This window comes from Panicum hallii, chromosome 2 (genome assembly GCF_002211085.1).
Source record: "Panicum hallii strain FIL2 chromosome 2, PHallii_v3.1, whole genome shotgun sequence".
NCBI classification, from domain to species: Eukaryota; Viridiplantae; Streptophyta; class Magnoliopsida; order Poales; family Poaceae; genus Panicum; species Panicum hallii.
The window spans coordinates 5169773-5309482 of record NC_038043.1 but is presented as its reverse complement, the minus strand read 5'-3'; the positions used below and the strand labels follow the sequence as shown (position 1 = coordinate 5309482).

Below are 139710 nucleotides of genomic sequence, written 5' to 3'. Positions count from 1 at the left end.
AATCTCTTTATTTTATTCATAAGAGAATACCATTATGAAAGAATCTTCTGTTATAATAATAATGGACAATGAAGTATTGCTGGTGTCTTTAACGTGACAACCATTCACTCCACTTTATGTAGGGCTCATGTCTGGTCAATATTGCTAGAGGACGTCTACTGGATTATAAGGCTGTGTTTGATCACCTCGAATCAGGTCATTTAGGTGGTTTGGGCATTGATGTTGCTTGGACAGAGCCATTTGATCCAAATGATCCAATTCTGAAATTCTCGAATGTTATTTTAACACCACATGTGGCTGGAGTCACCGAATACTCTTACAGAACTATGGCAAAGGTTTGTACTTGTTTTCTATATGGCCTGTGATTATCTTTCATCAGTGCGATGCATTTTTGTTTTTTTAAAAATAAATTCACTTGTTATTCACTAGTAGTTCTTCTGCAACTATTAATTGATTGTCAGATGATGTGTTAGCAGAGCCTTCAATATGTGGTTGCTCCAAGGGCTTAATACAAAACACGCTGCTACAGTTTATGCTGGTATCTCCATCTTGTAGTCATCTTTTGCCTGCCTTGTGCAGGTTGTTGGGGATGTTGCTCTCCAGCTTCATTCAGGAGAGCCATTCACCGGAATTGAATTCGTGAACTAGATCCAGAGGTGGCAGCCGGCCTTGATGTTGTCTGTTGAATTCAGACAGAGTACTGGAATTGTTTGTGTGCATTGCTTCATGTGCATAGGGAATAACTTATTGGCAATGCCAGTAAGAATTAATTTTTGCTCTCCCGAGATTGAATTTGACTGAAGCAAAATTACACACTGCAGCAAGTCTGTCCGAATTGATCTGCTCAAAAGAAACAAGAATAGTGTTTTTTTTGCCTTATTTTCGCATAGATATATTGCTTGGAAGTAAAACAGTTTCCCAGCAAGTGGGGCTGAATGCCGTTGTGTTCTCTTTGGCAATTATGTAGTTCTGGGGCCCAAGGAAGAGAGAGAGCGATCTTGATGTCACTGAGACACCAAAGGGTCAGAAAGCTAGGACCGAACCCAAAATAAGTTGAACTAAACGAAACATCATGTAACTCCTGAGCACTAGAACTCCAGGTTAAAGGAATCACATTTGTTCTTGGCTCGTAATGCTGAAGTTCCAACGCACAGTGAGCCGGAACATTCTTGGTTTAGCATCTTGTAGACAGATCCAAGAAAGCTTTACACCAAACTGCAAGCAACTTTGGAGCTACAGAAACTGGTTTGAGCTCCTCCTTTGTTTCATGGTTGCCTCGAAACAACTACAGGTTCGCCGTGCCGCCACTGCTTTACACAATTATGCCGCAGCCACGCGCTGCCGTTGCCTCGCACCACGGCCGCACGCTGCTGAAACGCTGAAGCAAGCCTAATTCGGCGGCTGTCAGCCAGCCTGCAGCATTTGTTTGTCCAACCGTTAGACGAAAATCTGTATTTCGTCTGCCCGTACAATGAAATCAACTGATGAGTAGACAATTGAGTCATATTTTTTGTAAATTTTTTATTTTAGGATTTATTTATGTAATGATGCATTGTTTATTATGAAAAAAATAAAAATTGAAGCAACTATGGCTGCTAGGCTAACAAGCCAAGGAAATTGGACGGAACGAAGAAAAAGAAAGAAATCAGGAAAGAAAACCGACGAAACCTGTACATCCCACATGGAGAAAGCATAAAAACTTATGTGAAGGCCTGTTCCATATTATATGTACCAAAAAATATATAACTATAATTGTTCCAAGAATATAAACCTTCATGTGACTAACAATTGTATATATATCATGTGCTACAAAATATTTGGGCGGGTGAAAAAAATATTTTGTAGAAGGAATAAAATTAAGCATCAGAAAGGAAGAAGGAATATTTGCCCGGGACTAAAAATAAAATAGGAAAACAAAAAAAACACATAGCTACCATCCTCCGGTCCGATGAATCCAAGACAACCATCCTCAGTAGCCATGCATGGGGACAATGTGATCATAGTTGAAGGTGGCAAGTGAATTACAGGGATTTTCTTGGTGGACAAATCATACTTGAGGATTTTGGTGCTCATCTGAATCAGAAAGTGAAGTGAAGTCCCTGCATCTCAATACTTTTTATTAACCGGAGTTTAAAGTTCATGGTATTGAATGGAAATAAATAAAGCATGATCGTTTAATTTGAGTCGTTTTAAGCGTGTAATCTCCACTTTAGTTTGAGTCTTAATGAAACCAACAATTCCGAATAAAACTTCAAGAAAATAAAAACATATGGTTCATCAACCATCAATGCATTTTAGCTTTCCCTCCACTATTTTATGTTTTATTAGTGCCTGTTTTAAGTCCATGGTATCGAATGGGAATGTAAGAAAGGAAGATAGGTTCGAAATAAACGTCATGAGAATTATGCACTGCTAGACTACGCATGCATTGGATGAAGAGTTGACGAAAACATTACATAGTTATATTAAGCAAATCAGTAGATGAGGACAAATTCAGCCATGGAGAAACCAAAAAAATGAAAGAAATAAAAGTGGGAGAATTAAACATGTAGAAGAGCAATTTCTTGCGTGTAGACGATTTAAAATTTGGTAGATCTACTAAAAGAAATGATTTTGATAATTAAGGGCGGTCAATAGTTGGAAAAATATTGGCCTCTATTTGAAGGTTTAAAAAATTCCTATCATGGTACCTAAAATTTACCATGCTTTCAAAAACCTCTATACCCTTCATTACCGGTTCATATTTTTTAGGCTTTTTAGTACATAGCTTGTACTATTTCGCTCACATATATGCTTTTCTTTTGTCTGAATTTTATGAAGCAATGAAATCCTTCTTGCAGGATTTGGGAAGTATTTCTGACTTCTAAACAGGATTATGCTCGGTAAAAGGGAAATTTTGTTCAATACTACAGAAATATCACCTATTTCAGAGAGGGAAAAGTTTTTTCTATACAACTGATGATTACCGATTTTTAGCTTGAACTACAAATAGAAAATAATTCATAAAGATTGAAAATGTAAAAATTATGTCAGTAGATTTATCATGAAATCAACTATCATAATACATAACCTTTTCTACTATTTAAAATTAATAATTTTTAGAGATATTGTTGACACCTATAACCAAATGTTTGGGATGAACCTAAAAGTAGCTATATGATGGAGGAATGTGAGTATGATTCAACTTATTACTACCTAATGATGCTATACTGAATTTTATTACAACTCTGCCTTCTTCCAGGATAAAATACATGCACGATGACATATTTTAACCATGTCAGTTTCCTCGTAAAACAAGATGCTTATGCCCATTATCTAAAAAAAAAATTCTATGGTGATGATCATCGAATGAGGGCACTACTAGACTACTATTTAACAATTGCATGTCATGCCACACAGTATACACAGGAGGCCGTACCGAGAAATAAGTTTACAAGCAACCATGCTTTTGATAATGGTAGAACTGTTATTACCCATAAAGTCAAAAGCATAAAGTTTATCATCTTCCAGATTCGAATACCATGGTCAAAACTCAGAAGTACATAAAATAGCTTATATATTTTTGAATGATAACGCCATACGTTAAACTTAGACATAATAAGAATCTCCATGCTTAATGTTGATCCTTGCTGCTGGTGATGCTCTGTGACACTCTTTCAGGTCTCTTGATGCCTCTTGAACAGACTTTCTACTTCCCTCAAACATGTCCACAGATACAACCCGGAGAATTCTTGCAATCTGAATAATGTGCTTGATGAAGTGCATGTCGGTTGCTGAGCATGAAATACAATCATACACAGATATTCCAGATTGTGGAACAAAGCAAAATTCCGCAAGAAGCTAGTGCCGTCCATGAAAACAGATACTACGTCGAATTCATCCATTTCCCCATCTCTAAAAAGATCCTGCATGCAAAAAGTTTTGAAGGCACAACAAACGGATTCAATGCGATTAGTTAAACTAAAAGGATTGAGCAAAGGTGGTAAGATAACTACGAACAGTTCATCAAATATTACCGTAATTTCAAGAACTTGATGAAGCGGAGCTTGATGAAGCATGAAAAATGTTGATATTAATGTCGAGACAACATGAAAGTTTGTGTAAAGTTTCAGAACCCTTAGGTTCTGGGATCTGTTGGAAAGACTTGCCAGGATAGGTTCCTGAAAGTTTTAAAGAAATTATTTGTCATAATATCTACTATATATGTATAACATTAAGACTATTTATATCCATTATATATATGGGCAACAGTATAATACCAGAAATAAATACATCAGAATAAAAATGGGAATCCCGATACATAAGAAGATGGTATGATATTGATATTGTAGTGCTCAATGTTTCTTTTAGTTCCTATTTTTAGCTAATATAGTTATCAATTAGGTGATCATATTTTTTAAATAACAAGAAATAGTAGAAGAAAATTAAGGAAGCAATGTTCATCAATATGCATCAATATCATACTACCATATAGTATAATAAACAACAACAATAATAAAGGCTGAAGAGCACTGCATCTAAATAAACAATACTGAGCACTTCGAAAAAAGCACTGCAAATACATGATGTGTGGCACCGCCGAAATTAACGAGCTTGAGCTCCCTGACGCTGGAAAGTTCTATCAAGAGCCGGACGTAGTCTCTGTCGGCAGGGTAGTCGTTGAGCGAGACACTGGCACGCTCCAGCTTGGGTAGGTCCCAAGCTCTCACGAGCCAGCGCCGGCGAGCCTCAGGCACAGGACAAGCCGCCGGAGGCTGGGCCCTCCGATGACCCACTTGCCGCGGATGCTCCCGTCGGCGACGCGGAAGACGATGTCTTTCAGGGTCAGCTCCCGGAGGCCCGGCGCCGCGGCGATCATGGCCTCCACCTGCCTCCATCCGTTCTCGGCGGGGAAGATGACCCCGACGAGGGAGAGCGCGGCCAGGCCGTGGAACCTGGCGAATCCGACGGGCGGCGCCGGCAAGGTGCAGGATCTGAGCCTCAGCTCGGTCAGCGCGGCCGGGTCGCAGGAGAAGAGCGATAGCAGCGCGGCGGGCGGGGAGGTCCAGGGAGACCGAGCGGGGCCGCTTGCCGGCGGCGAGGCGCACCCAGCTGTCGGCGAGGCCGAGCGGGACGCTGCGGATCCTGACGCGGCGGACGGGGTCGGCGCAGCGCTCCAGAAGCTGCCGGCGGCCTCCCAGCTGCGGACTCCGTCGAGGTCGACGTCGAGGCCCGGCATGGACTCTCAGCGGCGCGGCGCCAGGCCGGCGACAGCACGGACGTGCGCACCACGTCGCGGGCTGGGAGACGGGCGAGCACGTCGTCCTGGATCGCTGTTGGGAGAGCGTCCAGAGAGCCCTCCGGCGTCGGCGGCTGCCGCCTCCGCCGCTGGGAGCTCCCCGCACGCCACATCTCGGCTAGGGTTTCGCTGGAACGAGTGTGCTCGTGCGAGTGATTGGGAATGGACGAAATGGGGAATTGGGGACTCTTTGGTCCGTATAGGCACCCTAGCTAAGCTAGGTCGAAAACGAAGAATGTTCTGGACGAAGTTACCCAGCAGTAATTTAATCCTATGTGCATTAGATCTCTTTTACAGCGCATAATACTACTAGTCAGTTGGTAGTAAGTAGTATAGAAAAGATCCAACCATTAGAAAGGTACGATTATCATTAGTAATTTAATATAAATTAAGAATATTTTTTTATAATTTTTTGCAATTTTATCTATTGCAACTATTTTTAGCATATTGTAACACTTTTAGACCGTTGCATCAGAGATGAAACCTTGTAGTAAAATAATTTTTCCCATATTACCCTTATACTACCTATACTACTTAGATATACTACCTCGTACTGCTAATCAATATTTCAATAGTATAGAAAAATCTCGACCGTCCGATGTTTACCTACAAATCCTTTTCGGACAGTAGTATATGTTCTTATTGTGCGGCTAAAAAGTCCTCATGCAATTAACCCTAGGAATCTACAGCAACCATGCTGTCTGTCACTTTAGCTTTCCTTTTATGCCATGCCGGCGAGCTTTCTCACCATGATTAAAACTTCAAATGAGGAAGGCTGTCTGAAAATGTTCTCTTGCTGCTCGTCACTACATTTTTCAGAGGCTCAACCCCATGAAGACAACCCGCGGTACGATAAAGAACACAAAATGACCTCTGTAGGTGAGTGTAGAAAGCTATCAGAGTAAAAAAAAAATAGTTTACTCTCTCAAAGTACCATGCTTGCCTACACTAAACTATTTTTTCTGCTCCCCAAACCTTTCTAGCTGTTAAACTATTTTTTCTGTTCTCCAAACTTTCTAACTGTTTTTTTTCTATATTAGTTAATTTCCACTAGAATGTTAGTTCTGGATCATGTGACATGGGGTTATCAAACCAGATTGTTATGTGATAATAATACTAACTTGAAAAGTTGAACGAACTTATAAGGTGAAAGTATTTTCATTGCTTGAAATTAAGTAATGTAATAAACCGAAAAAACTTCGGGAATAGAAACTTACAGAAAAGCATCTTCACAGTAACATCAAAACTAAAGAAAAGCACACTGCCCTTCTCCCTCTGTGGAGTGTGGACGCCCATACACATATAATATAAGTTAGTTGTGAAATCACAAAAAGATATACCTACACAAGTTTATCTAGATTTGCACTAATGGTTTATCTAATGTGACTACTCTATCACATGAAGGGTTTTGCAATCTATAACCAAACCTATCAAACTAACCTAGTAAGTACTTCTGCGAAGATAAAGGCAGAAATAAGCAAGATTACAAGAAGGTAAATAAATGCGGAAATGAAAGGGATGATCAAGAGACTCAGCTCAAAAATTTATTCGTGGTATCAATTATTACAGACAAGGTAAATGATTACAAAGATCAGATGAACAAGAAATAAAAAATTTCAGGTAACCTCTAACATTCACATTTCTTAGCTTCCACAGCTCTGCTTGGCCTTTGGGGCCAAGAGCTCTACTTGGCCTTTGGGGCCAAGACCATAACAATCAGGAAATCACTTAACTCTTTATGTGCACACTTACTTCATGCCTGCAGGAGGAGGAAGGTAGGGATGGCACTGCTGAACGCCTGCGAGACACTAGGGCTCCAATGGAGGCACATGTTCATGGCTCTGAGGGCATATATATGAGGACGACGATGGTGCTCGAGGTCTCTACGCCAAAGAAGGGTACAGGGTCGTGTCAAGGGATCCGGACTGGGTAACCTGGGTGGGGAGGAGAAGGCCAGGCATGTTCTGATGATAAAAGAGTTGCCGGTTCACGGCGACATGATACAGCAGCAATCATCCCGGCATGTTTCCTGAATTGGGATGCGTTGCTTCTTGTGTATACGAGTAGCAGCGTGTGCAGAAAAGTATCTACTAGTACCTGTGCTTCTGCAGAGGCTGCAGCGATTCCTTTTCTTAAAAAAACAATACCTGAAGAGTGCTGATTTTATTTGCACTGAAACTGGTGGCCGCCCTGGTCCGAGTCTTGCTCAGCTTGGGCCTAACTTTGCAGGCTTGAAAGAGGTACAGGGTGGGCTTGGAGGCTGGTCCTAGGCCCAAAATCAATCGACATTTCTGTCGGGCCGGTCCAAATAAATCTATCCTTTTGTCGGTCCAGCTCTAGTCTACAAGGGAAGGAATCAAAACGTAACAACGTAGATTTGTAGCGGTCTTTTTTTGTCATTATTGCTTGTGGGAATACTTTCACCATATCCTTTATATACATGATGCAAGATGAAAGGCAACTTCTTCGGACTGAGCTCAAACTCAGCGGAGCTCGAGAGAATAAGGGAGGTAGTTTGTGATGAGAAATAATCAAGAATAGGAGTATGAGGTGTCGGGAACCCCCACCGAGAGTGATTCCGTTTCGTCAACACACTTTTTCTCGGTCATGTGTGGTCATAGCTAGTGTTCTTGTAATTAACTTAGTTAAATTGCTAGTGGTTACACGATTTATATGGTACATTTGATATCAATACCTTGCAATAACCAAACTATGGCTAGCATATGAAATTGTGTAATGAAACTATGTATTGAGAGTGATTGTTTCATTCATCAAACTAAATCTTGAGTGTTCCAACAACTTGAGAAAATATCAGCAAACAGCTATGCATCCATGAACTTGAGAAAAAGCTGGCCCTTTGGTCCGACAAATACCCGAGGATTTTTATCAGACAGACGGAATACAAATCTTTATCAGAGCTAGGGAGGCAGATTTGGATTACTTGAGGATCGGAGGGGGGCGCAAATGTTTGGCAATTCGCTTCATTAGTGGACTCTCCTTTTGTGCTGAATAGTGTGTAAGTGCCATATTATGGGGTCCACATATGTGGTTCTGTAGAGGTGTTTCTTTGTTTCTCTACGGGGAAAAATCCGGTTTACACACTTGAATTATCATAAAAATCTGATTTTCAACCTTCAACTACGAAATCGGATAATATAGACCATCCAACTATCAAAACCGTGCAAATTTGTTCCTTTGGGTAGTTTCAAAGATGGTATTTCATTTTGTAAAAAATAAAGATATACAATTTTAAACTAAAAATTCATAATTAATTCATTTTAAATAAAAATAAAATGGATATAATTTTTTTTCTAAAAATGTAACCTGTCTATTGACACTCTCCTCGTCAGTTATTCGGATCCATTTTTTTTATGGCCATAGTGTTTGATTGCTTATAGTTATGCCTATTATTTTTGAATAAATAAGTTTCAAATAGAGCAATAATAGATATGTTACATTTTTAGAAAAATTTTGATACTAGTTTCATATTTTTTTGATTTAAAATGGATTAGTTTTAATTTTTTAGATCTAATTAGAATTTTTTATATTTTTTAAAAAATACAAAACCACCTTTGAATAGCCTGAGTTATCCGGTTTTATAGATGAAGGTTGAAAATCAAACTTTTGCGATATATTTTTCGAACTTTTCCCTTCTCTATAAGATCAGAGCTCTGCAAGTTGTCCTTTGGCTTAATTTATTTTCGTTTCTTCTAGTTCTGCTATGCGACTCACCTGTGTTTGGGAAGTCGAAGAACAGAAATCTCTTTTATCTAAACAACGAGATCTGTGTTTGACAAGTGTGCAAGGATGGTTATCTCATAAGCATACTGTAGGATGAACTTCACAATTCTCAGTTAACATGGTTTAGTTTGTACAAATCATATTTGTGCAGTAGATTCAGATGTCGATGATTGTAAATATGGAACGCATCATTTTCCCCCCTTTATTTACGTAACTATATCAACACCGCACCACGATAAACGTCCAGCTGCAAGACAGTTACAGTGTGTTTGGTTTGAATTGTTAGATGCCAGAATAATTGTCCGATCCAATAGCCAAACTTGGCTGTGTCGCTTGGTTTGCATGGCCAAACAGACTGATCCATCAAGCTGGGCTCCAGGTCGCTGAGCGTGTTGCTATAGGCCCTCACAAGCGCTACTGTACCAACCTCTGGTTTCTTATCCTTATCGCTTCTGCACTCATCTTGCACTGTAAGGATATGAGAGACTTTTTTCTTAAAAAAAGATGCAGGTTGTTTCTGCGTATTTTTCTGGTGACTCTTCTGTCCTTTCTCCAAATATTGAATGTTCATTTTGGCTGCATTACATTTTTTCAGAGTTATGATCCATTTATCCATCTTTTGGTGTGCTTGAAGACAGATCGGTGAACTATTTTTCTGAGAGCTTCTGATGATCCGTTAGCAAATCACTCCAGGGGCTTGAGCTTCTTTGGCTATTTCATTTGGTGTTTTAGCGAGATAAACAGATGAAATTTCTTGGAACTTTGACATATTGTTGTGATAATTTGCGGAGTATCTTATCTTGTAAAAACTTTTGGTATCCATTTGAGAGAGATCTCAGCTCATACTTCTATACTATGTACATCCCATGAGAAAAATGATCATGGCGATCTCTCCGTACCTCGACCCTTAAACAAATAAGGTCCTCGAGCATTTCATTTCTAATCCAAATAAATTCAAAGGACTGCCAACATTGCTATGGGGGCCTACCCCATCACTTAGTGTCTGCATTTTGTGGGACACATCCTCTATGCTCGGACATGTAATTGTTGTTGATGTATCACTTCTGTTTATACAAAATTTGGGAGAAATAACTACAAATCCGAAACAAATAAAGAGGAACAATAAATGTGGTAGGTGCTTTCTTAATCAATGTCTTATTATGGTTGTACGACAAATTAGTAGTGAAAGCATAGTTCAAGTAGCTCTAGAAAAACTGCAACGGGTTGCGGAGCATATATACAGAGCTGGGGTTGCTGAGTGGATGGAGCTAGTACTGCATAATGGATATAGTTGATTTCCAGACTTCTTTCCCTTCGTTTTCTTGCTAAAAGTGCTCTTAAGACTTGTTTCCCTTCGTTTTCTTGCTAAAGTGCTCTTATTCTCTCATATATGCATGAGTTGAGGAAAGAGCTTAAGTTAAGTAGGAGCTGGAGGCATAAGGAGAAAAGGCAAATATCCATCCATCCTAGGATGTCATTGTTAAGAAAGTCTCCCTATTTCGGAAAGATTGTGGCATCCGGAAGACCTACGAAAGTGCACCGGTTGCAGGCCTGACAACCAAATCCATTGGATCGAAAGCCTTCTAGAGAGGCTCGGCTCTAGAAGGTAGTATACCACGCTAGAAGGAGCAACGAGGGAGGTAGCCACTAGGACGAAGCAAGATTAAAGGGACAGCTTAGCATACGACGTACAGAAGTTGACCACATGCTACCAACATCTGGCAACATTACCTCCGTGGAGAAAGAGCAAAACTCTATGCCAGGAAGAGCAAAGACAAGAAGATCCTAGAATAAGCAAGGGTGTACCCTACCTATTGATCGTACTAAAAATAACTAAAAGTGTCATACAGTGTCGTACAGGATCTTATAAGCATTGAATTCTTAATTGAAAAGATTGGACCATATTTCTATTTCCCATTAGGCCTTAGTGCGGTCATCCGGCTCTAAGGCCTAAAATACTTGTTTAGGCTACGCGTAACCACCAATAACTACCACGACCTGTCCACCATTAACTTCCAGCTGCAATACATCTAAAATTAAAATCCATTGATCCACTAGAGTGCTTCTATCCATGATATAGTGTTCTCATTTACTAACGTATTGATTTGTGGCATCATTTTATTAACCAACTGATTTGTAAAGAAAAGTGGAATCATAATTCATATAGAAGAAGTATTAGTGTATATAGTGTACATGTTTCTATCGGAGAAATAGAGATACTTGCACCAACTATCCATCCATCACGACACCATTGCATTAATTAGCACACGCATAAGTGACAAACGGCACTGGCCTGTGCACTTTGGTTCCTCTATTTATATCCCTCCCGTTGCAGCTTGAGCCTCACCGTTCAGAACAAACTCAAGGGTCATGTATGCATGATCAGAATGAGCACAATGCTACTGATACTAGATGATAACATGATTTGTAATAGGAGGCTCAGAGTTAAGTGGGGGCATAGAACTTAGAAGCATCGGGAGCATAATATATAGCAGCTGGCGGCTGATCAGTAACAATAAGGCCGTGGCCCTGTTTGGGATAGTTTTCTCATAATCCATTTTCTGGGAAGCAAGAATTTCTTAAATAAAAGGCTGCCAGACAATCTGCTGTCTAAACAAGCTATAGGTGTTTGGCAATAATTTATTCTAGTGGATTATCTGTTCGGATGTAAATTGACCTATATAGCCTTGAAGCTGATGAGATATATCTCATTAGTTTCGTAAATTTGAGCAGAAGGCAATATTGATAGTTTGTAAAACATAAATTTGGTTACAAAATGTCTACAAAAGAACAATATAGATTTACATATGTTGAATGTCGATAGCTTGATATACACATAGTCTGATCTTTCCACCAATCATCATCAGAAATAATACAACCACTTGAAGGATCCCTCTACAGTCTACAAACAAGAGCATGCAAACACAAAATTATTACCGTTGTATTCGTCAATCCTTGGCATATGCATGTACACAGAGCTACTATATTCTTCAATCCGAATACTGCTATTTTCATTTACGGTTCTCACAAGAACTGATTACCACCTAATTGCATTTACGGTTCTACCCAAATCCAAAAATGAAATTTAGGACGGGTCACCTAATGAAATGACGCCTGATTGCATCCATTCATCAACACTTCTGAAATGAAGTCGATTTTTCATCAGCTAACAAAACAACAGTTGATTCTGAGCGGAGGGGTGGTTCGGCCCCCGGAGTCGGAGCTAGCGGCGAGCCCAGAGGGTAGTTCGAGTAGGCCCAGAACTACCATTAATTTTGGCCCAAATTTTTTTTACCACTTAGCAATTAGAACCTAGACTTGACAAATGGTCCAACAATCAACGCTGGCCCAAGAGTTGCTCAACTCTTTCTCATCCCTCAGCCCAAGTCCCCGAGTCCCGTCTCCTACCGCCCGAGCCTTCCCCGAGGGGCTGTACAGCCGCGCCGTGCCGCCGTGTGCCACCGGCTGCCGGCCATACGTGCCTCCGCCGGCCGCCGCGACCCGTGCCGGTCCGCCACGCCCATGTCGGTTCGCCCGACTGCCCCACGCCGCACCACCACCCGCGCCGGTCCTCCCCATGCGGCCAAGCCGTGCCGCCGCCTGTGACCCCTGCTGGGCAGACGCGCGCCTCTTGCCAGCTGCCGGCGCTTGCGCAGCCATGACAAACCCTGCGCGCCTGCGCGGCCACCCCGACATGCCTCAGGCACATCCGTGCGAAAGGCTAGTATCCGTGTTTAAACCTCAAGCCTACCGAGAGATACCTCCAAGGTGGTTGGTTATAGTTGGGGTGTCGCTGAGATCAAGAATTCAAAGGTGCAAGGAACACGAAACTTTAGATAGGTTCGGGCCACCGAGAGCGTAATACCCTACGTCCTATGTGGTGGTTTGTATTGCCCTAGATGATGTAATACTTGGAGGGGGTCCCTGCCCGCCCTTATATAGTCTTGGGGGATAGGGTTACATGAAAATCCTAACCAAATACGAGCTTAGAGTACTACTCGAGTACTGCTCGGGTAGTTTCCTTATGTTCCGACTAGTTCTGCTCATGTATGAGTAGTTACAACTGTAGGGTGTGGACCATGTCTCACCCCTTATCCTAAAATATGTACGCCATATGCGCAGTCCCGTAGCCCCGGATCTAACAAGCCTCCAAGCTCTTCGTAGTCGAGTACTGTAGTCTTCCGTGTACTTCTGAAGGTGCCTTTGGGTTCCTCTGAACTTCGTCTTGAAGGTGTCTTCCGAGTACTTCCTTAGCTGTATCGAGGTTGTAAGGTGCTCAAGCCCTGAGTAGTCTTCTTTTATATAGAGTAGCTCCCGAGGCTTAGATTGAATCGAAGAATCAGGCTGAGGGTCAAATTAATCTTGAATCTTCTTTCCTTATCTTCCAAAAATTTGAAAAATAAGCTGTCGATGACACGTGTCCCACATCCCGCGAGCCTTGAATCCAAATCCCAAGGTTTGGAAAAAGGGATCAAAAGAGTCATGGCATAGATTGTGGAAAAAATAAGAATTTGATTTGATGGTTAAAATGAGTAAATTGGTTTAGAAATTCGAAAACCCCTTTTTTGGGGATAACGTCCTTGAAAAATGGGTTAAACAAATAACTTTTCCAAAGGAACCCTAAATTACGGCTAAAAACAAATCTTATCCCGAGAAAATCTCTTCAACTTCCGCATAGTGATACGCCGAGTTATTTTTTGCGCCCAGCCCCAAGTATGGGAGCCAGACGAGCCACCGAAAGCATGCTGAGGGCCCTGTTGCGCCTAGCCCCTGAGCACAGGAGCTAGACGAGCCGCCAAAGGTACACTGAATGCCTTGTCGCACCCAGCCTCCGAGCATGGGAGCTAGACGAGCCATCGAAGGTACGCCGAGTAGCGTAGGTACCGGCCGAGTCAGAGGAGATAGGCCACATGGTTGCCGACGCCAGCTCCCGAGCCTAGGGGTCGGCCGAGTCACCGCTAGCATGCTGAGTGGTCTGTGTCGAAGAAGTGATGGCCAATTAAGGCAGCTCTCGGGAGTATATCTCACCCAGCGGCATGGTCCGGGTCCAGTCCCTTTTAAGGTAAACATAAAAATATGTTGTAACTAATATACATGATATCGAGTCGGGTGCGAATCCCAGCATTGTAAAATGCATGTAAAACTTTTCACGTCTTGCTCTTGCTAGATCATATAATTTCCCCAAGTAGGTAGCCTATTACGTTTAAGCACCTGATTCCAGATAGTCGTAGCCCATATAGCAGGGAGCATGGCCGCATGCACGTATAGAAACATAGGCGTACAGAAGAGTTAAGGTCTCGCGGATTAAAGCGTGTGCTACCCGGGTATTTTAGCGACCATTAAGAGAAAACTAGAACAGTTGGCGCTGCACGAAAAAGAAGAACCCTCGTGGAGCGCACATTATACACCCGTTAGGTGTAGTCCCGACTACAAGCCCGGAGCTGCATGAGTAGTCGGGAAGGCAATTATGGTGTGGCCGCGAAGGCACATGGTTAATATCCAGAGATATAAAGAATATTTAGAAAAATATTAATGCATGACTTAGCTTGATTCATGGGTGATTTATTGATGAAGCCGTAGTGCTCGTCGATAGAGCTGCGATGGTTTGTTGATGAACCCCGACTAGTCGGAGTCGATTCCGACTAGTTACGGTGTGAGGCCCTCTCGACTAGTTTTCTAGTCGAGACGAGTAGTCGAAATAGTCGTCGGTGGGTCGCAGAGCGTCCTCGCGAAGTCGAAGTAGTAGCGGCGTGTTGATGTTGCGGCGCGAGCTGAGGTTGGAGTCCGAGTTTAAATAGATCATCCAAGTCCATTTCCAATGTGGATAGGAACTCGAATTGTAGCGCCTCTCGATAAACTGTGGCTGTGATGTGAAGTCCGAACAGAGACTCGAGTTCGAACCCGTCATGAGTAGGAGCCGAGTTGGACTCGGACTTGCTTTCACTATTTTTGATTAGATCAGAAATATGGATTTCGCCGAGATTGTCGGTGAATTCGTCGATATCGCGGCTGGATATTGGCGTTGATGCTTTCGACTCCCTAGGGTTGGCGACGTGGCTGTCGAAGCTACGAAAGCCATTGGCGATGCCGACAGGTGCCGAAGATGAAAGCCGCGCCTTCTTCCAGTGCGACAGTGAGGTTGAACGATGCCATCGAGCTCGCCAGGGAATCTTCAATGAGCACCCCTACCTGGCACGCCAGCTGTCGGTGTTTAACCTCCAAGCCCACCGAGGGATATCTCCGAGTTGGTAGATTGTAGGTGGGGTGTCGCCGAAATTAGGAACTCGAAGGTGCAAGGAACACGAAACTTTAGATAGGTTCAAACTGCCGAGAGCGTAATACCCTACATCCTGTGTGGTGGTTTGTATTGTCTTAGGTGATGTAATGCTTGGAGGGGGTTCCTACCCGCCCTTATATAGTCTGGGGGGGACAAGGTTACATGGAAGTTCTAACCAAATATGAGCTTAGTAGTCCTACCCGAGTATTGCTCTAGTAGTTTTCTTCTGTTCCAACTAGTTCTACTCCTGAACGAGTAGTTACAACTGGTGTAGGGTTGGGCCATATCCCATCCCTTATCCTAGAATATGTACGCCATGTGCGTAGTCCCGTAGTTTCGGGTCTGACAAGCCCTCGAGCTCTTCGTAATCGAGTACTGCAGGCTTCCGAGTACTTCTGAAGGCAGCTTCGAGTTCTTCCGAACTTCGTCTTGAAGGGGTTTTTCGAGAACTTCCTTATCTATACCGAGGCTGTGAGGTGCTCGAGCCCCGAGTAGTTTTCAAGTCTTCTTTTATACAGGGTGTGATTAAACTCGCACTCCATATCGAGTAGCCCCTGAGGCTTAGGTTGAATCGATAATCAGGCTGAAGGTCAAATTAGTCTTGAATCTTCTTTCCTTATCTTCCAAAAATTTGAAAAATAAACCGTCGATAACACGTGTCCCGCAGCCCTGAAGCCTTGAGTCCAAATCCCAAGGTTTGGAAAAAAGTATCCAATAAGTCGTGGAATAGATTGTGGAAAAAATAAGAATTTGATTTGATGGTTAAAATGAGTAAATTGGTTCAGAAATTCGAAAACCCCTTTTCCAGGACAACGTCCATAAAAAAAGGTTAAATAAATAACTTCCCCAAAGAAACCCTAAACTACCACTCAAAATAAATCTTATCTCAAGAAAATCTCTTCAGCTTCCGCATAGTGATACGCCGAGTTGTTTCCTACGCCCAGTCCGGAGTGTGTTGCGCTGATCCAGCATTAAGGCAAGCCGTGGGACAAGTTATATACAGTCCTCTCCATTGATGCATCTCGTTCTATATATTTGCATATCCATTCATTTGCTGCATTCCAAAGTAACTGGCACTAACTCATGTGCTCACTTAACTTTTCTTTGCCTTGTCCACATTCTTGTGTGACACATGTCAACATACACGAGATGGAAGAGTTAGTCCAAGTCACTCCTCCCTGTGACGAGCCCAGCTGCTAGAGAAAATAAGAGCCGGAGGCATCAGGAACTCCAACGATGTTCAAGGGATGCAAAGCAACTGGTAAAATCTCCCCCAGACAACAAGCAGGGTTGCAATCTCTTGCGATGCACTGCTACGTGGTGCCTCTTGTTTGTACGCCAACTGGTCGAGAAGACTGCCCCGGCGACAGTAGTTGGTGTAGCCTGTTGATCAAGAACAGGTTAGCTGTTCAATAGTTTCTCTGGTGGACCGGTGCTTGGTGGACATTACTATGCCCGGTAACAAGTACTTCAGGTACAGTTGATGCTGTTGTTGCTTACGTTCGTCCACACCAGTCTGCAGTTTCTAACAGTACAGTTTTCTGTTGCAGTACCTATGCCATTGCGGCATTAGTACTCCGATGAGTGACGACACTACAGCTGGCTTGTGCATTTTTTTTTGTTCCTTTCCTTATGTCCTTCCCGTTGCAGCTTCAGTGTCACCATTCAGAACAAACTCAAAGGATTATGTGTGCATGATGCAATGGTTGTAAGAGGAGGCTCCTAGTTAAGGGCCCCTTTGGATTGGAGGATTTCTAAAGGAATTTTGTAGGATTACTGTTTCTTAGGATTTTTTCCTATCTGATCCTTTGGCTCACCAAAAAACGTAGGAAACAATCCACAGGAATGCATTTTTTTAGCGTGATTTCACAGGAAAGTTATCAAGAGGTCTGACCTCTTGGAACTTTTCCTGGCGGGAATATTACCGCGTTCTGCTCCCTTTCGCGCCGCTTCTCGTTGTTTTCACGTGTACTGCTCCTTCTTCCCCCTGGCGAAATAAAAGAGGCGGAGAAACAAAAACACACTCTCCCCTCCCCGGAGAAACAAAACACACTCTCTCCACTCCCCTTCCCATCGTGACCAACGATGAAACCTATCCACTTCTCAGATCGTCGACTACTGGCGACCACATTCATCCCCACTAGGGAAGGCCAATCAACACTGCAGGTACTCTTCTTCCGTGTTTGATTTCTGATTTGTTGCTTCCTTTTCGTTTTTCCCCATCAGATCTGAGCATCATCGGCCTCCTGTCCATTCGACGGCCATGGCGACCACAGGGCCTCGTTTCCCATTGGAGAGCACAAGGCAGCATTCCCCATGACGGCCAACCAGTACTGCAGGTATCCGTAGGTTCTTCCCCATCTGCCGGTGCTGCCCTTTTGTTTACTGTAGTTGATTTGAGGCGCAGCTCTGCTTCTAAGCATGATCGATTTCCAATGCGCACTTCCGTATTTGGCTATGTGGTGTTTTGACGGAGGCAACGATGCATGTACTAGCTCAGATGCAGGCACCACGAATGCACTAGTATAGATTGACGGAGGCTTTCTCTTCTTGTAGTTATTTATTATATCTAAGTTTGCCGTAAGATATATTATAATATTCTGATGCACACGATGCGCTTGATGGAGATTCTCTGCTTCTTGAAGATGTTTATTATTTCTAAATTTGTAGTGAAATATAGTACAAAATTATGTTGCACACGACGCACTAGTCTTGCAGTGAAATATACTATAAATTTTGGTCAGCTCCATTTATTTTGGCATTCTTGATCAGATCCAAAATTTTTCTGGGAAAAATTACATTGTAATGTTCTTCTAGGGAGGTGATGCCGGGTAGAGGTCGTGCACAGATAGCTATTCAAGGTGTTTGTCTAACGGATGAGGTCTCATGAATGTTGACACAGAGCATGATACTACTGAGCCTACTCCTGAAATTGGTAATGCTTCTAACTTTTACTGCATTTGCACACTGAAAATGTAAAGTAATTTTGTATATATCTATTGTTGAATGCTGGAATACAGGAACCACTCGTAATAGAGCCAAATGGAGCCATGAGATGAAGTTATTTCTTATTGGGCTCCTCAAAGATCATGATGTGCCAGGTTTTAGAACACATAATGCTTGGAGTAAGGAGGCATGGACAAATATTGTTTGTCGCTTGAATGCAAAGTTTGGTTGTTCATTTACTCTCAACCAAGTCAAATAGAAGGAGCAGGACTTAAAGAAGGATTATCGTGTTGTGAAAGAATTACAAGGAGAAAGTGGTTTTGGATGGGACAGCGAGAGAAAAATGGTGACGGCACCTCCAAATGTTTGGGCTAATTTTGTTGCTCGCAAGAACAATTCTGATGCCCTCACTTGGCAAGATAAATCATTTCCATATTTTGATGATTTATTTGCACTCTATGATGGTGAGATTTTGGACCAACAAAAAGTTTTATTCTCAAACAGGAGCTGTAATTTCTTTTTTTCACCAGTCTTGCAATGTAATTGTGCAGGTCATTATGCAGAAGGGAGGACTCATCATGGTATGGATCATTATGCAAACAAGGCAAAGAACGCATCAAATCCTTCAACTCAACAAGCACCAGCAGCTGAGACATATCGGTCACTGTCTCCTACTTGGCCTGCTGAATTTGACTCTGGTTTGCAGTTTCCTTTTGATGAAGAGGCTGGTGTGACTCCTGTGCAGCACATACAAACTCCTCCTAGCTCAACACCGACACCTTTAGAAGGTACAGAATCTCGACGTGGAAAGAAACAAAAGACTAAATCTTGTAGTCCTGAAGAAGGATTTCATAAGAGGTACCTAAAGCTGAAAAGGGAAGAAATTGATAGATTTGCTGCTATTGAGGAAAAGAAATTGGAGGATCCTTACAACATCAACAAGTGCATCACGGTGCTTGAAAGCTTAAATGATCTACAAATGGGGGATATATTATTGGCTTCTGATATTTTCCAAAACAAGAATAACAGGGAAATTTTCTTATCATTTCAAGGTGATGCAATTCGTTTGGCTTGGGTTAAAAGGGAGATTGGGCATTTGCAGGCTGAGAAAAACTAATGGGGCTGGTTGCACTGATGCTTTTGTTTGGGAATATTTTGTGATACTTTTATTTGGGAATATTTTGTGATACTTTTGCAGGCTGAGAAAAAACTAATGGGGCTGGTTGCACTGATGCTTTTGTTTGGGAGTATTTTATGATACTTTTATTTGGGAGTATTCTGTGATACTTTTGCAGGCTGAGAAAAAACTAATGGGGCTGATGCTTCTGTTTGGTGATAACGTAAGGATATGCAACTTATGGCTGATAGTAGTAGAAGTACTATAGTTCTAGCAGTACAATAGTAAGAGTACAACATTTCTTGCAGTATAATGTTTAAGTCCTGTGAGCTACATATTGTTCTAGCAGTACAATAGTAAGAGTACAATATTTGTAGCAGTACAATGTTTAAATCCTGTGAGTTACATATTGTTCCCACATCTGATGTGCTATAGCATCTCTCTTTTGATTTCCAGCTTCTCTAGAATTATTAAATCTCTGCATATCACTGTTATAGTTGTGGTCACCACTTGGCATTTCAACAACCTGTTCTGGATCTAACTCATCATTGGAATTAGTTGGCCACTGCATATCTCCATTATGTAGGCGTATAAAGTTGTGTAGAACACAACAAGCAACTGATATATCAACTTGCTTATCAACAGGATAGTGTGAGCCAGTCCTTAGTATAGTAAATCTCATTTTCAATATACCAATTGATCTCTCAATATGGTTTCTCAGTTGTGCATGTCGAAGATTAAACAGCTCCTTGTAATTCCGAGGCTTTTGATTGGCTCCTCCTTGTTCTTGTAAGTGATACCTTGTTCCACGATACGGTGCAAGGAACTGTGTTGTGTTTGCATAACCAGCATCCACAAGAAAAAATTTACCAGGTGGTACTACTAGGCCATGATCAAGTGCATCTTGTAGAACTCTTGCATCTGAAGCGGATCCCTCCCAACTGGCATGTACGTGGACAAACTTCAAATCAAAATTGCATGCTAGCATCACATTTTGAGAAATTGTTTGCTTTCTATTCCTATAAGGTTCTTGCTGTTCCAGCGGAAGTATCATTGGCACATGTGTCCCATCAATAGAGCCAACACAATCCTGCATAAAAAGAAATTTAATATTCATTGCTGTTCATATGATAGATATTTTGAAATTTCAAGATAACGACCGGAATATATATTTGTTTATACCTGAAAAAAGGGGTGAAATTTTGGTCTTCTCAAGATCTGATGTGGATGTAGAGACAGTGGACGAGTATATATGCATGTTAGCTGTGTAATTGCATCAAGCACAGCTCCAAAGTATCGACTTATTGTTTCTCCACTGTGTTGGAAGAAATCTGCCAATGTCTTATTACTTGCATTTTTTGCTAGTGCATATAAAAATATAGCAACTTGTTCTTTAACCGAGACAACTCTTGAATCAGTAAGGAGTTATTTCTCACGAAGCTTGTGTAGCAAAGCATGAAAAACACTAAGTTCCATACGGAAATTTCTTTTACTTAGGATCTTATGCCCAGTTAAGATTTCTTGAACACGAGATGCTCCTGAAAGTTTGGATGTGTGCATAGGTATCTTTGTAGATGGTTGTGATGAACTGCTTTCTAAAGTCAGAAGAACAAAAAGCATGAACTCATCTTCATTTGGTGACCTTCTTTGATAGTTTCGATCCATGAAAGTGACAACCAAAAATAACACTTTGCTAGCTTCTTTTATCAACTGTTATTGCCTGGAATGAATTAAGCATAAGAAAAACATCTACCATCATGACTAACATATATGCAGAAAAATTGTTAAGTACGCATGAAGAGCTAAGTGACTCACCAGATTGCCTTTGTTTGTTGAAGGGGGAAACAAGTTTCGCTTCTTTGTGTTGCAATGTATAAGCTAGTGCTTTATAAAGGCATACAAAGGCAACGGTCTTGCAAGGCAACAGCTAGCTAGCAAGGCAACGGATGGCTAGCTGGGCAACGGCTAGCATGCAAATACAAGGCAACTGATAGCTTGCTGCAACGGCTAGTAGCTTCTTTCAAATTCAAAATCAAAGCAAAGTGATTTCTTTATTTTTCCTATGGTGCTACCAAAGGCATTCTCATCTCAATTCGTGTGGTTTTAATTCCTGTAGGATTCAAAACATCTACCATCTCAATTCCTGTATTTTTCCTATTCTACGTTCCAAAGGGGGCCTAACTATGTAGCATAGGAGTTAGAGGTGAAGGTTGTCACAACCCAAAGTTTAACAACCGCACTCGACATCATCGGCAATAGGCTCGTGGATGCCTCCAGCACCGCCGACGCCTGATACGAGTCACGGCGCCTGCGGCGGTAGCATCCTTGCTACCACCACAGAGGCTGCACCGTGCGACGCCGGCCGCCTGCAGGGTGTTCGGCGCTGGTCCTCACCCAGGAGCCAGGGACCCCAGCACGTCCTCCACGCCTTCCTGGACCTCTACTCCGCCACAGGATGCGCCCACGGCATTCCACTGGTGCTCAGAAGGCGTTCGATTGTCGTTAACGTGGGCCCACATGCTGAACACCGTCAAGTGGGCCTCCTGCGGATTCAGCTCTTCCCGTCGCTGCTGCTCGCCATCGATGTGAACACTGACAAGTCCGCCTCCTTCCCCTTCCTCCAAAATCCGGAAGCCATGGCTGTCGCAGTGCTGACGTTCTCGTCCCGCCCGCCGCCGCTCCGGCTCGTCGTCGAGCGCCCGTGCGCTGCCCCGCTGACCCGCCTCGCCTCCCGCCGCGACCCGCGCCAGGGGAATGCGGCGCTCGGCGGCATCGAGCAGCACCGCGTTCCCCTGGCCTCGTCTACTTCGCCGGCGAGGACAGGGTGTACCCCATTGACCTCTTCTACCAGCTCCGCAGTCGACAGTGACATCCCAATCCTCATGATTTTTCCTTTTTTTTCCCTCTCTTCCGCCCAATGATGCTGCAATTCTCACAGGTTTGCATATATTCGTCTGAAATTACAGTCAATTTAATTCGCATTCCGTAATTCCTTAACGGAAAATATCTGGTAACCTGCTTAGCTTACGTCCCTGTCGAAAATTTTCATATAGCATGTAATGGAATAATCGGTCAGTTTAGGTGAGTTTAGGTGACTAGTACAGCCTGTCGGCATTAATTCTTCTGTACGAAATTAGCGCCGCACGCCGCTTCCTCTTTCACGGCGCCGTGGTAGCATGCCACTAAATCCAGCGTGTGGTCCATCATCTGCAGTCCTTCACCGCTCACCGGCGTTCTCGGCGTCCTTCTCTCTCGCTCGCTTCCATGGAAAAGAATGGCGACCAGTGTCGGCTTGCATGATTGTATCTAGAAACTGGCAGCAGCGCACACGTCAAACCTTCTAGGCAGCGGCAAATAGCACTAGCTCCACCACCGTTCTTAATACAGCCAAAATCCGAAATAGGCACCCTAATAAACCGCTCCTTGATGCTGTCTGAAACGTCCAGAATTTTCAAACCAGATGGAGCACTGTGGAGATCTAGTTTTCCAATGATTGTAAGAGTGTTCATTTGTACAGAAAGTGAGCTTGCTGTTTAAAAATTCTTGCATTATTTGCGGTCATTGTTTGTACTTCTCTGTGTTCAAAATCAGAGGTTAGGATTTATATGTACAGGAACGAGAAAATGGTCTCACGTCCCGCTTCATAAGTGTGTGTCGGGAGCTAGCAGCTGAGCCTGGCCCAGATTCATAACTTGCGCTACTGTATATCTGTCAGGGAGCCATCTGCCTCAATGGCTTCTGCTACCAGTGCAGCTGCCACAAGCTCACACTCGCGCTACCTCGCCAAGTTTAAGCTAGCGCTCAGCTGGACAATCCACTTGGCCTTAGGGCTGTTCATGATCCGGTTCCCCGGTTTAGCAGCAAAAACCAGGCCAAACCGCGATGAGCCAAGAGTTAAACGGTTTCGGTGCTGCGGGTTTCGACGGTTTTGAGATGGTAAACTGATATCTCTGCCTTCTCCGTGTAGATTTGATTTGTTGCCATTATAAACAGGATGTTTGGTGTCAACCATGTCACGATGTGAAGCGAATTCTAACTAAATAGTTGTGGCGATCTGCACCACACTACACTAGCGTGCTGTGAGCTTGTGCTGCCACTGAATTTCGGAATACCAGATGGAGCAGCCACCAGTCTCACAAGGAAAAGCACAGGACAGACAACAACTAGCAATCCCATTTCCAGTTCGGCTGACTTGTTTCTTGTAATCCACCTTTTCTGAATTGATAAAACAAATGAAGGGATGAGTTGTTACAATACCGGCTCCTATCCACCATGACGAGGTTTGGCTCTTGCCTTAAATTTCGTCTCAAAATAGGCACCCTAATAAATCAGCACGTGATACAACAATGTGTAAAACATCTAGATTTTTGTATTATTGCTGCTTATGGCTACAACATGGATGCATCTTCGAGCTATCATTGTCATGCCTTAATCTTTATATGCTGGTTACCATTGCAATTTATAAGTCAAGCACGTGTCTGGATTTTTGAAATCATGGGGAGTACTGTGGATCCAGTTTTTTCGATGATTGTATGACTTTTCGCTTGGTGCTTTAAAATTTTCTTTAATTATTTGTGGTCACTATTCATATTTCTTTCTATTCAAATCGAGGGTGAGAATTTTATGTAGATTGAATGAAATTTCCTTCTCGACTTTGTCGCCATCCTCTTCCTGCTCGTGCACCGCCACACTGCTCCAGGATGTGGGGTCATGTACCCATGACCTCGCCTCCCACCACGACGTGCCCGACACACCTGATGGAGCTATGCGGCCTACCCAAGAGGAACGCCGTGCTTGACCGCATCCCCTGCCCCGCCCCCATCTACTTCGCCAAAAAGGACAACGTGTACTCCCTTGACCTCTTCTACCAGCTCCTCATGAATTTTCTTTCCTTTTCCCCCAAGGATGCTATAATTCTCACAATTTTGCATATATTCGTTTGAAATTACAGTCAATTTAGTTTGCATACTATAGTTCCCTGTAGAAAAATTTCAGGTAACCTGCTTAACTTACATCCCTGTCGAAAAATTTCATAGTTGGAATGGAATAATCGGCCAGTTTTGTTGATTAGTCCAGCCTGTCTGCATTCTCTACTTATTAGCGCTGCTAGTGACATTAAACCAGCACCGCGTGCCCATTCGTCTCCTGCGTGTGGCCCATCGTATACAAGTCCTTCACAGCTCGCCAGCGTATTTGACAAGCAAATAGCAATAGATAACCACTGTATTAAATATGGGCAAGATCGGAAATAGGCACATTAATAAATCACTCCGTGACGTACGCGAGATAATGTCTAAAACATCCAGAATTTCGCATAAAAGAGGGAGCACTGTGGATCCATTTTTTTCCAATGCATGGTTGTATGCGTGTTCACTTGTACAGAAAGTGAGCTTGGTGTAAAAAATTCTTGAATCATTTGGTCATTACTTATATTTGTTTCGGTTCAAATCAAAGGTTGAGATTTTTTACGTACTGCAAGAAGAAAATGGTGTCACGTCCCGCTTCATAATTCTGTGAATGATAATGACAGTCGCTACACAAAGTGGACAACTACTGGTGGGCACTGGGACAGTGTCAGAGCGTTAGGACAGGTGCAGGGTACTCCATCTGGAAAGGGAACGTCCACCACCCCTTCCTGATATCAGCTCTTGCTACATATTGATTTCTAGCTACTGAAACCAACTATTGCTTGGCTTCACCAGCTAGCTCTCTCCATACCGCATCTGTGTTTCCTTGTGTTTTGGAGCTCCAGGCGTAGCCATGGCTGAGGTACTGGCCACCATGGTGGTCGGGCCACTGGTGTCCATGGTGAACGAGAAGGCCTCCAGCTACCTCCTGGACCAGTACAAGGTGATGGAGGGCATGGAGAAGCAGCACGAGCTCCTCAAGCGCAAGTTGTTGCACATCCTGGACGTCATGATCGACGCCGAGGAACAGGCAGCAGCCAAGAGAGAAGGGGCGAAAGTTTGGCTAGAGGAGGTTCGGAAGGTTGCCTACCAGGCGAATGATGTCCTCGACGAGTTCAAGTACGAGGCGCTGCGCCGCAAAGCCAAGGAGGAGGGCCGCTACAAGGACCTCAGCATGGATGTAATAAAGCTCTTCCCTACTCGCAACCGTATTGTTTTCCGTTACAGGATGGCAAACAAGCTCCGTATGATCTTGCAAGAAATTGATGACCTCATCAAAGAGATGAATGACTTTAGGTTCATGTTTAAACCAGGGCCACCAGAGCCCACAAATTACTTGAGGCAGAATATTTCTCATATCATCGACCCTGTGAACATTGCCAAAGAATCAAGAGCCCAAGAGAAGAAGGATGTTGTTGATAGATTACTTGCCCAAGCTAGCAGCTCGGATCTCACGGCCCTTCCCATCGTCGGAATGGGAGGGTTGGGCAAGACCACCTTAGCGCAGCTCATTTACAATGACCCTGAAATCAAGAAGCATTTCCAGTTGCGGCTTTGGGTGTGTGTCTCTGATAACTTTGAGGTGGATTCCCTGGCTGATAGAATACTGAAAGAGAATGGTTGTAAAGCAACTGGTTGCTCAGCATTGGAGAAGCTTCAAAATGCAGTGAGTGGGAAGAGGTACCTACTCGTATTGGATGATGTATGGAACCGTGATGAGCACAAGTGGGAAAGGCTTAAGTCCTACCTTCAGCATGGTGGCAACGGTAGCTCAGTACTGACAACAACTCGTGATGAAGCAGTTGCTAAACTAATGATGGGCAAAACTGAAGGAGCCTATAAACTTGAAAGCTTGGGTGCATACTTCATAGAGAAAATTATCAAGACAAGAGCATTCAGTTCAAAAGAAGAGGAGTGGCCTGGTGAACTAGTTAAAATGGTCGGACAAGTTGCCAAGAGATGTTCTGGCTCTCCTTTGGCTGCTACAGCTTTGGGCTCGGTACTGCGTACCAAGACCAGCAAGCAAGAATGGGATGCTGTACTAAATAGAAGCACTATTTGTGATGAGGAAAATGGAATTTTACCAGTACTTAAATTGAGTTACAATTGCTTGCCATCATATATGCGGCAATGCTTTGCTTTCTGTGCTATGTTTCCCAAGGATTATGAGATTGATGTGCAAAGTCTAATCCACCTATGGATGGCCAATGGTTTTATCCCAGAGCAACCAGGAGTGTGTCCTGAAACCATTGGAGAAAAAATTTTCAATGAGCTGAAGTCGAGGTCATTTTATCAGGATTTGAAGAGTGTCCCATTTGAACAAAAATATGATACTATTGGACAGATCAGGTATACGTATTGTTCTAAAATTACTTGTAAGATCCACGACCTTATGCATGATGTTGCAGAATCTTCTATGGGAAAAGAATGTGCCGCAATAGCTACACACCCGAGCCAAAGTGAGTATGCTCTTCATTCCGCTCGTCATTTGTATTTATCAGTGCGTCAACCAGAAAATCTTCTGAATGCTTCCGTAGAGAAAGGATCTCCAGCTTTCCAAACATTGATATGTGATGGATATGTAAAAGAAGATTTGAAGATCTTATCAAAATACAACTCTATCAGAGCCTTAAAGATCAAACGAGGTTCATTCCTAAGGCCGAAATATCTTCATCACCTGAGGTATCTTGATCTCTCAGAAAGTGAAATTGAAGCACTTCCTGAAGACATTAGCATCCTATATCATCTGCAAACACTGAAACTTTCTTACTGTCGTAAGCTTGAACGACTTCCAAAGGAACTGAAGTATTTGACTTCCCTCCGTCACCTCTACACTCACGGATGTAGAAAGTTGAAAAGCATGCCCGGAGGGCTCGGACACCTCACTTCCCTACAGACACTTACATGCTTTGTAGCAGGTACCGACTCCGGTTGCAGTAATGTGAGAGAGCTGCAGGATTTGGACCTCGGTGGTAGACTAGAGCTAAGACAGCTCGAAAATGTCACAGGAGCAAATGGTGCGCAAGCAGCAGGTCTTGGAAACAAGAAAAACTTGACTGAACTGGAGTTAAGATGGACTGATGGTGATCAGGAAGCACAAAATAGTAATCACGAAGAGGTGGTGGAAGGTCTCAAACCTCATGATGGGCTGAAGGTCCTGAGGATATATTCCTGTGGGAGCAGTACTTTTCCAACGTGGATGGATATGTTGAATGGCATGGTGGAGCTTAAGTTATCTGGTTGCAAAAGGCTCGAGAAGCTTCCTGCACTCTGGCAGTTACCAGCTCTGGAAATTCTTCACCTAAAAGGATTGGAAAGTTTACATTGTTTGTGCAGCGGCGCTACTACAGCCGTCACATTTCAGAAACTGAAGGTGCTTTTCTTGTTTAAGATGCCAAAATTTGAGGCATGGCTGGACACAGATGTGGTACAAGGAGAAGGACTGATATTTCCCATGGTTGAGGAGCTGGAGATCCGCGAGTGTGGAAGTTTGACTGCATTACCAAAAGCAGCATCGGTGATTACGGAATCGTCCGGCGGAGTTGATACTAAGTGCCGCTCTGCATTTCCAGCACTGAGGAAGCTATTCTTATTTAATCTGTCGGCTCTTGAGAGATGGGGGGCAGCCGAAGGAACTCCAGGAGAAGAGGTAACATTTCCTCTGCTGGAGGACTTGGAAATTATTGTCTGCCCGAAGTTGACTGGTCTCCCTGAAACACCCAAGCTAGGTGAATTAGTCATATTAGGAGAAGATATGTCCCTGCAGGCAGTTAGCAGATGCATTCCTTCGCTGTCCAGTCTGCGTCTGAATGTGTCACCCGATGACACGGAAACAACATTGCTGCATGTCAAGCAGAAATGGAATCATGAACTCCCCCTGGCAGCTATGACGCTAATTAGGTGCGACCTTTTGTTCTCCTCCCACCCAGGTGCACTAGCGTTGTGGACATGTTTTGCACGGCTTGTAGATTTGACAATTCGGAATTGCAACGCTCTTGTCTACTGGCCAGAAAACGTGTTCCAGGTCCTGGTATCCCTAAGGAGGTTATCAATTTGGAGATGCAGCAAACTGACAGGACACACACAAGCTTCTGACGGGCAATCTGCTCCAGAACGGGGTGGGCTCCTGCCACATCTGGAATCTCTATCGATAGGTGGTTGCACATCTTTGGTGGAGGTCCCCAACCTGCCGGCATCTCTCAAGACATTACTTATTGGTGGATGCGGTGATAATATCAAGTCCATCATATTCGGTCAGCATGAGTCTGTGATGCCGGTGGGTGGAGAAGGTGTCGTACAGCCGGACACGTCATCATTAATTTCAGGATCCAACGGTAGTGAGGCCACGGCGTCTACAGCTGTACTGAAGCTGTCATCAGCAGCCAACCATCGCTCCCTTCCATGCCTAGAATTTCTATTGATAAGTGATTGCGCTCATTTGTCAGAGGTTGCCAATCTTCCTCCGTCTATCAAGATCTTGGAAATTTTGAGCTGCGACAACCTTCAATCCCTATCAGGAAAGCTAGATGCCGTCCAAGAATTAACTATTCGGTTCTGCGGTAGGTTGGAGTCACTGGAATCTTGCGTAGGAGAGCTCCGATCGCTGGAACTACTCAAACTTGATGGTTGTAGAAGCCTGGTGTCCTTACCGGATGGGTCTCAAGCATACTCATCTCTTAGATATCTTGAGATTCAAGATTGTGATAGTATAAAGTTGCTTCCGCGGAGCCTACGGAGCCGTTTGGATTGCCTCAAGGAGAAAGACCTAGATGCCCGTTACGAAGGTAATCTCCCGTTTCCAGCTTGTTTCTTTTAACAAAATGATCAGGAGCTTAATTGGTGTTGTATAAAACGCAACTCTCCACTTAAAAGATTCTGTTAGTTATTACAAGATGTGGTATGATTTAGTGATAAAAACTTTGTGAGCGTGGTGTTTAGAACCTCTAGTCAACCGTTGATGATATATAGATTGTATCGAGAACAATGCACAACTAATTCCTATATTTATTTGCACTTTCTCCTGTATATGTACTTTCTAATTTCTTGTTCATTTGAATGCATAAATTCTAACATCATCTATATGATCACGGCCTGATATGCCAGAAACGACTTGGAAACGTGCAATCAGGACGCTGGTGCGTGCTCGAAATAGCAGATTGAGGACCTAATAAAGAAAGTTACCATCAAGTTTTTTTTTGAGGGGATATCACCAAGGTTTGTAATATTAGTGTTCTTGACGATTGATTTCAAATGATTGTATCTCCTAATAATGCTGACTCCCTATGAGGTGTGACTTCCTTGTAGGATCGTTGTTACCAGACCTGCAAATGATGGATTATTGTGACCGTGGTAGAATGTATAACATACACTTACTGAAGATAATCTCCAGTGAACTCCATCGGAAGTCCAAGATTTTAAGCAGCAAACAAGTCCCAGAACGCAAGCTGAAGAATTTAGCACATGGAGCTCCGTGCTCAAGTCCTTTATCCTTCTTCAAGCTGAAGTCCTTTATTTTGAGCAGAAAACAAGTCCCAGAGTGCACTCTGAAGAATTATAGCATACCGAGCTCCATGATCCAGCTTTTTATCCTTCTCTTTTCTTTTGAACTGTGACGTGTTTGAATTCGTGCCTGCTCCAGCACAAGCGAAACATAGCTAGGGCTTCCATTTCGTGATGTGTTTTTTCTACATGACCGCAGAAGATAATTGCCAAATCAATAGTCCAACATGTTCATGTTGTTGTTCGACAGGCTGTTGTTTAAGCTGCTGCTTGGTATGCACTGAAAGTGCTGAACTTTGTCCCAATTCCCATGTTATGTGGGTATCTAATACTGAACGGTGTTCAGGGTGATCCTGCGAGGCTTTGGATAGCACGGTCTTGTGCTGTTGTGCACAGGTACCGTTTGTCAAGCTCTGTTTCCTCCTGGCAATGCTGCAATGGAAATATTGAATTGAAAAGAATGGTGACTGCAATGGACACACGAGAAATTATCGTATTGTAAGACAAAGCAGAAGGCAAGTGCCCAAACAAAAATTACTTTCAGAACACAGCAACGGCAAATCTTTCCATAGCCATAGTTAGCACTTGGCAGCTGCCATATGCTCTGTATGGGCTTGGGCCACAGACATGAGAAGTAGCAGACTAGCCGCAGCAAGGGAGTAAAATGCACCGCCGGCCCGTAAACTTGGCTCGAGGTGTTATCCCCATCCCAACTTTCAAAATGCATATTTAAATCCTTAAAGTATCACGTGAGGTCCAACTCACAGTTATTTAGCCATTTTACTCTGCATCGGGGGTTTGGACAGAAGAGAGACACGAGCTCCCCTGCCTCCGAACCCAGCTCCTCTGAACCTCCTTCCTTCCTGCCTGCCAGCAGGAGGGTCATTATTGGTTGAACAATCATTTGGCGGAGCTGAAACTGTGTGCCGCTGCTCTGCATTTCCAGCACTGAGGAAGCTAAACTTATTTAATCTGTCGGCCCTTGAGAGATGGGGGGCAGCCGAAGGAACTCCAGGAGAAGAGGTAACATTTCCTCTGCTGGAGGATTTGGAAATTACTGTCTGCCCGAAGTTGACTGGTCTCCCTGAAACACCCAAGCTAGGTAAATTAGCCATACAAGGAGAAGGTCACCAAATATCCCTGCAGGCAGCTAGCAGATGCATTCCTTCGCTGTCCAGTCTGCGTCTGGATGTGTCACCCGATGACACGGAAACAACATTGCTGCATGTCAAGCAGAAATGGGATCATGAACTCCCCCTGGCAGCTATGATGCTAATTAGGTGCGACCTTTTGTTCTTCCACCCAGGTGCACTAGCATTGTGGACATGTTTTGCACGGCTTGTAGATTTGACAATTCGGAATTGCGACGCTCTTGTCTACTGGCCAGAAAACGTGTTCCAGGTCCTGGTATCCCTAAGGAGGTTATCGCTTTGGAGTTCTGCTGGGTCGAACGAGCCAATAACTCGAACGCAGCAAACTGACAGGACACACACAAGCTTCTGATGGGCAATCTGCTCCAGAACGGGGTGGACTCCTGCCACGTCTGGAATCTCTACGGATAAGTGGTTGCACATCTTTGGTATTTGTCCCCAACCTGCCGGCATCTCTCAAGGAATTACGTATTGCTCGCTGACCCCAAAACCCTAACCGCTCTCTCCTCCATTGCTGCCGACACCTCCTTCTTCCCCTTCGCCGGCCGCCGCGATTCGCCGCCTTCGGTGAGCCTTTCTTCGATTCCCCGTACGCACAGCACCATCTCGCCCTCCTCGTTCGATTTAGGCCCTCACCGGCAGTCTTCCTCCTCTGCAGATCCCCCTCGACGCCGGCCTCCGCCGGCCGCCGCCGCTCCTCATCGTGCCGCCGCTCGCCGCACCGTTATGTCCGTTGGTGCCGCGGGTGAGCATCCCCGCCGCGCCTAGATCCCCGTGCGCGCGCCGCCCTTGTTCTGCTCGCCTCCCTGGCCGCGTTTCCCCGTCGGTCGTCGCGACGTCGCGCTGCGCGCACGGGCCGCGTCGTGGGCGAGCTCTGGTCGCGCCCCTGCCGCGAGTCAAGGCCAGCGGCCGGCCTTGATTGGGCCCGGGTCCGCCTGGCCTCCTGGGCCCACCTGTTGGCGCCTGGGAGCGCCGGATCCGGGTGTCCTTAGCGTTTCCCGCGAGTTTTTATGATTTTCTTAGAGCTGTCATCTTGTAAAATCAATAGAAATTTATGTAGGTCTCCAAAAATTAAACTTATTGTGTTGGGTTCCTGTGTTGTAGGTCTACATAGCAAAAATGTTGTTTTGCATGTTCATATTCTGTAAATTTAGTTATGCTTTATCTTTATGAAAGTAAGTTAATTGCTTAATAAATGGTAGGATGCTCTAAAAATGCCAAACTAAATCTTGTTAGAATCCTTGTGAAATGTGCTATCTAATGGTACAGCTTGTTCTAATGAATCTCTACTGTTTGATAGGATTTTAGTGTGTTTAGTTGTTCTCTGCCTGCAAGCTTGTTTAATTCATAACTTTTGTTTAAAAAGGGATAGAATAGAAAAACCACCTCATTTATCCTTGTTTCCATATCTATATTTGTGGAAGAGTTTTGCATGTCATTTAAGATTTAACTTGTTTAGAGTAGCTAAAACTTGTGATATGCATAAGTAATTCTACAAAAATATTTTTGCTGCAAATCCAACTCCCATGAGTTTCTTATGATGTTCTCTGTATGGTAGAATCAAATCTTGATTTATGCTCGCTGTTTGATTTATCTTGACCAATCCTCGCTTTATATCCTTTTGTTTAAAAGCATAGAAAGCGAGATCTTGTAGCTAGCGTTCGCGTTGCTTGTCTTTTTTATGTTTGCCATCCATTCCTCATTTCATGTCATATGATCGCCATCATGCTAATGTATGCATCTCATTCATGCATTATAGTGACCGAAACGTCAGAGAACGAGCCCGTTGAGCCCGCCGAGACCGTCGAACCCGAGCCCGGTGTTGAGTTCATTGTCGAGCCGGAAGAAAACCAAGGCAAGCAGCTAAGCATGTTCCTTAACCCACTTAACTTGATTTAATTTAGTTATCTCACTTGGATATATGTGGTTATGTTATATGTTACCTATTGCATCGTTGATCCTACTTTCTTGCATTTGCCTTCCTTGTTTTGTATCCATATCCTTGCCACTTATAGTTAGTGACTACTTAATTGATTAAATGCTTAGCCATGCTTAGAGTTGGTCTATAACTTGTAAGGAAATTTTGAAAATAGGATCACGCTATGCTCACTACACGACTTGGTTACCTTGATAACACTTTGTCCGGTTTTGAAGTGTTGGAAGTATCAGAACGGTCTAGTTGGAAAAGTGGTTTTGTGGTTTGGGCGGAATGTAGAGCCTAGAGAAAGGAGTCTCGGGGGTATAGTCCGCTTGAATGGGTTGAGGACTGTCCGTGGATGACCTCGGTTTTGAGCAACTTAACGTGCTACCACATATCCAATCATGGTATGGATGAGCCGAATACCTTCTAAGTTTTAATCTTTGAGGCACGATCCTAGATGCGTGGTCATAGGGCTTTGTAGAGAGGCTTAGGGGTGTCCCCAGTGAACCTAGGTGACTCTCCGCGCAAGTTAGACGTGATTTTCAACGGTTGAGACTTATTGGAAAAGGTTGATGCGAGTACCCCCTTACCCAACGTGATCAGTTGGGTGAGCCGCATGGTCCTTGTGTCGTGTGGGTAAAGAAGTACACCATTGCAAGGTTAATTAATCAATTTGAATTGCCACGCTCTCGATTATGAGCAAGCTCAATATCCAATGAATTCTTTGTAGAAGTTTCGTTTATGTTTGGTTTTGGCTCTTGTCACCTCATGTTACTTTACTTGTTTAGTAGTTCTAGCAACTAAAATTGTGAGGTGGGTTGGGCAAGATAATTAAAAGGCTAGAAAGCTATGTGTTATGTTGGATTAGAGAGCTCATACTTATGCAAACTTACTTAACCCTAAAGCCTTCTCTTGTGAGCCCTCATTTGCATACTTCTTGGTTATTAAAATTACGTAAGTCTTGTGAGTACCTTTGTACTCATATTGCTTTTTAAACTAAGTTGCAGGTGAGCCGTGTTTGGCCACTTCTAGTCCGCCGATCTCGGTGCAAGGGAGGAGTAGGTCGATGTGGCCTCGATGGTGTCCTTGAGAAAGACTCCATTATTTTATCGCGCTTATCAAGTTATCCGTTGCGCAATCGTTCTTTTAGGATATCATGTTAAACACTAAACTTTATGTTTCATGTCTTTTTAATGCTAATTGTGAGACCAAGACTTGTAATTTGTTGTTGAACTTTTAATTTCAGATTTGAATCCTCCTATGTTGAATCTGTAATGTTTAATTATCGAACTTTGAAATGCTTAAATTTTCTCTTTGTGGTTCATCGGTAATATATGTGATTGTAAACGGTATGCGTATATGCGTGATCTTAGGCATATGGTGGAGCACATACCGGGACTACCGGATTTGATATTATTTTGGCGGATAACGTGTCGGTTGTTCAATGCTTAGATGTGAGTTAATACGTGGGACGCTCTCGGGTGAGCGCGTGTTAGCTCTCATCTTAATAATAATGACCGGCGATTCGTTTAAAATGGTATCAAATTAGACGGTTCTTACCAAGGTGCTTCTTGAATGCCGATTGTGTATTAGCAGACACCAGCAAATACATATATTGGAGCCTCTGAAGGACTCAAGATTAGGTTGAACGGGGGATCGACAGGAAACAGAGATACTGTACTTTATTAAAACAGAGGAGCTAAAAGCAGGGCATCCACAAGCTTTCCATTTATTCAACCTCACAATCACGCAGGAATTCATACAGATTTTTGGCTTGCTGCAATCGACAGTGATTGAAGAGCGAAGACAGAGATCTCCTGCTGCTGCAAACATATTGGGCCATGATTGGGGTTGCCTATTGTTTTTGTTCTTTTGGATAGATTTGTGACGTGGACTTTGATAATTCTTCAATGATGGAAAGCAGGAGGTATGAACCTCCATTATTATGACTTTTCCAAGAAAATAGAATGGAAAAACAATGCTGCATATGCATCGATTCGCTGTTATCACGCAGCTTTACTATTTTGACATATTACGATAGAATCAAAATTCAGTTTATCTGAACAGTGCTGATCAAGCAGAAAGGCAAGATAGCTGTTGTGGGACTGATTGTGGTCCCCTTGATATATAGATGCATCTTGTTCTATACAACTGCATATTTATTCATTTGCTAACTGCATGTGCACAGCACACTAGCTATTTCCTTCATTTGCTAACTGCATGTGCACAGCACACTAGCTATTTCCTTTTTTTTTAAAAAAAAAGAAGCCTCATTTATATGGATAGTTGGAGACTGAACTTCTGTACAAGATGGAAGAGGCCCATAGGAGTGATGGAGTGGAGAGGCAGTCCCATGGCACCCTATGAAGAGGCTAGCTGTGAGAGAAAATAGGAACCGGAGGCTTCAGGAACACCTACGATGCTAAAGGCATTCAACCACTACCGAGACAAGTTATGTTCCAAGCGCTTTCAATCAATGGCTGTAGGATGCCTCTCTCGTTTGTGCAGCAAGACTGCCCCAAGGCCAGTAGTTGTTGCTGCTTGTTGAAGAACAGGTTCCACTTCCAGCGATTCCCAGCTTGGCTTGGCAGCCATTATGCCTGGGAACAAGCCTTGCTGGGCAAGCTTGGTTGCAAACCTTGGCTAAACTGCCTGGGTAGAAGACATGCCTGTAACCTTCCTGGGATGTGTTTGAGTCCGGTGTTCTTACCTGGTGAAGACCTGCCTCGCCTGCATATGATGCCTAGGCGGCGCTAGCCCCTGATCCCACCTGCCTGGGCTATGATCATTGTCTTGTATGTATCATTAAAGGGTGAAAGTTAGTAAACTCTCTCCTGTCTTCCTCTCTCTACTAGCATATGATTCCTTCACTCCACAATAATCAGCAGTTTGAGCTTCCAGGGTAGGATCCTCGTTTTTCTATAATTGCCTCATTTTTTTCTCCTCCCAACTTGCTTTGGACTATGCAAGGTTCTGAATAGAGATCAAATGAGGCATGATGGAAGTTTTTGCTGTTGTTTTTGTACTTGCAAACTAAAACATGAATTTCACCATTTTTTTCATGAATTTTTCCATTTATATTAGGTATGATCAATTACATCGCGCTATCCAAGTGATGAGCATGCATGCCAATGACAATTACACCTTCTTTGATGGCGTCACACCAGAAAATATTGTCATTTGCTTTCCATACTTATTGCTCCATTTGTACTGCATGTAATATTTATTTAAAAAAGAACGCATTTAATTTATATGCAAGGGATGCCAGTGTTACAGAGACTTGTTCTTTTCGAACTACTTTGCAACGGAGGCTGTATGGTGGCTGTCTCGTTTGTATGCTGCCATTACTTGCTGCTGGGTGTTGAGATACAGGTTTCTATTGAACATTTATATGTCTTGTGACTGGCAGCTCGGTCATGGCCATTGTGCCTGGGAACTAGCTGCAGGAAAACCAAGAGTTGTGTATTCAGTCTGGTCAGAACATTCAGATCGTCAGACAAAGAGTCAGCTGCGTATTGCCTCAAGCTCAAAGGCTTCGTTTTCAAGTGTCCGATCATCCTGCAGCTATCTCCAAGTCTTGGTTTTATTTAGATTTACTAGCGTCCAATCCTCTAACGTACTAATTATCACGAATGTCATAATCATTATTTTAGTAAACATCGTAATACCAGGGTACATGTACCGAGCATTTGCAAACAAGAAAGTTGTGACCGGTATAGATGCGTTGACGGTGAGCCGAATGGGGACGATGAAGATGATGGTACCGTGTGATGGTTGACATAGAAGGAACATGAACTGTGGTGATGAATTTTAGCAGTTGTATGGTGTGCTTCCAAAAACCTTATTCGCCCTCTCCTGGTGCAGTTTATTAGGAGATCAGTTATCCTATTCGCCGGTGCATGCCGATGCTCAAGATGGAGTAAACTAAGGCGGCAACAATTCCGCTCTATCAGTTTAGGCAATATTTTCCTAATATTATTCAATTCTTGCTATTTTGTTCTCATTAGGCCATTCCGGTTCGTGATACAAGTCTCTCTTTAAGTCAACAACCCTATCTAAGGGCCAGTTTGGATCCAGGCAACTAATAGTTAAAAAGTGCTAAAAAATAACTGGGGTGGATCCAAATAGATCTAGCTAATAGTTCGACTAACTATTAGATAGGCATTCAGCTAATGGTTATTCATTTACCTGCAAACCGAACTAAAAGTAGCTAATAGGTAGTTAAAAGGCGCTTTTATCCTCCCACCTAACCCTTCTTCTCCTAGAGAGAGGGAGGGAGAGAGAGGTTCCTAGGAGCACTAAAGAAACTACTATGTAGGTGATAGAACATAAATACTAACATGGCTGGTGAGTGGACTCCGTGGAGCTCAAGACTGGGAGCCAGACAGCCAGTATTAGGTAGAACATAGTCGTTCATTGTAGCATGTTTCAAGATCCATTTAATGTACTCTTCTTTTCAAAAATAAGTTTCTAGACAGCTTGTGTGCTATAGGATAAAATATTGTGTGTGGAGATAGAATCTTAATTAGGAGTAGGAGGTATGGAGAAAATAGGATAGGGGACACTGAGGTCTCTATACCACAAATCGGTGAGGAATCTCTCCATCTCTTTCGAGTTTCGAGCTAATAGAGCACGAGTAAGGTATTGGTCATTTTGGGTGTGTCTTGCTTGTTTTGACCCTGTTTTGTATCGCTTTTGGGAGCAGTGATTCGCTGAATCTAGCTGCCCTGAAGATCTACTAACCATAGAATCTGCTGGACGAAGAAGCTGAGATTTTGGCAACCTGATTTTCGATTAGGAAATTATCGTGAAACTCTGTCTACCATATTCTTAAGAGTACTCTCTTTAGAAACATGGATACACTCAGTTCATGTCTCTAGTTTGAACAAAACAAAAATTAAAGAAAGACTACAGACAGCTTTGAACTTTTGTTTTGTTTCATTTGTACTGTTCTGAAATCAGTTGCAGATCCTGTTTAGAAATTATTAGAGACTTTAAATCCCATCCATTTAAATGATGTGTTGGGTACTTGGTCAGTGAGCTAGAATCCTCATAACATAAATATCTCATAAGAATTTACATTTTTTTGTTTGGTATAAATAGTATCCACAATCGATAATGCGGTTCAGATGCTTGTAACTAAGGTGTTGTCTTTTTCTCCCTTTAGCTTAGTAGCTACTATCAGTCCACTGCGAACTTCCAGCTGCAAGAGAGCTAAACTCAAAAGCTATTAGTCAACTACTTCTGTGCATGACAGTGTTATTTCATTGATTAACCGATTGATTTGTGGGAAACTGGAGCCCTAATTTATCCTAGAAGTACAGTGTATGATTCTATTGGAGACAAAGTGATACTGGCAGCATCTATCCATCACTAGACCCCATTGCATTAGTATTCGCATGACTGACAAAACGGTACTGGCTTGTGCACTTGGATTGGTTCCTCTCTCTTCATATCCTTCGTTGCAGCTTCAGTCTCACCATTCAGACCAAACTCAAGGATTACGTATCCATGACATCATGAGCAAGACGAACACAATGCAATTGGTTCTAGATGATAAAGGTAGTAAGAGGAGGCTCCTAAATAAATTTCTGACATAGAAATTAGAGGCCTTTGGAGCGTAGTAGCACACTAGCAGACACACATTAGCTAGCAGCAGATACTCTTTGTTCACTCACTGGCTCACATACATGTGAGCATCTGAAGGACTCGATTTTAGGTTCAGCAGGAGACATGAAACAGAGGTATCGTACCAGATAAAAACAGAGGAGCTAAAAGCAGGGAGACGCATACGAGTACACGCGCGACAAGAATTCTGTTTCAGTTGAGATTAAGTATAGTGCTGTAGTTTTCTAGACTAGAGACTTTTTGTCTTGCTACAGTGGACAGAAGCTCTGCTGCGCTGTTGCTGCAAACATATTAGTCCAGATAGGGGTGTTGCCTATTGTTTTATTTTATTTGGTTGGATTTGTGAAGTTGACTACAATAATTCTTCAATGATGGAAATTAGGAGGTATGAATCACCATTGTTACCCTTTTTTTTCCCTAAGAAATAGAATGTAAAATTAATGCTCCATATGCATGCATCGTGTTCGATGTGATCATCCATATGCTTATTATTTTGACACATTACGATTGAATAGTCAAAGTTTATTTTATGCATATACAACACTAAATAATGACGAATCACTTAATGTCGAATATGTTATGAGAAGCCAACCTAGTAGAATGCATAACACATCCATTGTGTTGCGCTGATCGAGCAGAAAGGCAAACTAGCTGCTGTGGGACTATTTCTGCTTTCTGGTCCTCTTGATATATAGACGAATCACGTTCTATACAGCTGCATTTTTACATGTTTTCTCCATTTATATGTAAATGGCACTAACTACATGAAATTGTACAACAGTTATTTCTTTGTGTTTTTCTTTGAAAAAAAAAACCCCCTCATTTATATGTGCACTTCACTTCTCATCACTTCAACTACATTCTATTGTTGCCTAAGGGCCTGTTTAGTTCCTACCGCAAAAACGCAAAAAACCCGTAAACGCAAAGATGCCAAAGGAATCTTGCTAATTTGAAGTACTAAATGAAGTCTATTTACAAAACTTTTTGCATGGATGGGCTGTAAATCGCGAGACGAATCTAATGAGCCTACTTAATCCATGTTGCAACAGTGATGCTACAGTAACCATCCGCTAATTATTGCTTAATCATGGATTAATTAGCATCATTAGATTCGTCTCGTGATTTACAACCCATCCATGCAAAAAGTTTTGTAAATAGACTTCATTTAGTACTTCAAATTGGTAAGATTCCTTTGCAAAATTCTTTTTTTGCGTTTTTGCGTCCTGATCTAAACAGGCCCTAAGTATTCATATAAGAGATGGAAGAGTAGGACTGTAGGAGGCGAGAGGTAGTCCCAAGGCTATGTCAGGGCTAGCTGCTAGAGAAAATAGTAGGCGGAGGCATCAGGAGTGGCAGTACTTGAGTTGGCCCTCTGATCTGTACGGTACCATTAGTTGCTGCCGACAAAAAAAAGCAGAAAAAAGGCGTGGTCGGCAGGATTCGAACCTGCGCGGGCAAAGCCCACATGATTTCTAGTCATGCCCGATAACCACTCCGGCACGACCACCGCTTATTTCTGTCTCATAACCCTTTTTATTTGGTGCATGAAAGGCACAGAGTCTTCGAGGCTGTGAACGAGAGCCGCAGCCCGCAGCGTTGCAGTCCCGCAGACCCATCGGCATCGGCGGCATGGCGGCGGCGCAGCCTTCCTCCTCCAATTCGCTGGCTCCGCCCCTCCGCCGCCGCTCGCGCCGCCTCGTATTCGACCGCCGCTACGGCTGGATGTAAGAAAAACACACAGATCCCAGCCGCTTCCCCCCCTTCTCTCTCTCTGTTCCTCTTCCGCCACCAAGATCCTGCTTCCGTGCTCTCACCCGCCCCTGCGCTTTTCCGCCCGCAGCTTCGACGAGTGGACGGACCCCGCCGACCAAGCCCTCTCCGGCGGCCGCGGAATGTAAGTGCCTACCCACTCGCATCGCACCCTCTCCGGCCTTCCTCCCGAGTTCGTTTTGTTTCCCCAATCTTGTAGCCTGCACTCTGCAGAAACTCATACCCTGCTTGCTGCGTTTCAGGTTCTGCGCAGTGACGATGGCGCGGTCGCTGGTGAACGCCGCGGCGTCCTCGGTAATATTTGTATTGCCAACGAGTTAAACTATAAGCTGAATTTGTTATCTTTGCTTCATTTCCGTGAGGGGCGCCGTTGTATAATGGATTGAAGAAATCTAGTTTTTGCCATGGCATGTTTGCCGGTTAGTATGTTCCTATTTAGGACTTGCAGTTACGGTATGAGCTTTGCTCATCTGAATTCTGGATTCTTGAATGGGGGCTTGTGAGTGCTTCCTGCCTGGATTTTGCGATTTGTAGGGTATGCTAACAGAACTTGTAGCTCTACAATATCAATTTATTGGTAGATTTTTTTCAGGTTTTGGGTAAGCTGGCCAACATCTCCAACAGTTAAGTCTGCGATTTGTTTGCTAGGTGGAGTTGTTAAGTTGGGGTAGTGATATGAGGTCAGAAATTTCATATGTAGTATGATGTATTCTTTTTTCTGAAAGCAGTAGTTCCCTTTTTGCTGCGTGCATCAGAAAGTTTTATTTAGATCAATGCTAACCATTTCCGTTCCATCACCCAAAGCTGAAAAGCTGCTGTTTAATTCAAGAACCTGAAAATTAATGTAAATTTAATTTGGATAGTGTGATGAAAAAAAAAATTAAGGTAACCCCATCTCTCTTGGTATCCTGAAATTAAGCTCTATGCCAAAATGTTCATTGGGCTATGCTATCATTAAGGTGCTCAATTCATTTCTTCCAAAATGTCATTTATGCAAGTCCTAACAGAAGTGTTGGGGCAAAGTTCATTTGAAGTCTCAACTCTCTGCGAGACTATCTTCTTTCCTACATAGTTCATTTTTCTTGTACGAGCAGCCTTATAGTTAGGCTGGTTAGCATACTGGAAGATATGAATGCATTGTATGAATTTGTCACTCACCTGATGAACTGAATGTGATTCAGTTATATGAACAATACTCAGTGTGCTTGCAGATTAGTCGTGCGAAAAAATAATTTCTAGAGATGTTGCAAAATCAATCATATTGGAAGCATGCATTTCATTATTGGTTTCCTTTGTGCCAATTGATTATAGTATTCACTGGATGTACTGTTATTATGGTTTCTTCAATGTCTACTATGGAGTTTACCCTTAACTTAGTAAGAGGAAAGAGGAAAAGAAATCATTGTACTAATATTTTTATCATCCTCGCGGTATCTAACTGCTCGTTTGTTCTTTCACAGGTTACCTATGCTACAAGTTCAGTTGGAAGAGTTCTCGAATCCCCCAAAAGTTTCTCTCTGCCAGCATATATGCCTTGCCTAGCATTTGACAAGAAGCAGCAAGCATGGTTACGTGAACTTGAAAACTCTGGAGTAGTTGCTGATCTCAAGTTAATAAACTGTAGTGCTCATTCTGTGTTGGAATGTATGGCAACTGATTGCCTCTGCATGTCAAGGCAACATGATCTTTTGTAAGCAAAGTATCAAAAAATATCACTTGTCCTTAAAAAGCATAGTTTCTATGCTTTTTGTTCTTAAATGCAGCTTGATGACACAATAGCCTAGTGGTATGTTTGTCTTCATTGTACTGAAGGACAAGTATGATTTTATATTAAAGGATAGTCAGGGTAGTAAATGATAATTTTAGTATCCAATTTACTTTGAGAATCTTGTTACACTTATATACTTTTTTTTAATTATTCCTCAGGATTTAAATATCAACGAAATTAAAGGTGTTTCTCCACCTACCTAGGCTTGTTTGGAATTTTTGCAAACCTTATTTGGAATAAGGCAATTAGACTTATATCCATAATGTTGTATACTTTTTTATTTGATTGAAGGATTGACTTATTTGGAAGCATTGACTATACTGAAAGTTTCATACTCGAAGTCCTGCATTACATAATAGGGACAGAGAAATAATCCTGCGAGAAGATTGTAATGCAAATTAGTTAGGTATGTTATTTGTGATTGTGGTGCAGATGCAATTTCTTCCCGACTTCCCAAGAAAAATCCCGAATTGGATCGAAAATTGTCTGGTTAATGTGAGCTTATCCATGCGATTAGGATGATTAGAATTGAAACTGTTGTATTGTTTAGTTCTCATAAATAGCATTTTTTAACTAAACATTATTTTCAAAACTAAACATCTTTGATGTGTGCATTTATATAATAAGGAGCTTTGGAGAAATAATTTCTCAGGACCATGTCTTGTAGCAACATTTATGTCAGCAGTATCAAAACCAGATTGTGGACATTAAAGCTTTTTATCACTTAAGCCTATATATCCCTTGACCTGGTTGCCCCCTTTTTCTTTCCAACTATCAGTCTCACATTCTATGTCCTGCCAATCGGTAGTACTGTTCTACTATACCACTGCTATCTTGGTTTAGGAGTGTTGGGAATTACTGTCATGACAGTGAACTGTCATAAGGTTCTGCTAGTTAGGCAGGGTAGGTTCCAACTGTGTCATGCCTTTATGGGCTAGTTCATCATATGATGGCCTGTTTGCAGCTGTGCATCAGAAGAATTACTGTTCTAGGAGTATGAGGCACTGGGAAGGAAGCTGCAGCATCCGAGGCATTTTCTGTAACAAAATGAATCCGCACGTCAATGGTAATAACAAAGCAAACGCAGCTGTTCCCATCGGTCCGGCAGGCTGCTGTTGTCCTCAGGGTCCGGACATTGCTTACCGGAGGCAGAAAGAATGATCGTCCATAGCTGCTTGGTGAAGTAACTGAAGATGAATAGGTGCTCACTTGTTTCGGCCTCCTGATCACACAGGTAACAACTTGCCACCGTGCCAGCAATGCCATGTCGATGCCGCCGCCGATCGGCAGTCCAGTGCCTACGCTTGAATCACCATGATGCCATACCAATAATGCGTAGATATGGTTGCCGGACCAGACAGTGTCGCCATGACGATTCATACTAAGACAACTGGTGGATAGGTCGTTTTCAGCTCAGGTGCAACAGGTAATTTTTTTTCTTTTCAGTTTTTACCGTAAAGCAATAAAAAAAACTCAATTGCCATCTAAGCTTCTGAATTCCATCCCACGGGCCCTAGCAACTTGTATGCCTGCCAATATTGGCCTGCGATTAACTGTCAGACGCCACGAAATTGGCCTAGCATTTTTTCAGGGACTACTGAATTCAGCTGCTGCGTGTGGTGCCTGCTCGGATGCTCAGATGCCAGTTAATCAGCATTTGTGGAAAAGGCACGTACTGTTTTGCAAGGACCAGCGGAATACGTTTTGCGTACTTCAAGTAAGCAGGGCAACATGACGTTTTGGACAGCGAAAACAATCTAAAAGTCATTCATTTTGCTTGTCCAAAACGTCATGTGAATTAATGACTAGAGCTAGTACTTAGGAATATGGCTCGAGATCGATCCATTGAAACCTAAACCCACAGACGCATATAAGTCAAGTTAGGGCGAGGCGAGGCAACAGTGATCGATGTGCATGTCTTCTTGTTTGCAATGCCCGCCACAATGCCTCCTTCAGCTAGCATAGACAACGTTCACCTGGCATCTACTACATGGTTTATTCCGCAGGATTAGAAGGTGTCAGGAACTAAAGGCTTCCATGAACAGGATGAATAAGCACTTTGAGAACACTACAATGTTTATGTCTACGGCCTGTTGTCGGGCGTGGTGCAGCCGTGAGAATCCTACAGCTGGAAAGAATCGAAACTCTAGTATCTACTATAAATCTAGAACGCTTACGCTCTAGTATGACTATGATAGCGGGAGCAAACCTTGGCGATGAAACCTTCGTGCAGACCTCATCAACCTTTTTCCTAGACGGCTTTTTCAGGGTGTCAGTATTACTGATCCTGCAACAGAATCTAACTAGTTTTGTTAACATGTGCCGACCCGGATTTGGCAACAAGAGAATGAAATTACTTTTGTACCCTTCGACCTAATCCTCTAATTGGGTACCCGGTCCACGTTTTTAAGGTTGGGGATGACTTACACACCTTTAAATGGTTACTTTTCATTTTGGTTGTTGGATTTGTACATGAGGTTCTTTATTATCATTGTAACACGCCTCATAAAAGCCACACAAGGACGGGGTCCAATGAGGCTTGTCTGCGTCCACATGCAGTTTGTCACATATGCATGGAGTAATATATTTCCGAGTCCTCGTTAGTTGGCGCCAAAACCTTTGGTGAATGGAGAAAATGGATATTATTGCACTAGCAAAAAAGTCACAAAACATCTATGTTTTGTTGTTGCAAGGACTGTGAGGTGTCAGGAATTAATCTTGGAAGGAGTTTCATCACGATTCAGCAGTTTGTAATCATCCACGGGCAATCAAATGTGCTCCAAGATAAGATCCAGTCTGCTAGAGTACCATAAGAAGAAAAAGAATCAGCGTGACCTTTCGTTTGGCCGTCAGTTGAATCATCCCAGTTTCCTGCTGCCATTTGTCTAGGGACCTTGATAGATTTGTCACACAAATTATATCTGTCTCATGCCTCCCTTCAGGTGAGATTATTGTATATTCCCTTGGCATGCATCTAAAAGGTTTATCCAGGAGGATTAGAAGGCGTCAGGAATTGAAGGCCTCAGTGGGCATGATGAAACTGTTGGGGCAAAGAACATTCATGTTTGCGGGGTTTTCTCTGGTTTGCTGCAGTCTGATCATCCATCCTTCATTTCATCTCTATCTTCTGCTCCCCGCTTCATCGTAGTTGAATTCAGAAACAGGTGTACAGAAGGCAAGAGAGCGATGTCATGCACACCAACTAGAGTACATTCATGGATGATTGATAGTCATGAAAATGTACCAAATAAATATATTATTATTACTTGGACCATTTTTTTATCATTGTTCTTAACATAAGAGATGAAGAAAGAAATGGTCACAGAATGTAGGCGTGTATGGATGGATCAGGCGATCGAGCTCAGCGCGATGGCGAGCTTGGCGAGCTTGGCGAGGGCGTCGTCCTCCGCGGCCACCGGCGACAAGACGTTCCGCTGCTCGAACTCCCGCTCGCACGCCACAGGCGCCCGCGCCGTCCGGCCGAGGCACAGCTTCCCGTCGCGGAACATTCTGTCCTTCACGGCGGCGTGGCAGTCCGGCTGGTACACGTGCACCACGTAGCCGTATAGCGACAGGCACACCCTCAGGCCGTCCGCCGCCAGCGCGCCGCCGCCGCCACCGTTGAGCTGGGCGTCGATCGTCGCCTCGGTGGCGGTGGCGTTGGCCGTGGCGAGGTCCACCGCGACGAGGGCGAGGTCGCCGTTGTCCGCGGCGCCGGGGCTGTGGCCGGTCAGGGCCGACAGGCAGAAGTCTTCGGTGAAGGCGCCACCGCCGGCGGCGTAGGCGCGCTTGCACGCCGAGGGCACCACACTGGGGGGCTCCCCGGCAACATCCACCGCGGCGAAGAGGACGGACAGGAGTCCGATGAGCGGAGGAATAATGCTATTATGGTGGGTGAACAAAGAGGAGGCCATGGATGTCGTGGTCGCCATTGTCACCTGCAAAGCTTGTTCTGGCCACTCTCTTTCTAGAACACCAATTAGAAACCATGCACAGGATTGTTGTAACCTTATACTAGATGTAGTTGTTTTATGGTGTGCCATAATTTTAATTTATAGAATGTTCATTCGTCATGATCAGATGCCAAGATTTTTCTTTTGTGTATGGAAATGTATCATCAGTTCATCACACATTGTGTCGTTCCTTTTTTTTGTCAACATTTGTGCAAACAGTTGGGAGTGAATATTTGTTTTAAAACTTTCTAATTAAAATTGCTTAAGGACCGCCCTGGCAAGTAAATTATTTTGCACGCTCTGTCGAACATAGCAGACTATAAAGATGGACAATGTTATCACCATGACACCATCTGTCGTATGCCGCTACGGTTCTGTAGGATAGGACGCACTTCAAGCTAGATCTATTAAGTATATGAACCATGCCTACACAATGTGTTAGGATTTTGCTTGAAGCTTTGAAGACAAATCCCTCGTAACCGATAGTGAACTAGAAAAGTACTAGAGCTAAACTCATATAAGGAAGACACTTATATTGGTAAGAGCAAAGCCTTGCAAGAGAAAAATAAAGGATACAAGAGCTTGTACCTAACTTTGGAAACCAAGTCAAAACTTGACTCAACTCCCAACTACTAGCCTAACTCTAGAAAATTGAAAAAGGAAGAGTTTCCTCACATGTATATAGCCACACCCTCATATCTATAGATTGGGGGAGACTGAGAGCCAAGACACTATGGCAGTTGAAAGCACCATCCTTCCATTTCATGATCAAAGGAGGCGCTCCAGAGTCAGTTCTCTAACGGTTAGAGGCGGTTGCATGCATACATGATCTATTTCACATTAAATATTTCTGACCTATGAAAATAGGAGTAGTCAAGAAACACTACGTGAAGCAGGGTAATTAGTAACGGGCAAAGACATACATTGGTAACGGGCATAGCCAACATTACCCTTTTTGGGTTACAAATGGCAAGTCATCGGTAACGGGCAAAAGCCCATTACCAATTACGTGCAAATTGTAATGGGCGTTAGGCAACAGCCGTTACTAAAGGCTGTTACCAATTACACCATGCGGCCCCTTCAGCTGGGCCCACTGTCAGTTTTGGTAACTGGCCTCACTTAATGCCCATTACTACTATTCGTTACCAATCTTCCAGTGCGGCCGCTAGGCCGGGCCCACTGTCAGAGTTGGTAACGGGCGCACCATGACGACCACTACCTTTGTTTGTCTACTGGTAATGGTCTACATACGAAGCCCGATACCAATGACATCGTGCGGCCCCTTCAACTAGGCCCACTGTCAGTTTTGGTAACAGGCCTCACTTGATGCCTGTTACTACTATACGTTACCAATCTCCCAGTGTGGCCACTAGGCCGGACCCACTGTCAGAGTTGGTAACGGGCGTCACATGGAGCCCGTTACCTTTCATTGTTTACTGGTAACGGGCTACACATATAGCCCGTTACCAATGACATATCAAAGGTAATGGGCATAGAATGACACTCGTTACAAATGTCCTTGAGGCTGCTCCCGCTGGGCACGCTAGCATTAGTGGTGGTAACGGGCTTCATACGACGCCCGTTACCGTTCGAATATCGTAGCAGGCAAGTCGTACTGGATGGTCCAACTTCTTATTCACACCTCCCTTAGTTATACGTGTTCATACACGTGTACATGTACAGAGGCTCAGGGATCTAGAGAAGTGGAAGCGCCCAGTATTAACTTCTGCCGTCCAATCACTTCATCTTCCACTGCAAGCTTCATATTCCGCCTATAAGTAGACCTGGTAGATCTCGCATCTTATCTCCCCTTTCTTGATCAACCAGAAGCAGTTGTTATTTCTCTCTTCATCTTCGATCTTCATTGCTCTGATCTGTTTCGCAAGGCAACAGGTTTTAAATTTTGGGCAATTTTTTAGCATTTGCTTCAATTGTATTGTTATAATCTAGATCCGATGATGGTACAGGGGGAGCAGAGCATGGCCTTCGCCTTACCACCATCACCAATCGAGGTGATCGTCTCTAACCGGGTCATCTAGCAATTGAGAGTGTGGAGCGGAGAGCAGGACTGCATCATCGCTGCATACATGACAAGGGAGCACTTCGAGCCATTCATTACCACCAACATCGTCATCAAGTACGTCATCGGCGACTACAGCTGCCGAATCATCCACGGCAACGATTCTGGCTTAATCTTCTACGTGCGGCTTCCGTACCCATCGGATGTGGACAAGTTCAATGGCCACGCATGGAACTGGTGGGGGGAGTACGTGTTCTTCCACCGCATAGTCAACTCCAAGAAGCTCTGTCTCGGAACCTGTTGAATGATCGCCTCCCTCGACAACTATGTTAGTCTGTAGTCCTCTTCGATCAGTCGCATATTCGCATTAGTTTGTTCTATATCTAATTTCATGTTATCTAGATGTCTCTATAATACGAACGAATTTACTTTAAGTATGCTAATTAATGCGAACAAATTTACATTTTCAAGAACAAATTTCCTTTAAGTATGCTAATTAATGCGAACAAATTTACATTTTCAAGTGCATCATATGTGGTAACGTTTCAAGAGATGAAGCTCCGTGACGTTGTTGATGCACTTGAAAAGGAACAATCTCACAGTAAAAAATAAGTGATAACGGGCTTCATATGACGCCCATTACCGATGACTTCAAAGATAACGGGCGTCATATGACGCCCGTTACCGATGACTTATCAAAGGTAACGGGCTTCATATGACGCCCATTACTTATCAAAGGTAACGGTCGTCATATGATACACATTACCGATAACGTCATGGGTAATGGTTATATAATGACGCCCGTTACAAATGTCAGATGGTAGGTCACGATTTGTAGTAGCTTTGGTGCAGTGCTGTTTGATTAGTACCCTTGTAGTGTTTAGCTTTGTAGTCGATTTGTTGAGTTGTTGATTGTCTTGTAACCAAAACCAGAACATTTGGATCTTCTTAGTTGGGGTCTTAGCATCTGAACAAGTTGCAACCCAGGCATCTTAACAAGTTCATAAAATATTCCCCAGCAAGGGCAAAAGATTGGCTAGGAAGGGCACAAGATAATTAGTACAAACTAATCCTGAGGTCAAACTAATCATCTAGCTACGGCATGTCATACATATTGCTATCATCTAGTAAAAACTAATCTTGCCTTCTAACTATGACATGCCGACTCCTCGCGTAAAGATTGATCACCATCTTCCGCGCACGATCAATTTCTGCAAGTCCTGACTCCTCGCGACATGCCTTGCGTCAGCCCTGCCGAGCTTTATCTTCAGCAATGCCGTGGACAGCTGCATACTTAGCACGTATACGAGCCATACGAATCCACGCTAGTGCAACACTCGCACGGCGCATATGTTCCCGGGCACGAATGCATAGAAGCCCTGCATGATCCACTGCTCTAACGACAATAGGGTCATACCCTGCACGCGCAATCCGTAGACAAGCTCTGGCCTGATGCTCCAATGCTCGGGGCCAAATCATTGCTACAAATAAATGGCAACAAGATTAATATATGAAATTTTGCAGTGCATTTATTCATTTTTTCATTGCATATCCATGTACCTATTCATTAAAATTATAGGGCATATGTCCATATTATCACTAACATTGTTCTAACCATATCATGAATAGCACATTGTTCCACCCCATGAACTTAACATTCATCTAACATCCATCATATCACATCACATTCATCTAACATCCATCATATCACATCACATTCATCCATCCATGCATCCATAGGGCATACAGAGGAGGACTCACCTTGGTGGAGGACGCTGAGGCGCGCACGACCGGAATGAAGGCACGCTAGTGGGGGAGGAGGAGCGGCGGAGGAGGCGCTTCGGTGGATGAGGCCGAGCCGGTGGAGGATGCGTGTCGGTGGAGGATGCTGAGACGGTGATGGAGGCGCGTCGGTGGAGGATGCCGAGCCGGTGATGGAGGTGCGTCGGTGGAGGAGGCCGAACCGTTGGAGGAGCCGGCCAAGCCGGGTCCGTGTCGGGGAGGGGCTCCGCTAGTGGAGGAGGAGCGGCGAGGTCCGCACGCCGGATCTACCGCACATGGGAATGTCCAAGTTGAAGAAGCTTCTCCATATATCCTGGAGTGAACTTATTGGTAACAGGCAAAGAAAGACCATTACCATTGTTCACCATATTGGTAACGAGTGTTAACAGACACCGTTACCACTGAAAGCTCCTTGGTAACAGACGTCAAATGCCCGTTACCATAGTTTACCAGATTGGTAACAGGTGATAATATTGCCCGTAACCAATAATAATTGTAACGGGCATAGATATAATCCGTTACAAATATCTTATCATTGGTAACGGGCTTCATTGTTGACCATACTGGGCGCAGACCCGAGGGTCTCATTAGTAACGGTCTTTACGGAAGTCCGTTACGGTTAATATTTTTTGTAACGGACAACTTTTGCCCGTTACAAATGTCACGTTATCTAATTTCGCTTTTCACGTAGTGAAAATTTTTAATGTATTTTTTTAACATAAAGCACCATGTTCCCTATCTCTCATAAAGTTTAAACTTAAAACTCAACCTGTAAATGGAGAAATAAAAAAAAGCAAAACTCATTAGGGGTAGATAGGACCAAACCAAAATAGTTCCATGGAGTAAAAAGTCTAAATTTTATTTAAGGAGTTGGGCAGATAAAGTGGACTGGTAAAATTGACTTTTCCTGCTTCTAACTGAGTATACTTTTATATGAACATATTGATTGGCATTTTCACACGCTTGAATTATTTGCATAAGGATTGATATGGCAGGACTTCATACAATTCACTATTTCCTTATGGGTTTTGTTATTCGTTAATTATATACGCGTAAAAAAATCATGGCTTAGAGAGCTTCATTTTGTACTGCATTCGCTGATATCAGCAATTTTGTTTTCCTTTATTTTTCTTATTTTGTTTTTCCTATCTTTCCCTTCTTTCGTGTTCCTGCCTGTCACTTTGCATTGGCAGTGGGCTGCTAACCGCGGCCCAGACCTGGCGATGTTGGCAAGTTTATTTCTAATTTCTTTTAAGCCGGGCTGCTATTAGGCATCCATGAGACCATGATTTGGATAGGCCTTCTCTTCTCTTGGGCCACGAAAAAAATAACAAAATTGGCCCAGTAGTAAAAGAGCTCACGGCGGGCGGTGCGGAGGACGCTTCCGATGGCGAGATGCTGTGCCTTGCCGGCGGTGGCCGGCGCCTCCTTGCCGGCAAGCCAAATCCAAATGCTACTTCGGAAGTCCAGCCGCATGCCATGACTGTTGGCATTCGACAACAACAACGCCGCGCGGTGTTGCCCCGCGCGATTCAATGCCTACGAGGAAGTTACCGAGTGGTGCTGCCTTCACGCGCACAAGGTGTTCGTGAAAATGTCGAGAAGCATCCTCCCCTACCTTGCCTTGTCCTGCCGTGCAAAATCTTAGCGGAACGAGGATCGAATGACACTCAATCTTTGTCGGCTGAAGCTGTGGCCAATCGGAGCACGGGTGGGCTCTTTCCCATGAACATGGAGAGCTCGTCCCTGTGGAACCGACAAGGGCCCCGCTTTGTCGAGACAGAAGCACTTGGGACTTGGCTGTGTCGTCTTGTGCCGTCGCTTCACAAGTGCCAAGGCAAGTTTCAAACATATCTCCATACTGGAGGGAGATGGTGGATGATGACACAGCCGGCCTTGTCTTGTCCCTTGAGGATATTCAGATTCTTTTTGTGACTGCAAGAAACGAGCAACTTTGTCTGATGCCGCTTCCAATGCACCGTCTTCCTGTCCTGTTTCTGCTTCTCTCCTTATGGCATCCTATATAAGAACTGCTTTTGCCTGGGTCCGTAGGTATTAAGTCAATCCCTATATAACAACTTCTTTGATATTTCAGGATAAAGAAACGTTGCCTGGGTCAGTTGCTAGTAATTCAATTCCTGATGCTAGCTAGGTATGATATTCTTAGCATATGTTTTATACCATTTCTGCTTCTTTGTTTTTTCTTTCTTGTGATGCATTTGTACATCTAACAACAATTTTTTTCACCTGTCTGAGAAGAGAGAGAGAGTACATCCTTAAGAATTAATTCATCGTTGAACTTTCCAATGCAATTAATTAGTGTTAGTCTAGACATTTATGTTGTATGCTTCATGGAGTACATCAGGATGAGACTTCAGTGCATATTACTTCAGAACGTCAATGGTAGTAAATACCACTAAAATATGTGAACTGTAGTGTTTTTTATTTGTGCTAGAAAACTACTCTGGACTATTTTTCATCATTCTGCCATCTATCATTATGTAGGCATGGAACGTACGGTATACAGAATGTCCAATAGGTTTGATAGGGCCATATCACTAGTTAACATTGACAGGAATGAAATGAGCGATTGCATTTTTAATTCAAGCAGTAATGGAGTTAGCAAGTGCATATACATACAGCCTTGCCACAGCTCTATCTCCTAGATCCAAGAAAGATTTGGAGTTTGTAAAATGGAATGAAGTGGTTTAAACATATGTGCTTAATGCAAAATAATAATGTAATTACTTAATAAAATACCTTACACATGCCCACAGCTCTAACTCTAAAGAATTTGTAGAGCCAGGGATGACCGGCTCCAAAAATCGTTTGGCTGGAGCTGTGCCAAGCAGACCCATAGTACTTTTTTATTCTTGAATACAAAGGAGAAGTGCATAACGTTTCACTAAATAAGAAGAAAAAAAATACTAGATCATGTACAAACACAAGACCAAAGAGACACTACTGGAACTACTGGATTAACCACAGAGCATATCATTTCCATGACTAGCAGCTTGAGCTTATTAGCTCAAGCTATACACCATAGAGCATTCTGCATATACATATTTCATATTACCATTGACAGCTGGAACCAAATTATCTTATTGTGCTGTTTTGCAGAGTGTAAATCAGCAGCAGGAAAAAGAGATGGCACTGTTGAATAGCTTAGGGCAGGCAGCCACGATTGCACAGCTGTCTGGATTGGATGCCTTTGGGCTCACCTCAATGATCATGCAGGCAGTGCACACGATTCGCCATAATAAGAAGGCCTGCAAGCAGCTCGAGCACCGGGTCCAGATGATCGCTGACCTGCTGCAGAGCATGGAGGGCTCAGAGATGATGCAGCGTCCAGAGACTAGGAGACCACTCAACGGACTTGAACATACCCTCCGCTGTGCATATGTCCTTGTAAAATCTTGCCAGAACAGCCGTAATATATACCTCTTTTTCTATGGCAAGAAGCTAGCTAATAAGTTCAGAGAGGTTCAGAACAGTATCGACTTCTACCTCCAACTCTTTCCTATCCTTAGTCACATCGACACCACACGTCTTCTTGTACGTATTCTGAATGGTGTTCATCCTCCACACAATGAGGTAATATTCCTTCGTTTCCTGTTTATTTGAATACTTAAGCAAAAAAAAATTCCGTATACCTTTTTTTAGCAGTAGATGAGACTGGAAGGATATATTTACATGTAGACAGATTATCAATTTATATATGAGTTATAAAATACCTTACTTTGATATGACAGAATGTTCCACTGGATGTTCAACTTTGCCTCAAAAGAAAAGCTCCAACTCTAGTGGATTCTACCACTAGATTGCAGGGGTTAACTCTGAAGGTCAAACAACTGTAGACCATAGGGATTAAAAAAGATGCATTTGGGGTGGCAAGGAGAATTTTATTGAAATCATTGTTTCATGAAAGAGATAATAAATACTGCAGTTTATGATTTCTGTCTGTTTGTCTTTTGGGGGATTTGACCTTGCCAATGTTGATATTAGATTAAGAAGCTTATAATTGCAATTATCAGCTACAGTTTTTGCTTCATAAATTTCACATAAACTTGAACTAATTTGTTATTTCAGGATACAGCGAAGTTGATTAGGTCATTTACTAGTCATTCAAATCCTGATGCTAGGTAAGCTATTTTTATATATGTTTAATTGTTGAATACATTTGAATTTTTTAATCTTTTGTGAGGAAGAAGGTTGGTTAGGTATTCTATCATTGATTAACTATTTAACATTGTCAGGACTGAAATGAGCGGTGCATTTGAAAGAACTCGAGCAGTAACTGAGCCATTCAAAGTTACTGAGTCCCAAGTAGCAGGTGATTGTGCGGGTAGATTTACTGTTTTGTGTGAAATGGTGCACTCCTAAATGTTGGTATTCCAATATATTTGATTTTAATTCTTCATTGTGTATATTTACCTAATAATTGACTGCAGTACTTATAATCTTACGTAGAATGCACGTGTGCATTCATTTTTTCCATGTAATTTGTATGTAAACTAGGTGATATACCATTACATGAGGACCATCTTAAATTTGGAGAATGGTAGTCACAATCCAATCTTTTGATTGGTTTTTCATACCACAATTCAATTCGATAGCATCTGTAACGCGATGGAACTAACAATGTCAGCATTTTCATATGTTATTGTATTGATCCAACAGACAAATATCATCACCATTGATAAAGTAGTGCAAGTTCCAATCTGACAGTAAACTTAGTTTAACAAGTTTTTAGATTAAGAAACTATTTGGCATCCAGCACAGGTCACATAAAAATGCGGTCTATGTGACCATATTCTCTTCGAATTTCAAAAATTATGTTGGACAAAAGGTCAGCTATGCTAGCATTTGAGATGCGGTAAACATAAGAGTTGTTTCCTTGTTGTAGTTGATTCCTATCTAATTGAGACATGATTTTTTTCCCCATCGTGATTGTATTCATTTCGCTGGCTGTTCTCTCTCTGCCTAAATAGCACAAGAATCTTAGATCGGATTCCTTGCAGGCCCTCAAAATGTTCTTGAAACATTTCCAACCAGATCACGGAGAATCAAGTTTCCATGGATGAAAAAAGATGTTGGGGCCAACATTATACATAGGTGTATTGTTCCTAAAGTAAGAGGTAAGAGTTTAGGAACTAGATAATTTAAAAAAAAATTGTCTAGCTATGCATTATCCCTGCATGTATTATTGCACAAGTTGAGCTAGCTATGCATCACTGTCAAACCAGTTCAACATACTTTGTAGTTTGTTGTACCACGTTCTTTACAAACATTTACTCACTCTAATGTTGTCAGATTCCTGTTTTTAAGAAAATAAGATTCCTCATATCATGAACGTAGAAAAAGGGATATATAGCTTAAGTGCTAGTTTTTCAATGAGTTGCAGTTAACGCTTTGTTTTCTGACAGGGTTCAAAGATTTCAGTTTCTTGGAATTAGTGGATGCGACAAATAACTTCTCACCTGGAAGTAAGATTGGACTAGGTGGCTTTAGCATTGTATACAAGGTAGGGGACGCACATTCTTTAAATTTTTAGTCTTTTGGATTCTTTGGAAGAGAAATAATCTAAAATTATAGCAATAATAGGATTATGGCTGTTATATATACATGGAGTTTTAACGTTTTCTAGCAATGTTAGTGCCTTGTAGCCATCAGAAGGAATAACAAATAACGATTCAATTTATGTTATTTAGACGGTACATTGGATCAATCTGGTTGTGTGACACAAATACTCCTTAATGTGAAATCCTTAAATGGAGGGGCAGCTTAAAGCTTAGCATTTACATGTGTCAGACAAGTAGATTGATCTTGCTTTTCTAACTAGACTTCATGCTGCTTCTAAAGAAACCAAATAGCATTTTTGAGGGAAGTTCTAAATAAATATTACCATCATAACCTGGAGCACTATTTAATTTACTTTGCACCCTAGGCTTTCATGGAGGATTGTGAATAGCCATATTTTTTTTACTGGCTCCTTTTGTACCTCTTAAAGTCAACCATGATAAAAAGGGTGCGAGCTGCATTGAAAGTACAAAATTTATTTGTTAGTGAATGACAATGACCCTTTAAGGTTCAGGGCAAAGCAGCACTGAGATTCCAGAGTGAATGATAAAATCTTGGTTATTTATTTAGCAAGTGCAACAATGGCCAGGCAATCTAATAACTAATGTTGCTGTCAACCGCCACATACATTGCAGTTAGTTCATTTAGGAAAGCATGTGATCTTGGTGTCTATACTCTCCAGGGTTTATTGCTTGATGGACGTGAGGTGGCCATCAAAAGGCGTTTGGATGTACCCACTAGCCTGGATTTCCAAGAACTAGATTTTGACAATGAGATTCGATCTATCACACAGCTTCAACATATGAACATAGTTAAGCCTCTAGGTTATTGCTACCATGGAAGAGAGAAGATTTTGGTCTATGAATACATGTTGAATGGAAACTTGGATTCATTCATCTTTGGTATGTCCCAAATAACAATTTGGTTGCCTTATCTTTACTGATATACAAACTTCATCGTTTCAATTAATGGTCCCGCATTTACAGGAAAAACCGGGAAGTCGATTGACTGGCCAGTGCGCTATAAAATAATTGAAGGTGTAGCTCAGGGAGTCGCCTACCTGCACAAGCAATGTGGGCTGCATATTATCCACCGCGATTTGAAACCAAGCAACATTCTCCTGGATTCTGATATGACTCCTAAGATTTCTGACTTTGGCTTATCCAAGATATTAAATCCAGATGTGGATGAAGTGCTTGAAGAAAATGTGTTTGGCACACCGTAAGATTTCTAATATACATTTGTTTTGCATTGTTTTTATTGCTATTCTTTAATTGAAGGTCTTTACTTAAACTTTTTTTGCTTCAGTGGTTTTGTCGCCCCTGAATATCGAGAAAAGGGTCTTTTCTCAATGAAGTCTGATGTCTATAGCTTTGGGGCCTTGCTTCTCCAGATTATTAGTGGAAAGAGATTCTGTCCGCTTTCAAGTGGACCACGTGATTACGGGCCTCTGAATACATGGGTAAGTAAACTTTCGAGCATGCAAATTCCCTTGAAAATTAATTAGCAGGAGTTTTACAAGGTTTATCTAGAGCAAACTTGTTTATGTATATACCATCTCAAGAGCCTGGAGTTTGTTGACACCTGAAGCTGAATACTGTCCACACCATACATATGGCCTGCTTTCGATTTTAGTGAGCTTGCATTTCCAGTCAGAAGAGTAGAATACTCTTTCTCAAAGAAAGACTAATTAATATAATTACTGAATTACCGTTCATTGTAACCTGGAATAGTTCTCTTTTTCTCAGGTGTGGGACCTTTGGAATCGTGGACGATTGATTGAGTTTGTCGATCCCTTGCTCCAGGGTGAATCTCGAGCGGCTGAGATATTGAGATGCATTCAGATAGCCCTGCTCTGCGTGGAGGAGAACCGCGAGGACCGCCCTACCATGTGGGACGTTGTTCTGATGCTGAGCTGCGAGGGTGCTGCGCTGCCGTTGCCCAAACAGCCAGCTTACTGCAAGAGAGACGTCACTGCGATAATCCCGGGTCAGACAGCGGCAGCCACAAGCAATGTGCCAGAGCCAGGACCTGAATCTGAGAGCCTGGCAGGTTGTGTCATGGGTACCACTCTTTCTCTTCTTCTTCTTGACAGACAGTAGCAGTTGTGCGCCCAGCGTGGAACAGGGAGCTCTCGTGCACACACATCCTATTGGTTGCATTGCTGACAAATAATCATTATTGTAAATAATGTTTTAGCCTAAATAAAAGGCCTCTGATTTTATATCTTCCCGGCCACCCGAAGTGTCTGGACCGTGCATTGTACAGAAATTAGCATATATCTGGTTTATTTGTTGGGTTTTCCTATGCCTGAACATGTACGTAGCACTGTGTGATTCGATACCAAGGTCTGTTGCTCTGAGTTGAATGATCTGGATGCTCTTGAGTGTAAAATTTTTAATTCGAATTTAATATATAAAAAGATCAAAACCTGCTGGTTGAAACTAAGGCAAGCTTTGAGAGATAAAAAAGAGGTTTGTTCCACATATTCATACATATAATATATATGTTACATTACATGCATGAGTTGCATAGCTTTGGGCTGCTTATATTTTGGACCCAACCTTAAAACAAATTGTTTCCATCTCCTCATCAGATGTGGATACATTTATTCTTCCATGATCATTCCTTTATTTGTTTCCCTTCCTGTGTACTCTCATGGATGATGTGGTGGAGGAGGAGGCCCCGATGCTCCAGGAACAGTCCAACCTAAAAATACAAATAAAGGCCGGCCATGCTATACTTTAGTACTACCTTTAATTTATTTCTACCTGTTAACAATATCATAGAAGTGTCAAAGTAGTTAAGAAACTACTCCTAAATAGTATTAGCAGGCACATACTTCCGCATTTGTTTCCAGCAGGCACCGGTTTGCGGCAATCTTGTGAAACAAAATAAGCATGGCGCACATCTATGGTTTCCTCCTCACGAGGTAGGATGGCACCACAGACACACGTCATATCAATTTTTCGTACGGTGCGGCAGCAGATGGGGTTTGGATGCAAGTAGGCAAGGCCGCGTCTGATGCTCCAAGCACATTTGTGCAAAAAGACATCTTTCTCACGGTAACAATCCTGCTCACCCCAAGCACGAGGCATCGTACATAAGGTAAAAACCAAAGCAAAAACCACAAGTTGAATGACTGCTTTTGCAGGCATCTTCTATCTACTACTATGGTGTTGGTGCTAGAGTATGACAACAATGGCCTCTATGGTATCCTTGTGCTGTTTTGGTCACAATGAGCACCACAGGGCACTTGTACTTATAGCATGTGAAAAGGCAAGTAGTAGCCCTACAAATTAATGTCCGAGAACCCCTGATCTAGATATTGTTGCATCCAGATACCGAGTTGCAAATGGAAAATAAATGTTAAGAAATCTTTGAACCAACTCACCTTTTCCGGGGGCAAGGCAAGGTGGGCTTTATTTTTCGAGAAAAACATTGCAGCTTCTTTTTTTTAAAAAAATCAGAACTTTGCGGAGTTCTGTAGGTAAACATTGCAGCTTCTTTTAAAAAAAACAGAACTTTGCGGAGTTCTGTAGGTTTCACGGAACTGGCTGGGCCGGCCCATTATCGTATCCAGGCTCATCTGGTTCCGACTGTGGAGGTCTGGAGGAACAAACCCCCTCCCCCCCCCCCCCCCCCCCCCACCAAAAAAAAAACCCTAGGCTTTTTTATATTTTGACCCTTTTCGTGACAAAGATTTACGTTTAAACCTCTAATAGACTTATTCCCACTATTAGATAGATTTACGTTTAAACCTCTAATAAACTTATTCCCACTATTAGATGCTGGGGTCGGCACCATGATTCATAGCGCAGAGATGACATATGCCCTACCTATTAGGCGCCAAGTTGGCAACCCATACAACACGCCCACCTTCCCCTGTCCGAGCCTTCATCCTACATTTCTTACCCCGTCTGGATTTTTCTGTCTCTCCCCTACCCGCCCAACCTCATCAATATACGTATTTAACCTTGAAAATATTGATTTGATTCACAGATCTTCAAGAAAGGTATCCTCTCTCCCCTCCTTAATTTTTACGTATTGATTTGGTCTATATTATGTGTATTATTCAGTGATTAGGGTCTAGGGTTTAGTTATTAATATGTGTAATATGCAACCTTAGATGCCTAGGCGTGGTGTGATGACTGGAACAGCCTTCACTCATTTACCGTTGCCCAGTGGTGTTCCTATGCCGATAGGTTTCTGCGGTGATCCTTGCAAGATAGCCTAAGTTAGATGAAGAGGAATCATATGACCAGAGATATTGGATGTGTGAAAATTATGCATTCGAATCTACGCCTCGTCAGATCCATATTGGGTTGCTGGTAAGAATATTTATTTTTTATAATATTTTCACTGTCATATAGAATCATGTATGCTTTATAAGTAATAGCAGGTGTGTATCAATTGAATGTTTTGTAGACTCTCCCCCACTTTGTGACTTTGAGCAGTGGATCGACACTGAAATCAAAGAGAAGGACAAAGAGTATCTACGTAGAATGAAGGAGTGGAATGCGGAGCCGAACAAGTTGTTGGAGCAGAGACGGCAAGAGGAGGCACAAGAGGAGGCAACAGAAAAAAGAGCGGAGGAGGCCATGCGCCGGCTCGCGTTCGCGCCGGTGCTCGCGCGGTGGCCGCGCGGGGTGCCCTCACCGCCGGTGCTCGCGCAAGGGTGGCCGAAACAGGCAAGCGGCACCCTGGCGTAGTCCGTGTTGCGGAGGAGGCCGCACGCCTGGCCACGGAGGGGCGGCTTGGGGAGGCCGCGCGTCTGGCTGTGGAGGGGCGACCGGAGGAGGCCGCGCGCCTTGCCGTGGAGGAGGATCGGCCGAAGGAGGGCGCCAGAGGCGCGGCCGACAAGGGAGAGCAAGAGAGAAAGAGAGTGCGAGGAGAGAGAGGAAGAGAGCGCGGCGTATAGATAAGAGCTCAGCGCCGTGATCTGTGGCACCGAGCTCCGGCGCCAAGATCTATGGCGCCAAGCTCGGCGCCATGGTTCGTGGCGTCGAGACGTTAGCCACGTCAGCACCAAGTCAGCTAGATCAGGGATCTCGCGTTATGGCTCACGGCACCGAGACGTATTACCTCGGCGCCGTGTGTCACGGCACACGACACCGATCCCAGGGTTTAAATTTAGAAATACGTTCTTCAGAGGTCCAAATATAAATTATTTTTAAAAGGACGGAAATGCAGAAAGTCCGGAAACACCGACGCCCCCAACTCTATCCATTCCCCTTGCCGGCTCAACCCGGACGGCCACCAGCTGCTCACCACACGCCTCGATCTGGCCTGCGCGGCGACGGTGAGCAACAGCTGCCGCGTGCTTGATCCGGCTACCGGAAGGGTTCGCGTCCTGCCGGACAGCCCGGCGCCGGAGCATGCAGATCGAGAGAATGTACGCAAGCCGTACACCTCTTTCGCATTAGGGTGGATTGGCGCTACCGGAGAGTACAAGGTGCTAAGGATGTTGAGCCGGCCCACCCTTACCGGCCTTCACCAGCACCATCTATTTGAGGTGTTTACCATCAGCGGTGCTTCTGGTTCCTGTTCCAGCCATGCGCAGTGGAGGGCGAGGCTGAGCCATGGGGAATTTGTCGAGCCGGGCAGTGCCATCGTCGTTGGTGAGGTGGTCTACTTCAAAGTGGATACTGTATACGACGCCATGATTGGTGGTGGTGTCAACCATGGCATTCCTCTTGACTGCATCTATTCTTTTGACCTTGAGAGAGAGGAATGGAGGGGAACTCTGCAAGGACCGATACATGACATCTTTCAAACCGATGAGTATGATGATTATTTGGATGACTACCGTGCCCCTTGGTCCGAGATTACTTTAGCTGATCTGAGAGGCTCCTTAGCTCTTGTGCACTACCGTAAGTACCAGCACATCATGGACCTCTGGCTTCTGAAAGACTTTGACAATGGTCGCTGGGTGAAAGAGTGTAGGATTCAGATTGAACCTAGTTTCCCAACTACCGAGTGGTGTGTAAAGGCATTGTGTATGTTAGATGATGGAAGGATAGTCATCCATTTCCCGAAGACTGGACTGCTGTTCATCTATGATCCAAGAACCAACACTTCAGCACAAGTGGAGATGAGATGTCTTGATGCGCTTGCGATGTACACGGGAAATCTGTTGAGTTTACAAGTTGGTGACATGGTGTAATGTTGTAACATGCTGCTACTTGCTACTCTGTTTTGCATGCCGTTAATCGAATCCACATGTACATGGAACATTGTAAATGTATAACATTTCATCCCTAGTTCAATCATTCTACCGTGAGCAGTTGAGCACTCACTTTTCCGGTTTGAAGAGCATTCTTAGAGTTAGATCCAAATGCACTGGACACCTCTGTTTGAACTATGTGTTACCTTCTTTGACTGATGTACATTATTTATGTTTATTAATTCCTAATCAGGATTCACATATTTTATTTATTGCCTTTGGCTGGTGGCCTGCAGGCCGCTATGCTCGCTATGCTTATTTTAGTGTAATTACTTTCTTTAAACATGTCTGAAAATATCTAGACGTATTATAAATTGGGTAACAACGTACTCTTACTCTACATGAAAAATCAAGTTGTCTTGTACGAACTGTCTGTCTAGTTAACTCCAGACATCAAGGTGCTGTCTGTCATCTCTGATCCATCTTATTTTTTATATTTTTAAGATATATGCCTAGAAGCTATATAATGATTTGCTGACTAAACTGCTTTTTTTATATAGTTGATACTCTGTTGATGTATTTTGATCAGTTACCTTAAATCGATGCAATCCATGCATTCAGATAACAGGCAAATGGTAATTTTCTGTGAGCTAATCACTTTTAGGTCCTCAGCTAGGTCGTCTCCTTGGTTGCGCAGTTATCCTGTAATTACTCAGTTATGTTCGTGTTTGCCCTTGTGTGATTGTGTCATGAACTGTGGTTCATGGCCTGGAACTTAGTTAGTTTTCTTCCCTCCTCTTAATAAAATATATGCTCGGACACATTCGCAAAAATCGTGTCTTATGTATTGTACATCCAGCAGGCATAACTTGCATAAACTCCTGAGAGGCATGTGGATTATATCTATCTGAAATTTACATTTTATATCTAGTAAGGATGGCTGACGTAGATAAGGTTTTTTTCACTAGTGTAAAATTTATCCTCCCCATAACTTCACTGACTAGTGGCCAGTGTTACCCATTGCGTGGCCATCTGCGCGACATGTTTCTAATCTCTGATGCCGGCAAGGACCACTCTCCTTCCCCCTCTCTTTCCCCTCTCCCCTCCCCATCCTCTCCTTCCCACGCCCCGCCATGCTTCCCGGCCTCCTCCACCATTCCTTCCAGCTCCGGCGAGGACATCATTGGATCCGCCGCCACCACCACCACTCCTGCCCCCGCCACCAGCCCTACCTACCTAACCGGGCTCTTACACCACCCGCCCAACGGCGCCATTGCCAGCAGCCTCGCTACCCTCAGGCCTCAACCCACCATCACCACTGGATTTCTTGACGGCATCGCTACCCTCAGGCCTCAACCCACCACCACCACTGGATTTCCTGACGGCGGCGACCATCCCTCTAAACCCACCGGCCATGAATCCCCAAACCCAAGAACCCCAAACTCCAAACCCGAATCCCTCCTCCGCCCCTGCCAGTCTCCACCGCCGCCCGCAGCCGGCAACGACCCCACAGTCGGCCGCTCCGCCCACCTCCCTCCAGAGCCCGAAGAGGTCGCCAGAATCCAAGGAACTTAACTCGGTGATGTACTTCCTTCAACCAGTGCTTCATGCTAAGGATGGAAGCGGATCGGATTCGCATAGAATCGGATTCGGATAGCACTTTTTACTATATTTTCAATTGAATACAGATACGGATATGGATACAGAATCAGATATTCTTGAATATAAATGCAAAACGAATACCTCAGATTCGGATATTTACTCGATATATAAGAAAACATTTAGCTATTTTGTTTGTTGGTAGTTTTAGAATACAAAATCGTTATACACGTACAAACTAAAGTATAATAACATAATAAAGATAACTAGTCAAAAATAGTTTATTTATTAACAATTATTTTAATAAATACATAATTTTTATTAATATATAATTAAAAATTGTGAAAGTAGTTTCACCAAAAAATAGATAAAACAAAAATATTTAAAAGAAAATTTAATCTTCATATACCTTTATTATAAATTTAATAACATTGGTTATGGGAAATGAATATAACTTTTAAATAGTTTCAACGAAAATGGATACAGATAGTGTCGGATATTGTTGAATACGGATGTAAAATTGGATAGAGAAAATCAATGAAAATCGGATTCGGATGTATCCAATTTACTGCCACGTTAAATTTGGATAGATACGAATATCCATATTGATGTTTAAACGGATATCCGATTTTAGTCCCTTTCCTGTGCTCTGTCGGGTGCACGCGCGCAGGAGCTAGGGACAATGTGCGCAGCAGGCCGTACACCTTTCACTTGTTCGGGAGAGTGCCCTCCACCTGCGAGTATAGTTGGCCAAATGGGCCAAACCAAATGGGGGCCCCGAAGTCCAGCCCGGCAAAGCACGGTCCGAGCATGGTCCGACTAAAGGCCAGGTCCGATGACGGCCCGGTATCCCAGCCTGCTAGCCATTGGCCTCGGCCAGGTGCCTCGGCCTACTAGCCAATCTGGCCCACAACCTCCCCATCTCCCCTCCCTCAATTGGATTAATCCCTCCTGTCAAGAAAAAAATGGATCAAGCCAAGCCACACGCCCGCAACCTCTCTCTCTTCCTCAATTTCACGCCGCCGCCCGCCCGTGCCCCTCTCTCGTGCCTCCTGCCTTGCTCCGTGGGTCAAAGCTCAGCGGCTCGCCGGCTCCCCTTCCCTTCTCTCTCTCGCCCAGCAGCGGCACGCGGGCAGCCCGGCACGACCCGTTAACGTGGCCGTGCCAAGATGAGGCCGTGCCGTGCTGGGCCGAGCGGCCCGTTTGGCTATCTATACCTGCGAGTACAAGGCGCTCCCAAGTGTTCACCCGGATGGATCGAGTTCACCGGGTTCGATGAGGACCAGCTGAGCTCCTCGAGGCGTCCACCATCAATGGCGGCAGCAGCGCTGGCCAAGCCGCAGTGGAGAGCCGCCGACGGCCAATTTTCTCAAGCGGACAATTTGAGTTATAAGTAAATAAATGTTCAGAAATCCTTAGATTGGTATGTATATAAGACATTGGATACTACATTGATGGTTTATTGGGTACTACATGACGAACTGTAGTACGGGATCAGAGATTGGTGCCGCTAAACAACTGCGACGTTTTCTGCTCCGATTTCATACATATAAGCAAGTATTACAAATAAGCACGGAAAGATCATCGCCGCCATAGTGGCCGAGCTTGACGTGCGCACGTCCGGCATCCCCGGTCGATCGTGCGCTCCAGACCGACGGACAGATACTCTGACCGAGACAAAGACCTGATGAAAACCATGAAGAACACTCAGCAGACTCTGGAAACTTGAACCGAAACCCAACACCAGGTTTACTGCTAACGAACAAGACCTTCATTTATTGGACGAAACCAAGACATCGGCAAACGTCGTCGCCCATACTTTTATAGCTACATTCCGGTGGATGCTCAGCACAGGAGTGGATCCCCATTTGAATTCTTGTTGAGCAGCAAGACAAGTGATGGAAACAAACAAACCCGGAGCATAATAATCAAGCTTTCTTGCCGCCGTTCAGATGGGGCGCACGTAAGCGCCAATGGCGTCGAGGTACGCCCCACTGCGCCCGAAGAAGCCCACAATGCCACTGCCACTTTGCACCGGGACAGTGAAAGGAGCTCCGTTCCCATCACCCCATGGACCAAAAGTCTGGAGGTTGGTCACGATTCTGAGTGAAGTTATGACAATGTCATCGTTTACGTCGAACTTGTCGATTGTTCCGGACATTTCCGTGACAAACTCGTCAGCGTCGAGTTGGATCTGATGCACATGAAAATGAAAAATGGACAGATACCATCAGTTTCCTGCTAATAATCTGCCAAAAACCTAGATTCAAATTCACAATGAGCATACTAGGTAGTAACTGTAAGTTGAGCGCGAGGAGACGTGTATATCTACATCTAGCTCACTGACCGTGTGTGGATTGCCACCGTGACCGCCCCATGGGCCTGCAGAGCGCCTTCGGCCAGCATGGTCAATGTAAGAAAACTCAATGGAGTCGACAACAACTCCGCTTCGAACTGTGATGCTTTCCAGACGCTTTGGGCCCTCTGCGATGTCCTGTGCATACCCTCCAGGTCCACCGCACGGCCCAATCTTTAGGGCAGGGCTCTCCATAAACTGGTAGCAATTAAGTGGGTGGGGGATGGTAAACTTTGGTAGTTAAGAAATTACAGTAGTTTAGAAATTTACTAGCTCATCAAGGGTTAGTCCTCACTGTTAACTCGTTGACCACAGGGCAGAATGCTCTGACAGTGAGCTCCAGAATATTTCCATCAGCGTTACTTTCATACGTAACCTTCTTTACGACACCCGTTGCCATAGCAAGATCTCCAGTCCCCCCAACAATAGCCCACTCCCACATAGAGTGTATTCCCATCAGCTCAAGACTCGAGTCCTTGAACCTACATTATTGTATACTAGCTATGTTAAGTATGTAACTAGAATAATTAAAGCATAATAAGTGCCTTCCATATATATATATATATATATATATATATATATATATATATATATATTATTTGTTCTAATGCACCCACCCTCTCAGTTGTAATTGTGACAGTTCTAGTTGCAACTGGATCGTGTCCAGTTGCAATCAATCAGGTCGGTTTGAACTGCAACCGATCCGCGTCCAGTTGCAACCGGATCGGTCTGAGTTGCAACCGGTTCGCGTCCAGTTGCAACTAGTTCGCGTCCAGTTGCAACTGGTTCGCGCCTAGTTGCAATCAGTTCCATTCAGTTGCAATTGGTCTATTCTCCCAGTTGCAATCAATGTAGTCTCTCGGTTGCAACTGCAGGGTGGGTGCATTTTGTACGGCGAATGCACCTTGTTGCATTTTAGCCTCGTCATACTTAACATAGTTAGTAGCTACTTCTACATGTGTGTATCTCATGATGTAGGACGTATCTGACCCAATAAAAGGTGAGGCGTATGTGATCATACTAGACCATCTGTGATAGTATATAATTTAAGTATGTGACCATACATGGAGTATATGGACATACTTATTTTATATACTAGTCCTAATATATAATCATGATATATTTAAAAAATAGGCATGCTTTTATATATATATATATAAGATTACTCATGTGGCCATGGACGCGGCTGTTCCGAGGCATATTGTAATATATATATATATATATATATATATATATATATATATATATATATATATATATATATATATATATATATATGCGCACACAACACACATACATACACATAACATGCATACCTTCCATCCTCAAACACTAGGCTGAAGGAGTTGTGCCAGTTACCAGCCTCTATGTGCAGGCCCTGTGCCCGCGCGACAAGGTTGGAGCCAGGGCCGACCCCGTCATACACTTCCCAGTTGTTGACGATAGTCCGACCTAATCCATTCTTGGGGGCGATTATATCTTCTTGGTTAGCCTTGGGGCCAAACTGGGTGTGGTAAAGGTACAGGCTGCCAAAGTTAAGCTCCTTGTATTCTAAGCGCTGAGCAGCAGGGCTGATTTCTAAACTGGAATAGGCGGCCATGGTTTGGCTTTTAGGGGGTACTGCAATGGCTATGACACCTTATGCTTGGCCTAAGGCTTGTATCCTATTTATACACAAGGAGTGGGGAGCCAGCAACGTACTAGATGGAACTTGATAAGCACGATGCACATGTAGTAGGGATGCAACTTGTGGTTTCTTTGGGTAATATAGGAACTTATTTTTTGCTAGCTATCCCTATCGACAGAGAGACGCATGATCTGCTTGGCTGCCAGCCAGTAGATCCAGCCTCGCACATGTAGCCAGTTGGCAGACACGAGAGATGCAAACACTTACATACACAAGCACACAGTTGCTCCCTATGAACGTCTTGAGATTCAGAGATGGAAATGTGAATACGGATATCCGATGTTCATATCCGCTTAAAAATCAATATAGATATCCGTATCCGTATTCGAATCTAAAGTGGTAGTAAAGTGGATACATCCAAATCCGATTTTCATTATCCGATTCCACATCCGTATTTGACAATATCCGACGCTATCCGTTTTCGTCAAAACTATTTAAAAAGTTATATTTATTTTCTATAACCAATGTTATTAATTTTATAATAAAAATATATGAAGATTAAATTTACTTTTAAATATTCTTGTTTTATCTATTTATTGGTGAGATTACTTTTATAATATTTTATTTATATATTAATAAAAATATTTATTTATTAAAATATGTATTGATAAATAAGCTATTTTTGACTACCTATCTTTATTACGTTGTTATACTTTAGTTTGTACATGTATAATGGTTTTATATTCTAAAACTATCAATAAACAAAATAGCTAAAGGTTATCTTGAGTAAATATTCTAATCCAGATCATCCATTTTGCATTGGTATTCAAGAATATCTGAACCTTTATCCGTATTCAATTTAAAATGTGATAAAAGGTGCTATCCGAATCTGATTTCATACGAATCCGATCCGCTTTCATCCCTAGGGATATTGATAAGAATCTAACCAACTCTTTACTCTTGTACACACCCGAAAAAAAACCTTTTACTCTTGTACAGACAATTCATCAACGACTTCTTCTAAGTCACGGTGCCATGCCCCTCCCAAGGTCAACTACCGCCCACCACCAATTCTTTTTCTTTTGCCTGTGTGCCGATCGATCATAATTAGCAAGCTCTGTGTACGTTCTTGATTTCTTTTTCACAAGTGGGCGTATGGGTTACAAATGCTGTTTGCAATGCTCCACTCCAGGCCCAAGTACACAAGTGGTAAAATCAACTATAGGCCTGCTGCAGGCTAGCTGAAGGTCAACTGAATCTCAGAGCCTCAAAGATCAAATTACGTGTTTGATTTCCAATCCCTAATCTTCTGATCGGCCGATCGACCTTCTTCGCCGCCAGATATGATTGCTACAAACAACGTCACCTCCATTCCAAGAGCAATTATATATTATCAAATATAAGATTCTAAGAGTATATTTTAAAAGATCTAGCTGTTCCTTCCTCTTAATTTTTTTTTTTTTGACATTGTCTATGGTAGGATCCATTTGGCATGGCTTTGCCCGGCTCTATCTCCACCTTGCAATGCACACTGTAGAGCTGCTGAAGCATGAAGTCATTCCTTTCTCTCCCCTATAAATAGATTAGTTTGTTGTCAAACTAGAGCAAGGAGCTCAACTAGGAGAAGCCATCCCAAACACTCTTGTAGACCCATTTCTGGAGTAATTTTGTTGGCCATGCTATGTTAGAGTCCAGCAGACTATACTAGAAAATTGTCATTTCCAATATTTGCTAAATCTGCACTCGGTCAGCATTTCTATTATATGGTAGGGGAGGTGTCACACCCTAAAATATTCAATTTTAGGATGTGACTATCTCTTACAATTTGTTCATCTATTAATAGGATTTTCCGAGAATTTTAAAGATTTTTCTGGCAATTATTCTATTTATCCTAGAGCTAGAACCATTTATTTTATTATTTGGAAAGCTCTAAAATTCTTTTTCATGAGTCCCAAATATTTTATTTGGAATCCTCATGACCCAAATTAACTCCCGAGTTTTCCTCGGAAAATTTTGGGATTCTTCCGGATATATTTTTCGTGGTTTAAAATATTTATCTGGACTTTTCTAGATTTATTTTAAACTTGAAAATGTGTTCTGGAAAATATTTATATTTTTTATTTTCATCGCAGTCGGACCGAGCCGTATCTTTGTTGTATATCATTTTAACTTTGTCCTCTCCAAATCTTTAAGAAGTTCCATCGAGCTCCCGATCCTCTAATAGTTCTCCCCGATCAGGTCATGCCCGAAAACGACGCCTCGTGGCTCGTCTTCAGTGTTTTTCCGACGATGTTCGATCACCGTCAGCCCCAACGGCTCAGCCTGATCCTTTTCTTCTCTTTTCGCGCTCCTGAATAAATGGTTCACGTTCAATCAGCTCTGTCAGCTCATTTTTGTATTCAGCCCTCACCCGATCATGTTTTCGGGCCATAATCGAACTCACTTGGCCCTTCTCGTTTCCTCTTTCTGTTACCTCTTCTATCCTCTCCTTGCTCGCCAAATTGTGGGACCCGCTGGTCGGTCCAATCTCATCTCCTGCGAGCAATCCGGACTCAAGAACGAGTCCCAGCCCGATGCACCGCTGCGTCCTTATCCTCGTTCGAGTTGGAGCCCAGCACAATATCTCCAGGCCTATTTAAACGCGCCTTGCACCCCCTGTTTCTCCAGTAGCCGGCCCTAATTTTTCTCCCCTGCGTCGGCTCCTGCGTGCTCTATAAATTCTCGCGTAACCCTAGCCCTCGTGCATCCTCTTCCTCCTCCTGCCGTCGCTGCGAGCCCTTGCGTCTCCTGCCGCAGAGCACGTCGTCGCCCAGCCCCCCGCACGCCCTCTGCATCGCCTGAGTCCTTGCAGCCGCCCGTGCGTCTCCATCCCCCCTGTGCACCAGCCCTGCCCAGCCCCCAGGCGCCCAAGCCCCTACCTTGCTACAGCCAGCGCTGCCCCTTCCTCCTGCACCTTCACGCGCCACCAGATCACGGCCAGCTCCCGTGCGTCCCCTCCCCTCCAGCGCCGCCCCTGTCTCTTCCCTCTCCTGGCGCAGCACTGCCTCCCTCCTGCAGCCGCAGCCTCCCTGCGAGTGCCCTGGTGTGCAGCAGACCACCACCAAAACAGGAACCACGAGCAGGAACAGAAACCACTTTGAACAGACCCGCCCTTCATCTTCCTCCGCGAAATTCGATCTCTACGATGCGTCCCCGCGGTAAGTAAGGTATGGAACGGAATCCCCTCGTCGTCCTCTTTCATTTGCCCCGCTTCCCGCGATCTCCCGTGCCCAAAATCAACGGGAATTCGAGCTACAGTACCCGCCGCTACCATTGGTGCGTGATTTCGAGCTTTTTCAGATTAGGTCCCTGGAAGATTCTGTAATTACCGTGAAAATTCCTGTGTCTTGCAAAAATTGTAGGAAACCCCCTATATCTTTTCCATCTTTTCAATCCAGCCCCACCATGGAATTTTTCAGATCTAACCCTAATCTTTTCCTGTTTTGCAAGCATTATTTTCTGTGTCTTGCAATTCTTTGCTGCTAGCCCCTGAAGTCTATAGTTAATTGCGTATAGGTCCTCGCAGCCCTGTTTTATGCGTAGTTTCCGCGTTTTAGATCCGTTTCGATTCGTTCTTTTTGCGTTAGTCTTCTAAAACCCTAAGCTATCATTTAGTAGCGTTGTTGTGCCATAATTCCTGTTTTTAAAATTAAATATTAATTTAACTTGAATAATATCCTCTCATCTAGTTTTCCGAAATAAAATCCAATTAAGTCTTTTCTCCGATTTTCATAATTAATATTAATTTGATTAATATCAACTTAAACGTGTTTGTAATTTAATTTGTTTAGTTCAACTCGAATCAAAAAGTTATGCGTTTAGATGTTCTCACAAGTTTTCTTTTCTAATTAATTACTTAATTAGTGTAATATATACATAGAGAATTGTATATAAAATTTGACTAAGTTCTACTTCATCTTTATAAATGCAAATATAATATGAGTTAATTAATAAATAAGGATATTCTCTTTTGAATATCTTTTATATTGGTTTTTTTAAATTAAAATAAATGAAAGCCTATGGTTCTTTATTTCTTTTATAATATAAATCTCCCGATAGCTGTATCTTTTCAACCCTAGCTCCGTTTTCCGCGTTTCTTTCTTTCTCGTGACCGTAGCATCGAGCCTTATCGTTTAGTTTGCTCTTTTAAAGCTTTTCTTTTGTTTGTTGTATCTATTCTTAGTCGTTCTTGTTTGTTTGCTTGCTTGTATGTTTTGGGCCCGTTGCTTGTGTGACGTTAGAAGAAGCGCGATCCAAGAGCTTTGAAGATCTAGAGTTTCAAGAACAAGAGTTGAAGACTCTGAGCAGCTATTCTCTAAAAGAAAGGCAAGTGTTTCCTTGATCATGCTTTTGTCCTAATAATCACAATAAATACAACATTTCCTTTATATGCATGCAAGTGTCCTAATATTGATGGATCCTAATTAAGGATATGCCTAGTCTTTATGATCATTCCTTGTCAACCTGGGTTTTATCTTTATTGTTGGGTAGCTATTGCTTAGTTGCTTCAACTGGTTATGGTTTGGGAATAATATATAATCATGATGGCAACAATGATGATGCTACACCTGTTTTATCCATGTTCATGCTCTTTGTGTTGTTAATCACAAGATTATATGTTTAATCGGAACATGGAGAACCACCCAGGAAAACAGTGCAACCACAATACTATATGGCTCTGGTCTTGGCTAATTAATTAGAAACCTTAGCTTGTGATGATCTTACCGAAAGGGCAAGAGGGGTTGCATTGACGGGGTATAGCTCGGTCCTTTTGAGGCACATGGCTATGTGGTCCTTGGCTAAGGAATTTCCTCATTAGGGAGGGTTATGACCGCTTTGACTTGAAACCTTAGTGGATTGTCATAAGTTAGGCAATCTTTGTAAAGGCCTCGTAGTGAATCCCTAGCCACTCACCTTGGAAGTGTTTAAGAGGCTCGCGACCTCAGGCGACATGGGAAACACGAATTGTGGGTAAAGTGTACAATCTCTGCAGAGTGAAAACTGATATATCAGCCGTGCTCACGGTTAAGAGCGGCTTGGACCCTCACATGATAATTGAACTTGAAGATGAATTAAATCGTGGACCATGGCTATGGTTATGGTTATTGTGGACCATATTTATGGTTGTGGTTATGCTTATGCTATATCTCTTCTCTCTCTTTTAATGTGGGTTTTTGGTATGAACTTATACCATAGTAATCAGGTGCTAATAAAATTTGACCAACTAAAATTGCTTATCGCAGTAAGCCAGTCAGCCTTTCCTTGATTTTGGCCTTCATGTCATATAATTCCCAACACTTGCTGAGTACCAACCATAAGTGTACTCACGCTTGTTATAATTGCTGCTCAGAGGAGAAAGTGATGTGAAGTCTTTTGAAGATGATGCTGAGTTATAGGCCTGCGCAACCTCCCGGTCGATTGCCTGTGAAGTTTGGAGTCTTCGTTTCCAGGATAAGCTGTATAATTCTGATAATCTTTATAGTCTTTTAATTCTCTTTTCGTGATACTGTTGCTGATTATTCACTGATGAAGTCACTGTATGTATGGAACTTGATCCTGGCATACATATAGTTATGCATTCGGTTTTGTTCTTAAAATCGGGTGTGACAGGAGGTTAATGAGGAGATACAAAACAAAAACTCAGTATCCTCTTAATGAAATACACGCTTAGGCACGGTCGCGGAAGAAAAACAATATCTCAGGAAGAAAAACAATTTGACAGGAGGATGGCTCTAATAGTGCTACCACCTTAAACACGTATTCCGGACAAATTAAATAGAAATGCACAGCCTGACTCACACTCTGACCAAAACAATGAAGAACATTACTATCACAAAACATATTCTACTGGTTATCTTGGTCTCTCTTACCGATTCGCATGCGAATTGGATTCAAAACAATCTTCTTGCTATTAAAATTCTAAAGAGGTCAATGCATTCGGTACGCGTGTTAATATCAAAATCACGCGAGATTATCTCAATTACTCAGCACTTGCTCTCGTGGTCACCTCATCATAAAAAAAAAAAAAGAAACACACTGTCCTGACCCGCCACCAGAAGTTCTGCTTGTCGTTCTAAAACCCTAACGCTGTCAAGTTCAGACACAGATCTTCGCTAGGTGCGTTGATTTCTGCTGTCACATTCACAGATGACCCAAAAGCAACCATATTTACCTCTACCAGATAAAAAGACAAGTTGTACATGGACAAATATCATAGCATTCAACAAGATGACAGGTCAACAACATGAACATGGACATACTTTTTTTTAAGGAAAACTACGGCAACCCAAGGGTTGCCTGAACTTTATTATCAAACAAGACAGTTTACATAATCATGATTACAAAGAGGAGGCCTCCCCAAACAAGGAGGCCAAAGAGGAGAGGAGAGCTAGAGAAATTTACACTATTCCTAAAGGAAAAAACCACTCCAATTTACTAGCTGTGATTTATCTAACTGCCTGCTGCACCAATGGGTCCAAAGAAGAAGGTCATCGTGACAGCGCCTAGAGATGAGAAGATTGTGTTCATCCTCATGCCTAAAGACCTTTGCATTCCTGCACTTCCAAATACTCCAGAAGAACATCGACAACAATCATTGATCACCTACAGAAGATCGGCCTTCCGTCGCGCGGTGACCCCCATTACCTCCATCATATCGAGGTCATCCGGCATCATCTCCTGTGGCAGCTCCCAATCAAAATGGTACAGTAAGCTAGCGAGCACAAGCTCCATGATCGCTAGCCCGAACGTCAACCCCGGGCACATCAGCCGTCCTGCCCCGAACGGTAAGCACTCAAAGTCCGTCCCTTTGAAGTCAACATCTTTGGACTCGAACCCTAGTATCTGGCACGGTCGGGGGAGAAGGAGCGGAGCTGGTGGGTGCAGACGGAGAGTCGATCTCCTTTATGAATAGGTGAAGGTAATGCAGGCTGCATAAGCACTCCGCATCACCCTTGGGTTGCTCACGAGCTCTGCCATTGCCCACTGCAGCGCCGTCGCCGATGTTTCGCTGCCGGCAACAAATAAAATCCTGCAAGAATAGATTAAAGTTTTTTGAACTGAATCAATGTCTCAAGAAGCAAGAACAGAATCAAGTTTTTTGAACTGAATCAATGTTCTCAAGAAAAAAAAAGTTGCTGCATAGGTCGTCGGGCTGATGGGGCGCGTCGCGAAGGCGAGGTCGTGCGTCTTCGCGACCTCGCGGGCGGCGGCCGCCGACGAGGCCACGACCACCGGCAGCGCGCCGAGGCGGAGCAGCATCAGCGGGCCGTGCCGCCGCGACAGGTCGCGCAGCTTGTGGGGCGGCGGCGCGCCGAGGAGGTGGAGGAGGTGGCCGATCACCGGCAGCGCCCACGGCCCGGGCGGCAGCCGGAGGCCGGCTCGCCGGCCGCGCCCGGAGCGAACGATGTAGGCCAAGGGGACGATGACTAGCTAGAAGGAGGAGGAGGAGCATGCGGAGAGGGAATAATCCGGCCATGGCTTCCATTTTCCAACCTTTTGGCGCGACCGGAATGCGTTTCTTACTGTGCTTTAATTATCCTGATAAGAGATGACAGTAATCAACAAGTATAGTTAGGTTTTTTTTTTCAAGTGAAGGACGCACACATACATACACATATCATGCATGTGGATCATGCGTATGTATGATCCATCATCCATGTGAACAATTGTTTAGCTTGCAACTGCTCCTTTTTTTTCCTACCATAGAAAAAAAACTTCTAATTTTGTCATGACATCACGATGGCTTGCATTCGTTGGCCATTACCAGTTAGCATCTATATTATGGAATCAAAGAGCAGAACAATGTAAGGGACATAGAGTATAGGTGTAGCATTGTTCTTTTTATTAGGAAAAAAGAATGTTTCCCCTTAGTTGGCAGAGACGACTTAGCCTTGTTCGGCAGCCTAGTTTACAATCCAGACTTTATTTTCCATCCTGGCAAGGATTAAGTGGATCCTGGCCCTGGATCGATTCTGGGCTGAGGATGGGGTGGAATGGCCCGTTTTCGTTCTGGATCGGGCCTAAACCAACGAAAAATCCAGGTTGGACCTGATTTCAAACCTGGCCGAATTATTCCAGCGGACCGGGCCTAAACGAACGAAGATTCCAGGTTGGACCTGATTTCAAACCAGACCGAATTGTTCCAGATGGAACGGGCCGTGTTCCAAACCATTCCGGACCAAAACGAATGAGGCCTTATGAAGTGTTTACCAATATAGTTGTTCCAAGGCACTATAGAAAAGGGTGCATGAGCCTTTTGAATACATTACAAAATAGGGATGCAATGCAACTGGTTTGGCTGCCAACCTAGTTAAAATGGTTAGATATGGGGTCATACCCCAACTTATTGGAAGCGGACATGGAGCTGAAAACTGCCCACTCAGATTCAAGTTCTCAACTCGGCGCAGATGCTCGCAATTTCTTGCATCCAGAAATTAACCGGCTATATTTATTCATTGGTAGACAACATGCCGTGAGTTGTAAATGAATCCACGTGGGAAACCCTTGTGTCGGAGTAGAAATGCTTGCTTCAATTTTAGTACAATGGGAAAGCTGTGGGGGGTTTAAAAACCTGTTTTATTTCCCAATAAAAAGGAAGACTCAACCCGAAATTAATTAATACTTTTCATGTTTCTCGTTTTTCAGTGTTTCTGATGATTGCCCAATGCCTTGCCTCGAGCTCAAACAGTAAACTGAAACGATACCGTTATGCATGCATCTATGCCACAGATCATGCACATTTCATCAGGCTGCCAGTTGCATGGCTCAATGCAGGCAACCTCTCCTGACAATGATGATACCAAAGGAGGAAACAAAACAAGCAATGACAAGCAAGGCCCGAGCTGGGTGTACTGAAGAAGCGTCGTGTGCACTTCCGTCCCAGCAAGAAAAAGTCGGCAGTTCTTAAGACCAAAATTGAATTCGGGCCGAATTCACCTACCTTGTCCACTACCCAGCACATGGTACAATTTTGAATCTGTAAATTTGATAATTTATGATGTACCTAATTTGCACATAGTATATTTGCTCCACAGATAACAGACGCAGAAAAGGTTTGAGCATAAGAAGGTAAAATGCATGTGCGCATCAAACAGTAGAAACAACAGACCATCTGGATATTTAAGTGCATACCTTAAGGTTTCACAATTCAAAACTGAGATATGCAAGACAGTAATACAAAACCACACAAAAGTAGATAAGAAAACCAGTTTTCTACTACATGCAAACTTTGTTCTGAACCTCCAACAGGTTTAAGCTTCTACCGTCTCCACAGGGGCCTCAATCACAAGCCCCTTTGTTGGCTTGGCCAAGAGGTCAGTGAACTCCTGGAACGGGGTCTTGGCAAACCTAGTCTCAGCCCAGAACTCAGGAGTGAGGAAGCCGTAGGTCTTCATGAGACAATCAAAGGTGGCCTGCAAGCAAAAAAAGACATACTCAAACCAATATAAAGTGATCTAGCATTATCGGCAAGCCCAAACTGATTAGACAGATGATATAGTTTTTGTTAGGAATGACAGATGATAGAGTTGGCACATGTTAACCAAATAATGCACAGTACACAGTGGTCGAGCTGATGTTATATGGTGGAAACTAATTAAACAGTAGTCGTGGGTTCACACAGTAACAATTTCCATCCTTCATCGGCAGCCTACAGTTAGATGGAAGCAAAGCAACAAACACAATACAGCCTCAAACCTGCATTCTACTGACTGAAAAATGACATGAAATACAACCCACAAACTACCAGCTACCGGGGAATGGAACAATCATTTTTGAACAAAATATTCCAAGCAAAAGAATATACTAGCAATACAGCATACAAGATGAAATTGACTATTCATTTCTAGACCCTTTAGTAAAAAATGGTCATACACATTGACAATTCTTAATAAATCCAATAGTCTCACCATTATATTCCAAATTTATATAGTTGATGGTGGTCAAAGCTAAAACAGTATAACTTACATAAACTAAACCAACTTACACCTTTGAGAAGAAGAAATATAGAGACAAGCTAACGGCATTGAACACAACCCGCATTGTGCGAACAACATTGTAAATAACATGTTCCCAACCCAACTAAATGACAACCAAAATAGAGACCAACATCATGACCCACAGTGAACGAGTCAATCTAGAGACTTGGAATTAACATCAGCTAGTAACAGATGTTCTGGTGCATAACAAAGGTGCAAGCCAGACACACAACTAATGAAAACTAAATTGTTGTTTCTCGACTAGCTATTTACAACACTAGACCAGTAGTAAACAAGGCCTACCAAGTACAGAAATGAACATCAAACCACAACTAAGACAATAGTTATCCTTTGAAAGCTAGAATTGAGAACTACAAGCGCACAGCCAACACTAACTTCACAGTTAGAATCATGAATCTATACAAATTCGTACAATTCTGCAAATAAAGCATCGACGAGCAGTGCACATAGTAGCAAGTAAAAAACGAGAATTAGACAAAGATGTTTATACCTTGACGAAGTTACCGAGCGTCTTGGTGGAGCCGCGGGAGGAGGTGAACACATCCTCGATGCCGGCGAACTGGAGCACCTTCTTGGGCACGCGCGCGGCGACAATCCCAGACCCCCTGGGCGCCGGCACCATGCGCACGGTGACGGACCCGCACTTGCCGGTGACCTTGCACGGCACGGTGTGGGGCTGCCCGATCTTGTTCCCCCAGTACCCCCTCCTGACGGGGACAACCGAGAGCTTGGCGAGGATGATAGCGCCGCGAATGGCCGTGGCCACCTCCTTGGCGCACTTGACCCCGAGCCCGACGTGGCCGTCGCCGTCGCCGACGACGACGAAGGCCTTGAACCGCGTGCGCTGGCCGGCGCGTGTCTGCTTCTGGACGGGCGTGATCTTCATGACCTCGTCCTTGAGCCCCGGCACGATGGCCTCCACGATCTGGTGCTCCTTGACGGGGAGCGAGTGGAGGTAGATCTCCTCGATCTTGCGGATCTTGCCCTCCTTCACGAGGCGCCCGAGCTTGGTCACGGGCACCCACTTCTCCTCCTCCTGCTGGCGGCCGCCGCGCCTGCCGCCCCTGCGCCCGCCGCGGTCGCCGCGCCCGCCGCGGCCGAACCCGCGGCCAAAGCCGCCACGGTCCCCGCCGCGCTCGCCGCCTCTCTCGCCTCCGCGGTCCGCCATGGTCGGGTGGGGGGGTGGGCTCTCGCCGGGGCGGCGCGCTGGGTGCGGTGTGCTGGGGAGCGGCTTCGGCGGCGGCGGGAGGGTTTGGGTGGAAAGAGACGAGGAGGGTGGCGGCGGTTTATATACTGCGTGGCTGTGGAGACGATGGGATTAGGGTTTGGAGAATGGAAAGTTGGGCTGGGCCGTGGGGTGGGAGTGGATCAGACTGTGCAGTCGAGTTTATGTGGGCCAGAAACTAAGATGGGAAAGTTAGCTGGGCCCTGGAACGTTGTGATTCATGAAAATAAAGAGGATGTTGGGCTTTCAGAGCTGTGCAGCTGTTTAATTAAGCAACAGTTTTGCAGAGGAAATCAGTCTATTACCGTGTGTTTGGTCAGGGAGCGAGTCGGAGCGGAGCTGCTCCACTCCCCTTTTTCTGCGTATTTGATTGTAAGCAAGCAAGAGCGGAATGGCTCCATTACAGAATATTCCTCTGAGATTCGGAACGAGAGCGCTCGCCCAAAACGACCGGACGCGAGCGCTCTCGTTTCCTGCCTCCCGCCCCCCTCACCCCCCGGCCACCCGCCGGAGGACCGCTCGCCGCCCTGGCCGCCGGAGGACCCAGGCGCCAGCGCCCCCCCCCCTCCCCCGCCGCCGCCGGAGGATCCAGGCGCCCAGGCGCTGCCCCGCCGGAGGATCCAAGCCACCGCTCGCTCGCCGGCTATGTTTGAATGGGATGGTTCTCCAACCAAACACGGAACGGAATGATTCTGCTCCACCGCGCTCTCCAACCAAATAAAAAATGGAGCGGCTCCATTCTCAGAAATTGAAATGGAGCCGTTCCATTCAAGTTGGCTCCCCAACCAAACGGAACCTTAAACGAGGGCAATCAAAAGCCCATCTCTTATATACCTCTCTAAAAACAAAGTGAATGATGTGACAGGCAGGAGTGAGAGTGATGAAAAGCGTACAACTGAATTGCCCCCTTCGTCCAGCTCTCGCTTTCCTTTGGAATTCCCGGTGTGGGCTAACTGTCTGCTGGAAAAGGTTGCGGAGCGACCTGACGAAAGCTAGCTGAACTGGTTGCTGTCCTACGCTGGCCTTCTGATTACGGATCATCAATAATGTGCTAGCTCGGATGAGTTCTAATATGAAGCGAGACCTCGATTCTACAAGGAAATTCCTTGGTTAGGTCCAATTCACTCGAATTCCCTCTGTTTTGTTCTCTGCTACTTTCTTTTCGTCGGACTTCGACTCTTCGGCAAGAAGATTAGAAGAAGAACATGAGCCTAGCACCCAAAGTGCTGAGCCAGCAGTCAGACAAAGTTCAGGACAACACAAGAAAACACTGCTTCTGTATAAACACACAAAGACAGAGTAGTTAGAAAACAATATCCTGAATTTAATCATATAAATACTCCCTGCTCTTCAGAGGACAAATAAAGCAGGTTCCCAGTTTCAAGGGGCCACAAGCTCCGGAATCCAGCATCTAGCGAGATGCAAATTTAAACGGAACAGCACACGCAGTTAAGGAATTGCATTAGCACTCCCTGTACGATGACAACCCAGCATCAAGCTCCCAAAGGTCCGTTCAACACCAGATGGGAGGCACAGTACAAAAAGGCAAATAGAAACAACTGCTGCTCTGCATGGCATGAAGATAGAGTATCATATTCATGCCAGGTATCTATGAGCCAAAAAAAAGTAGGCTTCTTCTTTTCTATCTGATAGTACGTACGTGCTGATTCAGTGTGTGAAAAACAAAAGGGGGAAATTGTTTTGCAGAAACAACATGGGGGGGGTGTATGGGTTGTCATGTTCACAGACAAAAAAGGCAGGGTGTTGTATATATTTTTATTGACAAATTATATGATAGAGACGGCAACTGGACTCCTATTCAGAGAGACTACTCCCTGATACATGTATCACTGCCTGCCTCACTGGTGCCATGTGAACTGAATAGTGAATAGTAGAGTCCTCTCCTTCCTCATGCACACTGACAAGCACCAGATCATCTCCCATGCAATGGCAACTTGTCCAGTGCAATGAACCCAAAACACATGCTTTTTATGGCAAAAGTGTGGCTACATGGCGTTGTCAAATGTTGATGGCATTTGCTCGGCGGCACCACAAAACTGAGCCGTGGTTACAAGGCATTCAAAATGTGTAATGTGTAAGCTCGAATTATGGTAGGGAAAAGAGAAGGAAATAGTAAATTTTCGTGTGACGAAGGCATCTATCTGTGTCCCTTTTCTTCTGCCGCTTAATTTATAATTTTCTTTCTTGAGTTGTTTCCTACCAGTATATTTCAGCTTTAAATTTATACAAGACTAGAGAAATTTGCAAGCACAGTAGGATTTCTTAGAAATTTTCATGTTAATTTAGTACCAAATAAAAATATATTGAAATGATTGTACCTCAAAGATTGGTTACACTTGATCAGTTTTTGCCTTTTCGTAGTCTGCCTAACTTAATCTTGAAGGCAGAACGAGATGCGTCGATACATCCAAAATGTTGGCCATTTCCCACAACACATGGAACAGATTAAATAATATGATAATATTTGAACGTATGCTCTACAGCAGGACATCCCATGAATGCCCAGATTGCCCATTCCATTGATATTCCAGTAATAATGTCAATCTCACTCTGAAATCCAAAGAAAGATGGTAAGAGGTTACAAACAGAGCATTTTGGATTCAAATATATTCTTTTGAAAACATGCTGCTCCATGATTCTGAAAACGAGAAAAGCTATTAAATATATGAGAAAAGCTCTGAATAATATGAGAAACTATATTCTTTTGAAAACATGTTGCTTTAAGATTCTGAAAATGGGAAAAGCTTTTAATAATATCAAAATTGGATCAGGAAAATATGCAAATGTTTACAAGGGCAACTCAAGTTAAATCGGCATAAAAAGGTGACTTTTACCATGTTTCAAGTAAAAGGGCAGTGCAAGGAGAGAAGTCTTGTTTCTTTTTACCAAAGTTGCATTTTGCCAAGGACAAGTCCTACCCTTGCACACATTCTCTCTCCTTCATGAGATACATAATATTATTTTAATACGATGTTTGCGCTGTGGCAAATAGGAATAGTTTAAGAGCTAGTGTCCCTAACCCAATCAATAAAAGTGTCCTGCAAAAAAAATTGCAAAACATAGCTGTGTCCGCCTATAGCAACGATTTTTTTTTACATTTATTTCACTTATGATTGTACCTCAAAGTTTGACTACACTTGACATGCAAAAGTTTGACATAAACAATGGTGATGTACAATGAGTGCTCCAGTGCACTAAACTTCAACTTCCAAACTCAAAACACTAAACACGTTAGATAAACAAAAGAACATTACATTTTACGTCTATTCTTTTTTGTTTATCGTCAAGAGGTTTCCTTTTCACAGTTTATTTTAATATATTGCAACTAAAATCTGTGTACATACTTATAGGCAGTTATCTTTATGCATACATAGTAGAGTTTATTTACGAAATTCCCATGTTAATCAAAACAAAGCACGCATGATTGTACCTCAAAATTGCAGATTACACTTGATTCTGCCCTCATGATAACCTGCCTAAATATTCCACAAAAAGAAAAGGCGCAAACAAAACTTCTCCTTTCCTGATCAATCAAAAGAGGTAATCATAGGCTTAGCCACCCATTCTACTAGTCTCAGCAAAAGATCATTGCAAGCCATGATGGTCAGTGGATGCATTCCATCTTGGTACAAGATAAGAAAGTTTCTCACCTCACGGACAGAACAGATTCAGCTGCACACAAAATGGTCCTGAAAAAAGGGAGCCGTGTGCCGAAAGGAGGCACGGAATGGAACTCCGGAATCATGGCTTACGAGGACGTAGATGCCAATCAGCCAATCAGAGAAACCGCAGAAAAGAGCAGGCAAGCATGGTATCATCGGCACCATGCCGGAAATCAGGGGTGTTTGGTCCAGATCCTATCATATTAGATGTTTGATACAAATTAAAAGTATTAAATATAGATTAATGATAAAATTAATTGTGTAACCCGTGCTAATTCGTGAGATTAATCTATTAAGTCTAATTAGTTCATAATTTGATACCATGACGCTACAGTAAATATATGCTATTTATAGATTAATTGGATTTAATAAATTTATCTCACAAATTAGTCCGCGGTTTTATAGTTAACTCATATTTTGTCATATTAATTAACATCTGATGTACCCTTAACATCCAAATACCTTTGGCCGCTGCAAAAGGGCGTGCAAGGGGCCCTTTGTGTCAGTAGCTTAAGACAAGCCGTACGTGTAGGTTGGAGTAGTTTTTTATCGACCACCTGCAGCTGCTTGGATTGAAACGGAGGGAGGAAAGGAACGTAGCACAAAGATTCACCCGGCACCCGGCGCGGCGACCGAGAAATTCACCATGTCCAGCGGCGAATTGCTAGATGCACCAAGGAAACATGAGAAGGAAGGGGTGAAACCTTAAAAGGCTTAGATCTCCTTTCTACTTTTGAATCAGTCTTAATTAAAAATATGTTTAGCTCTAGACACTTGATAAAATTGAAATTGTATAGAAAAGATATGTTTAGAGTCTCATGATGATTTTGAAGAAAAAATATGAATGATATCTGTACTTGTCTTGATTTCTGATCAAATTTCAATGATCCAAGCATATGTGCTCATGCTTATTCTTGCATAGAATTGCCCTTCCAATTTTCTTGAAAAAAAGTAAGAATATTTGGTATGTAATCAGAATTGTTATGAGTGTGAAAACCAACACATGATATTTATTCTGTCACTTTATTAGTCAAGAAAATGTGTTTATGATTCTTGCCTAGGATTGCCCTTTAAATTTCTCTGGGAAAACAAAAGTGAGAATATTTGGTATGTAATCGGAACTTTTGTGGGGGTATGAACCACCACATGATATTTAGCTCATCAATGAAGAGAAATTAATACTTTTAGTGACTATCCGACTCTTATACAAAAATCTGCTCGTTGCTACGTCGGTGTAAAAAATGAAACCAGAATGATAGCAACCATCAGTAATTTCATGTACATTTAAAGATTTTGGTTCTGACTCGTTTGGTATTTTCATGTCCACTTGAAGAAAAGCATGTCTGTGTCCCAGCTTGATGAACCATCGCGTAGTAAAATTTATTCAATCATATTATCAGTCAAGAAAATAGTAAAAGAAGATACCCAAGTGTGTGCCACTTATCACTTCGGTGTACAAGAGCAGCGTTCACCTAGCCTCAATCGTCCGGGTACCCATTGCCGTTTTTATCTCACACACTGACTGTAGAATTCAACCCAAATGCACTGAGCACAAGACCACCTTCGTCTGCCCCGTCTGCCCCGTCCAACTACCTTTCCCCTTCCTTCTCTCTCTCCCTCTAAAACTCTCTCAACACACTCCCCTTCTCTCTCTCCCCCTGACGGAGTGCGAGTGGGAGCGAGCGGCGGGCAGCAGCAGCCACGGCTCCTGTCGCCGTGCTCCCTCCTTCTCTCTCCTCCCCTACCGCCCCTAAACCACACAAGAAAAGCAGGCGCACCCACACGCGAGGCCTGGCCCGGGCACCACCACCACCACCACCACCTCGCCCCCGCGGGCCAAGAACCCCGCCCCCCGGCTCCAAATGCCTCCCTCTCTCCCCCCGTCCCGCCGCGGATTCCTCTTCTTGGCCCTCCTTCTCTCGGCGTGCCTCGCGGCGCCGGGCGCGGGCGGCGCCGGCGGGGATGGCGCGGCAATGCAGGCGCTACGGCGGGAGCTCGCGCCGCCGGGCTGGGGCCCCGGCGCGGACCACTGCGCGTGGCGCGGCGTCACCTGCGCCGTGGGCGGCGGCGGCGCGGTCACCGCGATCGACCTGCCGCGCCGGGGGCTCCGGGGGGACTTCTCCGCCGCCGGCGCGCTCCCCGCGCTCGCGCGGCTCGACCTCTCCGCCAACTCGCTCCGCGGCGGCGTCCCGGCGGCGCTCGGCGCGCTCGCCCGCCTCGAGTTCCTCGACCTCTCCATGAACGCGCTCACCGGCGCCGTCCCCGCGGCCCTCGCCGGCGCGTCCGGCCTCCGGTTCCTCAACCTCTCCAACAACGCGCTGTCCGGCGCCATCCCCGACGAGCTCAGGGGCCTGAGGGAGCTCCAGGAGCTGCAGGTTTCGGGGAACAACCTCACCGGCGTGCTCCCCGGGTGGCTCGCCGGGCTCCCCGGCCTCCGCGTGCTGTCCGCCTACGAGAACTCGCTCTCCGGCCCGATCCCGCCGGGCCTCGGGCTCTCGTCGGAGCTCCAGGTGCTCAACCTCCACTCCAACGCCCTCGAAGGGGGCATCCCCAGCAGCCTCTTCCAGCTCGGCAACCTGCAGGTCCTCATCCTTACCCTCAACCGGCTCAACGGCACCATCCCGGACACCATCGGCCGCTGCCGCGGCCTCTCCAACGTGCGCATCGGCGACAACCGCCTCTCTGGCGCCATCCCGGCGTCGATTGGGGACGCCACCAGCCTCACGTACTTCGAGGCAAACACCAACGACCTGTCCGGCGGGATCCCCACGCAGTTCGCGCGCTGCGCCAACCTGACGCTGCTCAATTTGGCGTACAACCGCCTCGCCGGCGAGGTGCCGGATGTTCTCGGGGAGCTCAGGAACCTGCAGGAGCTCATCGTGTCCGGCAACGGCCTCGGCGGCGAGTTCCCAAAATCAATCCTGCGGTGCCGGAACCTGAGCAAGCTGGACTTGAGCTACAACTCTTTCCATGGAGACTTGCCGGAGGACATCTGCAACGGATCACGGATGCAGTTCCTTTTCCTCGATCACAACGAGTTCTCCGGTGGCATTCCACGGGGAATTGGAGGCTGTACTCGTCTGCTCGCGCTGCAGCTCGGCAGCAACAACCTGGGTGGTCAGATACCAGCTGAGATAGGCAAGGTGAAGAGTCTGCAGATTGCCCTGAACCTTAGCTTCAATCACTTTGTCGGGACGCTGCCACGAGAGCTTGGGCGGCTTGATAAGCTTGTCACGCTGGACTTGTCGAGCAATGAGATATCAGGCCAGATCCCAGGTGATATGAGAGGGATGCTGAGCTTGATTGAGGTCAATTTGTCAAACAACCGGCTAAGTGGCTCCATACCGGCTTTCGGACCGTTCCAGAAGAGTGCAGCCTCCAGCTTCTCCGGCAATGTCAAGCTGTGTGGCGACCCGCTGGATGTGGACTGCGGATCAATTTATGGTTCCAATTATGGAATGGACCACAGGAAGATATCTTACAGAGTGGCTTTGGCAGTTGTTGGCTCCTGTGTGCTCATCTTCTCGTTGGTGTCATTGGTGGTCGCATTGTTCATGTGGCGTGAGAGGCAGGAAAAAGAGGTAGAGGCAAAGAAGGCTGAGGCAGGGGAGGTGGTAGTGGCAGCGCCGCAGGTTGTGGCCTCAACCGTGTTCATTGAGAGCTTGCAGCAGGCCATCGATTTCCAGAGCTGTGTAAAGGCGACATACAAAGATGCGAATGAATTGGGCAATGGAACATTCAGCACAACCTACAAGGCTGTCATGCCGTCTGGTATGGTTGTGTGTGTCAAGAAGCTGAAGTCCATTGACCGTGCGGTGATCCACCACCAGACGAAGATGATCCGAGAGCTCGAGCGCCTTGCGCACATTAACCACAAGAACCTGGTGCGTCCCATTGGTTATGTCATCTACGATGACTGTGCGCTGCTGCTGCACCACCATATGCCAAATGGCACCCTGCTTCAGTTGCTCCACAATGACTGCAATACTGATGGCGAGAAGCAGAAACCTGACTGGCCAAGGCTGCTGTCAATTGCCGTTGATGTTGCTGAAGGGCTGGCGTTCCTCCATCAGGTTGCCACCATTCACCTCGACATCTCTTCAGGGAATGTCTACCTTGACTCACATTACAATGCGCTTCTCGGAGAAGTAGAGATCTCCAAGCTGCTAGACCCTTCAAAGGGCACTGCCAGTATCAGCGCGGTTGCGGGCTCATTTGGTTACATACCTCCAGGTCTGAACACTTGGTAACCTTGCTAGAATTTCTTCTATATGACTACAATCATGAACATTTGTTTGCTGTTGCAATTGGTTTCTTGCAGAGTATGCCTACACAATGCAGGTGACGGTGCCAGGCAATGTGTACAGCTATGGCGTGGTCCTGCTGGAGATCCTGACATCCAAGTTGCCTGTGGAGGAGGAGTTCGGGGAGGGCGTGGACCTCGTCAAGTGGGTGCACACCGCGCCCGCGAGGGGTGAGACGCCAGAGCAGATCATGGATCCCCAGCTGAGCACCGTGTCGTTCGCCTGGCGCAGGCAGATGCTCGCCGTGCTCAAGGTGGCAATGTTGTGCACTGAGCGCGCTCCAGCGAAGCGGCCCAGGATGAAGAAGGTGGTGGAGATGCTTCAGGAGGCCAAGAACAGCTGAGCAATCTCTTCAACCCTGAATGCGGAGTCAGATTGCTGCTTGGGAGATGAACCGAGGTACCTAAAAGATCAAATTTCTGGTCATCGGCGCGTCGAGTATGAAACCCAGTAGCGTTTTATTGGCTGTATATATTCGGTAATTAGTACCCCGATCATGTGCTATTTACCTCTGGATGTTGAATCTTGAAGCATCAAAGTACAGTGTTGAAGACTTGCAGCGCTGCTGCCTGCAACTTCAAGTGGAGAATGTCTCGTACATAATCTGGACGGATCCTCAACTAGGCAAGTCGTTGATCTATCTTGAGGAGTTTCTTCTAAGAAAATCAAAAGAAAATCAGAAAAAAATTCCTATCTTGAGGCTGCCATCTTGAAGAGGTGGTTGTGCTCGTGGTGCTGTTGTCATCGCTCGCAGTTCAGGATGGTCTTCTTCCCTGTTCATGGCCCATGATGACGTCGCAGGGATGGTCTGCGTCTGCTGAGTTGTCTTTTGTTAATCCATCTCTGTTTGGAAGAATAATATCCTCTGCATAAAAAATGTCCTTTTTTTTCATTTTAAGGCTGATGCATGGAACAACCTTATTCGGGTATGCTTGTATTGCAGCTTGAATGCTGTGAGCCTAACCTTTGGCAATGCAGCAGCTACAATTTCCTTAGCCAGCATCTACTTGCCTCCAAGTCTGTAACAACTTGCCTAAAACTTGCCATAGACTAGATTTACTCATTTACATTAGTTTGTCAAGAATATAAACAAGCACTACTACTGTAGTCTGTAGAGTGTACCTCGACGGGTCTTGTTCAGGAAAGCGACCCCAGCTTCTGGCCGACCACATCGCCCTGTTCAGCGATGAGCACCCTGACAAGTGCCCAGCTCCAGAATCTGATGCTCCCTCACGCTGCTCTCATCCTAGTGGGGGCGAGCAGCAAAGCGACGGCGACCTTCGACGTACGGCAGCCATGATCGCACCACTGCTGGACAAACAATTGCGAGAAAATGAGGTGTCATGAGGCTACGCTTATAATTTGCATCGGATCGAAAGAAATAAATCGTACTGGGTGGGTCAATGATGTGATGGTTAAACCTTGCATTTTTTATAAAAAAATCGATTTTTTTTCTGTGTGTATTTTTCCTTGTCAAGTAATGGAGCAGGGGATCTGATGTGCCGTCATAACTGTTCTTGTTGGCTATTTTGGTTGTATGGGTTTGTCAAACCTTGATGTGTTCAAGTGTCAGATGATGTACCTCGCGATCGAGAAAGGTACTGTGCCCTCATGATTTTCAACAGATGCAACCACCATCGGCCTTAAAGTGGATTTGGAAAAGGCAAATGCACGCAAAAGTCTTCGCTTGGCTCCTTCTCATGGATAGACTCGACTACACCAGAAACATACCCAGAACAAAGAACTTGCTCGAACCTCGGAGTCTGCCGGTAGAATGTGGAAAATAACTCTCCATGTACATGTTCTGTGGGATTGCTAAATTTGGGGTTTCTATCCAGATTCCAGACGAGGAATAGGGTAAAAGGAAAAAGAAAATCTTATGGAAGTTTCCATTGTAAGGTAACGGCAAAATATAATTTGGGGTTAATAGAAAGTAAAATATACTTTTTTATGGTGATTGAAAAATACTAGCAGCTGAGTAAAGGAGAAGATGGTGACGGCCAATAAGCGGGAGTGCTGAACTTCGGAGCCAAGTTTCAACATCAAAACATTGCAAGGGACAAAATCTGTATGGTTGTGATTGGTTGCCTCTACAAGATGTTGTCTATGGTTATAGAATGCAACCCAGTTTTGATTTGGCCCCTGGCAATGCAAAAAGGGCATGCAAGCATGGCTAGTGGAAAACAAATAAGTTTCGTTCCCTACTGTACAGGCTGCACAAGGTAAAAAGGGTATACTTGAATATCTTAAGCTACAGTGCTACACAACCAAACACGAGTTTCTTGCATTCATTTAATCTGGTTAATATGTGAGAGTCTGAGTTGTACAGTGTAATCGTTAAAAAAAAAGATTGGTCTAGGTTAGATTTAATCTGGCTAGAAACTGGTGTACCAATCACAACCTATAAAACTAGCAGAATTGAATGGACAAAATCTGAAGATGGGCCAATGTAAAGTTTCTACCTAGACACTATAGAATTTTTTTAAAAAAAGGATAAAAAAATAAAATTGGGAAAAGGGTGCCGGTTGGGAACATTTTGAAAAATGGGTACCTCCCGCCCGCTGATCGGGCGGGAGGCGGCCTCCCGCCCGATCAACAGGTGGGAGGTTCCCCGAGAGCCTCTTCGCAAATAAGAAATTCGCGAAGAGGTCCCTGCGGGGGCATCCCGCCCACCCAACGGGCGGGATGTGGTCCCGAGGGGCACCCCGCCCTTTGGTCGGGCGGGAGGTTCCCCCCTATATAAGCCCCAACCTGTCCCAAAAATTTCATTTTATCCAGCAAAAATCAGAAAAAAAAAGAAAGAGAGGAGAGGAAGAGAGAAGAGAAAGCGGCGAAGCCCTGTTCACACGTCGATTTGGCGGTATATTCTCATTCTAGCCGTATAATTATATGAAAATATCTATAATCTAGGAAATATTTCTTAGAGTAGTTATGTTTTGAATAGTTTTTTAGTATTTTTATTTATTTTTAGTATAATTTATATTCTAATAGTTTAGAATCTGTAAAATATAATCTGAGAATCGCTGAAACTTAAGGTCGTCGTTGTGTATTAATATGTGTATAACTAGTTTATTAATGATTGACAGATATGTCTTTCGAGAAGGGTATTTTCAGTATATATTACGGAGAAGGAAATGTGATTTATGGGCCGAATGGGGTAGATTTAAGTGAATTCAACTGTGCGGTCAGAGGAATTACCAGACCGCACGAGTGGACATTTGAATCCCTATGCAACTGGTTAATGAGGGGATTAAGGATTAACCAGGAGACACACACTGTGAGTGTTCAGTGCGTCATAAATCGTACCACTCACGCTTCGATCTGGGAGCTGATGCCACTTGCAAGCAACGAGGACTGGTTAACTTATTTGCAAAATGCAAATCATTGGCAATGGCCACTGGTACTCCTTGTCAGTGTGCACTAAAACCCTTTGATAAACATTGAAGCTGCACCGGAGGATGAAAATATTGATAAAGAAGTTGAGGAGGCAAACATTGAGGCAGGTGGCACCGCAGCACCTCAATGCGTGGCTGATGAGGGGGAGAACATACCCTTTATTGTTGAACAGCTGCAAGACGAAGAACGTGAATTGGATGAAGCAATGAATGCCGATTTGTCTGATGATGAGGATGATGTGACTGAAGAATGGGTAAGCAGCGACTTCAGTCATCTTGTCGTAGATGACGGATCTAGCGAGACTTCGGATTGCAGGGAGAATGAAATTGTCCAGGGTGCGAGGTACCACTCAATTGAAGAGGTGAAGGAAGCTGTTAAGTGTTGGCCTCTCTCTTATGCGAGAGTTTAAAACAGTTGAGTGCTGCGAGGTACCAACGTCGCCGAGGTTTACAATTGGGTGCTGCAAGGTGTTTGTGGGCTTCCGCTGGTTACAATTGTGGAATTCATCGTCCGCGGGTGTACCGATTACTTTAGGGAGCGGTTCACTAAAAATCAGGTATTCATGCAAGATCCTGACAAATATTTTGGGAAAATGATAACAGAATATATGACTAAGAAGACAGAAAGCGGCCGGCTACACCACGTACGGCAATATAGTACACAGGAGCTCAAGTTTGAGGTATCTCATAAAGACAGAGAGCGACGTGGCATGAGACGTCAAACTCCTGTAAAGGAGTGCATTCTCAAGTTTGATGGAACTTGTTGTTGCTCATGCATGAGGCCCAAGTTGCTGCACTTACCTTGTTCTCATGTAATGGCTGCTTGTGCGGATATTCGACATCCTGTCGATATATATATTTCCCATTACTTCAGAAAGGAGACAATTGCCAGCTCTTGGCAATATGAGATCTATGGGTTCCGTTTGGTTGGATCGTTCACTGAGACAGCGAATCCTGTTATATATATTTCAGACCCAAGATCATCACGGGTTAAGAGAGGGCACCGTCAGACACGGCGTATTCGTAATGATATGGATGAGTCAGAGCTCCGTCCGAGGATACAACGCTGCAGTACATGTAATCAGATTGGACACACGTATAAACGTTGCCCAAATAATGATGCTGGCCCCAGTTCTGCTGAAGCTGGCCCTACAGGTGATGCTACAGATGGAAGACCTCCGGTTGCATCAAGGAGTGTGAGACATCGCCGATCGAGTGCTAGTACGTCATCAGGCATCATTTAGTTGTAATTTTATTTGAACGTTGTTTGCTCATATGTAATATTTGCCGCGTTGAGATTGTATCAGACCTAGATGCGTATTTGTAATATTTGCCGCATTGACTAAAGACAGAATATTTGGATTCATGTATTTGTAATGTTTGTAATGTTTGTTATCATATTATTTTATTTTTAATGGCTTCATGTATTGTACTATCGTAATATTTGGATTCTACGTTGCAAAACGGTATTGTTTAACCATCTTCGTACGAGTTTTACATACCGTAATCTTCTTCGTAAAATTGAATTAAAATTTTATATGCATACATAAGAGTATGGCGAATAAATCTTGTATTTGAAAAAAGTCTGAATTTCAAATAGTTTGTGAAACATAAATTCTAAGAAAATATAACAAAAATCATAACCAGGGGACCTCCCGCCCACTGGCCGGGTTGGACGCCTGCTTCAGCGATTTCTTATTCGCGAAGAGGCTTTTAGAAATTTTTTTGGAACCTCCCCCCCCCCCGATGGGTGGGTGGGAGGTCCCCGGCCCCACGTTTCCTGCCCGTTCAAAGGGCGGGAGGTACCCATTTTTCTAATTTCTCCCATCCGGCTCTCCTTTTTCGAATTTTAACTTTTTTTATCCCCTTTATAAAAAAAAAACTCGACACTATAACCGGCGATCAGCCCAAGAGAGCCCATATTTCCAACAAGTCGGCCTGGCCCATGTAAGGCTTCCTTGCACCCACACTCCTGCAGCGCCGACGTGGCCGCTCCCTATTGGATGCCAAGGCCCAAGTCCCCACCGCCGCGAAGCTACCACTAGTCCGTCCCCAACCGGATCCCCCGATTCCCCCGCAACCGCGTCGGCGATGGCATCCACGGCGTCCACCGGCGCCGGCGCCGGCGACGGCGAGAAGCCCTACGCGCACCTCGCGAGCCCGCTCCTCGCGCCGCCCCAGCCCCCGCAGCAGCCCTACTACGCCTACCCCGCCGCCGCCTACGCGCACCCCGCGGCCCCTCCCCCGCCGCCGCCCCCGACGCTCGTCTTCGTGCCGGCCCCCTGCTCCCCGGTGCTCGTCCGCCTCCGCCGCCTGCGCCCGCGCCGCGCGCGGGGCCTCTGTCGCGCCTGCGCCCGGACCCTCCCGCTCCTCCTCGCCCTCGCGCTCCTAGCCGGCGCCGCCTTCCTCCTCTACCCCTCGGCCCCCGCCGCGCGCGTCGAGGGCCTCCGCGTCGACCGCTTCCGCGCCGACCCGCCCGCGCTCGACCTTGGCCTCGCGCTGCGGCTCCGCGTCCGCAACACGGGCTTCGTCCTCCCGCTCCGCTACCGCGCGGTCTCCGCCGCCGTCTCGTACCGCGGCCACCTGCTCGGGTCCGCCCAGGCGCGGCCAGGGTCCGGCGAGCTCGCGGGCAGGGGCGAGGTGTACGCGGATGCCGAGGTGTGGGTGGACGCCGGGAGGGTGCTGGATGACGTGGTCGACTTTATCGCGGACCTGGCCACTGGCTCCGTGCCGCTGGAGATCGTCACGGAGGTGGTCGGCTCGATCAGGGTCTTCCGTTTCCACATCCCTGTGAAGGTAATTGCGTGTTCTCGCGGTAGATTTTTTATCAATTTTACGATCCCATTGCCAGTAGCTTGCTTAGGAGTCAGGGTCGATTCTTGTAGTTGTACTGTTTGCAAAGATGGGGCTTTGGAATCGGGTTAGAAAATTTGTAACGCCTAAGGTCTTGCCATGTTATAAGTTTAGTTTTTTGGTCTGTTTAAATACTAATCTGTAAGATTAAAGCATTTCTGTTAGGTTGTCAGGGGTTGGGTTCAACTGTTCTGTACTTACCCATTCAGTTCTTGTCATGTATTGCATGGTCTGAACTGCTGAAGGGGATTTGCATGATCACAAGGACTTTTCTACTCACCTTGAGATGTTTAATTTTTCTATGGTTCCTAGCTTAATTGAATTACGATATTGGTTGTGATTTGTGAACTTGTGATTGGATTTGTTTTGAAAAGAATTGGAAAGATTTGTAGTATGGTTACTTTATCCAAAAGTGCACAACAGGTATAGCTCGGGTGTGGGAAGGAGAGTTGGAAAATAGTTCTTATATTCCATAGGATATGTCCTAGCATTTCTCTGGACACCACTATCATATTTGGTGGTAAGCGAATATGGAATAGGGTTCACTGGCATCTGCTTTAGTGTCACAGTTCTTTGACTTGTCATTTCCATGTTAATAAAATTAGAGGGTTTATTTTCAACCTCACTAATGGGTTTTTGTTTTATGGGTTCCTGTGTCAGCTGGCATTTACTATAGTGACGTAAAGGAACTGTGAAAAATAGTTAATTGCTACTAAAATATGGACCCAACAAACTCTATAGGCCATTAATAAGAATATTATGTTAGTCTGTCCACCTCCATTGTGTCAACATCTTTTTAGTCATGAAGTTTATATATTTGGGTTGAATGTAGTTTAGTGTTTTCTTGAATGTGGCCTTTGGCAAGTTCGGTCTAACAATCAGGCTCATTAGAAAGAGCAATTTTTTTTTCAATGAGAATATAGATGTATATAAAAAAATCTAATTACAGAAACGTTAACTGCGAGGAACACTAACACAAGGTGCCATTAAAGAATTATTGGTACAAAGTAGTCAACAAGTGCATGAGTGAGTTGGTGCAAAAGGGTTTAGGATAAAGGCAAAGGGTTTCATGGTGGATGAATATAAGAGTCGCCAAAGGATTGAGCTACTACCTTCAAATCAAAAAGGATATTGCCCTAAAATTCATGCTGTCAATTTTCAACACTTTAGAATTTTGATTACTATAGTGCATGTGAAGCATCTAAATGCCTCATAGACAAATACTAATAGACTATCATCAAAATCAGTTGTGCTTTTTCTGACTAAAGCTACATATGTATTTTGTTAATACATTTGATTAGGAGAATGCAAAAGTACTTGTCCATGTAGGTAATGTACTATTTTGCCCTGAAAAGATGCCTCCAGATTTGTTATTGGCATGCACTATTGCATGTGTCTAGTTGTACAAATGGGAAACAGGAAGCCATTCTAGATTGGATAGCTAACTGATGCAAAATTTGAGTTCCCTGAAACGGGCTCTTCTGGAAAGTTGAGAGTTGCTAGCAAGTGAAGGTTTTTAACAGATTGTGCATGTGGTGGTGAACCATTAAAAATCAGAACATAAGAACAAATCAGCTTATGAAGTTTTTAAGTGTCCTGAGGACTGGAAGTTTGTACTTTATAAGTTTTTTTTTCTCGAACACACATTGTACTTTATAAGTGAATGTTAGGTTGCTCACCCTATTTATTTCAAGTCTCTCAGGTTTGCTGATTTCTTAATGGAAAGCTAAATAGTAAAGCTGTCCTCCTGAGCAAAATGTGCTAGCACATTTCTTAATGGAAAGCTCTTCCCTCTAGCCATTTCACAAAGAATATTCATTTTTTGCTATGAATTTAGTAGTGTTGGTATCATAATGCAGTACATCGCTTTGTATATTTCCACTATATATTCATGACGTAATTCTTGTGTGTGACAACACTCCTGCTGATCCAGGGGCTCATATCGTGCTCGGTGAATATCAGCCCAGAGACTCAGAGAATCATAAGCCAGGATTGCTATTGAGGTAATGATCTTATGTTCTGTACGCCTGTTACATAATCAGTACTCTTTTGATTTGACACTAGCTGCGACTTATACTCACATTATGAGTTCTGCACTCTTTTTTCTGCAGCGACAGTAATTTGAGCTCTTGATGGAACATTGTTTCACGATTACTCCAAAAGATACTATCGAGTTGCCTGCCTGATGGAACTGGAGTATATGCATGTATATAATTTGGATATTGTACTGTGTAGGCTGGAATAAGAAGCAAACGTAGCATCATATTGGGCCGCAGGGTATACCCTGTCCTGCATACATGTCAGAACTGCTTGTGTCTGTATCTGTGTTATTTTGTTCAATACTAAAGCATCTAGATGTACCATAGCATAGAAATTAATCATGGTGTATGATTGGACCTGAACATGTATGTGGAGTGGTAACTTATGATTGGTGGTGATAATTGAATTGAAGCGTGATACCTGGAACGTTCCTGAGTCAATATCTGAATCGACCGAAGTGCAATGCATCAAACAGCTTCTTCGGTGTCACATTTTATTTTGTCCTTTGAACTTTTAAGTCTGTCCTGTAAGTCCTTTTTTCTGCAACCTATAAATATTCAAGTACCAAAGCTGGTACTGGTACCACTACCTACGGCGTTGCGCAAGTACGAAATGAATGTTGTCTGATTTTACTTTTATAATGGGTCTGATGGTTTGTTGGATCAGATCTTCCATGTACCTTTTAAGGCTCAGAGATTCAGACCCGCCGCACCAATAATCAGCACCACTTTGTCCAGAAGATCTGAAGGACAAAATGGGTCCTGAATTCTGATGGCGCCAATGGGTGGCCATGTGAGCTTGTTCACTTTGTTCTTCCACCTGGCATGCTTGGTTTTGGGTCATGAACCTGTTCTTGATGGGATGGCATGGACGTGTGGTACACGAACGCGATGATGTTGATGGAACGTGCCAACCTGGGGTGATCGTGGCACGGCATCCATGCTGTCGAGTCGCTTCGCCGAGGGCCAAATGTATCGACTCGTCTGTGCAATCTGCATACGCGCACTCGCTGTGGCCTGATTGTGACAACTCTCTGCTCTGCACTTTGCCTTCCAGCACATAATAACTGGAGTTGATGCCCTTTACCTTAGAACGTACAGCATTTGCATAGAGTTAAGTTCATTAAACTCACCATGATGCATGTATATTACAGGTGTTGATAGAATTTTATTGTGATTATAAATGCATGTATTAAACTTGTCCAAACTAGAGAACTTTATCTTCGAACAAAATTAAAACAATTAAGTTTTGAAATAAAGGGAGTGTTCAGTTTGACAGGCTTTGTCCTGTGCATCAAGAATAGCAACCATAGCAAACCGTGACTTGTTGAACAGGAACACCACAACTTTATACGCAGTCTCTCTCTGTTCATCAAGAACAGATCCACTTTTCTCCATTTCTTTTTCCAAAACCACTCTCCCAGTGTTAACAGAGATTGCACTCCATAATTTTTTTTGCGGATGTCATACGATATATAGGAAACTAGCAGACCCAGATTGGGAATCAACGAAATAGTATGTTCAAAATTCGAACATGAAGAAAATATTTACCAATATACCAAACAATGAGCAAGTTCTGATAGTACCAGGCACGGTTGCTGCTCTACTGCGGCAGCTTATTCCGTGGTCAAGGAATTACAGCCATAAGTCAAATTATTTCTCACCACGCTCTCCGAAATAATAAATGGGCAGATGATACAAGCTTGCGATCATATTTTCAGGCACGGCAAGGCTCAGTTCTTCACGGTGGTGACATGCCTCAGGAGCATCTGGATGACTTCTGGGGAGATGCTTGCAGCCTGTTGGCTGAGCTGTTCGATCTTCGCCGCTGTCTCCTGCTCGAGACGCTTGACATTTGCACCAGAGTCACCGCTGCTCTGCAGACAACAAGAAGATAGAAGTTAGGTCCCTGAAATCCTAGGGGGGAAGAAAAGGATGCGCAGGTGTGCGTACCTCTGCAACCTTCCTCTCGAACTCAGCCTCCATCTGTTTACGGTATTCAGCTATTTCCCTCTCAGCCTCCTCTTTCGCTTGCCTAAGCCTTGCCGACTTAGCTGTTGGATATGGAAAAGATTCAAATTTACATTGCAGCCTATACAAATGCGGAAAGCATATCCTTCTGCTTTTCATCTACATAGCTGCTGCTGATACCCAGAGTAGCTTTGCAACTATCCGGTCTTGCTAACTGAGCAAAGAAAAGTAACTCCCAACTCTAAATTGCACAAAGATTGTTATACGCAGATTTGTAAGTTGAACTGGCATGTAACAATGGTTGATATGATATGGCCTAATAATAGGCTGAAAGAGGAGCTAGACCCTGGTAACAGATGCAAACGTTAACCTATGCCCCCAAGGCAATGCCACAACCGAGATGCCGATTTCAATACACCTTGCAACCTAAAAGGTGCATGTATCGACAATAGCATTGAGAACAAACATATGGACGGCAATGAGGTATCTCCCGGGCAACATAGCCAGGATTCATGCTCGGCTACTTGATCCACAATGCTAGATCCGCAATGGCTGAGCCCAACGAAAAGATAAGGAAGCATTACCAGCCCTAGCCGCATTGACGATCTGCTGTGCCTCCTGCTCCGCGGCCAGCAGCTGCTGGATCCCGCTCTGGCGCCTGCTCCCGTCCATCTCCCAGGCCCTGGACGAAGGAACACAGAATTCAGAGCCGGCTAAACACATCAGCAACTTCCAGATCAAACAACCCGCAACGCCGGACGAGGAGTTTCACGCCGTCATCCGAGCCGTGGCGGAGGAGACAGCAAATCCGCGACGAACTGGATAGCTCGCGTCCCAGTCAGTAGCCCACCGGGAGAGATTTGGGTTCCAGGGATCGCACCGACGGACCGATCCAACGGGACGGGGCGTACGAGCGATCTCGGTCGGATCTGGACGCGGCGGCGAGCGATCCGGGGGAGGGAGGGAGGGGGGGGGGAGAGAGAGAGAGAGAGAGAGAGGACGGGGGGAGGGACCTCGGCGCGGGGTTTACCTGGATCTGAATCGGGGACTTCGGCGACCGGAGCGGAGGGCGGTGGTGGTGGAGCGGCCGCGAGATTGGGGAACAGATCGGGGTCTCTGGAGGACTCTGGCTAGCGAGCGGGTATACGACGTGGCTCCCCACCTCCACGCCGGAAACGCCTTGGAAAATATTATTACAGTCGACGGAGCTGGGACGGATTTGTTTGTACCAAAATTCGTGGAATCGAATACGAATTTAATAGGATTCGTATACGAAATTTATTGAAGGAGGACCTAGTTGTACCACAAAAGTGTGCGAAAATTGCAAATCTGGCCCTCTCGCATTTTTCGTTCAAGCTCTGCTATTGCTTTAGAGGAAAAATAAGGAGTCCATTTTGTAGCATCCAACTGCTTATTTAATCAACTTTCATGGATTATAAATTTATGTAGAATTCCTCGTGACATGATGTACTTCTATTACATGTTTTCTCTATTATTCCTATATCTTGAAAATTTCAGAGTTCTAAAGAATCCCTTGAGAAAAAGAAAAGGACCTCCCTATTATAGCCTGTCAATAAAATGCAGGGGAGTAGTATGTATATATATATATATATGTATGTATATATAGTTGAAATAAAAATATTATAGCAGATACTTTAGCTAGGAATAATGTTTATAATTTGAGTGAAGGCAACTTTGATTTCATTAGTTATTCCAATTATAAATATAAGCAAAAATTGGCTACAAACACACTGTGTTTTCATGAAATTGGTTGTTCAAGCCGAAAATGGAAAAGCAGCGGCAAAACACTTATCATCCAACAAAGAGTCTAAGGTCAGATTCTTTACTGATTCTTTACTGCAGGACATCGCCAACAGTCTCGCGAATTTTTCTGTTTCCAATGGGCAACAACATATAGCACGAAAACACGGTGTCCTGTGCAAAATCTGCATAACGTAGTGACAGGTGTCCTGTGGGAAAGAAAACTTTGTACATGGTCAAGTTGGGGCAAACTGTGTAACATTTCTCGTATGTGAATGAACGAGAACCCATTTGGCAATTGTCAACCTTATAAGAAAAAAAAAAGAGCTTGAAAATCCCCCACACAAATACGCGGCGGAACACCGATAGCCGTAGTGGCGAATCCAACCGACATATGAAGAGGGGGATCATCTCCCTTCTCTTCTTCTTCTTCCCCACTTCTTCTTCATTCTTTTTTCCCAAAAATAAAGAGGGGCTTAGGGGAGTATCCATTAATCTTGGGGAGGTAGGGAGCTCTCCCCTAACCCCTCCTTAGATCCGCGTCTGGATGGCCGTATGTGTGGCATGACCAATTTGTTCCGGGAGCCACACGTATAGTGTTCCTAGCAACTTTTTCTTGATGCAAGATCGTCTTTTTTTCCGGGTAAAGAGAGAGCTTTATTAGCTAGATAGAAAGTTTAAAGTCATTTGAAAATTAGGTATATAACGCTCGATCTAACCAAAACGTGGAATAGGTATTTCTTCTAGCTGCCGGAGCTAATTCATTTGCTACCTTGTTACAATCTCTCTTTTACCTGAACTATTCTCCTATCAGCTAAAGCTTGAGACAGTTCTTTTTCCTCAGCGATCGCAAAACCGATCTTCGACATATCCACCTGCTTACTCTGCATAGCATGAACGATCCTTGCACAATCTGATTCAATCAGAACCGGCTTGTTGCACAATCCTCAACACATGCTTGGCCTTCGGCTTCTGCAGCTCCAGCACGGCGGAACTGGACTCGCCACGCTGCGAGCTGTACCACTCCATTATTGTCTCTGGCCACGACTCCAACACGCTGCGAGCTGTAGGGTCCGTCAACATTTATGTTATCCATCCTTCCGGAGGTTGAGTGTGGAGACCATCTAGCCAACAGTCCCTGATCTTGTCGCCGATTCTCCTTTCGCTTCGACTGATCAGAGACCTGCTTCTTGCCCCTCCAGTCTTCAATATCCTGTTGTCGGATCCTCGTCAGGTATTCATAGCAGCTGAGTAGAAAGTGCAGTGATCCGTTAACTGAATCTGACCCAGGTTGGTGGACTACGTTATTGTACACTCTCCATGCTCTCCACGGCAGTAACAAAATTTGCTCCTTTTGTTCAGCGGAGCATCGTTCTAAGAGGAGTCAACAGCAGCCAATCTGGTCCGGTATGAACAAAAAGCTAGCTCCTCAGCTGGCAAGTTCCAGTGACCACGCATTGCCTGTCTGAGTTGTTTGTCTTGCCCGTTGACAGTTAATGACAGCATATGCAAGGTCGTCGTTGGCTGCCCGAGTACAGCAAACACTGTTGCAAGCGATGGCGCTGGAAGCAGTGCAGACCACACACTCCTAGCAGTCTCCTACTACATGCTTGCTTGCCAACCTAGCTTGCTTGCTAATTTGCTGGCCGGTGACGCTATGAATGAAGAAGCATCAAGATTGAAGCACGACGTACACTAGGTTGATGCCTGGCTCTTGCTTGTCCCTACTGTCAGTACAGTGACACCAGCTGGTGGACTAGTAGATAAATCGGAGACGCTAGCTGTGCTGTCGATCTGGACTGCACAAAGCACATACGGCCGGCCGGGCCTGCTGCTCTTGTCGCCATGCTACCCGTCTTTATCAGTTCTCTCGCAACATCCATCTGGTCTCCCGTGCTAGCTGTACGACTCTAGTGGGAAGGGACAAGACGACACCGCGGCGTGGGCACTGCTGGAACACCGGTGAGCCGGATCACCCGGCAGCATTGGTAGTATCGACGAGGCGGCGACGAGATTGAACCCTGTGTAATTGTTATATAGCAGCAGCAGGAGCCTATTCTAATTATTAGTCGTTTTGATCTTTTTAATCTATCGTTAAAAGGTGACCTCAACGCACAATGGCACAGGCGAGTTCAGCGGCGGTAGTGAAGATGGTGGAGGAGCGGCCAAGAGGTGGGGGAACAAATCACTATCTCTGGCTAGAGGACTCGGCATCAAGCGGATATGGGTGTCTTGCGTACCGCGCATCAACAGCATCAGGGCACACACCCAGCTTGTCTGAGGGCAACGACACTCGACAAGCTGGGTGCTGCCTGGCTGTCCTCCGTTGGCGATCCATGCTTGCCACATCTTGCCGTTTGGGTGCATGTCGTTGCCCACCAAACAGCAAAAATACACTACACGCGCACACACAATCCTGATTGCGCTAGAACAAAGGAGGGTGCTGACGTGTCAATTTGACCGAGGGCATCATGTGGTCCTGATCCTTTTTGTCGCCACTCCACCGACTCCACCCAGTTTCTGCCGTTCCGGCATCTGCTAGCTGTAGTGAAAGATGCAGAAGAGACTTTATTCAAAAAAAGATGCAGGGGAGAGGGGCAAAAGACAACCCAAAAGGCAGTGGCAAAGGCGGAGGGCAGTATGGGACATGTGCTTCAGCTCTGGGCATCGGTAGTATCGAAGAGAACCTCATCGACGATGATGGTCTTGGTTCAGCAGGATTGCTCGCACGTGAGCATCGATTATCAATGTAAGGTCCTCGCTGGCCCGCTCCCTCGGACGGCAACGGGTATAAAATATCCGCGGGCAAATCCGACGGACGAGGATACGGGTTCGTATTTATGACCGCGGACGCGGACGCGGGTACAAATTTAAACCTGACAGATATCTGCTAACGGGTTTGAAAAAAATAATATCCGCATCTGCAAACCCGCCAAATCCGATTTAGCGGCTGACATGTGGGTCCTAAACCGACTTCATTTAGGGTTTATGTTAATGTGTGATGTATCATATATTCATGTATGAGACTAGTTTATTTATATGCTTAGATTTATTTATTTTTTTAAATAAATAATATTTATTTGCTGTTGAAATGTAATGTGTGCTTGATTTCCTAAAGCTTGCGGGTACACGGGTGTGCCCGCGGGTATGCGGATATCCGCGGATAGCGGTTACGGGCATCATTTCATGCCCGTGGTGGGTTACGAGAGCGGATGCGGGCACGGATTTTAGTCCGCGGGTACGGATTTACAAAGTTAGTATCCGCGCGAATTTTACCCGTTGCCATCTATACTCCCTCCTCTTTTTTTTTTTTTTACGCTTTTAGCAACAGGATCGGAAAATGGAGCACCAACGAAATGCAGAAAGAAGGTAATGAAAAGATCCAAGAATAGAAACAAGTTCCATAATGAGCAGGGCCATCGGTGTTTTGGAGAAGAACACGTTGCAGCTATGGTTGTGATGCATGCCGTCCAAAAGAAGACTTCGTCCAATCTAATTGTAATTTTCTTTTCAACATGATTTTTTCTATTGGCTCTTGCTTTTCTTAAGCTTAGGGTGTGTTTGTTTCCGGGTACCTAAACTTTAGATGGGTCACATCAAAGAGAATCTTATCATTTAGAAGTATTAAATAAAGTCTAATTACAAAACTAATTGCAGAACCCTAGTGCTAATTCGCGAGACGAATCTAATGAGGTATATTAGTCTATGATTAGCGAATAATTACTGTAGCATCACTGTGGCAAATTATGGATTAATTAGGCTCATTAAATTTGTCTCGCGAATTAGCACCTAGCTGTGCAAAAAGTTTTATAAACAGATTTTATTTAATACTTCTAAATAACAAGATTCTCTTTGATGTGATGGGTCTAAAGTTTAGATAGCAGGAAACGAACAGGCCCTTAATATACATAAGGTATACCCTATGGGTATTGGAGCGGGTCCAAGCATATTAAAGAGGATGAGTTGACAGAAACTACTATTTATTCGAATTGTATCTAGTATATTTATCATAAAAGAGGAGGTGCAAGAGACTGATTTAAACCTTTTGCAGAGTGGAACAATGTAGTACTAGACACGAGATATATCTTTTGAAGAAGAAGACTTTTCTGAATAAGCCAATTGATCTGGGGTCCTTCAGATCCATTCTTTTTTTTATTCAAAGATCAGGCCGTCTCTTGTAAAAAAAATGATTTTCAGATTATACTATCTTGGTGATCTGTGCTTAGCAAAATCAACCTTTCTTCTTTGACCATGTGAAGCCTCTTTAGGAGAGATGTTAGGGTTAGACATAAGATTTTCTTTTGAGAGAGGGGGAGGGGATGGTATTAGGCTTAGATGGAAGGCCACAATGGCAGATGTACCTTTGGTGGGCAGTGGCCAAAATAGCATGGCAAGTCGGCTGATTGATAGGGTCGGTGGTTGGGAGCACCATATGCAAAGTTAAACTACCATGACGGCAAGTGGCGATAGTCATCGGAAGCAAGGAAGAAGGATGGGCCAAGGGCGAGACCGAGAGCACTCGGAAACGGACCCATAAGTGATGAAGGACGAGGTGGTTATTGCAAAAACGGATCCCCTTCCACCGCACATGAGCTTCCCTTGTCCTATATGATTTAATTCGCCGATTCCGGCCATGCTCACCCCTACCAATGCCATTGGCCAGAGCTCGTGACCCAGCCATCACGGAGGGTGAAGCACCGAGAAGGAGGATGCAACCGCTGATAAGGAGGAGAACAAGAGAGTGGATTTGGAGCTAGTGTGGGTGGTGGAGCCAGAGAGGTGAGAAGGAACCGAGCAACCGCCATCTTAGCTCATCTCGCCCATAATGTGCTCGATGAGATGCCCAGCAGTGGATGGTAGCGAAGATTCTTAGTCAGCGTGCCATGTCATCGCTAGATGTCTGCATGGAGGAATATGGACCAAGATGACATAACTTATAGAGTTTATAATCTAAAAATGCATTTCAGAGTTTGGGAATCTAAGTGACACTTTGTGATTGATCTCTAATTTATTTTTCTCTTTTATAAAATTACTTTATTAGCTCCCAACTCCAAAAGAGACAAAGACCTTACCAACTTAAAACTTATGCTATACCAAATGGCAATACATAAATCGAAACTCAATTTTGCCTTTGGGAGAAAAATAGTTTAACATATTTCCAATTGTTCATATCCAACTATACATCGGTATCCCCAAAATGACCATAGCCCATTCTGGACAAACAGGTGTACATACATTCTTAATTTTATTCCAATATATATATATATTATTCTATTACATGAATTTAAGTAAGTGTAGACTTTATTTTCAAATGAAAAATAAAATTTTCTTAACTACTTGTTGAAACTAACAATCCTAAATATATAGAAGAACACAATCTTCATATATTTTGCAAGTTTAAATACATTTTTAATTGTTTTAATAAAATATACGTTCCACGGTTCATCACATATTTTGAGAGATATCATGGCAACTCCTAAACTTTAGTGATACAGAAGTCCCTAGTTGGTTGTCTTCATTGAAAATGTAATAGATCACATTGTAGTTGCATAACCAGTACTTTTATAATATCATATTTAAAAATGTTCACTTTCTCTTTTAAGTAGCGTTGAAGATATTTTTGTTAAAAAATATCTTTTATCTAGAACTATTATTAAAAGAAAAAATCTTTATATTGTTTTTATGTTATCTTGAAAGAAGTATATATCTATTTAATTTCAATAGTATTATAAAATTATTCTTTACAAGGTAGAAAGTTTTAGAGTTGAAAACCGGCATATTATGTTAAGTTAATATTTTTAGAAAATAAAAGACTAAAATATTTCTATCAAATTTGGACCGTCCACCCTCGTTGCCATCCATTGGCGCCGCCTGTGCCATGCACTGCCTGTGGTTGCTGCGGCATCCCGTCGTGGCTTCCTGTGCTCGTTGCGAGTGCTCATCCCCACCACGTCCATCATTGTAGCCTGTTAATGTCGATGCGTTGGTAGTTCTGCCACGTTGGCCCTACAACTACCAACTTTGGGGAAGAAGAAGAAAATAAAAAAACTAGCATCTCAAAAATGTTGATTTTTGGTTGAATCTGTTCATATGTAGTCTATAGAAAATGTTGACTGTACTACTTTGTATAAAATATTGATATATAATTTGAAAAATATTAATTATGTTATTTTTGAATTTTAGTCTAATTTTTTAAAGTTGTTAAATTTGTTACGTTAAAATATTAATTTATTTTGGATTATGAGTCTTTCCCTCTCTCTTATGAAATCGGTTGAACAGGTTCTCTCCATGCAGTCAGCCCATACGCCGCCCTCTATATAGGATGGTAGCGGAATATAATTCTCCTCTCTTCCATTCAACTTGACTCTTATATTTTCTATATTTATAGTTTAAAATTGTATAAGAGAAAAACTGATCTTTAGGTAGGCTAAATTTGAGGCCTCTGCCACCCCTACCTCCACGCTCCCCTGCCCAGCTGCAGCTCGAGTCCGGCTGGTGCGCGACAGCACACCCTCCCTTCCCACGCTCTGTTTCTTTCTCTCGGCCTCGGTCTTCCTTTCCTAGCGGCGACGACAGGGCGAGTTGCGCTGCCCATTGTTCGTCGAGCGACGGACGCTTCGCCGGCGACGAACATCCGACAGGGGTATGCCTGCCTATTCCCCTCCCTTTCCATCCTGCTGCGCGAAATCAAACACCCAAACCCTTAACGTATGGTATTTGTATTCGGATCTGACCATGATTTTACCTACTAAATTCGATCTTTTTGCAACACTTACTGGGTGTACATGTGTACACCCATGTCCTATACTGGGTCCGCCCCTGGCTCTAATCGCTGCCACGACTATTTCAGGTGCATTTTGATCCACGAGCGGCGGCGGCGGCGCGGAGTCCACGATGTCGAAGGCGGGAGCCCTGGATCTTGCGTCTGGCCTTGGAGGGAAGATCAACAAGGCGGAAGTCAAGTCGGCAGTCGATGAGTATGTTTCTGAATCTGGGCAGTTCTTTGTGGGTGGCACGGTCGTAGTTTCGTGGATGTTGCGAGGCTCCCAGTGATGTTTGCGAATAAATAAAACAGAGGAGTTGACTGTACTTCGCTCCATATAATTGCAGTTGCTTCTATCCATATAATTGCAGTTGCTTCTATGTTCTCTAGGTTTAGATTTCCAAGCATCCACCATGCTATGATCTGCTTGCGAATTTTCTTTGTACGTCTAAATAAAAGGACGGGATCCTTAATTTTTGCTGTTTTGTAGGACAATTTTTTAGAGGATTTTCATTTTTTCTAGATGAGGGCTTTTAGAACCAACAACCATGTGCTTTGTATCACAAAGTCACCAACGGTTACTCGATAGTGATGTTGCTCTTGAACTGTTCTATGTTTAGTTGTTCATTGGACTAAATGTGCATCTGATGTTTTATGATCAGTATGTCACTATCTGCCTCGTGCGTCTAGTACTAGCCATATGAACTGTTTCATTCATACTAAACATAGTACTCTACTGCATAAAGTGTGGAGTGCAACATTATTAGCCTAGCTTAGGTTCTGGTCTATCAGTCTATCACTATCTCAACTTAGTTCTCCACATGTCAGGTTAAGTTGTTAAACTGTCCTTTCATACAGTACATACCATTAAGAGCCATCAAGATATTCATCCTTCCCTTTGCATGGGACGTACTGTGGAAGCTGCCGAACGGAACTAGCATCCTGGTTCATATTATGCTCATTCCCTTTCAAAGAAAGATTCTTCCAGGAATCATGTTTATTTTACTCTGATTTTTATGTAAAATTATTTTATAAGGTATGAGAAATATCATGGATATTATGGAGGGAAGGAGGAAGCAAGAAAGTCCAACTACACTGATATGGTAATATGACCTTTCAAATAGAGCTTTCTTTAATAAATTTGATGCCCCTTATTCTAGTTGTAATATGGTTTTGTAGTTAAACTGCAGCTGTTGTAACTTAAAACTTTCTCAGCTTGCAACTCTGCTTGACTAGACTCCCTTGAGGATATATGCTATTCGAAAAATAGTGAAAAATATTGGCCGGAAGACATCTTTAGATAACAGATCAATGATGCTGAAACTGGTTTTTGTTCTTCATGACCTATGACAATAGCATTGGATTGAGAGGCTGTTTACTTCTTAACATTTTTATGTACTTATCATCAGCTGCTGCTTTTTCTGATTTACCAGGTTAATAAATATTATGACCTCGCCACTAGCTTCTACGAGTATGGTTGGGGCGAATCCTTCCACTTTGCTCACAGGTGAGAACTCTCTTGCAGGACCTTACCCTTGCAGAAAAATCTGTATTATTGGTCTTGGATTTATCAGAACAAATAAGTGTTTTAGTGCCTATTCTAAAGGTAACATAGGTTATAATTATCAATGATTCAACGGTCCATGTTAATTGTACTATGCTTATTATGTTAGATGGCATGGAGAATCCTTACGTGAAAGCATCAAGCGACATGAGCATTTTCTTGGCCTGCAGCTTGGTTTGAAACCAGGAATGAAGGTCAGTTGTCGTACTGTGTTCTATGTGAGAGTTGTTTTTGCTGCTCGTGTACTGAATAGAGGATGTGTGCTTTTCATTTTGTAACTGTAGGTTTTGGATGTGGGCTGTGGAATAGGTGGACCACTACGAGAGATTGCAAGATTTAGGTTTGATTCTTGACCCAAAGTTCTTTAATGCTGGTGAATTGTGATGTCCTTAGCTGTAGCTCTTTAACATACTGGCCAATGTATTAGGGTTGACTAATCTTTATCACTTAAAAGTTGGCACTTGTGGTGAATTTGCTTTGGAGGGATGGTGCCTTCTCAAGCAAAGCAAAATCTTCATTTTTTTAGAGCACTGTGTTTCAGTATTGATCCATTTTATGCTAAAACCCCCACAGCCAACTGAATCATGCAATGTTTTTCGTGCAGCTCAACTTCAGTTATTGGGTTGAATAACAACGAATACCAGATAACCAGGGGAAAGGTTATTTGAAACCACATTTGTTAAATTAACACCTTCTATTTTTACACTAGTTATCATGTTGCTTTTATGCTAACATGATGTTTTAATATTCAGGAGCTCAATCGGTTGGCAGGAGTTAGTGGAACCTGTGATTTTGTCAAGGTATAGTTATCCTATCGGCTAGGTCACATTTCTTGCTTGGTTTAGCTCTTGTATTTACTCACTACTCTTTCCTTTGGCGTTGACAGACAAGCCATTGCAATTGCTTTGCTGTTGAAAAATAATAAAGTAACTAATGTCCTCTTAGTGCAAATTTTGTTAAGATAACAGTTCTATGCATTGGCATGGCTGTATAAAGTAGTTGCAAGGTTGATGCTTTTCAGTGGTAATTAGAAAGATTTACATTGTCCACATTTTTGCCATATTAGTCTGTAATAGACTCAGACTTTGTGAAGATATTGTTCTTTTTAACATAATGTTGATGCCTGTAGATGGAGTCCTTTGAATTACTGTTAAGCTAAAGGGCAATGCTTATATTTGTCTGTAATGCAGGCAGACTTCATGAAGATGCCATTCGGTGACAACACTTTTGATGCTGTTTATGCCATTGAGGCGACATGTCACGCACCTGATCCAGTAAGGTTTCATTTTATTTTTCGAATTGTTAGTTCTGTACTAGGATTTATCATCAATTTTTATCTCTTGTTGAAATGGAAACTAAATTGGTATTTTTGTTGCAAAGGTTGGCTGTTATAAGGAGATATATCGTGTATTGAAGCCTGGTCAGTGCTTTGCTGTATATGAGTGGTGCATTACTGATCACTACGATCCAAACAATGCAACCCATAAAAGGATTAAGGATGAAATTGAGCTTGGCAATGGCCTGCCGGATATTAGAAGCACTCGCCAATGTCTTCAGGCAGTAAAAGATGCTGGGTTTGAGGTAAGACAGATACCACGCTTTCCCCTGTTTTCTGATCATGTTCTGCTACAGTTTACCTTCTGTAAATACACCATTGACAAAGCAATGTACTAATAGTACTTCTTTCTGCTTGATATGATGTAGTTTCATAGCTTAGCTAGTGGATTTAGTTGAGTAAGTCTTTTTTCTTTATGCAGGTTGTTTGGGATAAGGATCTTGCCGAAGATTCCCCCTTGCCTTGGTACTTGCCCTTGGATCCAAGCCGATTTTCCTTGAGTAGCTTCCGTTTGACGTCTGTGGGACGTATGGTCACTCGCACAATGGTGAGGCCAATAATTTGTTTGTTTATTCAGATCCTTCATTTTTTACTTGTTCTGTCTGATTGTTCTGCAGGATCAAATAAGTGCCATTCTCTCTCCAAGGATGAAAACTAACAATTAGGGGATAGTATGACTGCGCATTGATAGTCTCTTGTTGATACTGTTCAGGTCAAGGCGTTGGAATACGTTGGTCTTGCTCCACAAGGCAGTGAGAGGGTCTCCAATTTCCTAGAGAAGGCTGCAGAAGGTCTTGTAGAGGGTGGCAAGTAAGTCTGTTTCTGAACCAGAAAGCAGAATGGTGCATAAGCACAATTTCAAAAGCTTACTACCCTCTACTTTTGCACTGAATTTTCTCTCTTGTTTACTGTTGAACAACTAACCGCAGGAAGGAAATCTTCACGCCGATGTACTTCTTTCTGGCTCGGAAGCCTCTAACAGAATGAGCCCTTCAGAGCACATTTCAGGTAGTAGAAAAAATTGTCTGGCTCCAAGATCAAATCTGTATTGGTTATGTTAAGTAGCTGTCTTGTGTATGTTTCCAGAGAGACAGCAAGGAGTCATTGCGAGGAAGCTGAATGAAGATGCAGAATGAGAAATATGCGGTCAAAGATACTGGAGTTCTTCTCCCTAGGAAGAGAATTAGTGGAATGTGCTAACTGTTGAGCTTGAGCATATGTTTGTTCAGTTGTTTTGTTTGCGTGAGCTTCCTTGGTATGATGCTTGCGCTGTTCTTGGACTGGCAATTTGAATCCCTTTCCTTGTCCTAAGCTCAGTAGTATAAAATAAGTTGGCTTATACAACTCCTTTGATGTAGTAAATTTCGAAATAATTTTGGGTGGTGATTTGGAGATTTGTCCAATCTTGTTAAATTCCTCTGTTTTTTTATTTGGTTCTCTGAGGTTCAGTATTAGCTGATTGCAATTCAAGTGTTCAGCCAACCAACATGTATAAGAGTGCTTTGGCTGGCTTCTGGTTCATGTGAAATCGCACGGTGCTAATCAAACTAATGGGGTGAATTTCACTGGCGGGCCTCGATCGATGGCCCGACAGTACTGACTGGTTCGAGAACCCAAAAAGGTGCCAGCCCAATCTCCTCGCTAAACAACCGCGCAGGCGAAGCTTCTTTGGCGGGCCAGTGTACAGCGTGGGCCTAATTCTTCCCCCCTACTCCTCTGTTGGCTGATATCAGCAGTCTTGCTATCAGCCCGTGTAAAATCCCAGCTGTTCCCTCGTTTGCGTTTTGCCAGCCCAGTCGGAGCCCATCTCAGCAGAGAGTGGAAACGCGTTTGCAAACTTCCCGCGCGCCGATTGAAATTTCAGTCACTCCCACACGCTCCCTGTGTCGAGACCTCCTCCTCTAGCAACGCCCGGCCGCCGCCGTCGCCGCGCAGTACCTCCTCGCACCGAAGCCCTAGCCTGTCGTGGCGAAACTGGTATGCGTCGGTGGCTCGGTGCGGGCCGTTGGTATGACTTCAACGGGCTCCTATTTTGCCAAACGGATGCAAACGCTGCTGAGGAGTGGGCCGCTCTGCTATTTTCAAAATGCAAGGCCCGATAGCAAGCCTGCTGATATCAGCCTTAGCGGCTCGATTATAGTCCTGGAAGCTATATGGCTTCCATTATTTGAGATTCCTTCGGCCCGATCTCCTCCTTCCTTAGCTCGCTCGCTCCGACCGCCGCTCCATCTCGTGCCACTGCTCGCGCGAGAGAGTTTTGGGAGGTGGGGTAGCGGCCGCTGGAGAGAAGCGGTGGTCAAGGTCGGCGGGATTAAGGTTAGGGTTTCTAAGTTCCTAGGTTTTTAATAGCCGGCGGCTCTAGAGGAAAAGGTCTTTGGCAGCAGCAGCCCGACGGTGGCGGTGGTTCGGCCGGTGGTGGAGCCGTTCCATGCCGGTCGGCCGGGGTTGGACCCCCGGTTGGTGGCGGGGTCAGAAGAACGTCGGGAAAGGTGAGGTTGAAGGCGGCGCGGGTGGTGGGCTGGCGGAGTGGCTGCGAAAGCCATCGACTAGGCGAAGGATGGCCGGGCAGGCAGGAGGAAGAAGATGATACAGGGAGAAAGGAGGCGGTGGTGGGTCGGATTGGGCCTCTAAACCATGGCTCATATCTGGCTTCCACAAGCCAGATACGAGACCTTTCTGTTTAGTGGGCTGGGCTGTTTAGTGGACTGGGCTAGTACATCAGTAGGACTTGTACTTGAAAAGAAAATATGTGGCACGTCATTCTCCTTGGCTACCTTTACTTTGGTCTTTTCTTTATTTTTTCTGTTTAATTGGTTTGGTACAAGCACGTCATATTTTTTTTAAAAAAGAGAGATTATTATAATTAATTTAATTCTTACCAAAATATCTCTCAGTTTTATATAAGAAAACTTCCCCTCCCGGTTTAATAAAACTGCATCGACACTCATTTAGTTGCGTACCCACTCCAATTCAAATTATACCTCAGTTTTAACAATCATGCTAGTTTGAACTATAATTTCAACAAATAGAAAAGCATAAACATATTAGAAACACAATACAGATGTTACTACATATACCATGTAAAGCATTTCTAAAATATTTAATTACCTTTCCTTGAGATGTTTTATTTTTGTTAGAACAACTGCTGGTCAAACCTTCGTAGGCCATACACGTCAGCCTTGGTCCACGGATCTTCAGTACCGGAAACAACTAACTCCCAATTCTCCTTTATCCGTTCAACAAATCAAACCCCCCGATGAACCGCCTTATCCACCGCTCTCCACTCCTCCCTCCCTCTATTTAAGCAGCCTGCCTCTCCCTCCATCTCCACCGCGTAGTACTCTGATCTCCACTCCACTGTCCCGGCCGAGCTAGCTGCTTCTTGCACGCGCGAGGATCGGAGGAATGGCCAGGGGTTTCGCCGTCTCCAAGCCCGGCGCCGCCGCCGCCGCCGGCCGCCGGGAGTTCAGGGGCAAGATCACCTGGTACGTCTGGATCTGCGGCATCGTCGCCGCCACCAGCGGCCTCATGTTCGGCTACGACATCGGCATCTCCGGGGGCGTGACGGCCATGGACGGCTTCCTGGCGCGCTTCTTCCCCGCGGTGCACGCGCGGAAGCACCGCGCGCGGGAGAACAACTACTGCAAGTTCGACGACCAGCGGCTGCAGCTCTTCACGTCGTCGCTGTACCTGGCGGCGCTGGCGGCCAGCTTCGCGGCGTCGCGGGCGTGCACGCGCCTCGGCCGCCGGCGCACCATGCAGGCGGCCGCCGCCCTCTTCCTCGCCGGCAGCGCGCTCTGCGCCGGCGCCACGGGGCTCGCCATGCTCATCGTCGGCCGCGTCTGCCTCGGCGTCGGTGTCGGCTTCGGCAACCAGGCGGCCCCGCTCTTCCTCTCCGAGATCGCGCCCGCGCACATCCGCGGCGCGCTCAACATCCTCTTCCAGCTCAACGTCACCGTCGGGATCCTGATCGCCAGCGTCGTCAACTACTTCGCGTCCGCCTTCCACCCGGACGGCTGGCGCTACTCGCTCGGCGGCGCCGCGGCGCCCGCGGCGGTGCTGTTCCTCGGCTCGCTTGCCATTACCGAGACCCCGACGAGCCTCGTCGAGCGCAGGCGCGCCGAGGAGGGCCGGCGGACGCTGGAGAAGATCCGGGGCACCGCGGACGTGGACGACGAGTTCGACGAGATCCGGGCCGCGTGCGACACGGCCGCCGCGCTCAACGCGGAGGAGAGGCCCTATCGCCGGCTGCTCCGCCCGGAGAGCCGCCCGCCGCTGGTGATCGCGGTCGCCATGCAGGTGTTCCAGCAGTTCACGGGCATCAACGCCATCATGTTCTACGCGCCGGTGCTGTTCCAGACCATGGGCTTCGAGGCCGACGGCTCCCTCCTCTCCGCCGTCGTCACCGGCTGCGTCAACGTCGCCTCCACCATCGTCTCCATCGTCCTCGTCGACAAGGTCGGCCGCCGGAAGCTCCTCCTGGAGGCGTGCGCGCAGATGCTCGTCGCGCAGACGGCCGTCGGCGGGATCATGCTGGCGCACGTGAGGGCCGACGGCAGCCCGAGCAGCGCGTGGGCGGTGGCCATCGTCGTCCTCATCTGCGTCTACGTGTCGAGCTTCGCGTGGTCGTGGGGCCCGCTGGGGTGGCTCATCCCGTCGGAGACGTTCCCGCTGGAGACGCGCACGGCGGGGTTCTCCATCGCCGTCAGCTCCAACATGCTCTTCACCTTCCTCATCGCGCAGGCGTTCCTGTCCATGATGTGCTCCATGAGGGCCTTCATCTTCTTCTTCTTCGCCGCGTGGATCGTCGTCATGGGGGCCTTCGTGCTCGTCTTCCTGCCGGAGACCAAGGGCGTGCCCATCGACGAGATGGTGGACAGGGTCTGGCGCCGTCACTGGTTCTGGAAGAGGTGCTTCGGCGACGGCGCCAATGAGGCCAGGGTCAACAACTGCTAGCCCGACGATGATGATCCCGATCGGTTTTAGTATACAAGCTTTTTAGATGGATTAATTCATACATAATTGTCATTCTACAAACATGCTGGATTCCGATGATGATGATGATGATGATGATGATGATAATGATAACTGAGATGTATACCTATTATTAAGTGTTGCTCTGATAGAGGATGTTGGAAGGCTAAACTATATGAGAAATGTTGAGCTGTGCGACTCGTGTATACAAGAACTTGCAATGCTGGGTTTCTTTATTTCTTAATCTGACATGAAAAACGACTTGTGAGCAATTCATGTAAAATTCCTCCTACTAGCTAGCACACTCATTTCCGAGCTACCCCCTTTAGACTTCAAAATGTCGCCGTTTTATATGCCGACACAGTCGGTAAGACACTAATTTGACTACGAATTAATAGCATTAAAATTAAACACATTCAAATTATAGTAGTACTGTAACATTTTTCAAATGCTTGTATTGAAGAAGAATCCAGACATGCCATTTTCAAAAGCTAAGTTAAAATATTCAGAGAGATATCGATTGTCAGAACTAAAATATGTTGACCACAAGGCCTTAGCTTGGATCAAAATAAGTTTCATCCCTTGAATGTTGATGGGTGATGCATGAAGCCATGCACGCGTGTGTAGGATCTCGTTGCTTCCTACGATCCTATCTCGCTGCTTGCTGTGACACGTGTACCAGCCAAGTGTATGGCCCACATATCCTTGCATGCATGGCCAGATCGCCGTGATCCGGTTGCCGTGGGCTTTATCAGCAGCTGCCCGTGAGGATTGAGAAAGCGAGAAGGACGGCCAACGGCGTGTACGCTACCGGATAAATCTCAACTACTGGAGTCTATACTAGACAGCTTCACGTTAACTAGACCATTATCAGGCGGTTCTATCAACTCGATGTCATTTTCAGGTTAACAGGCTACTAGATGCGTCATACTACGTCTCAACACTAGTCTAGCTAGATCATTTTCTACATAACTAGACATCAGATAGCATATATGTTTTTACTTTTTACACGGGTTATAACTTATAATATAGGTTTTTTCACCAGAAAAAAATACTGATTATTTGGAGGCCAAATTTGGAGAGAAACTTAAGTGCCAACGAGTGTTTGACATGCATTGACTGACAGAGCATGGAAGGAAATAAGGATATGGAAGAATTGTGCACGGGCCAAGGAACGAGCCTGCGGCCTAGATGACAACGCGGTCCTCTTCTTCCATTTCAACTCGCCCGATGCAACTCGATCCATGGCGGCCACCAAGGAGATGAAGAACTGAAAGGGGATGGTGAAGATATGGTGCACGCCATACCTTGCCAAACCAAGTCCTCCATCACGGTTGGCATTGATTAGTTCTTTGATTAACTGTATGTGGGATATTAGAGCTCATCCAAACGCGTTTGCTCCGATTTTCCAATGTTTGGGATTGGACACCATCCAGCCTAGTACCGTTTTCCTTTGTGATGCACCCCATTCCAAATACCTCATCATCGTTGTTGGTGAGCATTCTGTCACTCTTCTCCCTTCTGACCCCTTGGAACTTGCATTGTGCTGCTCTATGTGTACCAATGGAAGGAGGCAGGAAATGGTTGAAAAGGGGAAAGTGCTTGCTATATATGTTGGACGTGCGATAGCTTGGTTGGAGTGTTGTGCTCCAGTAAATTTTTGTCTATTAGTACTTTGGATTTATTGTGTTGTCGACAATTAATTGTTATGCTACTACTTTTTATTGTAATTATATCTACAAGATATAGCAAATGCATACTTTATAAAACTGTTTTTCAAAACAAATATGTACTCGTGTCAGTTCCAAATACTGAAGCTCGCGACATGTAAAAAGTAATATGCAGTCCAAGTTTGGAATAATTAACTTTAGACAATCCTAAAATTTCACTAATTTGTGACTAGGGGGAGTATATCAGTTGGTGGCACATTGATTTATGAACGATGTCTAATATATCCGCATGCTTTCTTTTTTTATGGATCGGAACACATGTATATGTATAACTGTAGCTTTCAACGCTAGTCTTCCGGGAGTCACTTGATCTCAGCAATTAGCAAATAAATCTGGACTTGATACAAATAGCATGAGTTGAACCCTGATGCTGGCATAATAACTAGGGTGATGCCACAGAGAAAAAGCATAGACACTTGATGCTTCCAAAATGTCATCTGCAGGCTGCAGGGTGATCGAGCTGACTCGATATGGCCAACTATCCCGAGACAAGCATATCAGTTGTCTGTGTAAAACCTCCAAGCTAATGCATCCCCTCTGTTAAGGAACTAATTTTGAGGTAACTCTGCATTGCTTCCCTGGATTGTCAAGGATCACGATGTGCCAAGAGGCGAGGTTCCACATAACGATGACAACAAATCATGTCTAATGGAAACACAGGATCCCTGGATCTCCTCTTTTCTTTCCGGGCGCATCCCATCTCAATACCTGGACTTTCTTGATGGTTTTTAGGCAGATGAATTTTCTCAGCCTTCTTCCACCATCTCATGAGAGTTGATAGTGTCGCTATGCAGAGGAAGGGAGGGCAGGAAATGTTTATGCGTGGAGAGCAGCGTGCCAAGGGTTGCTCCTATATGTAGGATGGATGATAGGCAGCAGGTAGTTAGGAGCATTTGTTTTACTATTAAGTTTATAACACCGCTTCGAAATTATTACGTTTCTTGAGGGAACAGCAGAAAAAGTGTGTTAGATTGGTGAGCTATTACAGTAGAAGCACTTGAAAGATTGGGTACCCTTTTTGGACAATTAAGCGATTGATAGTACGCCAGCCAAATCTCCTCGAGAAGATTGCCTAGAAGTTGCAACTAGAAGTTGATGAGTATGGCGTGCATGGATGCCAAGTAGAGAATGAGCTAACACTTCTATAGACACCTTTTACTGTTCAGATAAATCAATTAAGATCCTTTCTTTTTCTTTCCTGATGCCTCCATTTCCAATATCTCAACACTCACTGTTAACTCCATGAATGTTGATGCAACATTAACAACACTAAGGGATCGGAAGAAACTAGAAAATGGATGCTCCAGAATGCCAAGGGCAAGTGCTTTGCTATATATATATGCCCAATGGGTGATAGGTTGGTTGATCATGTCCTGGGTACTAATGATATAAGATTGTTATGAATTCATATTATTCTCATTTCAAAGTTTTAAGAAAGCTTTATAATGTTGTTGGAATGATACAATTGAAATGTAAAGGTTGAACAATTTTTCATATTAATGCTACATAATGGTGGACTTGCACTTGTGGATTTTCACTCAAATAGTTCTATATATATAGATTGCTTGCCTTGGTCAGGGGTTCGGCGGTTTTCTCGGTCTCCGTGAGAGATCTTCTCTTATCCAATGCTCGAGGTCCCCCCCCCCCCCAGGTCGAGTTTTGAATATTAATTTCTCATTGAACTAAGAAGAGTCGAAAACTTTGAAAATTCATCATAGAGCCATCAAAACATAAACATGATGGCAGACATTTTTTGTTATTGTTACCACCGGAAATTGCATCTTCTCTTCCCTTTTGGTTTGTTAGTACTGGAAATTGAGCTGCCATCATGCCCAACAACAGCATCCATGTCTCTAACATGCCTTATATTTCATCATCTGTTTGGCCTCTTCTTTCTCAATGCATCCCATCAATCATCATCGCGTATAACCTTAATATCTACCATCTATTAGTTTTTATAAAAAGATGATGCAATAGCTGCTACTAATGTGTCAATTTGGGAATTATAGAGAAGGGTACTAAAGCAAATGCTATGGAATATACTATTCAACGTTCACATTAAACGTCGGTGTGTGGAAGCAATGGCACAGACAATTTGCTGCAAGCAAGCTTGTTACCCATGGAATGGTAGGTCTCTAGGACTTCAAGTCCGTAAGATGCCATGGTTCTTCAAGCTTCTCTATTCTACTATCCTTGACACAAAATATGCATTCTCCAATGAATCATCCATCTCCCTCTGTTCTTCTAGTATCAGACTGTACGTAGAAGTACTTGAAAGATTGGGTACTCTTTCTGGACAAGCGATTGGTAGGACGTCAGCAAAATCCCCTCTGTTTGCATAGGTGTTGATATATACCAGAAGCTGATCATGGTGTGCTGTGTCTCAATCTAGCACCTAAACAAGACCATGAGGCGGCACATTTAGCAAAATGACCTGCAGGGTTAGTCTAGAACATAGGATAAACTGGTTGGGGTCCGAAGAAATGGAAGGGACATGCATGGATGCCAAGTAAAGACTGAGCCAACGCTTCTATGTATAGACGCTTACTAATGTTCAGACAAGTGCCCTTTCTTTTACTTTCCTGGTGCGCCCATTCAAATATCTCAACACTATCTCTTCATTAAGTCTATGAATGTTGATGCAATATTATGACTAGTACCAAGGGAAGAAATAAAATAGGGAATGGATGCGGCAGGATGCCCAAGAGCAAGTATACCTCGCTATATCCCAGATGAGTGACAGATTGGTTGCATCATGACCTACTAATAAAGATATAAGGTTATTTCGAATTCATATTATTTTCGTTTCTAAGTTTTACGGAAGCTTTTATAATATTATTGGAATGGTGCAACAACTGAAATATAAAAGTTGACCAATCTTTCATATTATTGCTACCTACAATGGTAGACTTGCACGTGTGAACGTACACTGAAATCGTCCTATAGAGTTTGCTAGTCTTGGCCTTTATTATTAATTTCATTTTGCACTGTGAGGAGTCTAAGATTTTCAAAATTCGTCAGAAAACTAGAAAAGACAGCAGGCATTTTTTTTGTTATTGTTACCACCAGAAATCGCATCTTATTCTCTTCCCTTTTGGTTTGTTACTACCTGCAATTGCACCACCATCATTCCGGGCAACAGTCTCCATGTCTCTAATATATACCTTATATTTCATGGTCCTTTTAGCCTTTTTTTTTCTCTCAATGAATCCCATCAATGGTCATCACGTATAACCTTGATATCTACATACCCTCTATTTTTTATAAGAGATGATCCAACAGCTGCTACAAGATGCTACTAATAATGTGTCAAGTTGCAACGCATAAAGAAGCACTAAAGTAAATTCAACGCTGGTGCGTGGAAATGGCACAAATAATTTGCTGCAAGCAAGCATGTAACCCAAAGAACATAATGGTAGATCTCTAGGACTTCAAGTCTGTAAGATGCCATGGTTCTTCAAGCTTCTAGCTTCTCTATTCTCGATGCATCCTATCCTCGACACAAAATATGCATTCTCCAATGAATCATCCCTCTCCCTCTGTTCTTCTAGTATCATGATGTAGTTTCATCAGCGGTTGCATGTTGCTCTGCCTCTGGTGGTGAGGAGCAAAGTGAGAACTGGCCGGATGTGCCTCGAGGGTGTAACTAAATAAAGGGCATCCGTGCTTTCACGTACTGGATGTGTATGGATGAATGGTTGGTGGGAGAATCTATACTTGTGGTTTATTGATAGCTCACACTTCCTTCATAAACAAATTAAAGATAGTTACTAATTAATCTAGTTACCTTCTCAGTTTCCCCTCATATGTGACCATATTCTTTTGTGGACACCTTTTCATGGACTTACTGAGTTAAATATAGTGAGTCACATGAGCCTACTATGTTCATGTACTACGCTCTCAGATCCCCAAGATATATCTTTCACCAGTGACAACCTTGTCTTGGCTGGTTGCTTGACAAATAGTTATAGAAGAGAATCGATCTGCGGCTTTTTTGGTTCAAAGTTGCTTCATATTGGATCCCTTAAAGATTGCATTCAGAGAAAGCATGGCCCATTTGTACCTATGGATAACACTGTACCATTTCATAAAGTTTGCCGCACTTATAAGCTTAAAATTAGTGGCACTTATAACCCAGCAAATCCTTTTATCAATCTTCATATCATGACCATGAGTTTTGAGTCGCATGTACATTTGTACGGTGTGGAGCTTCAAGAGCACCAGCCATATATGAGTCTGGGATCATGCACGGATTAATTTCAGTACTAGCTGCCCTGCATTATACGAAATCTTAAGTTCCAACTTTCAAAAATGACAAATGTGCACTTGTGCAGTTAACTGAATATGCATTCAAGATTTACAGAAAGTATGATGATCTGCTGCCAATTTTTTGCTGCCATTTTTTTTTTTGCATTGACGTCGATGACTGAAGAAGGGAAGGGCCGGCAAGGAAGAAGTCTCAGTCCAAGCTGCTCCGTTCTGCACTCAGCAGCAATGGCTGCCTCAAGAAGTTCAGCAATTTACCCTGCCTTCAGTTCTTTTCAGCCAATCTAGTTCCACTGGTTTGTGAGATGGTAGTTGAAACTAGTCGCAACGCATTTGAAATGCCACAATGTGCTGGTGAGTGGTGAGTGGTGACTTCTTGATTTTCTTTATGTTACTGTCAAAGAACATACGTTGCTGCCAATAGCTGTAAAATCCCAAATACCTCTGCATTGTAGCAGTGTAGCTACAGAGTCCAGAACGAATGGCCTTTTCACTTCAGACAGCATGACTGTCATCGTAGCACAACTGCACAAGCACAACAGAAAATGTTAAATCAATCATGTCTAGGTTTGACAGAAAATACTTGCGATGTTCATCAGCTCAACTACCGATCTGCAGTCAACACATCGTAGCACAAGCACAACAGAAACTGGAGGACATCGCTCGCTGCAGAGACAAGCGGCGATGTCAATCGCTGGAGGAAATCTACTGGATGGCGGAGGCAGCGATCTCGTTCTCAAGGCAGTCTCCTTCGTCTTCCTCTCGCAACTCTGGGTGGCTGTGTGCAAGAGGCTGGCGCTGTGCTCTGAGAGGAAGCAAAAGGAACCCTGTTTCTATGGTCTGAGCGGGGTGGTGAGTGGGGTGGAGCTTCGCGCCTACGGCCGGGACGGAAGCCGGCGGCGGCGACGGCGTGAGGGCCGGGGAAGGAACCGGCGAGGGGGAGGGAGAAGCGAAAGCAGGGGGCAATTTGATTATTTTTAATTTCTATCCAAATTGGGGGCTATATGAAAATATTTGGATCCAAATATTTCATATACCCCTGTTTGAAAATAACAGGAGGTTATTGTGCAAATATCCTGGGCCGGAGACAGGGCCCCCAGCGAGGTTGCTCGGCCGCCGCCGACCTCCGCGAGCCCCGCTGCCAAGCATCTGGTTTCGCCTCCCTCAGACTCTCGCCCCAGCTTCTGTCTCCGGCCAAGCGCCCGGGACGCTCGAGGCCCTGGCTCCTCTGCCGCAGCAGCGCCGGCTGGCCTGAGACGGCGAGGGAGCGCCACGCCACCCACCCACACAATACACTTCGGTGAGGCGGCGCCGCCGCGGTGGGATGGCTGCTCTGCTCGTCGTCTCGCCGCAGGAACAGGCTGGGCGTTGCACATCTCCGCCTCCAGGTATTCATCCAGACTCTGAATCTGAACTCCATTTTGGCCTTGGTCTGAACTCTGAACTGCAATCTGAAGCATGACTCTACCTTTTGTTTCAGTTTACTGCATCTTCATTTCTTTCTTCTTTGTACCCGATCTGGGTTTACTGATTTGTGATATGGTAGCTGAAAAGAACCTCAATTCATTTTTGAATGCTCTGATGACTGCTTGATTTTTTGGTACCTCTCAAAGAATTTGTTCCAGTACATCCTATCTGCGCTACTTGGAAGCTATAGCTTGGAATGGTCCCTTTGTTGGACTAGACCCCATGCCCCAGATCAAGCCTCCTCTATGCTAGCATATTACTTGTTTTCAATGTTTCTTATTCTATTAACCCTATTTTTGGTGAGAAATTGTCTCTGGATATTAGACGAATCCTCCAAGATTGACGATAGTGCTGACATTAAGAACTTGAGAGTCCTCTGCAATTCTGGAGATACACTAATCCATCTCCACATCGGCAAATCCTCGAAGGCAGGAAGTTTCCACAAGTGTGAACTCTGTGGATCTGCCTGCTAAAGTGCAGCAAACTCGTAGTTTTCTCATTCCTGACGTGTCCTATTCCAATAGCTCAACATGATTGTTGGATATGGTTCATGTCATTTCAAAAGCAAAAACTGCTCTTGTTTAAGATTTGGTGGGTCGTGTGATAGCTCGGTAGGTCAGAGCATCTGTTCTTCTAGAAAATTTATAGGAGCATAGAATTGGTTGTTTTGTACTTTCCATGTTTCTAAGAAAATCCTTTAGTGTACTCCCTCTATATATAAGATTTTCAAGACAGATTAGGCTTGCATGTAAAAGACTGATATGTCCCTAATTAAAGCCCCATAAATCACGCATGCACGGGCATGTCCTGGTAACGGTTGCAAGTGAAATATCAGAAATGCTAACATTTATGTACAAATTTTATAGGCTTGAATGCCTATATATATATATATGGACAGAGCATGCACAATGTTAATAAGAGACTAGTATCAAAACAATTTTTCATGTTACTATCGCATTATTTGTATTTGATGGTAACTTGATTGTGCCCTAGTAACTGATAAATGAAACTGCAGAATTGTAGCCAGATATGAGAACTGGTGGGATACATTGTTCGAAAAAAAAAGAACTGGTGAGATACAAGTTTCAAACAAATAACAGAATGTCTTTCTTTTTTTTTCCTAAAAAATATGATATACACGGCATGCCGTTTTAGTTCATTTTAGCAAGTTCAAGTCGGCCCAGTGACCCATAGCAAGTGGAACTTACATCCTAACTGACATTATCTGCTTTATTTTTGTGGTATACTAGTACGTGTCATGTCTCCAGTAGAAACATGAATATTGTGCGTGCTGCATCTCTCCAATAGAAATAACGGATGTTTTGCCTACTGGTTCCTGCAAGATTTCATGTATAATCAGCTGTAATGATATTAAAACTTTATGTTTGAATATTCTTTTCAAATGGTTAAGGGTTATTGTTCTTCTCCACAATTTCTTATCAAGTGCCCAAGGGTTTTCTAGATTTATTTATTTGGTGGTCTCCCCAAGAGGGAAAACATACTAGGAACCAATAATATCTAACAAGCATTTCTAAGAAAACGCATCAGCCACTTGATAAATACTCCCTCCGTCCCATGAAGAATGCAATTCTAGTCTTTTCTAGACAGATTAGCGGTGGCGTGAAAAGACTCTCTTGCCCTCATTTGTTGACCATGTGCAGTTAGCTTTGGCATGCAAATCAAATCTGACCACTTAATTAGGCAGGTATTTGAGATCCAATTCATAGGATTGCACTCTTTATGGGATTTTTTTTCAAACACAGAATTGCGCTCTTCATGGGACGAGGGGAGTAACTCTCAAGAATTGCCTCACTAGCTCAGGGCCTAAATGGCATCGGCTATTCAATATAATTATAAAGAAAAAACCATCAGCCTTTTGGCAAAAACACTGGCAGAATCATGCATGTAAAGCTTACAACGACTGCCACAGAACTCATGTAGTTAAGTCAGTACTCCCTCCGTCCTAAATTATTAGTCATTTTAGCTTTTCTAGATTCATAATTTTTTCTATGCATCTACATATCTATTATGTCTAGGTGCATAGTAAAATCTATAAATTTAGAAAAGCCAAAACGGCTAATAATTTGGGACGGAGGGAGTAATTAAGAAAGGTGGTCTGCAGTGCAATGTATCAGTTGACACAGCCATTATATTAGGGTCCGGAATTGTGGCTTTGGATAGGTGAAAGCGATTAATGTGGTAGTTGACACTTGGTGGAGGATGACCTGTGCTTTGAAGTGACGGTGCTGAAGGGAAACTGATTAGAAGTATTTACTGCAAATATATGACTGCAGCCTATTAATCATTAGCAGGTTCATTCCCTGTGCAAAATTTGCTGTAGTAGTGCATTCAGAAATACTGAATGTTCGTATACCCATTGTGTACGGAGTTATATTATCTTATATATGAAAGCCAGGTTGGTTATACCCATTGTGTCTGTACTTAATGATGAATAAATCTTGCCAGAAAATAGTTCATGAGTTATTTGTTTTGTAAAAATGGAAAAGAAACCTTCACCATTTCCAGAATGTTTGCAGCTCTTATAACTTCAAAATTAATGGCTTGAATTTGCGGTTCAATCTGCTGGTGGCTCCGGTTCCAAAGATGCATGAAGCCATCAATTGAAAAATCTTCTCAGCCTCTGTTACTAACAAAGTTCGCGAAACGTCAAGACAAAACCCATTTCCAGATCTGCATATGTGCTTGCCGGAATTTCTATTTCTTAGTCACGAAATTCATTATATGCCAATCAATGGTGTAGTAGAGCAAAGAAGTTCAGAGATCTGCCACTATTTATGAAACTAATGATCTGACTAATAAGTAACTCATGGTTCTGCCTGGGGACGCAAGATTTTCTCCATTACTGCTGTAACAATTCTAACAATAATTTTGTTTTTATTCACTTTGTTTATCACTATATGTCATATATACTGCAATATTGTGTCAACAACCTGTTTCTTGTATTAGTTTTAATTTAAACTAATATAATTGCCTTTTGTTTTCAGTCCAATATTGTACCTACCTTTTGGTGAATAAAATTGTAAAACTCTACATAATACTTATATGAACATTTTTCCCTGTTATTTTTGCATTTGTACAAGTGTAGGTGCGTAGCGTGTTGCTTATGGTTACTAGCTAGCTACATGCTTATATGAACTTTTTCCCCTGTTATTTTGCATTATTTGTACAAGTGTCTAATTGCCTATGATTGGTCTTAGTGTTACTGGGGATTAAGTTAGTTACGAAAATTCCAATAGATCATCTATACAATCAACCCTGCTCATGTCTTCCTGGATCTGCCACTGCATAATAGTATAACTGTATAAGGCATAGCCCTGCCAACCAACAGACAACGATGCATAGCGATCATTCATAACACTTCCCCGGTTCTAAATTACAATTCATTTTTTATTTTTCTAGATACATATATTTTGGTATGAACTTCTGCGTGGAGGATGCATCCTTGACACTTGATGCTTGCAATAATGTCATCTGCAGGCTGCAGCTAGGTGATCGAGCTGACTCGATGTGGCCAACTATCCCGAGATGCGGATATTAGTTTGTCTGCGTAAAACCTCAAAGCTAATGCATATCCCCTCTATTACCGAACTAATTTTAAGGTAACTCGCATTCCTTCCCTCTTCCTTGATGACGACAAGGATCACGACGAGGTTCCATATAAGGATGACAACAAATCTCATGTCTACCGGAATCACGGACCTGTTCCTGGCTGTCCTTTTTTCTAACCCAATACCTGGACTTTCTTGATGCCTTCTTCCACCATCTCATGAGAATGAAAAGTTGATAGTGTCGCTATGCAGAGGAAGGGAGGGCAGGAAATGCTTATGCGTGGAGAGCAGCGTGCCAGGGGTAGCTTCTTATATGCTGGATGGATGATAGGCGGGTAGCTAGGAACGAACATTTGTTTTACACTGCTTCGAATTTATGTTTTTCGAGGGAACACGATGCAGCAGATCATTAACTGTGTTCATATAGTGCATATCCTTTTCAGTGATAAACTTAGTACTGCTCATTTGCTACTCATGCATGTAGCTCGCTTCAGCTAGTCGACACAGTTCATGCACGCCATGTTTAATTTGACATCTGGGATTCCAGACTCCCTACACTATCAAATAATGGAACAAGTCCATTACACATGGAGACATAGCATGCATCGTATATTGCAGACTCGCAGTGTGCCTAGAAGTTGCAACTAGAAGCTGATTGTGGCGTGCTCAATCTCCAATCTCGCACCCAAACATGACCATGAGGCACATCTGGCAAAATGACCTGCAGCATTAAACTAGCTAGAACATAGGATAAACAGGCTGGGGTCCGAAGAAATGGAAGCGAACGTAAAAAAAAAACGACCTGCGGGGGTAAGATAGCCTACTAATATTCAGATAAATTAATATCCTTTCTTTTTCTTTCTGATGCTTCCATTTTCAATATCTCAACACTCTCTGTTAACTCCATGAATGTTGATGCAACATTAACGACACTAAGGGATCGGAAGAAAATAGAAAATTGATGCTCCAGGATGCCAAGAGCAAGTGCTTTGCTATATATGCCCCATGGGTCATAGATTGGTTGATCATGTCCTACTAAAGATATAAGATTGTTTCGAATTCATATTATTTTTATTTCAAAGTTTTAAGAAAGGTTTACTTTATAATGTTGTTGGAATGATGCAGTTGAAATGTAAAGTTTGACCAACCTTTCATAATGCTACATAATGGTGGACTTGCACTTGTGGATTTTCACTGAAATAGTTCTATATATAGAGATTTCTTGCTTGTCTTGGTCTTGAATATTAATTTCTCTTTGCACTAAGAGGAGTCGAAAACTTTGAAACATCAAAGAGCCATCAAATCATAAATATGACGGCATACATTTTTGGTTATTGTTACCACCGGGAATTGCATCTTCTCTTCTCTTTTGGTTTGTTAGTATTGGAGCTTGCCCCACCATCATGCCCAACAACAGCCTCCATGTCTCTAATAACATGCCTTATATTTCATCATCTGTTTTGCCTCTTCTTTCTCAATGCATCCCATCAATCGTCATTACGTATATCCCTAATATCTACCGTCTATTATTTTTTATAAAAGATGATGCAATAGCTGCTATTAATGTGTCAATTTGGGAATTATAGAGAAGGGTACTAAAGCAAATGCTATCGAATATACTATCCAACGTTCACATTAAACGTCGGTGTGTGGAAGCAATGGCACAGATAATTTGCTGCAAGAGCAAGCTAGTTACCCAAGGGATAGTAGATCTCTAGGACTTCAAGTCTGTAAGATGCCATGTTTCTTCAAGCTTCTATATTCTCGATGCATCCTATCCTTGACACAAAATATGCATTCTCCAATGAATCATCCGTCTCCCTCCATATTATTCTAGTATCATGATATAAAAAAAAATTGACCTCTGCGGGGGTACGACGGCCCGGTCATTGACCAAAAGAAGACCTCTCAGCAGGCTAATAAAACTCCAAACCTCTGCCCCACCGTAGGGGTGCCATTCCCGTACCATAACCCGTGTGAGAGCAGGCCGGGATCACTTTTTCATGTGCTTTGGCGTGTAGGCAGTCAAGGGGATTCTTTAACCTCAGTCTGAAATTCGCTCCCACTGAGAGTCGAACCCAGGACCTAAGGAGTACTACTGAGGGCACCTAACCAGTCTAGTTAGGCACTCGTGTAAGAAACATGACCATATTAGACCATAATTATGATTTTGGTGATTGTGTGACAACATAGTCAATGGGACTAATAAGTTTGTGAGCTTAAATTTGTAGGATTTCTAGGTCCCATGGATGAAGTCCAATCTGCATACAAGATGGTCCAAATTGTTATCAAGATGCCCAAGATATTTGGGGTGTCCAAATGATCGCAACGATGATTTGGACAAGTGGCAGAAATATTCAAAGGACCAGTTGAACCGACGGTCCTAAAAGATAACGGATCGATGCATTGGTAGTTGAAATAACGATCAAGTTTAGAAGAATCCAGTTGCACCGGTTGAACCGACGCTATAAGAATGGAGGCATCAGTGCAATAAGAAGATGAGATGGCAATCAAGTAAAAGAAATAATAGAGGCATTGGTTAAACCGACGGCGCAAAAGAAGGCATCGGCGCAAACGTGCTGTGGTTACTCGGTACGCATATTTTGGTGCCAGAAGGGTTTCCAAGCAAAGTCTTCAGCACCGGTTAAACAGGCGGTCGTCAGTGCATTACGTCGGTGAAATAACGTCAGCGGAGGATGGCAGTTAGAGTTCAATGGCTAGTAGATAGGCTGAGTGTGAATGGTGTTGGTGGCGACCGGTTTAACGATGCTTTATGCTTTTAGGGGAAAAATGGTTAGGAGTGGATCTCTAGCCTATATAAGGTCTTACCCTAAGTCATTTGAGGCGGCTGGAGTTCGTGAGAAGCATCTTACACTAAGAAGAAGTTCTCTGAGCCATTGAAGAGCACATTGATCATATCTTTTTAGGTTTAGCACAAGCTTTGCAAGTGAGAGTGCTAGGCTAGCTCTAGTTAGAGTGAGAATGTAAGGTGTAGTTGCCTTGTATGCTGGTTCTTGAGTGAATCAAAGCTTGTATCTCAGTGTGCTGGCCCCTTGGAGTCTTGATGGCTCGTCGGCAAGTCATCAACTCTCCGGCTTGGTGTGGAGCGGCGATGATGGCTTTGTGCGGGGGACATGGAGACCCCTTCCTTCATTAAGAAGCTCCTTAGTGGAGACAGCATCGAGGTGACCGGGGACTTGACGAGAGCCTTGGTGGCGATTTAAGAAGAGTTCCAGAAGAGACTCGGTGACCGAAAAGCAATACTCTTAGCGAGTACTTCAACAACGTGGACTAGGGGTGGCTTTGCGCCTACCGATACCACAAGATAAATCTTCGTGTTGAGAGTTTACTTCCGCATTTCTTATTGCAATCTTGTGTGACTTTACATTCTTAGTGTAGCATCATGCTAGGATTGGCGATAGGTTGCAAAACTCTTTAGGATGAGGTTTTCACACTAGAACTCTAGTTGCACATCTAAATTATATTAGTTTATATTTTGTGCTAACTAGTTTGAGCCATAGAGCCATAGGTTAATATTTTAGAATTATGTACACCCCCCCCCCCCCCCCCCCCCCCCCGGCTCTTGGACTACGAGTACCGATTCTTTATATAGCTTCATCACCGGTTGCATGCACGTTGCTGTGCCTCTGGTGGTGAGGAACAAGGTGAGAACTGGCCGGATGTGCCTCTGGGGTGTTACGGAGTAGTACTGAATAAAGGGTACCATGCTTTTACGATTGCCTCTATGTTTGTGTCTGATCCAACTATCTTACTTATTGGACATGCAGAAGCATTTTGTTTGACACCAATTTTCTTCCCTAATGCATCCCATGCATATATCTATATCAGACTCAGTCATCTCCCTTGCTGCTTCGTTCTTGGATTGTCTTCATTCTAGCTACTAGCACCCTGGAGAGTTGGAAACAAGAGATCAAGTTGAGACCATGAGTACAAGCTGATTTACTACTTATTACTGGCATTTGGTTACCTCACTTGAGAATCTTCCCAACGTTATTATAGCCTTCATTTATGTGTCAGTGGTAGTTGTGAACAGGTGCCTGTATAAAATGATGAATAAATTTGGCTAGAACTTGGTGCATGAGCTATATATTTGACGTATGGATAAAACTGTAACATTTCATAAAGTTTGCCAAACTTATAACTTCAAAATTAGTGGCACTTATAACCCAGCAAATCATTTTATATATCAATCCTCATGTCATGATCATGTGTGGTGAGTCGCATGTACATTTGTACGGTGTTGCGCTTCAAGAGCAGCCATATGTGAGTCTGGGATCATGCAGGGAATAATTTAAGTTCCAACTTTCAGAAATGACAAATGCACACTTGTGCAGTTAACTGAATATGCACTCAAGATTTACAGAAAGTATGACGATCTTCTCGATCTGCTGCCAATTTTTTTTGCATTGATGTCGATGACTGAAGGAGAGAAGGGCGAGGAAGAAGTCCACTCCAAGCTGCTCTGCTCTGCAGTCTGCAGCAATGGCTGCCTCAAGAGTTCAGGAAGAATTACGGACGACGACAGACACAGGCCAGTTAATCTTTCAGCTGCCATTTGGCTTCTTGTTCGCCGCCGGTGATGTGGGGCCCGGACCGGGTCGGCAGCGGCTGTTCGGGAAGAAAGAACGTTCATGCCAGACTCTGCAAGCTGTTGGCCGCGCCTGCCGGACGCTGGCCGAAGATTTTCTCACCTTGTGCCGGGTCTCCGGCCGCGATTCCGGCGATTTGGGAGCATGGGAGAAGAAAGCCGGTGCTGGGACTGGGATGGACGGTGGCCGGTGCGTAAACCGAGGATGAATGGAGGATGAGCCGACGGGAGAGCAGAGACCGAACCAAACCAAGGGGTATTTTGCATAATACCTACCCGAACCAGGGGTCTATCTGCAAAATATTCTATCGTGATTAATAGTTGCGATCCGATTAGGGGGTTATTTGCATGTATTCGGATTGCGATTAATAATCGTAATCATATGCATATATTCATATTGCGATTAGCGATCCAATCCGGGGGGCTTTTCGTAAAGTTTCCGGCCGGCAATAGGGGAGACCGGTGAGGCGCGCGCTCGCCGCCGGCGACCTGAGACCTCCGCTGGCCAACCATCCCGCGGACATCTCCACCAAATCCGCACGCGCAGCCGCTGTGTGGCTGGGAAAAGAAAGGCAAGGTTCATTCTTTTCTGTCATTTAGAGTGAGACGCACAGGGAGATCGAGAGGCAGGGAGGGATCGGAAGAACGAGCAGGTATCGCCGGCGGGGATCGCAGCAGCGGCACCTCTGAGTGGAGCATGCATTCCGGGTCGGTGGAGGCAGCGGCGTTGCGTGCGGCGGATGAGAAAGATAGCTCGATTCAGGCGGGGGGATTCAGTCCGCCGCGAGGAGCCGGGATTCGAGCACGGAGGAGCTCTGCTTCCTCTTCTCAGGCTCGATCAAGTGTGGTTTTGCTTAGGGTCCGACTTGTTGGCGCGCCGCTGCGGGGTGTCGATATCAGTTGCAAGTCTCACAGCGAAGAGGAGAGGCCAAAGGTCAGGTCAATAGGTCATGAGCAACTCTTTGTCTGTGTTGAAAGTAAATTTTCTACAGATTTTGGAACAACCGCAAAAGTCGCTTCACGATTTAGGGTGTATTTGGTTGAGCTGTAGCTGTGAAAAAAAGCTGTTGTGGGCTGAGCTGTGGAAAATCTGCTGCTAAAAACCGTTTGATGGAACAGCTGTAGCTTCTGACAAAACCGTTTGGTGGAACAGCTATGGCTTCTGAGAAAAACAACTGTTAACTCTCCCAAATACAAATATACCCTACATGTCATACCCACCTCACTTAAATCTCTTCCTCTCTCACCAACGAGCGCGCCCTGCTCCTCAACATATCCTTCTTCTTCCCCGAGCAACGACGGAGCTGCCTAGGACACCAACGGCCGGCGGAGCTGGCTTGCGGTTTTCCAATCGGTACTGCGAAGCCGAGACTTATCTTCGTCACCAGATAAAACATCTGGTACTAAAGGCACTTTTTAGTACCGGCGAAGGTTCCACCCGGTACCGAAGCATTTTGGATAAAAAATATTAAACATGGGAAGTCCCTCACAAGCCACGCGATTTTTTCACACAAAATATGCGCGCGTGCACTTACCAAAATGGCAGGATTCGAAGGTGGCAGGATTCGGACCTGCAACTTCTTGCCTCGCATCTACTTTCCTTATCATTTATCTACACAGCAGTTATGATCAAGTAGGAAATACTTTTCTTTTAAAGTAATATATGGTGAACCCTTTAGTACCGGATGGTAACACCATTCGGTGCTGAAAGTCACTTTTTCAGTAGCGGATGGTGTTACCACCGGGTACTAACGTGGCCGGATATTTTAGTATCGGGTGGTAACACTACCTGATACCACTATTGGATCTTTTTCGTGCCGATACTTTTGAGGCGGATTTTGACGTGTTTTGTAGTAGTGCGCCGGCCCTCCACCCCACCACGCCGGCCATCGGAGCTCTTCCCATCCGTGCCGAACCGCCACCCCCTCCGTGCGCAGCCTACCGCGACCCCTCCCCTCTGCGCCGGCCTGCCGTGACCCCTCCCCTCCGCGCCGGCCGCCGCAGCCCCGCCCCTCCGCGCCAGACCGCGCCGCTCCTCCCCTCCACGCCGGCCGTCACCGCATCTCCACCCCTCCGCGCCAGACCGCGCCGCTCCTCCCCTCCACGCCGACCGCCGTAGGCCGCCGCAGCTCCTCCCCTCTGCGCCGGCCTGCCGCAGCTCCTCTCGGCCCCCTTTTGCACCACCGCCGGGAGAGAAGGGGGGCGGAGAGGGCCGCCGCCGCCTGGAATCGCCGGTAGGAGAGGAGGGCTGGAGAGGGCTGCTGCCGCTGGAAGCGCCGGGAGGAGAGGTGGGCCGTCGGGCCGGAGAGGATCCCCGCCGCTGGAATCCCCATGGGCCGGGAGGAACAAGCGAGAGAGAGATGACGGGGGAGAGAAAGAAACTGAAGCGGTACACCGGTAACCGATGGCAGGCGGCGGGTAATTTCGAGGACAAGTTGCCCCTCGCAGCCGGTAAAAATAAAATAATAAAGGATAAGGTGCTGTGAAATTTATATAGAGGGAAAGTAGCTTTTCTAAAAATATTTGGGAGGAAATTGGTCCTTTAGTTAGCTTTTAGTTTTTTAAAAAGTAAAAGGCAACATATCAGGTGCAAACCAGGCTGTCCGTGTAAACCCGTGCAAACCAACTAACAAAAGTCGCAAAAAATTCTCAAAAAAATTACGTATATACTTCATAGCCTTCCTTACCACTGTATAAAATTTCAAGTTCAAATTCATCATATGTTAAGAGATAAAAAAGTAGTTGGTTTGCACGGGTTTACACGGACAGCCTGGTTTGCACATGATATGTTGCCAAAGTAAAAACACCTTGAAAGCTCAACCAAAGGACCCTTGAGCTCTATGATCCTTGATGTCAAAGAGCTGGTCGTGTTCTTGGCAAGCTATCCTTGCCTGTACCACCGCCAACCTTATAGCGTACATCTCCTGCAGGGAAACTGCATGTTTGACCTTCAGATCGAATCTGAACTTGTGATCAACTTTCTACTGCACACACAACCTCATGGTTCTGAAGAATTGGAGGTACTGCCAATTGTTGTCCCCGGCAAAGTTGGCAAGAGCACCCATGTTGCTCATGTTTGCAAGAATGAAAGCGTCCGTGATTATTTCTTAGAAATCTTGTTCCTGTGTGACCATGATTTTATAGACGACGACCTCTCTATATTTAGAGGATGTGAAATGAGAAATCAAAATTGCTTATCGAACGCGAATATAGACGGGGGATGGGTAACTTTTGTTGAATTAGTTGGTGATCTTAATGAAGTTGCGTGGAAAATGTTATATTCTTCTTGTAACTGCGCTTGCCAAGCAGCAGTAGAATCGAGATGCATCCAAAGTTTCGTGCAAGTGGCCATGGAGATAGCCAAGATGCTGAGCAGAGGCCTCATTAGTGCAAACATCATGGCTTGTTTGCTGAGGGACAATTTTGACATCCAATTTTGGTGCAAGGTTCTAGCCTTCATGAGAAGGCTCATCCAGAGCGGAAGGCATGGACTCCAGATCATTTTCAGGTTAACGACCATTTTCAGGTTAACAAGGCGACCATATGCATCATTCATCTCGCCTGGAGTCTAGATCATTTCCTAGATAACTAGACATCAGCTAGCATATTGGTTCATTCACTAGAAAAAGTACTGATTTGGAGGCCGAATTCGGAGAGAAACTTAAGTACCAATAAGTGTTTGATAACTAGCATAGCGTGTGTCCCTACTCGCACGCGCATCTTTGAGGATCGTGCCTCCCCAGCCCTGCCCGTCACCCATCAGCTGCCTCTTGAGTGAATGACAGACCTGTACGGCTATGAGAGTTCAGTCAAGCACCTTTGGCGATGGCTCATAGTCCAATGTAGCTTTTTTTGGCGAGGTCCTGTACAACATTTTTGTTTGACTCAAAGTCTCATATGTCTATTGGGTTCACCAAGTCCGTCACAATAGTTAGCCCAAGGCCTAAATGGGATTGGCTGATGCAAGTCAAATCATGGTGGCCGCCATAAGAAATGAAGCACGGAAAGAGGAGAAAATCAAGACATGGCGTCCGCCATAACTTGCCATACGAAGTCCTCTGCCATGGTTGGCATTGACTTCTTCGATTAACTCAGGGGCGGAGCCGCCTTAGCTCGTCGAGGTCGCTAGACCCTGATGAAATCTGCAAAATTGATCCCATGTACATCAATGTTTATCTCTGTATTTAACCTTGCTGTCCTAATGTAGCCGACCCTGGTAGCATGCTCGGCTGGCTTCGCGATGTGCTTTTGCCTTGTTGGAGCTCATTCAAACGCGCATGCACCTGGTTCCAGCAAAGTACTGTTTTACTTCATGATGCACCCCATTCCAATACCTCATCATCCTTTCTTGGTGACCTGTCACCATTCTCCCTCTACGCTTTGGAACTTTCATTGGACCACTGTATGTGCACCAAGGGAAGGAAGCAGGAAATGGATGAAACGGTAAGCCAAGGGGATAGTGCTTGCTATATATTGCTTGGTTGGAGTTGTTTGTGCTCCCATATTTTCTCTTGTAGCACTTTAAATTTACCGTGCTGTCTGTGAATCTTTCACTGCTGCTTATTATTGTAAAAAGAAGATAAAAATATGGCAAATGCATAGTTTTAATAAAACTATTTTTCAAAAAATATGCTGAAGCTCAACATGTGAAAAGAAATGTGTAGTCAATGCTTCGAATAATTGACTTTAATGTCACTTATTTGTGCTGGAGGGAGTACATCATCTGGTGGCATATTGATTTATGAACGAGGTGGCTTAGCATTCACACACAGATGCTAAGTACGGTGGTGATGGGTGTGTGGCTTAGCTCTAGCCTGGTTAGGGCTAAGCCAAGGCAAGCGCAATCCAGGTTTGTGCAGACCAAAAGACCATTGGTTTTTTGGTTAGATAAAGACCATTGTTTGGTTGCCTGGGTTAGCACTTTTTGCCCAGCCCAAGCAAGTGATTGGTTGGGTGGACACAATAGGATGGCCGCCTGCACTATTTGAGCCAACTTGGGCTGCTTTGGTTGGCCCATTCGGCCGGCTTCGATTTACCACCAGGCCCCAAACTGGTGACCTTACACTGTCACCTTGTATTGTTGGATGAATGCAATTGTTTTGGCCCAAATAATAGAAGTTCGGTGGTGTCTCCCCTAAGTGATGAAGCACATATGTTTACTATTGTTGTATGAATGCTATTGCTTTGGCAAAAAAAAAAATTTAAGCCTCATGAGGTTCTGTCACGCCCCAAAAGTCCTATTCTTGGTTGTGAATAAATAGCACTAAGAAAGCATTTGATTTTATATTTTTCTTAAATTCTCCAACCTTTAGCTAATCTGTTATCAATTAGATAGGGAAACTAATTTTCTAAAATTTTAAATCAAGTTGACGTGGGAAGTTGCATTATGCTGCCTTGCATGGTATTTTGCTCGAAAGATAAATTTTAAAATATGAATTAGTTCAAAACAGGTTCTATTCTTTTTTCAAAAAAGGTCAAGTTTCAAATAGTTTGCAAAGGAGTTCATACTCAAATGTTTGAAAAATTAACAAAATTATTCAACCTCAATCAAATCCTAGCCCTAACAAATTTCTCATTCTCTCACTTCCACGTGGGTCTGCCTTGCCATCCCGAACCTCCATTCTTCTGTCACACCTAGCCTTTGGGGGCACGTTTGTAATGTTTATTGGAAGGCTATTCAATCTCCAAAGTTAATAAGTGAGGCAACTAAATAATCGGATTTCAGTAAAGCACTTCTTTTCCAGTCGATTCATACAAGTACAAATGGAAAACGTTGGGAATCATAGTTGGCGCAGAGTACAAGTGTAGAATAGTGGTCTAGCCCTTGGAAAATCAACACCTGCATTCCAAATTCCTTCACCATTGATGAGGAAAACACTGATGAGAATCCCTGCATTCCAAAATCAATACTTATCTTCCCAGATGCATCACATACCTACTGCACAGGCACTGATGAGAATACACATGCCATGTATCCTTGTCCCTCTGTATTCTGGTGAGACGGCGCAGCTGCAGACTCCTAGCTGAGTACTTGTATAAGTGTACAGCTTCAGACACGCCACTTATATAGTACTTGGATGCAGCACCAAGGCAAAGCAATAATGAGTGTAGCTGCTTGTTATATATGCTGAATGGTGTACTGATTAGTCAGAGCATTTGATCTTTTTCTACCTGCACATTGAATTTACTACGTTGCAATATTAGGATTGGATTATTACATCAGCAATATTTGCATTCGTTTAAAATCCACATAATGGTACCGAGCCAGAGAACAGTATGTAGCTACCAGTAAAAAAACAGTTTTGAGATTTGAGTCTTGGGCCCGTCTCCATGTATGTCAGACCATATGGTGCTCATCGGCAAGTCACATATTAGCCATGTGGTCCTGACTGCTCTATTCGAGGTCAGAGTTCGAATTTGTCCTCTCACATCAATTTTTGTCCTCTGTTAGTTTTACTGACATGTATGCGGCCCGTATGTAAAACAGCGGAAAAATGTTAAGTATAGTTTTATTGTTCAATTTGGACACACATCTAACTTGATGTATGAATGCAAAGCAATCGATATCTTGATTATTGTTCAATCTCCTTTGATTGCAACTTATATAAGTAAGATGAGAATTTTTCTAATGATCCTTACAAGCACCCAAAGTTCAATTGATCTGTACATCAAAACTCTACTAGCCTTACCTCATGTAGTTCAATCCCTGCCAAGAGATGTGGTGTCACGAGCGCAGCAGTCGAGTGAAGGAAAAGGTCCATTTTGACCATTCAACTATTGCCTGAGTTTGATTTTGGCCATGTAACTTTAAAATCGGGTATTTCTAACCATCCAACATGATCTCTGCCGCCGGTCAGCTCGGGAATCGGAATGTCTCCGAGCTACCATTGCCGCCGCCGCCCAAGATCCACTCCACGTCGAACTCCAACCTCCAGCCACTGTTTCGCCTACCCAACTGCTCAAATCGAACTTAAGTAACTTTCTAGAGCTCGTGCTCTCCACGTTCCATAGTGTTCACCTTGTTTCCACAGCCATTAATGTTGCTCACCGCTAGCCGGAGCCGCAACTCATCGCCGGCCATGGTCGGCCGCGTTTCTTCATGTTGTTCACCCCAAAAGGATTCGCCTCGTCGAGTAGATGCTACTGGTGCTGACCCCTCATCGAAAACCTCATCGCCGGTGAGTTACGGCCGGTCAAAGCCGGCGAGCTTCAGCTCAGATCCTGTCTGCCGCCTCCACCTGCACCGACAAGCCGCCAGGCTGCCGCCGCTTGGCTGCACCTCCATCTACAACCTATGGTGGCACAAGGCGCCGCCAGGAGCAGCCGCCGTTGCTGAGGGGAGGGCAGGCCCAGCCACCGCAAGTATCGGCCTCGACGGCCATGACGAGCAGAAGAGAGAGAGGAAGAGAAGAAAGAGAGAAGAGAGAGAAAAAGAAAAGAGTACCTGTGGGTCCCACTGCCATGTGTCATCCATGTAAGCGAAACCACCCATCAAAATAACTAAATGCCAAATTATGAATGGTTTTGATAGTTGGATGGTTAGAAATATCTGATTTTAGAGTTTTATGATCAAAACCAAACTCTCATAATAGTTGGATGACCAAAAATAAACTTTTCCCTCGAACGATAGACCACGTGGAAAGCAAACACCATGGCCGCATCTGCAGCCCGAAGCTGTGGCGTGGATGCGAGTACTATTCCATTGCTGACGGGGGAGGTGAGGGGCACGGAGGGCTGAGCGGCAAGTGAGCATGGCAGAGGCCGTGGCAACATCATCAAAGACGAGGAGCTGATGCAGAAGAACTTCTCGATCAGTCTGCCACTTATACGTCTCCACATACACCTTGCATGCTCCACTTTTCTTCCTCAATGCATCCCATCCTCAAAACATTATATATATATATATATATTCTCTTCACTTTTCCTGTTAGCACACACTACTATTTATAGGAGCAACACGAGTGAGTGCTTTTCCAATTAATGACGGTTGGTTATCCATGCATCTGTGCATGAGCAGGTGCATCATGTGAGCATTTGGTAGCCTCCCTCATATGAATTATGATTTCCTGACATACTGCATCTTCGTGGAGGATATTTACTTAGCAGTTATTATGCTAGAATGGCGTGGCGCGTTACTCGGAAGAATTTAAGCGCCCAATTCATATGTGTACAGTGTATTCACTTTGCCATATCAGGGTATTAGTGGAAAAGACTAGTAATTCTATGGGGGGCTATCAACTATCTCAACTGATAACCTTATGCTATCTATCCATTAAAATTAACTTGTGCTAATTAAGGGAGGTTTCATACATCTTTTTAAGGATTATTATCCATAGTATTTTAGTTGTAGCTAGTATTTTCATTTCCCATATTATTCTAACTGCTGTGCAGGTAATAGAAGCATCCTTGCAGGCTTTGTGACTTTTTCAGTTCTGTATGGGATTGATACGAGTCTATAACATTTCTTGAGAAGCTATGTTGCGTCTTTAATGAGTAACGCGACATTGATGCGAAAAGTCTTTGTTACCTTGAATTCTTGATGGTGGGCATCGGCGGCGATCGAGCTCGTGCTGCAGGAATAATGTGTAGGATTGGGACCCCCGCGAGTGCAGACCGCGTGCCGGCGAAGTCAGCTCAAGGCCGGCGGCCGGCGAGTTGAGACGGCGTTCTTGTGGAGCTGGCCTGCTTTGCTGCCGCAGTACGTGTTCATCACAGGAGCGCGCTGAGAGATGGCAACATGTACGGTGCATTGACGCACGGCTACAACACTGTCTATACCACCTGCGGCCACAGCCCACATCTTCGTCGATCTCCTCAGGGATGGTCGCAAGGCCTGTGCAATTGATCTGTCTCTGTCTGCCTACCACGGCGGCGTTACTGCTGGTCGAGATACTCTGTGTCCTTGATTAGCATAGAACTACAGAAACTACATATGATGTTCTTTCGACCACTTTGACCGAGTAGTAACTATAGAAATTTAGTGGAGTCCTTGACCCCTTGCACTATCGAGCCACAACGGTAAATAATTAAGATCTGCCCATGTAATTAAGCATCAAGAATTTCCCTAATATAATTGCCGCTTCATGTTATCGTTGCTTGATTCTCTTTCTGAATCAGAGCTGCATCTCTAGAATTTCTCGACACATCCCATCCCCATATCATATCAAACCCTCCACAACTCAAATATGCAGCTGATGCAGTGTACTGGCACTGCTTCTTACTCTAACTGGCTGCTTCTGTGTGTTGGTACTGTTGAAAGAAAAGGGCTCTAGTAGTCATATATATATATATATATATGCTGAGATCATAACATCTGCTATCCACTCCGTCAAACATTTCCTAGAATTAATATTCCCATGGGTTCTCTATTTTATTTTATTTAGTGGAAATTCATTCGTTCTGTGGATGTTTCTCAGGGTAGCTAGGAAATTGTACTAAACGTCCTCCCCACTGAGAAAAATAGTATGAAATGTTGTGACACAAAAAAAAAATGTCTCGAGTTGCACACGCGTTAATGTTAAGGTGAAACGCATGCATGGATGCATGTCCCTGAACATATTTTGTAGCATTATATGAGATAATTAACTGGATGGATCATTTTCCGATCCCTAGAATCTCTCCAGAATGCCACTGCACCTGACAGATCCATTTTAAAATAAATACATACGGCATATTCGTGTACAAGAATTTCCATGGACACTTTTGCGTCTTGAATTTCCTGGTGCACCGCGGTGTTACATCAATACGGATCATCCTGCTGAAAGCTCTACTTTGCCCAACCTTCTTGGTTGATGCAAACAACAACTAGACTAGTTTTACTTTTTTGTAATTCGAGTTGCACTGTATATTGTGTGTACTTCACTGTACCATGCATGGGGTTAAATCCTAATTATATATAGCCAGGAGAAGTTACAACAGTTCAATCGTGGTATATATAGGAGAAGTGATGGTTGATCAAGAGCTGCTGACGGCACACCCTGTCATGACAGCAGCACCTCGCGACTCCATTGCTCTGCCACGGCCACACTAGCCCGTGCCTTGTGCTCTACTGCTGCATCCCATGCATCCCCATGACGCCATAAGAAACACATCTCATTTTATTTTTTTTGCACCTCCAGAACTACTCTTGTATAAACTCATTACTACCAGTCAGCTAGAAAGTGTTGAAGCACATAGTAAAATGAGGATGAAGAACCACGACATAACGTCTTAGCCCTCGGGTAGTTTCAAAGGTGATTTTTCATGGAGGAGAGCATGGTCTCAAATTAAAGGAGTGTTCCCCGACTATGGACGGCGGATCTGTGCTTTCTAGCTAGCATGCATGAGTGGCACCGCGCGCGGGCCTTCTTGTTGGGACGGACGGTGGCCACTCCTTTTAATTTGGCATCCAATACGTACGCGTGGTGGTGGATTATTCCTCACGAGCACCGGCTGCACCGCAGGTGGCCTGGCGCTAGCGATTCGTAATTAGTGCTTATTAACAATAAGCAGCTGTTATTGGATCCGCAATTCACAATAGCGCGCCCGTTAGAATATACAAGCAACATGCACAACAGACATACAAGCTGTGTGTTGTAGCTGCTGGTTTTCTACTTGTACCATTTTTCAGATACAACCATTATAACCATGACAAGTACAACATATGAAAATTTTACAGCCAGAAGTATAGTATACTCGGTAGCATATATAAAATGGAATGCTAAAAAGTTACACCTCCAAAAGATACACTGCAACTACCACAACTAAATGACTAATTCACAAAATCACGTACATTTTTACAAATTTACACTAACCATTGGAAACAAAACTTAAAAATTTGCATGTTAACTAAAGAAAAGTTATAGATTTTATGATGGATGTAAAACACTGGTACCATATGACTTAGCACGACAGTACTATACATTTATTCTACTTGATTAGCTTATCACAGTGAAAAAATTGCACTGTAAATAATGATGGAAATGTTGTAACTGAAACATATAAAATTCCTCCAATAATATATTACTATAAATTATCCGAGTTACAAAACTCCTTAAAAAATGATACCTCATCTCATACCTATATATTGCACAGTAAAA

At 44.1% G+C, this 139710-nt stretch overlaps 13 protein-coding genes, 1 non-coding gene and 1 pseudogene across 18 annotated transcripts in view; 10 read left to right on the top strand and 5 right to left on the bottom strand.

The window, feature by feature from the left end:
* Positions 1-879, top strand: part of LOC112879422 (hydroxypyruvate reductase-like) — a 3537-nt gene extending 2658 nt beyond the window's left edge. Inside the window, exons 9-10 of the mRNA XM_025943666.1 lie at positions 123-335; positions 580-879. Of these exons, the coding sequence (XP_025799451.1) occupies positions 123-335; positions 580-648 (282 nt within the window). The 3' untranslated portion in view covers positions 649-879. The remainder of the gene's footprint in view (positions 1-122; positions 336-579) is intronic.
* Positions 880-18182: 17303 nt separating this feature from the next.
* On the top strand, positions 18183-19359 carry LOC112880785 (annotated as a pseudogene).
* A 5687-nt stretch (positions 19360-25046) lies between these two features.
* Positions 25047-30012, top strand: LOC112881802 (putative disease resistance protein RGA4). 2 transcript variants are annotated; one of them, XM_025946670.1, is made up of 4 exons: positions 25047-26725; positions 26804-29050; positions 29370-29480; positions 29571-30012. In XM_025946670.1, exons 1-3 carry the CDS (start codon positions 25120-25122, stop codon positions 29432-29434), a joined length of 3918 nt encoding a protein of 1305 aa, XP_025802455.1. In that variant the 5' UTR covers positions 25047-25119; the 3' UTR covers positions 29435-29480; positions 29571-30012. The 2 variants fall into 2 exon arrangements, with proteins under 2 accessions (XP_025802455.1, XP_025802454.1); XM_025946669.1 differs by having other exon boundaries at positions 25047-29050.
* A 9878-nt stretch (positions 30013-39890) lies between these two features.
* Positions 39891-39972, bottom strand: TRNAS-AGA. Its single transcript has one exon. It is a non-coding gene; the product is annotated as a tRNA-Ser (tRNA).
* Positions 39973-40017: 45 nt separating this feature from the next.
* Positions 40018-42112, top strand: LOC112881599. 3 transcript variants are annotated; one of them, XM_025946377.1, is made up of 5 exons: positions 40018-40189; positions 40306-40359; positions 40478-40529; positions 40828-40858; positions 41696-41920. In XM_025946377.1, exons 1-5 carry the CDS (start codon positions 40095-40097, stop codon positions 41782-41784), a joined length of 321 nt encoding a protein of 106 aa, XP_025802162.1. In that variant the 5' UTR covers positions 40018-40094; the 3' UTR covers positions 41785-41920. The 3 variants fall into 3 exon arrangements, with proteins under 3 accessions (XP_025802162.1, XP_025802163.1, XP_025802161.1); XM_025946378.1 differs by having other exon boundaries at positions 40020-40189; positions 40828-40834; XM_025946376.1 differs by lacking the exon at positions 40828-40858 and having other exon boundaries at positions 40024-40189; positions 41696-42112.
* A 3238-nt stretch (positions 42113-45350) lies between these two features.
* On the bottom strand, positions 45351-45935 carry LOC112880784. Its single transcript, XM_025945539.1, has one exon. The coding sequence runs from the start codon at positions 45933-45935 to the stop codon at positions 45351-45353; it is 585 nt and encodes a 194-aa protein (XP_025801324.1).
* A 5160-nt stretch (positions 45936-51095) lies between these two features.
* Positions 51096-57564, top strand: LOC112879779 (receptor-like serine/threonine-protein kinase SD1-6). Its single transcript, XM_025944180.1, has 11 exons — positions 51096-51595; positions 51854-51910; positions 52879-53352; positions 53848-53900; positions 54015-54091; positions 54780-54896; positions 55185-55282; positions 56021-56240; positions 56325-56559; positions 56647-56800; positions 57087-57564. Exons 3-11 carry the CDS (start codon positions 52906-52908, stop codon positions 57438-57440), a joined length of 1755 nt encoding a protein of 584 aa, XP_025799965.1. The 5' UTR covers positions 51096-51595; positions 51854-51910; positions 52879-52905; the 3' UTR covers positions 57441-57564.
* A 2279-nt stretch (positions 57565-59843) lies between these two features.
* On the top strand, positions 59844-61636 carry LOC112880783. Its single transcript, XM_025945538.1, has 2 exons — positions 59844-60016; positions 60532-61636. The coding sequence occupies exons 1-2, from the start codon at positions 59844-59846 to the stop codon at positions 61502-61504; spliced, it is 1146 nt and encodes a 381-aa protein (XP_025801323.1). The 3' UTR covers positions 61505-61636.
* A 2871-nt stretch (positions 61637-64507) lies between these two features.
* Positions 64508-67087, bottom strand: LOC112882477 (jacalin-related lectin 23-like). Its single transcript, XM_025947547.1, has 4 exons — positions 66776-67087; positions 65755-65941; positions 65451-65657; positions 64508-65297 (listed from the first exon to the last, which is right to left on the bottom strand). Exons 1-4 carry the CDS (start codon positions 67057-67059, stop codon positions 65052-65054), a joined length of 924 nt encoding a protein of 307 aa, XP_025803332.1. The 5' UTR covers positions 67060-67087; the 3' UTR covers positions 64508-65051.
* Positions 67088-76212: 9125 nt separating this feature from the next.
* Positions 76213-78350, bottom strand: LOC112882875 (40S ribosomal protein S2-3-like). The gene is made up of 2 exons (XM_025948051.1): positions 77614-78350; positions 76213-76538 (listed from the first exon to the last, which is right to left on the bottom strand). The coding sequence occupies exons 1-2, from the start codon at positions 78289-78291 to the stop codon at positions 76377-76379; spliced, it is 840 nt and encodes a 279-aa protein (XP_025803836.1). The 5' UTR covers positions 78292-78350; the 3' UTR covers positions 76213-76376.
* Positions 78351-83614: 5264 nt separating this feature from the next.
* Positions 83615-87251, top strand: LOC112882132 (leucine-rich repeat receptor-like tyrosine-protein kinase PXC3). The gene is made up of 2 exons (XM_025947119.1): positions 83615-86264; positions 86353-87251. Exons 1-2 carry the CDS (start codon positions 83894-83896, stop codon positions 86676-86678), a joined length of 2697 nt encoding a protein of 898 aa, XP_025802904.1. The 5' UTR covers positions 83615-83893; the 3' UTR covers positions 86679-87251.
* A 4491-nt stretch (positions 87252-91742) lies between these two features.
* LOC112883253 lies at positions 91743-95063 on the top strand. 2 transcript variants are annotated; one of them, XM_025948524.1, is made up of 3 exons: positions 91743-92526; positions 94517-94586; positions 94695-95063. In XM_025948524.1, exons 1-2 carry the CDS (start codon positions 91822-91824, stop codon positions 94583-94585), a joined length of 774 nt encoding a protein of 257 aa, XP_025804309.1. In that variant the 5' UTR covers positions 91743-91821; the 3' UTR covers position 94586; positions 94695-95063. The 2 variants fall into 2 exon arrangements, with proteins under 2 accessions (XP_025804309.1, XP_025804308.1); XM_025948523.1 differs by having other exon boundaries at positions 91744-92526; positions 94733-95063.
* Positions 95064-96140: 1077 nt separating this feature from the next.
* On the bottom strand, positions 96141-97783 carry LOC112881474 (V-type proton ATPase subunit G 1-like). Its single transcript, XM_025946176.1, has 4 exons — positions 97624-97783; positions 97178-97275; positions 96576-96676; positions 96141-96499 (listed from the first exon to the last, which is right to left on the bottom strand). The coding sequence occupies exons 2-4, from the start codon at positions 97263-97265 to the stop codon at positions 96356-96358; spliced, it is 333 nt and encodes a 110-aa protein (XP_025801961.1). The 5' UTR covers positions 97266-97275; positions 97624-97783; the 3' UTR covers positions 96141-96355.
* A 6946-nt stretch (positions 97784-104729) lies between these two features.
* LOC112883041 (cycloartenol-C-24-methyltransferase 1) lies at positions 104730-109430 on the top strand. The gene is made up of 14 exons (XM_025948258.1): positions 104730-104997; positions 105205-105331; positions 106154-106220; positions 106551-106624; positions 106791-106875; positions 106966-107021; positions 107286-107340; positions 107434-107481; positions 107872-107955; positions 108062-108262; positions 108439-108564; positions 108730-108827; positions 108947-109025; positions 109104-109430. The coding sequence occupies exons 2-13, from the start codon at positions 105249-105251 to the stop codon at positions 109002-109004; spliced, it is 1035 nt and encodes a 344-aa protein (XP_025804043.1). The 5' UTR covers positions 104730-104997; positions 105205-105248; the 3' UTR covers positions 109005-109025; positions 109104-109430.
* A 1847-nt stretch (positions 109431-111277) lies between these two features.
* LOC112882108 (sugar transport protein 8-like) lies at positions 111278-113134 on the top strand. Its single transcript, XM_025947101.1, has one exon. The coding sequence runs from the start codon at positions 111423-111425 to the stop codon at positions 112971-112973; it is 1551 nt and encodes a 516-aa protein (XP_025802886.1). The 5' UTR covers positions 111278-111422; the 3' UTR covers positions 112974-113134.
* Positions 113135-139710: the final 26576 nt, after the last annotated feature.

Excerpts from the sequence above, each read along its gene's own strand:
- LOC112881802 (XM_025946669.1), top strand. The coding sequence starts at position 25,120 with ATGGCTGAGGTACTGGCCACCATGGTGGTCGGGCCACTGGTGTCCATG. Across the intron at positions 29,051-29,369 it reads CCTAGATGCCCGTTACGAAG|AAACGACTTGGAAACGTGCA; the intron begins GTAATCTCCCGT and ends CTGATATGCCAG.
- LOC112881599 (XM_025946376.1), top strand. The coding sequence starts at position 40,095 with ATGGCGGCGGCGCAGCCTTCCTCCTCCAATTCGCTGGCTCCGCCCCTC. Across the intron at positions 40,190-40,305 it reads GACCGCCGCTACGGCTGGAT|CTTCGACGAGTGGACGGACC; the intron begins GTAAGAAAAACA and ends TTCCGCCCGCAG. Across the intron at positions 40,360-40,477 it reads CTCTCCGGCGGCCGCGGAAT|GTTCTGCGCAGTGACGATGG; the intron begins GTAAGTGCCTAC and ends GCTGCGTTTCAG.
- LOC112880784 (XM_025945539.1), bottom strand. The coding sequence starts at position 45,935 with ATGGCGACCACGACATCCATGGCCTCCTCTTTGTTCACCCACCATAAT.
- LOC112879779 (XM_025944180.1), top strand. The coding sequence starts at position 52,906 with ATGGCACTGTTGAATAGCTTAGGGCAGGCAGCCACGATTGCACAGCTG. Across the intron at positions 53,901-54,014 it reads CATTCAAATCCTGATGCTAG|GACTGAAATGAGCGGTGCAT; the intron begins GTAAGCTATTTT and ends TAACATTGTCAG. Across the intron at positions 56,560-56,646 it reads GAAAATGTGTTTGGCACACC|TGGTTTTGTCGCCCCTGAAT; the intron begins GTAAGATTTCTA and ends TTTTTGCTTCAG.
- LOC112880783 (XM_025945538.1), top strand. The coding sequence starts at position 59,844 with ATGAAGGAGTGGAATGCGGAGCCGAACAAGTTGTTGGAGCAGAGACGG. Across the intron at positions 60,017-60,531 it reads CCGCCGGTGCTCGCGCAAGG|AAAGTCCGGAAACACCGACG; the intron begins GTGGCCGAAACA and ends ACGGAAATGCAG.
- LOC112882477 (XM_025947547.1), bottom strand. The coding sequence starts at position 67,059 with ATGGCCGCCTATTCCAGTTTAGAAATCAGCCCTGCTGCTCAGCGCTTA. Across the intron at positions 65,658-65,754 it reads CTGTGGTCAACGAGTTAACA|TTTATGGAGAGCCCTGCCCT; the intron begins GTGAGGACTAAC and ends AATTGCTACCAG. Across the intron at positions 65,298-65,450 it reads ACGGTGGCAATCCACACACG|ATCCAACTCGACGCTGACGA; the intron begins GTCAGTGAGCTA and ends CATGTGCATCAG.
- LOC112882875 (XM_025948051.1), bottom strand. The coding sequence starts at position 78,291 with ATGGCGGACCGCGGAGGCGAGAGAGGCGGCGAGCGCGGCGGGGACCGT. Across the intron at positions 76,539-77,613 it reads CGCTCGGTAACTTCGTCAAG|GCCACCTTTGATTGTCTCAT; the intron begins GTATAAACATCT and ends TTTTGCTTGCAG.
- LOC112882132 (XM_025947119.1), top strand. The coding sequence starts at position 83,894 with ATGCCTCCCTCTCTCCCCCCGTCCCGCCGCGGATTCCTCTTCTTGGCC. Across the intron at positions 86,265-86,352 it reads ATTTGGTTACATACCTCCAG|AGTATGCCTACACAATGCAG; the intron begins GTCTGAACACTT and ends GGTTTCTTGCAG.
- LOC112883253 (XM_025948524.1), top strand. The coding sequence starts at position 91,822 with ATGGCATCCACGGCGTCCACCGGCGCCGGCGCCGGCGACGGCGAGAAG. Across the intron at positions 92,527-94,516 it reads GTTTCCACATCCCTGTGAAG|GGGCTCATATCGTGCTCGGT; the intron begins GTAATTGCGTGT and ends CTGCTGATCCAG.
- LOC112881474 (XM_025946176.1), bottom strand. The coding sequence starts at position 97,265 with ATGGACGGGAGCAGGCGCCAGAGCGGGATCCAGCAGCTGCTGGCCGCG. Across the intron at positions 96,677-97,177 it reads CGTCAATGCGGCTAGGGCTG|CTAAGTCGGCAAGGCTTAGG; the intron begins GTAATGCTTCCT and ends CATATCCAACAG. Across the intron at positions 96,500-96,575 it reads TCGAGAGGAAGGTTGCAGAG|AGCAGCGGTGACTCTGGTGC; the intron begins GTACGCACACCT and ends TGTTGTCTGCAG.
- LOC112883041 (XM_025948258.1), top strand. The coding sequence starts at position 105,249 with ATGTCGAAGGCGGGAGCCCTGGATCTTGCGTCTGGCCTTGGAGGGAAG. Across the intron at positions 106,625-106,790 it reads TCCTTCCACTTTGCTCACAG|ATGGCATGGAGAATCCTTAC; the intron begins GTGAGAACTCTC and ends TTATTATGTTAG. Across the intron at positions 107,341-107,433 it reads ACCAGATAACCAGGGGAAAG|GAGCTCAATCGGTTGGCAGG; the intron begins GTTATTTGAAAC and ends TTTAATATTCAG.
- LOC112882108 (XM_025947101.1), top strand. The coding sequence starts at position 111,423 with ATGGCCAGGGGTTTCGCCGTCTCCAAGCCCGGCGCCGCCGCCGCCGCC.